This window comes from Cynocephalus volans, chromosome 9 (genome assembly GCF_027409185.1).
Source record: "Cynocephalus volans isolate mCynVol1 chromosome 9, mCynVol1.pri, whole genome shotgun sequence".
Lineage (NCBI taxonomy): Eukaryota > Metazoa > Chordata > Mammalia > Dermoptera > Cynocephalidae > Cynocephalus > Cynocephalus volans.
The window spans coordinates 135,464,082-135,566,863 of NC_084468.1; the positions used below are offsets into that span (position 1 = coordinate 135,464,082).

Genomic DNA, 102,782 nt, shown 5'->3' on the forward strand with positions numbered 1-102,782 from the left:
GAAAGCTTTACCTCTTCTACTTCATGAAAACGAAAGCAAAATATCAGCACATGTAGTAGTACACCAGTATCCTAGGACAGAGAGCCATGAGTAGCCCTTTGGAGGACTGATGGTGTCAACCAAAGGCATGTGATTGATTAATGATTTCCCTTTAGAAAGCAAGTGTTACCAAAGTTGTGTTATCTCGAAAGCATTACAGGTAAGGGCATGTTATGGTTATTTATCATTGTTTAATGAATAGTAGAGATATTAAGGGACTATGTATACATGATTAGGGTAAGATAGAATATATATATATATATATATATATATATATATATATATATATATATAGCTAAATCTTTGGTGTATTGAAATAGGCAGCACTCTGAAAGACAGAAGCATCGCCCAGCCATTCTTCAGCACATTCCTTTACTACACGATTTAAAGCCGTCCTAGTGGAGCAAGCCCTAAAGCAGATTTAATTTCTGCCATTTTCCAGGAACGATGGTTGTGGCTGACTTTTAGTCAGAAAATGTCCTCCTCCTGTGCTTTCAAAAAAAAAAAGAAAAGAAAAGTTGAACTTGAGTTGAGTTACATTTCATCTAACCTAAGTATAAATGCATTCTGAGAAATGTTGAGAACAATTTAGTCAATTGTTAATCTGTCAGGGGTACTGTAAAATGCAGTCTATTTCTACTGTTTGATTTTCTACTCTTCTACCAAATAGGATGTCATATTTGGCATTTTCAATAATGACTCAGATCTTTTTCACTGAAAGCACCTTAGAACTGGACTATAAGAAAACATTTCCCAGATGTATAATTATATGAATGTGATGTTATTGTTTCTTAATTTGTAATTCAGTCATTCTCTACATAGGACTTTTTGAAACTTAGAAGGGAAATCTAGCTATTTCCAGTTGTCTGTTAAATTTGTTATGCCCAAATCAACCTCTGAAAAAAAGGTTTTTCAGGAACATTTACATTTAAGTTTAGTATTTTTTTAGTTAGGTAGAGTTTTAAAAATATTTGAGCCTGTCTGTGATGAAGTTATAAAATTCAATAACATTTTTAGAATGTTAAACTAAGACACTATTTTTTAATGTCAATGAAATAAGTCTTTGAATTTAAACATTCATATTTACTGAGTGCCTGCTAGGTACCAGGCACTCTTCTAGGCACTGGGAATATAGTGATGGATAAAACAAACAAAAATCTCTGCCCCCTTGGAGCTCACATTCCAGGGAGGGAATTTCATCTTGCCGGTTACTAACATTCTGTGTAAAAGATAGGCTACCCTCTTGATAGTTCCTAGGCTATTTTTAAAAATTTGTTAAATTAATTTTAGTTTATTTTCACAAGTAAACATGACTTCCTATTTAGATTCTGTCACAGACTATTGATCTTAAAACTAGTTTACTTGAAGAGGTTTTTTGGTACAACATTTAATTTTACTTGTGAACATAGAAATTAACTTATAAATTAACCAATCACCATATCATATCGTATCATATCAGGCTAGATAGCTCAATAGTAGACTGAATTCTAACGTAATTTCTTTACATGCCAATATTGTCACAAACTGGAATGGAAGATTAGACAGCTTGATTCAGACTTGTTCCACTATCTGTCACCAAAACATATGCTATGGACACTCCAGGAAACACTATATTTTCCCCCTAAAATATGTAATCATATATGTTAAAGTATAGATAACATTTTACACTTGGAAACATGTGCATTTACTGTATTTCTTGATAAGCATGTTTTGGGGGAAAAGTGCTGCTGACTTAAGATACAAATAGACAAGATTTAAATGAAATTTTGTCACATTCTATGGAAAATGGTTTCTGGAAAACTGAGAAAGATATTAAAGTAAGTGGCTTTTTTTCTGGGCTACCATTATTGTTTGATTTCTCTTTGTTAAGTATATAGAGCCTGTCATACATTCATGATAAGTAGCACTGAAAAGTTAGTCATTCAAATTTCCCTTGGGCACTCATGGCAAAATATTGCCAGTTGGGATTTCAAGGTCAGTGATGGTGCATTCCCTCCCAATACAGACCCCTCTGCTGGACATGGGAGGCGGAGAGAGTCACTTGACCATCCAGAACACATGAATTTAAAGCCTGTATGACTATTTGCCATTTTTTTAAAAATGGTACTTAGTATTTAGATAAAACTTTAGTCTCCAGATCAAGTCCCCAAGTTTCCTTATTTTAATTTAGTCTTTGACTAGATTGAACTAATTAAATACTCTAGATCCATGCAACTAGAACACATTTGCTTCCACTACTAAATATACAGGGTATATTCTAAAATGGAGTTAACTGGAATAGCAGTACACTAGCAAGTATCTATGGATCCTTAACACTGAAGGGTTAGCATAAATGCTTTGGTAATACCTACAGAATTAATTGGAAAAAATAGCAAATAAACATTAAGTAATCTGCAGATTACTTCAAATGGGAAAAATCTTTTGTATATTTGGACTCTATAGTATCCTCTGCATTCACAAGCTTCTGAAAAGAGAGGACTATTTTTAGTTAATAACTGAAAAACAAGACATTTCCAGAAGCTATTTGATGCAAGCATTATCTAATTTTGCTTCAAACCGAAAGTCGTAATTGTTGCTTTCTGAAATGTTACAGGGTTTTAAACTTTATGATTATTTTAATATTTTTGATAACTAGGAATCTAGTATTGCCATAAAGGAAACTAAGTGCCCATTAAAGATTTGTTTAGTATAAATAAATTTTTTTGTTTGTTTTAAATGACAGTAAGCTACAAATCATGATGCTAATCTTAAAAACTTTCTAAAGAGGAATTGTGTGGCAGTGATTGTGTGGTCTGTTTGTGGAGAATGTATGAAAGCTATTAATTTTCTAGAATAGGTTAATAAATTGGCTATGTTGTTCCAAATGAATGTACGGCACTTCCATTAACTTTTGAAAGCAACACAGCCTTAAACTCAACACTTTTGCTTTATGACATGGGAATGTTCTGTCATCAACAGAGTGTATTCTCGTAATAGAGTTCCTTTATGTCATTCGCAATTCTATAGCCTTTCAGTCCTATGTATGAGTATGAAGGTTTTTTGCTTCCTTTTTTTCTTTTTAAATTTTGTACATTCCATCTTTATAGGTCTGTTTCATATGTTTTGTGTATAGAACACTAAGTCTTTGCACTCTCTGACATGGATACTGATGTGTTATTTGTTCTTTTACGAATCAAAATGCTGACTGCCTATTTAAAGAAAAGAATGAATGCTGTGCATCGAAGTGTTTGTATGTTCATAGCTAAATATGTACCACAGTATTTTGGATGCTTTAGTCTACAATAAAACTTTAAATTAATACTGTCTTGAAACATAGGAGAAACAAGATTCGTGTGTATATCTTTATCATGCACAAAATCTCAAATCATTATAATAAAGCTTGTTTTCTCCATTTCCAGGGTGAATGTTTATTTAACACGTTGTTCTTTAAGTAAAGGGAAATGGAGGAATGTTCTAGAATATGTGGAAGATAGCAGTACCCCAACTAAACCATTTATACTAGTGAGAAAAAGCTTAGTAAGATTTTTGTTGGTTATGATGCTAGTAATCTGTTAGCATTTAGGATGTATCTTAAACAGGAATTAGGAAAATACTGACATATGTCTAGCATGTACATTTAGAAAGCTATAAAAATATATCAAAATCACTGTCTTTATAATACTTGAAGAATCACAAGTTAAAGAGACCTTCTGGCAGTCATGGCAGATACATTTCTAGGGGTTGAGGACTAAGAGGGACCTCACTACAAACATTACATTTAGGGCCAAGAATGTAATGACATGAAGTTCATTACAATAACAATTTCTGTATGATATCAAGCTAAAGGCCACATGAAAGGGATGGCCCAGAGTCGCAAAGAATTACACCGAGAGACAGATACTCAGCCAGAATGCATATTGGAGGGCTTCAGGGGCGAGCGGGTGGGCTGCCCTCTCAAAGCAGGAGCAGCCACATGCAGAACTAGGGAACACCTTATATATCCTAATAGGTTGATCTGTCTCATTGTCATTGGACGAGAGGACCAAGCGAGAGTTTAAGCTGGGCTGGGGCTTTCCTACAGGTGGGGAAAATCACGCGCATGGGAAGGCGATGTGGCAGTGAGGGAGAAGGGGGTGGGGGGTCTTTTGTGGTTCTCGGAAAATGTGAAACTTTCCGCAGCCATTTTGGGTGTTCTTCCTGTCCACCTGCCGCCATTTTAGACTGACATTGGTCATAACATAATTGGCTGACACCACACATTTCAAGTAGTACTCATATCATCTAGAGAACACATCTGGACAGTCCTCCAGGAGGTTCAGTCTCTGGAGGGGGGCCTGATGGTAAATGTACATATGTCATATCTTCTCAAAGAAGTTAGTTTCCATGGTCTTTCTCAAATGGAAAGAAAATATTTCTTAAACATAATCTCTATTTATAATATCAAAATTGTCATTTTTAAAACCCTTTATCTACAGGTAAGTGTCTTCCCCAACATCATGAGTGGTGTCAGGACTTGGTGCTTGTTCTTATGTTCTCCTATGAAGGAATCTTGTCTCTCTGTTGATTGTAAAAAAGTCATTGGCTTGTTTTGCATGTTTACATGTTTGCATACAACTTTTTTTTCTGATATATTTATAGGATTTTAAATTATTCATTAAGTGTCTGGTTTGTATTTTGCTGTGGTGAACATGAAAATTTATCTTAATTCAAGATTGAGCTTTAAGTATACTTTGTATACAATGAAGGAACACAATAAAAATTGCTTCATTTTCTTGAGGGTTAAAAAAAGTCCAGAAGAGATTGGAACTCTGAAAGAGGTGGCCTAAGTTTGTCTTGGAAGAAGAGATGAAACAATAGAAATGACAAAAAGACCAAACATAACACTGCTGACTATCGACTGTGAATATTAATATTATTGTATCCCACTTCCTTTCTTCACTTATTTTTTTCTCTTTCCCAAGTGGTTACCATTGCCATTGTGGGCTCTTTGGAGGTTTCCAGAATCAGAAAATGGGTACTCAGTAAGCCACTTGCCTCTTGTTTTAGCTCAGCATATCTCAAATTGCCCTTCACGAACTTGTTTCACATAAAGCCAGATGTGTTTCTTTCCAGAGCAGAGAAAGGAGTTCAGTTGAAGCTGCAACTTGTTATTGCCTAAGTTAGGAGACAGGAAGGGCAAGTGGACATTCAGTCCCCCACCCACCCTACTGTCTCTTTTTCGCTGCTGTAGTCACTGAACAAATGTCTAAGCTCCTGTGAAACACCAGCCTTTTGGCCAGGTGGAAGGGATACAAGGATGGATAATGAAGCCGATACCCTCAGAGAGCTTACATTCTGGTTGGTGAAACAGACAAGAAACTCACAATACCATGAGCTGCTTTTGTATTCATTTATTAGCAAATACTTATTGAGTCTGGTATGTTCAGGTCTGTTCTAGCCACTAGGAAATAGCAGTAAACAAAAATGTCTCTTTTCTCATGGAGCCTTATTCTACTGGGGTAGGGCAAATAAATAAATATACAAGGGTACTTCAGAAAGTTTGGGGAAAAACAGAATTAAAACAATGTGAATTTTTCCATGAATTTTTTGAAGTACTGTCACATGTAGAGCTGGCTACATAATATATGAGGCCTGGTGCAAAATGAAAATTTAGGGCCCCTGTTCCAGAAGCACAAAAAAAGCTTTTTTCCTCCTCGGTGGTCTCTCTCCCCACAGGTCATGGTGTTTGTTATCTGCTATTTAATGTCACCCTCCCTTGGCCATGGGGATACTTGTTGGGTGAATGTAGATCCTCAGAGGCACCCATGACTGCACCCTGCAACTCAGACTAACTTGTGCTAAAAGAAGGTTGTCCAGGGAAGAATAAATAGTTCAATATGGGAAGACCATAGAATGCTCAAGAAGAAATGACGAGAGATGAGACAGAGTTACAGAGTGTGAGTTACTGTGCCTGCTCTCAAGGGGTTTACATTCCAGATGAAAAGATTAAAAGAGCTACAATACAGAGCAAATTAAGAAATGAGCCATAGAAAAGTGGGGATAAAGTTCCAAGGTGTCACATAATTGATGGGACAATCCTGCTTTATGCCTGTTGTCCGAGCATAGTTATGAACAGCAGTCCTTTTCATTCTCTCAGAAGTGTCCTGGTGTGGATGATAAATTATATACTCACCATACACTCGTGTTTCTCAACATTTTTCCCCCATTGTCCCCTTAAGGAATCTGTTAGACCATTCTTTTTCCTAATTGCACCCCCATCACCATCCCATGAGATTTTAATACTAGAGATATACTGTATATCTGTTCGTGTGCTGAGGGCCACAAACCTTTGAACCACAAACCATCTAAGATCTTTTCATCTCCCAGGAACCAATTCTGATATCACCCATTGAGAGCGATGCTCTACACAAGTGACATAATAGCATTATCATCACTAACTCAGGAGCTGTGGTATGACGGAGAGGTTGGTAATGTTGACCATTTCTTCTTTGAAATTGTTAAATAAGTAGGAGGCCATTGGCCCCAGGCTGCCTCCATACTTTGGGTTCTTAGAAAGGAACTGTGAAGAATTGCAACCTAACTTAGTCCATGAACAAACTGAAAACCTAACCAGGAGTACAGAAATATAATAAACAGCTGAGTCTCAATCAATCACAAGCGGCTGAGCTTCAGCCAATCTCAGGCTGCCAACTAATCAGACCAAGTCCAAATAAGGCAGGAGCTGTAATCCATCAAGATGGTTTCGTACCTCACTTCCCTTCTCTGTTTATGAATACTCCCTGCCCCAGTTGCAGAACTGCAGAACGGAGGAATCTAAATCGCTTTTGGTTCAGAGGATTGCCCAATCATTCTTTGTTCGATTAGACTCTGTTGATTTTAATTCCTCTAAAGTTTTTCTTTTAACAAAATTTTCTCCTCTCATGGTTTTACATTCTCCTACTTCTTTTCCTACCTTGTAGATTTTCCCCTCCGTCTCTTTCAAATGACTTTACTTTCTTTTCCTACTTCCTTAATAAGCTTCTTTTATAGGTCATGCTTTTTGGGAGCTCATGGAAAGGCCATGAGAAGTTAATCTGCAGTTTGGAAGTGTCTATATTGAAAATGCAAAAGAACCAGATGTAGTAGAATGTTTCCTTTCCTTGGTGGTGGTCTTTCTGAGGTCTGGTATTCCAAGACAGGAATGCACACCAGGCATCTCAGAGAACTGTAACAACAGCTCAGTGACATTTAGGATACAGACACAGTTCAAATGACCAACCCTCTCTATGTGCATTTAGCACTCATTCTTCCCAAGAGAAGACCTGATTGGGTCTATCTGTCACTGCCCCAGAGCATGGTTTTGTATCGTGTCACCTCAGGCAAGGGCCTTCCTCATGTTCATCCTATACATATTGTCTTTCGCTTGAGCACCTACCCCTGGTCCAGTCAGGCATGGCCCAACTGGCAGAGAATTCATTTGGTGGTGATGGCAAGCGCCACAACTCTAGGCGGAAGGAACGTTGAGGGCTTAGAGACACAGAAAGGGACCGAGGGTCTGAAAGTCACCTAAAGCTTCACAGCATCCTCTTCGGGGAAGTTCTGTCCTCAAGGTCTCATCTCTCCCCATGTTTTCTCCTTCCATAAACTCTTCCATTCTCTTGGGCAAAGAAAGATAGGTTTGTGAAGATTTCGAAATCCCCAAACTGACAAGTGCATTTTCTGCTTCAAGGCGTTCTCTGAATTGCAGAAGCCCAAGAGCAGATGCAGCCCAGAAACGCAGGGAAGTTGGTATCTCCAGGGTCAACACTCAACCAATGGGGTTTGAGAGAGGAGGATAAATGTCTTCAGCCTCCTGTTCAGACACAGTTCTGGAAAGTGTTCTGGAAGTTTCTTTGAGGTCCTGTTAGAGCTGAGCTCCCCTTACTCAACAATGACCTCAATTACACACCTTTAGTGGCTTTTCAGTCCTTTCTGTCTCTCTCTCACTGCTTCCTCACTCTTACTTCCTGATACTGCTTCTCAAATAAATTACCAGCACATCTTTGTCTCGGGCTCTGTTTTTCTGGGAACTGTAAGTCATGCATGGGATTCTGGGTTCCCAGGTCTCTGGTCTAGAAGGTAGGTGGCAGGTAAAAGGTGGGTATGTCCCCTTGGCTGTGCAGACTTCTTGCCTATAGGGTAGGGTATCACTAGAATAAGGCTAAAGTGGCCCTCTACAGAGCGGGGTCTAGGGCAACCCCAGTTGCCCAGATTGAAGCGCAGCAATAAACTCATTAAGGGTGTGTCCTGGCTGGTTCAACTTCACAAACTCGACAGGCAGTCAATACTCATAGCAAAAAGAATGAAAGTAATGTATGTTAAAGGATTTTTGTAAAACACTTTTGTCCAATAAAGAAATGACATTTGGTTACTCTAAAGACAATTTTTTTTTTTTTGCAGCTGGCCATTAAGGGGATCAGAAACCTTGACCTTGGTGTTATAATACCATGCTCTAACCAACTGACCTAACCAGCCAGCCCTTGGTTAGTCTAAAATGTTAGATGGTTACAAGATCCAAATTCAGGAGTACTTCTCAGAAACTGCAAATATTTATTTGATTTCATACTTAATAACTTATATACCATATCTAGCTGCTACCATAAAATTGCAGAACTTGCAGGGTCTCAAGACATCTGAATGATATATAAGATAATTAAAGAATTTTATTGGTGAGAATATTGGCAGGAAAGCATTACACGCAAATAATATTTTTTTTTAAATTTTATTTTGTCGATATACATTGTGGCTGATTAATGCTCCCCATCACCAAAACCTCCCTCCCTTCTCCCTCCCCCCCTCCCCCCAACAATGTCCTTTCTGTTTGCTTGTCGTATCAACTTCAACGCAAATAATATTTTAATAAAGTAAAATATCCTTCAGTTTTTCAACCAAGAACTATATCTAGTTATCCTTAAGTCAATAATGACAGTGTTCTTTAATACCTGGTATATTCATTTAATACAGTTATTGAGCATTTGTCATGTGTCAGGCACTGGGCTAGGCCTTGGTTATACCAAACTGTTTGGTTTAGTCCCTGCCATAGAAACAGGTTTGATATTGTAGGGATTAGGTCCAAGTAGACAACTATAAAAGGAAGCAAGGTGCTATGATAAAACTGTACAGAGAATGTTGTAGAACCACAGAAGTGACCTGATCTGCTTACAGAGTGGGAGTGGGGAGGTGGAGAGGAAACGATTCCTGGAGAAAACATCTGAGCTGTCCAAAGGACGGGTAAGAGTTAGTCAGGGGAAGAAGAGCTGATCCTGATGGAGCAGAAGACAATCTGGCAGTCGATTAATGCAAGGCTTCCCACGAATGTCACCGTCATGATTTCTGTCAAATCTATACGTATATCACCAGTGCCGTTACTTAGTGTTTTTCTTAAATTTCGTGTATTTTGTTTTGTTTTTTAACTAACATACCTTCTTTAGCAGTATCTTGACCAATGCATGAGAAATCCAAGACATAATGTTCTAATTATATTTTTTCTAGTACATAGGAAAACATTTATTAAATAGCTATCCATTTACCTTTTAAAATGACCTCATGTACCATCAGTTGTATTGTATAACACCTCTAGGAAAAACTGAATTAATGGAACTCCATTCAATTCAATATATCCCTTCCCCTGCGTCCATAAGAAGAAACAGGTGCTATAAATTCCTATTTTAGATGTTACTTTTTGTCTTTAGTAAAGTTATTATACTTTAAAATAGTTCAAAATACCTGATAATGATTTCCAAAATAATTGAAATCTCTGTGAATTATTTTAGCACTTTCAGGGGATGGACCCAGAGATTTTCCTCTGGTCATGAGCTAACATATTTTCCATCGTTTTGATTCAAAATTCATTCTGTTCTTTATCTTTGAAAAACCCTAAGGAAAAAACAGATGAATTTTTAAAAGCTGGAAAACTAGGCGATAGTGGACGGAGAGAAGAAAGGAACCGAGTCCGCCCCGGAGTGGACAACGCCGGATGGATGCAGGCAGCATTCCCTTCCCCAGCAGCCAAATTGCCTCTATTTTTTAAGACAAACTTAGGCCAGATTTCCGCGGCGCCTAGAAAACGCATATCAAAGTGAGGGCTCAAGACTTTCTAGGAAGTACTTTCAAAAAGTCACGTTCAATATAGGACAGAAGAGGAAACAGCTCGGCCACCCGACGCGTGTGACGGAGCGTCGACCAGGGCCCCGCCCCGGTCCCCGCCCCGGCTCGCTGCTCGGCGGAGCCGCCAGGGGTCGCTGCGCGCCGTGCAGACGAGGTCGGCCTCTCCTATATCCTCCCCTTCACTGCTCCGGCCCTCAGAACGGCGTTGGCGCCAAAATCAAACCCGCCCTAGGCCGCCCCGCTCCTCGCCTCAGGCGCCGGCAGCGCCATCGCCACCGGGAAGCCCGCCGCCCGCGCCATGGTAAGAACTGAGGGCACAATCCCGGGTTCGTTTCTCTCTAGTCCCCCCGGCGGCCTGAAGCCCCGGCCTGGCGTTGGCCGCCCAGCCGGGCTGCAGGGGCGGGCTCCCGGTCCTCGGGCTCCCAGCCTGTGCAGGTCGGGTCGGCGCCGCGGCCAAGCCGCCCTTCCCCGCCGCACGCCCGGAGCGGGGAGCTGGGAGCCGGGAGGCGCGGGGGCCTACGCGGCCTCCCTGCCCGTCTGCACCCGCCTCTGTCCCCGGGGCCCGGCCGGAGGGTTCTGTTAGAGCGCGGGGAGCGTTCGCGAGCGTGACCCGAGAATCCCACAACTCCGTTGTTTGTTAAAATGGCCACTGCCCCGACGCCTCCGGCTTCGGTCACGCGAGGGCCAGCCCCCTGTAGGTTTTGGTACGATTCCAGATTGTCTCTTTGTGAGCTCCAGTCCCTTCCATAAACCGTCCAAGTTTCATGCCACTTATTTTCTGCTTCTCTTGGCAGAGAATTCGCATCTCATTAAATGGACTAAGGCTTTGATATCTTAATTTAGTTACGTGGCCGTTATTCTGCCGAGCTCCTGGTGAACAAGGATGTAGTTGTACCGTGTTTATTTGACTATACCTTGTCCAGATGTGATTATAACTGATAACGGCCTCTTTGTGGTTAAACTAACACCCCAGCCACCTGGGCGTAAAATGGTCTAAGGATCCAAACAGGACCACAGTTAAAAAATGTGTTATCATATTTCTCTTTATAGAATTGCTGGCCTAATATAACTGACTACTGAGAACTACGTAGCACAAGTGCATTACCTTTGTGCTCTTATCTAATGTCTCTTTACACGTGAATCAACTTTTTTTTTTTTTTTTTTGTCTTTTTTTTTTTTTTCTGACCGTGCGCCGGCCAGTCCTATATAGGATTCGAACCCGCGGCAGGAGCGTCGCCGCGCTCCCAGCGCCGCACTCTCCCGAGGGCGCCACGGGCTCGGCCCTCAACTTTTTTAAAAAATGAAATATCAGTGTTTGTTATAGCAATATGCACATTGTCCCCCCAAAAGGAAACAAATGTTCAGAAATGGGAGATTCCAACGAACAGATAAACCCTTCACCTGACATTCACATCTGATATTAGTTTAATTTACTTTATTTATTTATTTATACATACATACATACATACATACATACATACATACATACATACATACATACAATCCCAAAATTCTTTTATCCAAAAATAGTTTGGGGCATATTATTAAAAATCGGTTTAAGTGTTTAGTTGATTTGTGAGAGTCTTATACAAGCACAACTTGAACACACTTGAGAAAAGAAAACCAAAGACAAAAACAAACATCTCTATAACCCTTTCAAAGAGTTTCATTCAAATACAAGTTTAGATAATATGCTAGTAAAGAAAAAAAAAGATTTAGATGAAAAAGTTTATGGAAGAGACACTAATCAATCATCAAATGTAATTTTTCCCCCTGAAATAGCAATTTTAGACTGCTGTTCTATTCTCCTCCTGCTCGCTTCCCACGAAGGATGAAGCAGCAGCTGCGATTGCTGTTTTGTATTTTCGAGTCCTCTTGTGCACTCTTATTAAACCAGTTCTTCATCTGACAGGTTCATTTTGTTGAAAACCTGAAGTTTTGTTTTTAAGAACCTGTTTACAGTAATTTCTTCTAGAGCTTTTACATCTAGATAAAGAATGGAAAATCACTTATTTAAATTTCCTGGCTTGTGTTTAATTTACTTTAAATAAATTAGGTCTAATTTCTCTTTTGCCAATAATTCCTTACCCATATCAAACACTGACACAGTCAACCTATTATGTGTAATGACAAAGGCAATTTTTACTAACGAAATTTAAATGTAAAACGAAACGTAACATAATTCAGAGCTTGGTGAATAAACACCCATTTTATTTCGCTTAAATACCATCTAATACTAAATGGTTTGATGTGCTGTTAACAGTTTTCAGATGCGTACTTCTGATAATGAGAAACCTAAAACAAATTGGAATAAAACTTTTTGTAAGATGTGTACTTTCTATTTTTTATAGTGTTATGTTGGTCAAATCTTTCCTGATTGTGAATTAATAGAAATTTGTTTTGATTTGGTTGGATATATTGGGTAAACAGTTATAAGTCCGGGTGTATTCTTGAAATATGGAGAAGTGCAGTGCTCAACTCTGAAGGCCATAGATGGCATCTACTTTTTAATTTTCAAAATTTTATTGTAATTGATCAGGACTGATGAGGAATTCTGTAACTCCTAATTGGAGAAGGATCTTTAGATACATAATATTTTAAAGTGGTTTAAAATACTTTGGTCGACTAGGAAGCTTCATAATCCTCAGGTCAAGTTTTGAGTCACTTTACTTATAATTTGAATAATCTCTGTACTATCAAGAGGTTTTTTCTAGTCTTAAGTATTAAAGGAATCTTCGTTGATTTTTTTTTTTTTTTCGGAGAAATTTCCAAACATGGATATAAATATGGCTTCTCTTTCATTAGTTATTCTAATTCTGGCCATGATAGTCTCCTACTGTGGTTAATAATAAAAATTATTTTTAGTCATAAAAGAGTGGTGAATGAATCAGCCTGGAAACAACGTAAGTGAATGATACAGCTCATCCACATCTCTTGAGTAACTTTCGTAGCTACTTAACTATGTATTGAGAGATTTTCTAAAACTATGTGCCCCAGGACACTAGATTCTCTTCATTGACCTCCTCGGGGAAAGATTCTTTTGGAGGGCAACTGGCTTTCCAAGGGGCTGTTTATAATACCAAAATGTTAGGAGCCTTTTCTAAAACTTTGGGATTTGTTTTTTGCTGATGCAGCCACAAACTAAAGTCACAAAGGGATTCTCACTGTCCCACAGCACTCCTGACATGGCCTCCAGATTTTGGACTGAGAAAAGCAGGGTTTTTAACCATGGGGCACAATTAAAACACCTGGAGATTTTTAAAATATGCATGCCTAGGCCCCATCCTAGAGATTCTGGCTCAGTTAATATGAGATGTGCCTGGGCATCAGTATTTTTTAAAGCTCCTGAGATGATTCTAATATATGGCAGTTTGAGACCCATGCCCTGGAGAAATAAGCTGAAAGATCCTTCTAACTTCCTTTATTTATTCAGACATCTGCAGAGGTCAGAGGGAAGGGAGGCTAATAAAGCTGTACTGGACTGTAGCTCTTGGCCCTAGGTTTAGTGAACAGGTATTTACGGTTTCCTGGAACTTGCCTACCTGAGATTTCTCTGACTTATCTCGCCAAGCAAGGCAATACATGGGTATTACAGAATTCCCTATATTAATTCACCCTGTCTTGTATCCACGAGAGTGTGGAAGGTGTTGTGGGGCTTGGGAGCCTGAACAGCCTTAAACTTTAGAGTTGGGGGCTTTGATACATGGTCCTGAAGTTAAAGGCCACCCTTTATGTCTGTTCTGTCTAAGCTGGCACTAACCCCTGGGAAGGCAAAAGCAGTTCATGTTCTGAAGAAGTTTTTCAGTCTGCTGAGAAAGACAATAAACACATCTTTTAAGTGCATAAGTGGTTTGATGAAGGTGTGTCCTAGGAACACATGCTTAGCTTGGGAACTCAGGGAAGTTCTCCTGGAGAGAGAATGCCTAAACTAAGCCTTGGGACATGTTTTAGAGTTTTGAGAAACAAGAAGAGAAGGTGTTTTAGGTAGAGAAACAACATTTTGTAAAAGGCATAGAAATGAGACATACTACTTCAAGGAGAGAATTAGAAGTAGTTTTTGTATTACAGCTCAAGTTCCTTAACTTTCCATATTGTTATGATAAAATTTGAGGTGGGGAGTGGTAGAAGAGGCTATGAGAGGTAGGTTGGAGTCAGGAGATAGAGGGTCTTGTATATCATACTACTGGTGCTTGGATACTTATGGGTAGTTTGGAGCCACTGAAGGATTTTGAGCAAGGGAAAGGCCTGGTCAGATTTGCTTTTTCAAATGTGAACTTAGAGGGTGAGATAAGATGTAGTTGGGGGATCACAGGAGACAAATAATGAAGGCTTGAACTGAGGTAATGGTAGTAGAGATGGTTAAGCACTGAAATTGGCAGAACTTGGTGATTGGTTGTATGTGGGGGAGGAGAGAAGAAAGCCTGTAGGATGACTACCAGGCCTCTGGCTTGGGTAACAAGGTGGTATCTAACAGAGACTCGAGATCTAGAATAGCAGGTTAGGGGACTAGGTGTAAGTGAGGGAAGAGTTCAGTTTAGACCACCTGAGTTTAAAGTCTGTCCAGTAGACAGGTAGATACATGAGATTGAAACTAAGGAACACCCCCAGGGATGGATGTAAAGATTTGAGGTCTCAGCATAAGTGTTAATTAAAACCAAGAAAGCACATAAAATTAAAGAAAAGGGTGTTAGGCGATGGGGGGATTGATAACTGAACCCTAGGGAATAGTGTTTTAGAGTGGATAGAAGGAGAAAAGTAAATACAAACTTTGAGGCTACTTATTTACCCATGTGACTCATCAAGAAACACCTGGTAATTTTATTGCTGTAGAAATGAGTTAGGGGGTTTCTAGTTTTGTAAGAAGAATTAAGACTCGTGTATTCTGGTATGTAGTGAGAATGGCAATTCCAAATCCCTTGCCCCATCTATTATAAGTTCATATTTTGTGATGGAGTTTTGGTTGGATAAGGTCAGTCTTTAATTGTTTTATATCTGCTTTTTAAGTAAGCAGTTAATGTTCCCTATGATCACATGCAATTTTTGAGAAAGATGCAGATCACTTAAGAGATGTTAGTGTGGAATCCTACGTTAGAGACCTAGAGATGATGGTTCTCACTCTTTTCTGCAAATCTTTGGGTTGAAGAAATTTGGCTCTCTTTTTTTAAAAAAATTGAATTTTGGTTTTATGTATACTATATATAATATATAGTAAAATTTATTATAACTTATACATTTCAGTTACATATTAATTATCTTAATTTCAAATTGGCTAAACAGTATTCCAGAATAATAGTAACCTGAGTAGGTTTCTATTTTCTACCTGGGTAGATTTTTCTTGCTCTAGCCTACCTTCCACATTACTGTTATAATTAATTTACTAAAATGTAACTCTAATCTTGTCATTCCCCTGCTTTAGAAATTACTCAGTAGCTCTGTCTTGTCTGGAATAAAGTCCACTCTCCTGGGTTAGATAGTTAGCCTTCCACAATCTGGCCCCAGACAACCTTTCTCATCTCATCTGCTCTTCTCCCTGCACACTCCATAAAATAACCATCCCAGAGTGCTTGTCTTTCTGGAGCATTCCGTGTACTTCCATTATATTGTGCCTGTGTGTGGTCTGCCAAGGACACACTTCTCACCATTTCTCAACTTGCCAAAATCCTCTTCATCTCTAGCCTTCTAGATAACCTTTCTTTCTCCCCAGGGTGGAATTAGTTTATTCTATCCTGGGTATTTATGTAGCAATTTGAGCATGTAGCTGTTCATTAGTTATAAGTAATTGTGTCTATTTATTTTCTTTGAGGGATTGTAAACCTTTTGAGGGTAAATACAGTGGCTTATCATTAATTCGTTTTATAAATATTGAATTTCTACAAAATGCCAGTCTCTTTGTCAGTCACTATACTTATTATATTGGCAGCACCTACCACAAGGGTTTAGGCCTGGCTCTGAGATTATCAGACCTGGTGGTAACAGACAAGATTATGTATAAAATTTCAGATAATGTTTCAGACCAAGTTGTTTTAAAATGTGTTGTTTTAAAAAAGTACAGTGTTTACTTTTCTACTTTTGTGCTTTAGTCAAAGAAGAAAGGACTGAGTGCAGAAGAAAAGAGAGCTCGTATGATGGAAATATTTTTTGAAACAGTAAGTTGTTTTCCTTAAGATTTTCCTTAAGTATTTTGCGTAATTTTCATGTTAAGTATATGTCATTCGATGTTAACTGTCCCTTCTTCATTAGAGATTAATATTGACCAGTTTCTTAAAGAATGAATAAGATTCTACAAACGTTTGTGGTTCCTGTGAGCTATGGAGTATGAAAGAACCATATCCCATTGTTGGTAGTCTCTTTTTGGGGGGCGGGGCGGGGGGAAAGTTGGTCGGTTCCGGAATCCAAACCCTTGACTTTGGTGGTGTTATCAGTACCGTGCTCTAACCAAGTGAACGACTGGCCAGCCTGGTAGAGTCTCTTCTATCCAGACTGTTACATACTGGCACCAGATTATCTTTCTGAAGCACGTATTTGATTGTTTCTTCCCTTTTCTGCCTGAAAATAATAATGGATAATAGCTAACATCCACTGAGTGCTGCCTAGGTGACAATCACTGTTCCAACACTTGGTGAAGATTATGTTTTATCCATACATCAACTCTGTAAGGTAGGAACTATTGTTGTCATCCTCATTTTATAGATGAGAACACCTGAGACACAGAGTACCTAGGAAGCTGGTCCTGGGTCTCAAAAAATAGAAGTGATAGTACCAGGATTCAAACGAGGGAGGATCATCTGATTTTAGAGGGAGTAAAAAATACTGCCTCTTTGCATGTATAAATTTGTCTATAGTGTAACATACATATGATGCAGGCCTCCTTAATTTATTCCAGAAATTTGTGCCTGCCACTATAGGTTGAGCATCCCACATCTCAAAATCCAAGATCCGAATGCTCCAAAATCTGAAATTTGAGTGCCAACATGAGGCTCAAAGGAAATGCTTTCTGGAGTATTTTGGATTTTCAGATTTGGGACACTCAACTGGTATAATGCAAATATTCCAAAATCCAAAAAAATCTGAAATCCATCTGGTCCCAAGCTTTTTGGATAAGGGATGCTCAACCTGTAATGGAAAGTACGTTTAAGACTTCAACTCCTAAGTGGCAGAGCCAAGGTTCAAACCCAGGCACCTGGGTCTAGAGCCTACTCTCTTCACCGTGTTGCTTGCTATACAGTGGCTTTTCTTTGCTTCCATGTCAAATAGACCTTTGAGCTAAAAAATAAAAAAAAAGAGAGAGAAAAATTAAGTCCGTGTGGCTTGGCAGGACCTTCAAAGCCTAGTCAGCCCCACCCTACTGGCTATTTTTATCATATCCAAATGTGAATAAGATGGGGAAAATGGTAAAATAATATTAAATTAATAAGATCCCTTTTCATTTTGATAAGGCAGATACTTAGTAAAACAAGCAAAATAAACTGGGGATTTTTTTTTTAAAGTATTTGCCCTCTAAGTGTAATCTTACTGTTCCTAAAAGTCATTGGCAGTTCAGAACAGGGTATCATACTAATAATGATGATATGATTAGGAAGATAAATTGATGAAGTTTGTATGTGAAAATTCTGACAATTTATTCTTCTGCTGAGTAGAAATATTTTTCTTATGGATTCAGCGCAAGAAAAATAATTCCTGCTAGGCATAGAAAGCTGGGGAGAGGGGTTGGGGAAATTATTTTGTCCTTTACAATATTGCTAATTGTCTCAAGTATCAAAGTTGGCTGTTTCTGATTGAAAAATTTTCAATTCTGCCCTCATTGAATACCATTAAGACATTATAGACTAAGATACTAATGAGTATTAGCAACTTAAAGAAGTTCAGTAATCAGTGAGTTTTTCTGTAAAGCTAGGAATTAATTGTATTATTTATTGATTGATTTCAGTACATATATTCCTGTTTTTTCTACATTATAGTCTAATCAGTTGCTTCTCATTTATTTAATTAGTTCTTTGATGCAATTGAAGAATTTAACTGATTTGGGAAAAGTAACAGAGACCATTTCATTTATTCTGTCATGAATGGGATACGGTATATACAGGATCCAGACTTAAGACAAAAGTTGATAAATATTAGACATAAGCCCTTAAACAATTCAAAAATCAACACTATGGTGCAGAGTGAAAACCATTGATTCTGAAATTCAAGTTCTGGAATTTGGATTCTAATTCCATTGTTGCAATTGGGAAGTAAAAATTCCAACAAAATCAAATATGGTCACTCCAGGGTTTGTTATATAGTTTGACTTTATTTAGATGTGAATAGTAGCTCTTTTTTAAAACACTAATGTCATGGGAAAGTGCTCATAATATAATGTTAAGTAGAAAACACAATATAAAAAGTAATGCAGAATGATCACAAATATTAGCAGTAGTAAGTGGATTTTTATTTTATGCTCTATTTTCTCAGTTGCCTACACTGAACATACATTACCTTTTTAATCAAATGAGAAAACCAACTAACAGAGCACCACATACTGTGTTGCCTGTAATCATAAGCGGGCCATCCATGAAGTTTTGAAAAATTTTTTGAAACACAATCATTGGTAATGTTAACTTGTGAAGAGTAAGAACCTTCAGGCACAAAATAGTCCACCAATTAACATTTGTTGAGTTTTTCTAAAAATTACCTCAGCAAACACTTAAACGAGTAGCTCTTCATTGGCACACAAGTCTCTCTGGAATGACCATGCTTATACCCAGAGAATTTTATATAAATATATAAATGGAGAAAAAGAGACAGACATAATCATATATGTATTGATACATATGCATATAGATGTGCATGTGTGTTTGAAGAGCTAATGTAATAAAAAGATTTGTTTACCCATTGCACTCAGAAAGAACATGGGAACGGTACAGCTCAGTGATTGAGAACTTGCATCTGGAGCCTGTTTTTCCCGATAGCTTTGTAACCTTAAGCAAGTTACTTGGCCTTTCTACATCCCAGTTTCTTCATCTGTTAAAAAAGGATGATAATAATAGTAACCAGCTGAGTGTTGGTATGAGGATCAAATGTGATAATCTGTGTAAAGTATTAATGTAAAACATTACAATGCCTAGGTTTAAGTGCTTAATTAAATGTTAGCTAGTATTATAACTATGTGTTTTCCGTGGTATCTTACACATTTTTTTTTTAAGAGCTAGAACCATTGTGTTCATCTCTCCTTTAATATCTCTGTTTAATGCTGAGGAGCCTAAGAACAAAAATTTACTTGAGATCATTTGCTTTGTCCACTTAAATGACCACACGAGTTCTGAGGCTAGTTCTTTGCAAGCCCATTTATTTATAAAGCAACCAACCCCACTGGGGCGGCCAGTATGTGGAGGGCTCTTCCTTGGTAATCACATACAAGTATAGGCAGATACCTTAATGAGTTCATGTTCTTTTTGTAGGGAATCTAAAGCATTTGCAAAGAGGTTTGATTAATTCATTTTTCTAATGCATTAGGGGCCTAAAGTCAGTAATTTATTATATGTTCCCTAAGATCCTAAAGTATTAATCTTTAAGCAATTTATTCCCAGATGTGCAAAAATTGATCTCATACTCTCACTACATCCAATAACTTAGTATTTTCCTTATCTTACTAAATCTTAGGTGTAGTGAGATGAAATTTTTTCACCATTTTATTATGAAAAATTTCAAATATCAAATATACAGCACAGATGATGTAGCAGAGTTTTTCAGTGAATACCCATATGCCCACCACCGAGATTCTACCCTTAACATTTTACTCTACTTGCTTTATTATATATTCATCTATCCACTCCTTTATCCATCCATTGATTTTTGGGGAGGTGGGGGGACACTTCAAAGGAGTTCTTTACATATATCCTGGGTTCCAGGCTTTTGTTGGGTCCATATTTTGCAAATATTTTCTTTTAGTTAGTGTTTGTCTTTTCAATTTCTTAACAGTGTCCTTGGATGAGCAGAAGTTTTTAATTTTTATGAAGTTTAATTTTTATCCAATTGAAGTTGCCTTTTCAAGTTTATTTTGAAAGAAATGGACCCAAGATTTCCATAACAATAATCACAGTATTTCTGTTCTAATTACCGAATACTTTAGTCTTTTCAAATAATTTCATTTTTGTTATCCAAGTTTTTTTTTTTTTTTTTTTTACCACTTCAAGTAAGGCTTATTACCAGTAGAAAGGAGTATTCTATGTAGATTGTTTTTCTGACCGTAATATTAAATATTCTACATACATATCTTTCCATAATGTTTTGTTTTGCATATGGTGGACATTCAATATGTATAGGTGAATAATTGATAGGAGGCAATGAATTGTATAATTTTCCTATTTAGGTATAGCTCTTCCATGAAACCACAAATGTAAAAACAATCTGACAGTCTGTTTTGCTTTTAGTTAGAACTGCTAACTCTGTGAAGTGTGATAATATGCTAAGCAAAGCACTGTTTGTGTTTTCTAAAATTCAAAGTGTCAGAGAAGCTAATTATTTCATGGTTCCAAGTAATCTGCCATAATAGTTTTTATTCTTCAGTGAGAAGATGTTCTTTAGGTTCTGACCCCCAAATGCTTTTTTGCTCATGCAAAAGTCTGTGCATTTTGAGTTCTATTGAGGGTATTGAATGAGATAATTGCAAAGTTTCTCCTAACTCCAATATACTTGTTCTGTTGTACTGTTCATTTCCAGACATAGGTTTGTTTTTGTTTTTTAAAAAAATGATTGGTAAGGGGATCTTAACCCTTGACTTGGTGTTGTCAGCATCACGCTCTCCCAAGTGAGCTAACCAGCCATCGCAATATAGGGATCCGAACCCATGGCCTGGATGTTATCAGCACCACACTTTCCCAAGTGAGCCACAGGCTGGCCCTCAGACATAGTTTTTTAATACAATGTTTTATGAACATAATTCTGGTAAATATGGTATATAGTAGAAAACAATGCATGTTTTTCATCTTTTTTTTTTTTTAACCTTCTTAAACAGAAAGATGTATTTCAATTAAAAGACTTGGAGAAGATTGCTCCCAAAGAGAAAGGCATTAGTAAGTATCGATGATATGCTTGAATATTTTGGGAAATATCTGTCATCTTTTCTGCCAACAGTCTTTCACGCTATGGAAAACAAATTTCTGGAGATGTATGAATGTATGTAAAGAATGTATGTAAAAGTCCCTGTGTTTTGTGTATGGAGCATCTGCTCTAGAAAAATTTAAAATGGAATACACATGTACACATACCTATACATACACACACAATATATACATTAATTTGTGTGTGTAATTTACTTCAAAAGAAGTAAAAGCTATTCATGTATGTTCTAGTATTTATTAAATGCAACTTCATATCTTTACATGTTGTATTAATTTCCTAGGGCTGTTGTAAAAAATTATCACAAATGTGGTGGCTTAAAACAAGAGAAATTTATTTTCTGACAGTTCTGGAGGCCAGAAGTTTGAAATCAAGGTGTTGGCAGGTGTATTAGTCCTTTTTGTGTTGCTAAAACAACACCTGAGACTGGGTAATTTATAAAGAACAGTTTTATTTGGCTCGCAGTTCTGGGACAGCTGCATCTGGCACAGGCCTCAGGGTGCTTCTACTCATGGTGGAAAGCAACAGTCAGCTGGCAGGTACAAGCAAATCACATGGTGAGAGGAGCAAGAGAGAGAGAGAGGGGAGTGCCAGGGTCTTTTAAACAACCGTCCCTTGTGGGAACTAATAGTGTGAGCTCTCACTCAGGCTCCCCTCCCCCAGGGAGAGCAGTAATCCATTCATGAGAGATCCACCCCCATGACTCAAACAGTTCCCAGCACTGCCACAGTGGGGATCAGATTTCCACGTGAGTTTTGGCTAGGACAACACATGCAAACTCTATCAGCAGGATTGGTTCCTTATGGAGGTTCTGAAGGAGAATCCATTTCACGCTTCTCTTCTAACTTCTGGTGGCTGCCAGCAGTGCTTGGCTTATAGACAACAGCACTCTGATCTGTGTCTTCGTCTTTACATGGCCTTCCCTTCTGTGTCAGTGTGTTTTTTCCCCTTCTGTCTCTTAAAAGGACAAAAGTCATTGGATTTAGGACCCACCCTAAATTCAGGATGATCTCCTCTTGAGATCCTTAACTTAATTATTAATTACATTTGCAGAGACCCATTTCCCAAGTAAGGTTACAGTCAGGTTCCAGGGGGTTAGGACTTTGGATATATCTTTTGGGGGGGGGGTCATTATTAAATCCACTACACATGATATATACTTTAAAAAAAACCTTTCTGATTATATAAGTTATACATGTTTATTTTAACAAATTTGGAAACTGTAAAAAATATAATGAAGATAATAGTTATTCATAATCCCTCTATTCTCCGGTCACCACTGTTAACATCTTGGTGTATTTTGATGTTTTATTCCTAGGTTCTGTTTGTCTGTGTGTTTATGTATCTGGCTTTCTCTGTGAAAGGGAACCATGCTGCACATACAGTTTTGTGTTTTTGTCTTTTTTCACGTAACATATTATTTACATTTTCTCATATTTTCTTTAAAAAAAATGCGTTACATCTGAGTCTCCTAATATTTCTTTCTCTGACAGCCCATCATACTATAATTTGCCTAGCCTGTTACCTTTTGTTGAATATTTAGGTTGTTTCCAAATATTGCTGCTAAAAATAATGTGTATTTAACATGCTGTCTGTCCTGGACTGAATTGTGTCCCCCCAAAATTCATATGTTGAATCACTAACCCCTAATGTAATTGTATTTGGAGAAAGGACTTTTAGGAAGTAATTAGGGTTAAAAGATAGAGCCCTAATCCTGTAGGCTTGGTGGCCTTATAAGAAGAGGAAGATGGATCTCTCTTTGTATGCATTCACTGAGGAAAGCCCATATTGGGACACTGTGAGAAGATAGCCATCTGCAAGCCAGGAAGAGAGCCCTCATCAGGAACTGAATTGGCCACCGCCTAGCCTCCAGAATTGTGAGAAATAAATTTGTGGTATTTTGTTATGGCAGCTCAAGCAGACTAAGACACTATCCATAAATTTTTCTCCACATCTTGTCTTACTTCATTCGGAATTGTAACTAGAAATAGAGATATGGAGAATATAGAGATTTGTGTAGTTATTAAGCTTTTTAATATGTATTCTCAAATTTCCTTCAGGTAAGGCTATATACCAATTTATACTCACAAATTTCTTGAAACTGTTTTCATTTTTAGAACTCTGACATCTTATTTCAGTTTGTACTTCTTTACAAGTGGGGTTGAATGTTTTGCACATTTGATGTTGATTTTATTTAATAAATATTTAAATTTTTAAGTAATAATAATTTAATAATTAAATAAAATAAATTATAAATTTAATAATTTTTTAATAGTGTTAGTAATATATTTGGGGATCTGTTCTAGGAAAAATTAAAATGGACATTGAAATATGGATATATTTCTTAGTACAGAGAAAGTAAAAATTGTTAATGGATTTCAGACATTTATGAAATGTGACTGCATTTTTACATGGTATTTTTAAAAACCTTTTTCTGATTTTTAATCTTAACCCTAACTATAGCATCTAGCTTATTTCTTTATTGTTTAATTTTTCATAATTGTTTTGTTTTATTTTTCTTAGCAAAAGGTGATGTTCATTGTTGGGGGAGGGAAAAAGAAGCAAAAAGAAAGAAATAAAAATTGCTGGTTACTACCATCCAAAGATAACCACTGTCACATTAGTGTATCCTGTCCTTTAACTTTATTTTTCTATATAATACATTTTGAATATATGTTCATGTCATTGAATATTCTTTTATAACATAAATGATTGCATAGTATTTCACTGCAATAAAATACTTTTAAAAAACCAGTTACTGGACTGGTTTCCAGTTTTTGCTGTTGAAAACAATGCTTTGACAAGTATATGCATATTCATTATTTTCTTTGGCTGAATTTATAAAAGGGGAATTTTTCCATAAAAAAATGCATAAATCTAAAGTTTTAGATACATACTGCCACATTTCTCAGCCCATGTTGAGAGTGCCCATTTCCTTGAGTTCTTCCTTATGTGTTTTAGTGTTTTAAATTTGGTAATCAAGAAGTCATATCTCATTGCTTTATTTACATTTCCTTATTTATTAGTGGGATTGAACATTTTTCTTATATATTGGCCATGCATATTTTGTAGATGCTCATTAATGTACTTCTATTGTTTTTCTATGTCTTTTTTTGCCATTAAGAGCTCCTTATTTAGCTTATTAACTCTTGATCTGTAATATTTTTTGCAACTCTTTCCCCAGTTATTTGCCTTTTAATTTTATTTATAGTGTTTCTTAACATACAGTCTTAAAAATTATCTCTCCTAGCTGCTATGTCAGTGAAAGAAGTCCTTCAAAGTTTAGTTGATGATGGTATGGTTGACTGTGAGAGGATTGGAACTTCTAATTATTATTGGGCATTTCCAAGTAAAGCTCTTCATGCCAGGAAACGTAAGTTGGAGGCTCTGGAATTTCAGGTAAACTACCACAGTTAAAAATAAGTAGATTTGCTACACAACAAAAAGATTTTCATTTACTTAATCTCTTTTTGTTTAGTGGTTTCCCTTATGTTTTTAACATACATTATTTGACTCAAAGTCTAAAGGTACTCAACATCTTTCTTTCTCCTAAACTGTACAAGGACCTTAAAATGTTTTAACTTTCATGTTATCACATGTCATGATATTGTTTTCTAATATTTTAATTTCTTTTTCTAACCAATAGACTTTTTTTTTTTTTTTGAGCAGTTTTAGGTTTACAGACAACTTGATGGAAAAGTACAGAGAGTTCCCAAATACCTACTCCTTCACCCTCCTCACCATGTACACAATTTCCCCTATTATTTACATCCTGTGTTAGTGTGGTACATTTGTTACAGTTGATGAGCCAATATTGATAACTTATTAACTTACTAACTAAAATCCATAGTTAACATTGGGGTTCAGTTTTTGTGTTGTACATTGTTTGGATTTTTACAAATGCATGATGACATGTGTCCACAATTACATTATCATACCAGACTAGTTTCTCTGCCTAAAAATCCTTTAGGCTACACCTGGTCATCCCTCTTTGCCACTGGCAACCACGTGATCTTTTCACTGTCTCCACAGTTTTGCCCTTTCCAGAATGTCATATAGTTGGAATTATACAGTATGTAGGCTTTTTGGACTGTCCCCTTTTACTTAACAGTATGCGTTTAAGGTTCCTCCATGTTTTTTGGTGGCTTGATAGCTCATTTCTATTTATTGCTGAATAATATCATACAGATATACCACAGTTTGTTTATCCACTGAGCTATTGGAGAACATCTTGGTTGCTTCTTATGAATAAAGCTACTATAAACATTTGTCTGCAGGTTTTTGTGTGGACATAAGTTTTTAATTCATTTCGGTAAATACCAAAGGGCATGATTGCTGGATTGTATTGGTATGTGTATGTTTTGTTTATAAGAAACTGCCAAACTGTCTTTCAAAGTGGCTATACCATTTTGCATTCCCAATGTTCCATATCATTGCCAGCATTTGTCAGTTTTATATTTTAGCCATTCTAATATGTGTGTAGTGGTATCTCATTGTTTTAATTTACGATTCCCTTGTGACATATGATGTGCAGCATCTTTTCATATGCTTATTTGCCACCTGTTTGAGAGAAGCTATTTGCTTAGATCTTTTGCCCATTTTTCAGTTGGGTTTTTGTTGTCATATTGTTGAATTTTAGGAGTTCTTTGTATCTTTTGGACACCAGTCCTTTGTCAGACATGTGTTTTTCAAAGATTTTCTCCCACTCTGTGGCTTCTCTATTCATTCTTTTCACAGTGTCTTTCACAGAACAGAGGTTTTCAATTTTAGTGAAGTCCAACTGATCAATTCTTTTTTCACAGATTGTTCTTCTGGTGTAGTATCCAAAAAGTCATGGCCAAACCCAAGTTCATATAGATTTTCTCCTGTGTTATCTTCTAGGAGTTTTATAGTTTTGCATTTTACATTTAGGTTTATTATCCTATTATTATTTTGAGTTAATTTTTGTGAAAGGTGGGAAATCTGTGTCTAAATATTTATTTTTTGTACATGGATGTCCAGAGTAACTGTATTTTAACAGGACTTATTTCCTTTGTGATTCTTTACATCTTATGTTATGGATTTTTAAATATTTCAAGGAGGAATCCAAACTGAAGGACATTCTTTAGTAATTTATTCAGCCAGGGTTTAAGAGTGGTAAACTCTCTCAATCTTTGTTTGAAAATGCCTAATTTTCCATCACTTCTTGAATATAGAATTCTTAGTTGCTTTTTCTTAGCATTTAAAAAATATTATTTTATTGTATTGTGGTATCTATTGTTGCTAATGAGAGACGTTTGCCATCAATCTAGTTGTCTTTTTTGTTTTCCTTAGTAATCCCTTTTCTGTTTGCTTTTGTATTAGTCCATTTCTTATAATAGAATAGCTGAAATGGGTAATTTATAAAGAAAAGGGGTCTAATTATTAACAGTTTGGGAAGCTAGGAAGTCCAGGGTCCAAAGGGTACATTTGGTAAGGGCCTTCTTCTTGGTGAGAACTCTACAGAGTCCTGTGGTGACCAGGGTATCACATGGCAAGAATGGCAAGAGCGTTTTAATGTGCTCATTTGCTCTCCTTATTGTCACCTCTCCCCCAGGGTGACAGAGATGGAGACACAAAAGATTACTCAAAGCCCATTTTTTCAGAGCAGTGAGAGGCCCAGAAGGGGTTAATTCCAGGAGACAACTTCTTCAAGAGAGAAGCATTCCTTGGAAAATAACCCCGAAGTAGGTTTTCTCTCAGTTTTTATTATCCAGGCAAAAAGCTACAGAAAAGAACACAGGTGGTTAATCAGTCATAGTAAAAACATAAACAAACTGGCTACATAACAATTTTCATTAAAGCAGGTGCAAATTAAAAATATTTTAAGCAATTTACCATCAAGGGAGTCATAAAACTAAGCCATGTGACATACAAAAGAACCAACTGGTGTGGCAACACTTAGTTCCCTAGGAAACTTAGAGAAGCAGTTGAAGGTGAAATGTGGAACTAACCACTAATTGGCAGAGTAGCCTTGAAGATTTTAGCTCACATATTTTTTCATAATTAGGTTTAGCTGCACCAACAGCGTCTGCCCTTAGAGCAAGCTCTTTTACTGTGTTACAATTTTCATATCCACACCAGAGACTTTTTAGTCCTGTGAAAGTTTTCTGTTTTTTCCCAAGCTTAGCATTTCTATGTGCAATACTAAAAGGTTAGGCTGTTCCCAAGCTGCAAGGCTTTGGCCTTGCTAAAACTACAGGACTGTGGCCCTACTATGCTAAAGGTTAAGGCCCTATGAAATACATGTGCTTTATTAATGTTAGTATGCTCCACACCTTATAAAGCCCTCAGTCTACTCCGTGATAACTCCTTAAACCACTAACCCATAACACTGTGAATGGATTAATCCATTCATGAGATCATAGTCCTCATGATCCAATCACTTCTCAAAGGCCCCACCTTTCAGATACCATATTGGAAATTAAGCTCTAACATGTGTTTTAGAGGGAACAGTCATTCAACCCATAGTGGCTTTTAAATTTTCCTTTAGTGTTTGATGTTATGTTTTGATGATGTTTTACCATGATGAGTCAGAGTTTGCATTTGTTTTTATTTCTTTAAAGATTTAAGTCTATTCTAGAAAATTCTCAGGTAGTATTACTTAAATAATTTCCTCTTCCCTATTATCTCTGTTCTTTTTTTCTGGAATTCCTATTTGGCATTCATTGGACTTCCTCATTTTATCCTCCATGTTGTTTAATCACTCTTTATTTTCCTATATCTTTGCATCTCTGTAATTCATTACAGTTAATTTTCTCAGCTCTCTTTCACTTATGATTTTTTAATAGCTATTTCTAATCAGCTACTTATACTGTTCATTGTGGTTTTTATTTCAATGATTATATGTCATCTCTAGAAATTCTGTTTGGTTCGTTTTTGGTTCTGCCTATCCTGTTTTTCTTACACTACTCTATTCTCTCATTATTACTTCTATTATTTTTATCTTTTATAATTTTGAACACACTTATTTTATATTTTAAGATTACTTAAATACCTCAAAATTTGGGAGGGCTATTAATTTGATTTATGTATCTACCAGCTACCCTTTGTGGTGTTTTGTTTCTCTATAAGTTTTTCTAATTTTTTATTTATGAGCTCTTGTTCAGTTGGTGATGTTTATTCTGTGGGAGCCACAGGTGCTCTGGTTTGTGAAATAGTGGTTTCAGGCTTGTTTCTTTGAGAGACTCTAGGTACTTTAGTAGTTAATGGACAAATTTTATGGTTTGCAATTTCAGTACCACATGGGTACTGTATATAATCCATTGTGCATGTCTAAACATGGCATGGATCTAACGATTTGTTTTTCTATAGGCAACCTCCCCCTCACCCCCAAGCAAACTGCAAGATAAGCTCCTTGTTATTTTCCCTGGACTTTTCTGATACTTTGAGTCTCTAGCAGTTTGAGCTACATGTGGGAGCCCAGTTCTAACTCTTCTCCTCTCATGACCCTTCTCATTTCCTTTCCTCATGTGCATGTTAGAATCCCAGACCCTAGCCACCAATGCATGTATCAGATCTGAACTCACTGGGCCACAGAACATCAGTTTTCCCTTACTGCTTTGACTTTGTTTTCTCTCATTTCTGTCACCTGGGGATAGTTCTTTTCTTCTTTTCAGCTTGGCTATATATCTTAACATGTCATTGTTATGTTTGATGTGACATTTGTATGTGTCAGTTGTGATTAGGAAACCCTTCCCTGACAGGTTAGTCCATTATTCTCATTCATGTTCCAACAGCACACTATATACCAGTGAATTATGATCATTTAGCATATTGAAATCAGTTTTATTAAAACTGTGATTTTAGATGTTAATGTAATTAAACCTAGGTTTAAAGTCTTCTCATTCCTTGAGACAGCAAAAATTGGAAGCACTGATTTGTTACACTTCTTTTCCTTATGTAATAGAGACGAAAAAAAGAATTATGCGATTACTCAAGCACTATGTATGCATTGAGGCCTGGACGGATTGCACTTCAGTAATTTCCCCATTAGGAGGAGAAAAACTGAATGCGTCAGCCTGATTTAAACTTAGCCTTTCCCTTTTATTGTCAACACAAGGAAGTTTCACAAGAAAATTCAATTGATTTAATCATTACAAAGAACACAAGGACTGGTAGCACCAGTGAAATAACAAAGTGACATTCTATAATGCAATTTGCAAAAGGTTAAGTCGATCCTCCAACAAAAGCTTGTTCTTAGCAAATACTGTCTTTTCCTACAGCAATTTCCTCAGTATTTTTGCATAATAATAAAGCAACTTTCTTAACATATCAATCAGTAGGTTAACTTGCTCCAGTCTGTCCTTGAACCAGCAATTTTGCTGTATTACAATTCTTTATCTACATCAGAGACTTTAGCCTGGGGAAAGTTTCCTGTCTTTTGCAAGCTTAACATTTCTATATGTAATTTTAAAAAGTTACATTATACCTGAAACTACAGGGCTTTGGCAACTAGGCCCTGTGAAATACATTTGCTTTATAAATGTTAGTATACTCCACATCTCCCCCATTTTATTTATTTAATTAAAAGAAAAAGCAAAAGCTATAGATCAAGTTTTCTCAGTTAAGACAAAAGAATTTTGTTAAAGCAAAGTATCATTTAGCATGGCAAGTCCTTTTAATTTATTCCAGGTGGGGACTGATGATGTCATCATCTCTCAGAGCTGTTGCATCAGCATCATTTCAGGTGGTGTGAATTGGGGTGATATTGCCAGTTGTTGAAACTCTGGAATGGCGTTCTGTTCTGTATAATAGTTGATTTTGAGTCCAGAGAGTTTGTTGGTGTTCACCCATCCAGGACATTACTGCTTTCAAAGCATCTAATCTTTGTAAAATTTTTTGATCAATTATAAATCTTTTGTTTAGGAACAGGATGTCTCATCCAAGTCATAGGCACCCTCTTTAAGGCTGAGAAAATTTAGCGAACTGCTTTCGTAGACAAGATATTATTTCCCCCTTTACGATCAAAGCATTCCTCATAAAAGCATTGATGATAGAAAAGGTTTTACTTTTCTTTGCATAGATCCCTCAAGGCTGGGAAGGCTCATTCCCAGGTTGTCATGTCCCACATCAGGGGGAAAGATGAAGCAGCAAGATGAAACAGCAGTTAGGCCAAATTACGGCAACATGAAGAGGGGTCAGGAATTTAGAAGAGACATGCTGTCTTATAACCAAAGTTTTAAATTACATCCTGTTATAAAGAGAGAGTTAATTTTTATTGAAGTTATGAAAATAGCCACATTGTCATAATAATCATAAAGATACTTAAAGTTATTAAATTTGGGCGAAATCAAATAGAGAGAAAACAAATGCTTTTATTCCTGTTTTAAATGATATTTTACCAAGCTGTTGTCAGTTAGAGATAGCTTAAGAGACAGAGTCTTAAATTTGGGAAACAAAACATTAAGAGAACCAGCAGTGTCTTAAAATAAGGAAATTGTAAAAACCCATAATTCTTTTTAATCAGTTCATTAATTAACTTTTGTTTTGACTTTGGTGAGTAATTTCGTAGACCCATCAGTTTCTTCGTTAGAATTTTGGAAATTTAGTTTGAAGGTATGAACTCAAAGTTAGTCAGGAAAGGGCCGGCCCGTGGCTCACTCGGGAGAGTGTGGTGCTGATAACACCAAGGCCCCGGGTTCGGATCCCATATAGGGATGGCCGGTTCGCTCACTGGCTGAGCGTGGTGCTGACAAAGTTAGTCAGGAAAGTGTACCTATCAGAGTTTTTTGGGTTTTTTTATGAAATATTTGAAGACATAACATTTTAAAATTATAATTGAACCAAGATTATGACAAGTAGCATTTATATCTAGACACAGATTTCCAAGAACCTTACAAAATTTTGAAACACATATTAATAACATCTCAATACTGACAGTGCTTTCCCATGTAGTCTAATTTATCAAATAAGCCAATTAGTTTTGATACATCTCTTCTATATCCTTTGAGAAGCTCCAGGGCCCTTGGGACTCCTCAAAGTTAGTTTAAATCAAAAGGTTGAGCTTTCAGAATTTAGTTTTGGAAAGTTTGTCAAACAACAAAGGCTTAAAACACTTAGGTGAATATGATCACAAATTACTACAAAAACTAAAGCGACAACGGATTTCAAATGGAGAGAGCACAAGAAATTATCATGCACAACTTAAAAGACCTCTAGAAAAGACAAATGTAATCCTGTTTGATTAGTAAACCCAGGCAAAGATGTATGCTGACAGGAACATTTTTATACGTTCAGGTTAGTAAATGGGGGTCTATTTGTCAGACCAGATTACACAAAACCCAGTTTAAGCCTCAGCTATTTTTACCAAATAAATATTTATACCAAATAAATATTTATAGTTTCACAGCCAAAAAACTTGTTGTATAAAATCTATACCCTTATCAGTTAATATTAATTAGGGCCTATGAGATACTGAGCATAGGTCCCTTTCACTAGCCATCCTGGGTCTCAGGTTTCCATGTGGCATTTAGGGCCATATGGAATCCAGAGAGGCAGAGGGCAGCATTTACGAAGGTAATGTCTAAAAGATATTGTTTCTTCCAGCATGGCCAGAAGGCAGAGCTGAGGCATATTGACCTCAAGACAAATTTAGGCAAAAGGTTTAAATCAAATTTTGAAGATGTATTTATTTTAACAAAACTTTAGAAAATTAAAGTCACATGAACTTGAAAAGGATACTTATTTATTTAATGAACGTGCATTAATTCTAAGCCAATTTGGTACCATGCAGACAATACACACACACATACAGACATGAACATGTAGACATAACATACAGCTCACATATGTATATATACGGGCATAAACAACAAAAACAAATAAGGATCTTATAGCTTTTGTTTAAAATGTAATAAAAAAAACTCACTAGTATAAAAGGACAGTCAGGTTTAGATTCTAAAGAATGTTTAAGCTTATCTGTGGGGCTTCACCCGGAAAGCAAGGTAACAAATTTACATTGTAAAGCAAAGTATGCAAGCCTTTTCAAGGAGATGCAGAGAAGGTTTTCTTCTTTTTAGAAAATAGCGTAGAACTCTACCATAGGATTTTGTGAAGAAATACATAGATGAGCCTAGAAGAAAATTTAGAAGTCTGTTCAAGATAACCAGCTCAATGCCAGGAAATTTGAGACCATCTAGTTAAACAGGTAGATTTTAGTCTAGTTTTTGTTTCTCAGATGGGTTACTGAGCTTCAGGGCTGAGCCACCAATCAGAGATGAAGCCATTTAACTCTGGGGGCTTTTAGAGAAAAACAGCATACCCAAAAGGAGGTATGGTTGGCATGCCATGGCTGCATTTCTCATAAAGCCTCAGGGTCAAGAAAAGAACCATTGCTTTAAAGAGAGAAGAGAAGCATTGTGCAGATAGGAAAACATGCTCAAACAAAACCAACATTGCAAAGAAATATTAACTTCTTTTACTTTAGATTGTCCAATTTAAAAGTTTATTCAGTAACTAGCAAAGATTAAGTTTTATCCTTTTTCGGTGACATAAACATGTCTTAGTTTTTTGTTAAGGCCTTGATAGGTTTCAAAGCGACTTGACATAGATTCCAAGTTGTTAGGTGGGAAGCCTTAACGAGACCCATTGCATAATTAACCAGTGACCAAATGGTTCCCAAATTCTTATGTTAAGGCTCCCTTCCTTGAGGTACCAAGGACATGGTTGTTTAATATCCACTAACAACTTTACAAGCTGCCGTTCAGTTATTTTACAGCCTGCTGCTTTAAGGAGACATTGGAGTTGTATGTTCAGTCTCCCCTTTTGTTAAAGAATTATCCATATTTTAAAAGTAAAAAGAAGGGAAAAATACCTTTGGGGTTGAAAAGACCTAACTTGACCTGCTGCAGCCGTGGACCCCTAATCGAGAACTGCTTGTGACCCCCTTTACCGGGGTTAGTCTCCCTTACCAGGACTTCCCTTGATGGGATGAGTAGCGGATGTTCTTTTTCTTTCCAAGGCTTGGCAGGTTGGTCTCTGATCCGTGGAGCCAGAATGCCTCACATGGGGCACCATTTTGTTGCACTCTCTTTGTCACCTCTCTTCCCCTGGGTGACAGAGATGCAAAGGATTACTCAAAGCTCATTTCTTCTGAGCACTGAGACACCCGAAAGGGTTAATTTCCTGGAACCCTCAAGAAAGAGGCATTCCACATCAGGAAATTAACCCCTCTGGGGGGTTAAATCATCACTACAGATTCAGAATAAAAACAACAAATTTATTGAATACCTGTTATCCTCTGTGTGGCAGATACTGTTCTAGGCACTTGGGATCCATTAGTGAACAAAAGGATGGAAGCAAGGAGACTAGGTAGCTTAAGTTATTAGAATAATCCCGCTACAAGGGAATGGTAGTTTGTACCAAGGTGGTAGCAGTAGGTTGGTGAGAAATTATTTAATTTGGGATATAGTTTGAGGGTAGAGCCAACAGGATTTCCCTATGGAACGGATGTGAAATGCGAGGGAAAGAAAGGAGTTGTATTAACTTCCTATGGCTGCTACATCAAATTATCATAAGCTTAGTGGCTTCAAATGACAAAAAATATTCTCTGGTTCTGGTAGCCATAAGTTCAAAGTCAGTGTTACTAGGCCAAAATCAAAGTTTTGGCAGGACCACACTCCCTCTGGAGGCTCTAGGGGAGAATCTGTTCCTTGCCTCTTCCAATTTCTGGTGGCTGCCAGCATCCCTTGACTTGTGGTCACAAAATTCCAATCTCTGCCTTCATGGTCTCATTGCCTTTTACCTTTCAGTGTGTGTCAGATTTCCCTTTTATAAGGATACATGTGATTGTTTTTAGGACTAATTCAGGATAATCTCCCCATCTTAAGATCTTTTATCATAACTGTAATATCTTTGCCATGTAAAATAATATCCACCGATTCCAGGGATTAGGACCTAATATTTGGTGTATGATATTTAGCCTACCATAAGAGTCATAGATGAATTCAAGATTTTTTAGTTGAGTAGCTGGTAGAGCAGATTCTAGAAGGAAGATCACAAATTCAGTTTTGACTGTGTTAGTTTGAAGTAGCTTTTAGACAAAGAAGTAGAAATATCAAAAGGAGTTAAAAATATGAATCTGTAATTCAAAGAGAAGTCTTAATAATTTAACCAGTTGCTTTATTAATCTCACTGCATATGGGGGAATCTTCACTGTATCCCCACTCTCAACTTGCTCCACATTTTCTTTGAAGGTCTGTAATTAGAGTGTTATTGGTTGAGAGTACTAGAACATTACTAGTGGGCTCATTTTAATGAACTAGAAACAGGAATGGGAAAATGTACAAGAATAATATTAACAACTGATATTTATTGAGCACTAGTGTCTGGAAGTGAACTGTGGTTTTAAATGTATTATCTCATTTAATCCTCACAATATTTTGAGGTTAGTATTATGACTATATTTATTTTATAGGTGAAGAAACTGAGGCACAGAGAGATTAAGTAATTTGTTATCCAGGGTCACACAGTGTGTGCAATTGGTGTTTGATCTTGGGTATTTTGAGTCCAGGGTCCTCATTCTTAATCAGTGCTTCTAGAAACAGGCAGCCTGTCTTTCTACTCTCCCCTCCATAATGTCCTCCATTTTCCCCTTGGCTGCTAGGGTGGGATAGAATGGAACATAGATGTCTCAGAAAGGGCTGTGTCTGGGCAGACATACTAAGGATACTTACCTTATCCTCTTTTATTAATAGTCTTGCTGAGCTATAATTCATGTACTATACAATTCACCCATTTAAAGTATATGATGTAATGGTTTTTAATATGTTCATAGATAAATGTGAAATCATCACTACAGTCAATTTTTACAACATTTTCATCACCTCAAAAAGAAACTCTGTACCCTCCAGCTGTTATTTTCCAAGCTTCTCAGCCCAACTGCAATATTCAGCCTTAGACAACCACTGATCTCCTTTCTGTCTCTATAGATTTCTCTGTTCTGGACATTTTTATAACTCCTTTCATATAAAATGTAGTCTTTTGTGACAGACATTTTTCACTTAGCATGTTTTCAAGGTTCATTCACATTGTAGTATGTATCAATACATCATTCCTTTTTGTGGCCAAATATTTCATTATGTGGTATATCACATTTTGTTTATCTATTTATCTGTTGATGGACATTTGGGTTGTTTTAACTTTTTGCCTCTTCTGAATAATGCTGCTTTAAACTTTCTTGTACAAGTTTTTGTGTGGACATGTGTTTTCATTTCTCTTGGGTATATACCTAGAAGCATTGCTGGGTCATATGATAACTCTATGTTTAATTATTTCAAGAACTGCTAGATTGTTTTCTAAAGCAGCTATACCATTTTAAATTCCCACTAGTAGTGTATGAGGGTTCTAATTTCGCCACATCCTCTCAGAGCTTGTTATTATCTGACTTTTTGATAGTAGCCATCCTAGTGAATATAACGTGCTGGCTCGTTGTGGCTTGGTTTTCTATTTCCCTGATGACTAATGATGTTGAGCATCTTTTTGTGTGCTTCTTGGCTACTTAGTCTTCCTTGGAGAAATGTCTATTCAGATCCTGTGCCCATATTTTATGTCTTAAACATGATGCTGCCTTTTTCTTTCCTGCTAGTAAACAACATGTATATTCATCACACCACAATTTTTTAAAAACTTAGTTATGTAATTATAAATTTGTACAGTTTAATTTACTTTTAGGCCTTATTGCATTTTCCTGTCTTCATTGTTTTTTGTTGTTGCTTTTTTCCTTTTTGAGAATTTCTTTGTCCTTCCTCTCTACTTAGCCAAATTCTAAACATCTCTCCTTTCAGAAACCTTCTTAAGTTCCCATAGCTCATAGTGTTCTTGCCCTTCTCTAAACTCTGTAATATTTTTAGTTTTACCACAAATAAAATATGTTGCTTTGGCAAATACTGCTGGTTGCCTATCTAATAAACATCGTCTCCTTTTTTACTAACAAAACACTTACTTTGTTGAGGGAACAGTGTGTCTTACTGAAAAATGCTCATCTTCTCAGATTCCCTGGCAACTAAGGGTGATGAAGGAAAAACAGTCCTGATAAATGAGATGTAAGTGGAAGACTAGCCTCTAGTTTCCTAAGAAAGTTTTTGCTTTCCTGATAAAAACAAAGCTACTTTCCCTTCTTTGTTTCTATAATTTGGACAAGTCCCCTTTCTTTTATTCTTTTCTGTGACATGATCCTATTGCAACACTAGGGTGACAAGCATGAGGATGAAGACCTGTTCCCAAAGAATGGCAGATTTGGCTGAGAAGATCTTGGGTTTCTGGTGGCATTTTGAGATAGTGTACTAGCCTTGGACTTCTTTACCCCTGGACTTTATACTACTTGAGAGAATTAAGCCCTCACTTAATCCAGTTTTAAGTATCCTGTTATTTGTAGCTGAATGTATTCTAAATAGAGTCATTTGATTTGCAGACTTTTACATAAATGTGATTTAGATCTTAGTTATCTATTGCTGTGTAACAAAACTGCATACTCCAAAACAGTGTGACTTCAAGAAACAAACATGGATATCTCACAGTGTCTGTGGATAAAGAGCCCAGGTATGGCTTAGTTGGCACCTCTGATTCAAGGTCTTACGTAAGGCTGTGGTCAAACTGTTGGCCAGGGCTGCATTCTCATCGAAGATTCATCTGGAAAAGGATCTGCTTCTAAGCTCAATCATGGGTTTATATAAAACTCAGTCCTGGGCCAGAATTCCCACACAGCCCAGGTGTATCTGACCTCACAAGACCTGGAAATGATTAAAAGGCCAACAATTAGAATCCGGTGCATACAAAAAGGTTTTCCCAGAGAATCAATAGCAAAGTAGCAATTTAGCGCAACCACAGAGCTTAAGTGCTGGTCCCCACAGAAAGTTACCCCAATTTTGGAATCAACCAAAACCACATACCAGAGACAAAGCTCTGATATTAACCAGTAAAGGTCTAACACCACCAAAGACACCTATAAAGCCTAGAAGAGGTAGCAGTCTCCTCGTATGCTCAGATAGCAATATAAAGGCAGAAAGATAGAGAAAGAAGAGAGAAATATGACACCAACAAAGAAAACAAATGAAGGACCAGCAATGGACCCAGAGGAGCACTGGGTTTATGGAATGTCTGACAGATAATTCAAAATAACCCTCTTACTGATCTTCAGGGAGTCTCAAGAAAAAACAGATAGGAAATTAAATGATATCTAGAAAACAATCCAGGAGCAGAATGAGAAACTTTACAAAGGAACTGAATCAATTAAAAAAGAAAAAAAAGGAGAAATTCTAAAAATAAAGAATATATTATCTGAACTGAAAAACTTGATAGAAAGCTCCAACAACAGACTTAATCAAACAGAGGATTCAGTGAGCTTAAAGATAGAACATATGAAGTTATCAAATCAGAGGAGAAAAAAGAAAAAGAAAAAATGAAGCAGAAATACAGCCAATATGGGACTCCCTCAAGCAAAATAACCTCTGCGTAATTTGGCATACTGGAAGATACCAGAAGGAGATGAAAACGAGATGTAGAAAGCATATTCAAGAAAATAATTGCTGAAAATTTCCCAAGAATGGAGAAAAATGACAGCAACCAGGTGCAGGAAGCTTAGAGGTCACCAATCAACTTCAGTCCAAGGAAGAACACTCCAACACACGTCATAAACAAGTAATCAAAAACCAAAGACAAAGAATACCAAAAGCCACAAGAGAAAAAGAAACACATAATATTCAACAGAGCTCCAATATGTCTGTCAGTGGATTTCTCAGTATCTCAGTAGAAACCCTACCGTCTAGAAAAGAATGGGATGACATATTTAGAGTTCTGAAGGAAAAAAAGACTGTCAACCAAGAATTCTCTATTCATCAAGATTAACATTCAAATATGAAGGAGAAATAAAATCTTTCCCAGACGAACAAAAGCTAAGGGAATTCACCAACATTAGACATGCACGACAAGAAAAGCTAAAGGGACTATTTCAGTCTGAAAGATGACCACGCTGAGGAGCAGCAAGAAAGTATTTGAAGGTACATAATTCATTTGTGAAGTAAATTCACAATCTGAGAATACTTAAGTGTCATAAGGGTGGTGTATAAACCACTTGCATCCTTAGAATGAAGTCTAAAGGACAGACTTAACATGACACTAATACTACAACTATATAAGAGATAGGCAATATTAAAAGATGTAACTTGAACCAAATAAATTGTCAAAAAGTAGGGAGGTATGATGCCAAAGCATAGAGTTGGCTTTGTTTTTTTCTTTTCTCTTAGATATCAAAGTTAAGTTGTTATTAGTCTAAAACAATCTGTTATAACTATAACATGTTTTTTGTAAGCCTCATGTTTACCATAACACAAAAACGTGTAAGAGACATTCTAAAACTAAATAGCAAGAAAGCAAAATGTAAAGCTATAGAAAACCATTCAACCACAAAGGAAGGCAGTGAGACCAGAAAAAAGGACCAAAAAACAACCAGAAAAAAATGGACAAAATGATAGTAACAAGCCACTATATATCGATAATAACTCTAAATGTAAACAGAGTAAATGCCCCCAATTAAAAGAACAGCTTGGCTGAATGATTATAAACAAGAACCAAAAATATGCTGCCCACAAGAAACTTAACCCATAAAGACACACACCAGCTGAAAGTGAAGGGATGTGAAAAGATATTTCATCCAAATGGAAACCAAAAAAGAGCAGGAGTAGCTATACTTATATCAGATAAAATAGACTTCAAGCTGAAGAAAGTAAAAAAAAGAAAAAGACAAAGAAGGTCATTATATAATGATAAAGGGATCAATTCAACAAGAGGATATAACAATTCCAAATATGTATGTACCCAGCTTTGGAACACCCAGTTATATTAAGCAATTACTATTGGACCTAACAGGAGAGATTGACTCCAACACAATAATAGTTGGGGATTTTAATACCCCACTTTCAGCAAAGGACAGGTCATCCAGACAGAAGATTAACCAGGAAACAGAATTAGTCTCTGCTATAGTCCGACTTGACCTAATTGACATTTATAGAACATTTCATCCAACAGCTGCAGAATACACATTATTCTCAGCAACACATGGAACATTCTCTAGAATAAACCATATGTTAGGACATAAAACAAGGCTCAACATATTTTTAAAAATCAAAATCATATCAACTACCTTATCCAACCACAACAGAATAAAACTAGAAATCAGCAACAAAAGGGATACTAGAAACTGTACAAATACATGGAAATTAAACAGTATGCTCCTAAACAATGAATAGGTCAAAGAGGAAATTAAGAAGGAAATTTAAAAGTTCCTGGAGACAAATGAAAGTGAAAATACAACATACCAGAACCAATAGGATACAGTGAAAGCAGTTCTAAGAAGGAATTTTATAGCAATAAATGCCTACCTCAGAAAAGAAAGACTTCAAATAAACAACCTAACATTACACCTGAGCTTGGAAAAACAAGAACAAACCAAACCCCAGATCAGTAGAAGAGAAATAACAAAGGTCAGATCAGAAATAAATGAATAAGAAATTTTTTAAAAATACAAAAGATTGAAACAGTTTTTTGAAAAGATAAACAAAATCAATAAGTGTTTAGCTAAACAGGAAAAAAAAGAGAAGATTCAAATAAATAAAATCAGAAATGAAAAAGGAAACATTACAACTGAAAACACAGAAATACAAAGAATCATAAAAGACTACTATGAACAGCTATATGCGAACAAACTGGAAAACCTAGAAGAAATAGGTAAATTCCTGGACACATAAAACTTACCAAGGCTGAATCACGAAGAACTAGAAAACCCATACAGACCAATAACAAGTAATCAGATTGAAGCAGTAATAAAAAGTCTCCCAACAAAGAAAACCCCAGGACCAGATGGCTTCACTGGTGGATTCTACCAAACATTTAAAGAAGAAATAATACCAATTCTTCTCAGATTCTTCCAAAATGTTGAAGAGGGGGGAATACTTCCACACTCATTCTAGCAGGCCACCATTAACCACGGACCAAAAGTGGAAGAAGACACAACAAAAAAAGAAAACCACAGACCACTATCCCTAAAGAACACAGACATAACAGAATCCAGTAACACATTAAAAAGGTCATACATCATGATCAAGTGAGATTCATCCCAGGGATGCAAGGATGGTTCAACATATGCAAATCAATACACATGATACATCACATCACAGAATGAAGGGGAAAAAATATGATCGTTTCAAATTTGTTTATCTATCTATCTATCTATCTATCTATCTATCTATCTATCTATCTATCTATCTAATCTATGCAGCTGGCCATTGGATCTGAACTCTTGACCTTGGCGTTATGACACTGTACTCTGACTAACTGAGCTAACCAGCCAGCCCCATATGATCATTTCAATAAGTGCAGAAAAAGCATTTGATAATATCCAACACCCCTTCATTATAAAAACACTCAACAAATTAGGTATAGAAGGAATGTATCTCAACACAATAAAAGCCATATATGACAAACCCACAGCTAAAATCATACCAAATGGACAAAATGGGAGGCTTTTTCTCTATAATCTAGAGCAAGACAAGGATGCCCACTTTCCCCACTCTTATTCAACATAGTATTGGAAGTTCTAGCTAGTGCAGTAAGGCAAGAGAAAGCAGTAAATTTCCATCCAAATTAGAGAGGAGGAAGTCAAACGATCCCTATTTGCAGATGACATGATCCTATAGTTAGAAAACCCTAAAGACTCCTTCAAAAAATTAATAGAACTAATAAAGGCATTCAGTACAGTGCAGGATACAAAATCAACAGCCTTCCTATACACCAATAATGAAATAGCTGAAGAAGAAATCAGAAAACTAATTCATAGTAGCTACCAAAATAATGAAATACCTAGGAGTAAATTTAACCAGGGAGGTGAAAGACTTCTACAATGAAAACTGTAAAACATTGGTAAACAAAATTGAAGAGGACACAAATGAATTGAAACATATCCCATGTTCTTGGGTTAGATGAATTAACATCATCAAGATGTCCATATTGCCTGTAGCAATCTACACATTCAACACAATCCCAGTCAAAATACCAATGACATTCTTCACAGAAATAGGAAAAATGATCTTAAAATTTGTGTGGAACCACAGGAGACCCTGAATAGCTAAAACAATCTTGAACAAAAAGAACGAAGTTGGAGGCATCACACTTCCTGACTTCAAAATATGCTATAAAGATATAGTAACCAAAACACCATGGTACTGGCATAAAAATAGACAAATAGACCGATGGAACAGAATGGAGAGCCCAGAAATAAACCTGCACACTTACAGCCAACTGATTTTCAACAAAAGTGCCAAGGATATACAATGGGGAAATTACGGCCTCTTCAATAAGTTGTGCTGGAAAAATTGGAAATCCACATGCAGAAGATTAAAACTAGACTCCTGTCTCTCACTCTACACAAAAATGAACTCAAAATGGACTAAAGACCTAAAGTTAAGACCTGAAAATATGAAACTGCTAGAGGAGAACATGGGAAAACATTACATGAAATGGCAGTGGGCAGCACTTTTTTGAGCAAGACTACAAAGGCACAGGCAACTAAAGCAAAAATACACAAATGGGACTACGTCAAACTGGAAAACTTCTGTACAGCAAGGGACACTATCAACAAACTGAAGAAACAACCTACAGGGTGGGAGAAAGTGTTTGCAAACTACACGTCAGATGAGGAGCTAATATCTAGAATATAAGGAACTCAGTCAATTCAGCACAAAAACAAATAACCCAATTTAAAAATTGGCAAAGAACTTGAACAGACATTTTCAGAAGAGGACATAAGTATGTCCAACAAGCACATGAAAACATGTTCAAAATCACTAATCATCAGGGAAATGCAAATTAAAACCACAATGAGATAACATCTCACCCCAGTTAGAATGGCTGTTATCAACAAGACAGAAAATAACAAATGCTGGTGAGGATGTGTAGGAGAGGGACCCTTCCTACGTTGAATTTAAATTGGTACAGCCATTGTGGAAAACATATGGTGGTTTCTCAGAGAACTAAAAATAGGTCTACTTTATGATCCAGCTGTCCCACTACCAGGTATATACCCAAAGGAAATGAAGTCAGTATATCAAAAAGACACCTGCACTCCCATATTCATCGCAGCACTATTCACAATAGTAAAGAGATGGAATCAACCTAAATGCCCATCAACGGGTGAATGGATAAAAAAACCTGTGGTAAATATACACAATGGAATACTATTCAGCTGTAAAAAGAAATGATGGGCTGGCTGGTTAGCTCAGTTTGTTAGAGCACAGCCTTGTAACACCAAGTTCAAGGGTTCAGATCTCCCTACTGAGGTGCTGCCAAAAATAAAGAAATGATGTCCTATCATTTGCAGCAACATGGGTAGAACTCGAAACGGTCATGTTAAGTAAAGTAAATCAGGCACAGAAAAACAGTGCATGATTTCACTCATGTGGAATCTTAAGAAAAAAAAAAGGTGGTTCTCATAGAAGTAGAAAGTAGAATAATGGTTACCAGAGGCTGGGAGGGGAGGAGGGGTAATAGGAAGGAGAAGTGGTAGACGAACAGGTACAGAACTATGCTACCTACCCTAAGTGAATCATTGTGTAGCATATGCATGTATTGAAACAACACACCGTACACCCCACAAATATGTACAAGTAAATATTAAAATTAAAAAGTAAAAATAAAATAAGTTAGCAAGAGATTCTTGCTAGCACAGTGAATCTAACTTTTAAAATTGAACTTAATGTCCATATTTATTTATTCTGAATGATTGAGGAATAGGATGTTCTAATTTTCACTACTCTGGATTTCTAGGAACAAGATTATGTAAGTAAGGGGTTGACAACCTAGGCCAAATTTGCCAAAGATATCACGTGAATTACTTACTGTCAATATACTCCTCTCCCTACAGGTCTGAGAGTTGCCGTTTAGTGTGTTTTGTGACACACCCCACTCCCACTTAAAAGCTGGAGGTCAAAGCTTAATCTTACACTCATGCTAACTCAGAATTCAAGTCAAAAGCTAACACATAGGCAGTAGGCCGTATCCCTCCTGTTTTAAGCATTCCAGCAAATGAATTTATCAATGAAGAATGTGGGTTTGATACGTCATTTGCAGAAGGATGATAGCCATTGATATTTGCTACAAGTAACTATTTTCAAAAAATTCATATTTAAAAACAAAAACAAAAAGACCTTAGTCCCATTTTCACTGACATAAACCTACTATTCTTTCACTGAAAATTGGGAAGTCATGTCAGTATCATACTGTGCCTCTCAACCATGCTTCTAAATATCACTTATTTTAGACAAGCAATATGGCTTAATGGGAGGAGAAGTGGTTAGAAATCAGACATGGGTTGAAATCAGAGATTCACTTCTTAGCTAGCTGTACAGTCTTGTAAAAATGGGCTTTAAACGTTTTAAAACCTCAGTTTCTCAATTAGTAAAAGAGAGGTTATACCTACTTCCAAGGGTTGTGGTGAGGATTAAGTGATACATTTAAGATGCCTGGTAATTTAGGTACTCAGTATATGGTGGCCTCAGTATATGATTCAGCTAATCAGTACTCACCCAGGAGTATTTACTGTAAGCTTATTTGCTCAGTCAGAACAAATATTTGATGGTCTACCATGTGCAAAATGTTTTACGAGACACTGAAGGTAATTCAAAAAAGTAGAAGTCAACTTTATAAGAAAGAACTGGTAACCTGTGCTGAAGGTAAGATAACATGAAATAGTGAAAAGTAATACTGTACATGACTAAGTGCCTAAATGAGTGTTAGAGATGAAAAATGCTGCAAAAGATGGTGGCTTTATATAAGGATAGAAGGCACTCACTCAGTTAATGTTGAATTGAACTGGCTTCCAAATTCAAGGTTGTAGTGAAGGATCAGTTTATTTTACATATTGCCAAAGTATAATGTTAACTTCCTTTAAGTTTTTGTTAATTACTTCCAGATTGGGGTGGGGGATAGGGGGGCTCTTAATTTTCTTGTTTTTTTATCATTCCGTTCTGCTTTGGTTCTGCCAGTGATTTCAATTATGTCAGGAATGTATTTGTCTCTTGAGAATGGATATTCTTATAGTGGATCTGAAAATTAAATCAGGAAAGAACTATTTTTCTGCCTTGCCTTTAGGTTGTATGTGTTGGTCATTATTAAAGACAATTGAAAAACCTCATGATTATAATTTACGTTTCTCTTTAACATTTGCTAAGATAGCAAACAAACCATGAACTGTGTATGGGTTGCCTTAACTTCTGCAGATATTTACTGTGAACCTACTCTGTACATATACTGTGCTAAGTTCTTTGGGGTTCATGGCCAGAGAATTTATACTTAGTAAGGCAAGATAAATACCTTAATAGTTAATTAATTTCTTATGAAAAGTGAATTAACAATGTTATGTTAAATATATTGTCATTGCCAAATACTGTCTTTGCTATGGGTCCTAGTTGTTGTACAAGTTTAGAGGATTTTTATAAATTTATATAGCTAAGGGGTACTTCTTAGAAATGGTTATTTTGAGCTGAAAGTTGTGTAGGTTTAGATGGATGGAGTTTCCTGAGGGAGAGGGAACAGAGGAAATATTTATTGAGCACTTATGTACAGTTTTAAGAGCTTTTGCATGTTTTATAGTCTTTGATTCTTATACCTGCATGAAGTAGGTGTTGTTATCAGCTCCATTTTATATGTGAGAAAACTGAGACACCAAAACGTTGAATAACTTGCCCAAAATGACAATATTAGTAAATGGCAAGGCAAGATGCAAATCCAGACATTCTGACTCCATAGTCCATGCTCATACCCACAAATAAATAAAATTTAAAGAAATTTGCTTTCAGTGGATAGTTGGTGACCTGCTTGAGAAGAATATGCAATTTTTTGTTATATAGTAATGGAAAAATAAGGTTGGAAATTAGGTTGAGGTCATATTATGGAGTGTTTTAGTGGTTGGTTGAATTTTACCATGTACACCAAGCAGGGGAAGCTGAAAACTTTCCTGCCAGAATATTTTTATATTCTTTTGCTGACCTAATTGCTTAAAACAATTATAAGCTTAGAAAATAGTATTATTACATTCTGGTATTAAGTAAAAAGTTTTCTCCCCTGTATATGTGATTAAGATATTACCATTAATTTTGCTGAGAATATTTTGTTGTTGTTTTGTTTTTTTCATGTGTGTTTTGTTTTGTTTTTGTTTTGGCAGCTGGCCACTACAGGGATTGAACCCTGGACCTTGGTGTTATCAGCCTCTTGCTGTAACCACATTAGCTGACTGGTCAGCCCCTGAGAATAATTTGAAGTGTAGTAATTTATTTCTGCAAACCTGAAATAAATATTTGGATTATATTGAAGAAATAGTTGTTAAACTAGCCTCTCTAAGTAGGAGTGACACAGATGCATTTCTGAAGCCTTTTCACATAAATTAATAATTTTAATGAGTAAGAAAAGCCTTATGAGGAGATGATAAAAGTGTTAATGTATGTTTTAATTTGCTAGTTCTTCTGAAATATATGTAAATATGTTTTAGTATTTGGATGATAGTAGAAGCAGCTATTTCAGCTCAACAGAAGATATAAACAACCAGATCCTTTTCCCATAAGTCTTTGTTGTTATTTTATTGCAAGTATATATAGAGCTTAAAGATTACTTATATTGTGGAAACTCCCAAGTGAAATGGTATTTCTTTGTGTGCTGAAGGATATATAGAAATTATTAAAAGAGGTGACTTTTTCTTCTTGATAGCTATTTCAAGAATTTTAGCTGAAACTTGATGATTTTACCCAGTGTGATAATAGTCACTGTACATGTGTATGTGCAATAGCAGAGTAGATAGGTCAGGGCCCTTTGGAGAGGTCCAATCTGGGCTAATTCTGCTGGTGTTATATTGTTTTTGACTTAAACCTAGACTTTAGCTTCTGAAACAACAAAAAGAAAAGAAAACCTCATTGTTCATCTTCAGCGCTATTACTGAAGTTTGTTCATGCTCTGTTAGAGTGTTTATCACATTTACCACATTTACACATCTCTCTCTTTTATTAACAAACTAAGAACTATATCTTCTTCAGCTTTCTCCTCCCAAAATGTAACACTAAGGCTGTTATAGAGTAGGCATTTAACCATTTGAATACATCAGATAACTGACCATCTTCTAAACCGTGTTCTTGTCAGCTTTAAAATTTTATAATATATTTGATTCTTTCATCTGTAAGTAATGAAATTTTTTACTAACAGTGACTTAAATAAGTGGAAATTTATTTTTCTCACATAAACTATGGAGGTATGTATCTGTTGATGTTGATTAGTGACTCAGTGGTATCAGTCAGCATCTTCGTGGTTTTCTTGGCCTTTCCAGTATGGTCTAGAGATGGCTGTAACAGTTCCTCTTGTCATATCTGAGGCAGGAAGAGAAGGAAGGGAAGTCGCTGGAATGTCTGTCTGTCTCTCTTACCAGGAAAACAAAAGCTTTCCTGAAAGCTTTTCAACAGACTTTTGCTTAAATCTTATTGGCTGCAATGGTGTCATACTGCTACCTCTACCTGTAGGGAAAACTAGAGTGGAAATGGGTAATAGAAGAAGAGGATTGGAAGTGGGTTACATAAATCAGTCAATCAATAGGGTCCATCACAGGCTTAGTGATAAAAATAGGATGTTTTAGCTACAGACAGGGCTAGCTGGTTAGCTCAGTTGGTTAGAGCTCAGCCTTATAACACCAACTCTTTTTGGGTTTTACCAAAAAGAGTCTGCTTTATCTTTGATTTTTTATTTCCATTTTGTGGAGCCACGGCTAGGGCTAATGTCTGGAATCCTGTCGACATCACCAATTGTAGCACTCTTATCCTGTTCCTGACACCATTTGTAAAGCTACTTGACCACACCAGTTGTCGGGCTCTTTTACCGGCTGGTAATCCTGCTGACTGGGCCAATTGTTGAGCTAGGGCTGGGTCTGGAGTTCCCAGACCCCTCAAGCCCATTCACAGACTGGGTCACAAACCCTTCATATGCCAGCTGAGTCATCAGACCACACACACACCAGGCTGGGTCACCAGACCCCTTCACACAGGTCTATGAGCTAGGTAAACCGGCCAAAAGGTCCTTGGAACCATAGGTTGGAAAGCATGCCTGTGCTGGGTGGATGCCCAAGGCAGATGCCCGCCCACTTGCTTCACTAAAACTACTCTCTTCTCTCTCTCTCTCTCTCTCTCTCTCTCTCTCTCTCTCTCTCTCTCTCTCTCTCTAGGCTTGCTTCACTAAAACTTCTCTCTCTCTCTCTCTAGAACACAAGAATAGCAACAAAACTAAAAAGATACATTGGCGCACATGCACACAAACCACACACACACACACACACACACACACACACACACAATTTGCTTACAAAGGATGTGCTAAAACCACACCCAACTGGACTCAAGGCGAGGGTTCTGACCAAACTATTCTATTTTCTCAACACCTTTGGTTGCAGGAGTTATACAGGACTGTCATGTTATAAGTGTGAAATAATATTTGTGTTTTGATTTTTCCTTGAAATGTGTAAATATTTGACCAATTGTCTATTTTTTGTGTAGATAATTTTTTTTGCTGGTTTTGCTGTACAAATACATTTTCATCAATATGTTTATACTTCCATAAATATCTATCTCAGATGTTTCCACTTTTTAAAGTGTCAAATGTTCTTATTTATTTCAGGAATTTTCATGTCTGCATTGAGAGGTTCTTGATGAAAAATAACATTTTATTCTAATATGTCATGTCAAAGTAATAGTCTTAGCTAAGTGTATGCTATATTGCTTGAAATAGTTTTTTTTTTCTCAAAGATACTTGAAATTGTTCTGAATATGTATTAATTAGTATTCTAAATATTTACAAATTTAATACATTTGTGTGATGCTTAGGCAAGGTTCTCACAGGAAAACACAGGCTTTGGCATCCAGGTGACCTGGATTCAACTAGGAATATTGCCATTTACCAAATGGCCAAATTACTTAGTCCCTCTAGATCTTAAAATGGCAATAATAAAATCTTCAGTGACATCACGTATATACTACACCCTCTACAGTGGCTGGCTCGTTGGAGACACTCATTAGTGGTAGCCATAACATAACAGTTAAGTGACTATTTTGACAGTAGGGAGTACAGGGCACTGCATTTGTAGTTTGTTACTCTTGTCATTGTTTTTAAATACAGGATGGAAGAAAGATGAAATGTATAAAGAATGTGATGACAGAACTTTTTTGAAGTGACATTACTTGCTATTTTAGTTAGTATTGTCAAGTTATGTTCAGTTTGTTAAAATGTTAGTTTTGTAAAAGGTATTTTTACCTCTCCCTTATTAATGAGTGAAAAACCTCCCATCCTTTTGTTAATGAGGAAAGAAGAATAATTTCATTGTTTTTCTATAGTAAGCCAGAGGATCATTATCTAGTGGCATAATTATCTTATTATAGACTTTAATAATTATGCCTAACTAATGTTCCAAAACGGACTTTTCTTAGGAGATAAAACCATGAGAAGTGATATATGAAAATCAAGCCAGATTTTCTCAATGGAAGTTCTTTCCATCTTTATTAGGCATAATTTCTTCAGATAATTTTTAGTAAGAAATAAAAATTGCTACTAGAAATTTTAATAATTCTGTTCCTGATTTATAATTTTTAGTATCTCTTCCACACAAGAAAGGACATTTCTTTTTGTGTTTTTTTCTTTTTTTTTTTTTAATTTATTTGTAAGAAAATGAAATTTATTGCTTACAGTTTCAGAGGCTGGAAGTCCAAAATCTAAGGAACACACCTGAAGCCTTTCTTTGGTGGTAACTTCAGTGATGGCAGGATACCACATTACAAAATGGTGGAGCAGAGAGAGGCTCTCATGGGCTCTCCTTTTAAAACCCTCAGAACCACGCCCCTGACCACCATTATTAATCCAGTCATTAGGGCATGGTCTTACTATCTAATCACGTCTTCAAGGCCCCACCTTGCAATTACCATAATAGGATTCCCCACCCTCTTCAGAGTCACGGTGTGGATCAAGCTACAGTACATAAAATTTGGGGGGCACAATCCATATCATTCTGCCTGTGGCCCCCAAAGTTTATATCTTTCTCACATGTAAATACATTCATTCCATCCCAAAGTGTTATGTCAATTCAAAAGTCCAGAGTCCCATTTATGAAATCAAAACAAGTTATCTACTGCCAAGATACAATGGTGGGTCAACTATAGGGTACATACTCCCATTCAAAAAGGGAGAAATAGGCCAAAAGAAAGGGGTAACAGGTCCTAAGCAAGTCTGAAACCCAGGAGGGCAGGCATTCAATCTCAAAGCTGACGAATCGTGTGCCCTGACACCATGTTAAACGTCGTCTGCATGCTGGTGCAGGGATTGGGTCCCTAAGTCCTTGGGCAGTTCTCCTTCTATGGCTTTTCTGGCCTCAGATGATGCTTTAGCTCTCACAGGCTGGTACTGCACGCTGGTAACTCCACAATTCTGGGGTTTCCATGGTGGTCCTGCTCTCATGGTTCCATTAGGCATGGCACTGATGGGGTTTCTCTGCCGCAACTCTGACCCCACATTTCTGCTTGGCATTGTTCTAGCAAAGGCTCTATGTGGTGACTCTGCCACTGTGTCAGATCTCTTCCTAAGTCCCCAGGCTTTTCCAAACATCCTTTGAAATTGGGATGGAGGCTCCCAAGCCTCCACAGCTCTGGCATTCTGTGACCCTGCAGACCTAACACCATGTGGATGCCACTAAGGCTTCCAGCTTGTATTTTCCAAAGCTGCTGGTCCAGCCATACCTGGGGCCAGTTTAGCCACAGCTGGAGCAGCCAAAGCAGCCAGGATGCTGGTAATGGAAGGAGCTTCCTGAGGTGTCCCTGAGCAGCGGGCCCATGGAGGGTGCTTCAGGGTTGTTCCCTAAGACCATTCTGTCTCCCTGGGCTTCTGGGCCTCTATGGAAGACTCACCCTTCAAGATCTCTGAAATGCCATTAGGGCCTTTCTCCCATTGTCTTTCTTGGCTATTAGCACCTGGCTGCCTCATAGCCATGCTTACCAGTCCCTCTGCTGCACCATTGGATTTTCCTCCTGAAAATGCTCTCAAATTTTCCAAATCTTCATGCTCCACTTCCTGTTTAATTATACATTGTAGCTTTATGTCATGCTTTTTCTGCCATAACTCAGTATAGGCTGTTGCAAGTAGCCATGCAGCTTCCTGAATGCTTTGCTGCTTAGAAATTTCTTCCACCAAATACTCTAGGTCAGCACCTTTAAGTTTCATTCCATAAAATTTTGGAGCATGAACAGAATGCAGCCAAGTTCCTTGCCAGTCCATACGAAGGGTGATCTTTGCCCTAGTTTCCAATAAGTCCCTTCCCATTTACATCTGAGATCTCAGAATGGCCTTTACTGTCTGTATTTCTGTCAGCATTCTGCTCACCACCATTTAACCAATGTCTAAAAAGTTCCAAACTTTCCCTAGTTTTCTTGTCTTCTAAATTCCCACCAGCAGTTAGGCTTTTTCTAGCCCACTCCTTCAGATTCTTCAAGCCTTTACCCATTACCCAGTTCCAAAACCACTTCCACATTTTTCAAGTATCTGTTATAAGCAACACCCCACTCCTTGGTACCAGTTTTCTGTATTAGTCCGTTTCTGTTGCTTATAGCACAATACCTGGAATGGGGTGATTTATAAGAAAATGAAACTTATTGCTTACAGTTTCAGGAGTTGGCAGTCCAAAGTCCAGGGAACACATCTGTTGAAGGCTTTCTTTGGTGGTGACTTCAGTGATGTCAGGGTATCACATTGCAAAATAGCAGATGGAACAGAGAGAGCTATTTTTTGTGGAATTTGGTATCTTTAAGCTCATGTCAAATAGGTAGAGTTGACAACTTTTTATTTCTTTAATAAGCTAAATTACAAAGCTACTTCAGATATGTAGTTCTTAATTAAAATTCCCAGGTCTTTTAGGAGTTTTGATATTGTGGTCTACTTAAGAGAAAAGATTGAGAGCATCAGGTCTTAGTTTTCCAACTTTCCCACATGGAGATGTCCATTTATTCTTCCCCTGCCCATCTCCCTTTCTTCACAGAGACAACATGTTTTTGAGAGTGTTCAGTCATACCTATGGCAAGTCTGTGTGCTTTCTATTGGCTCCCTCCAGATCATCTTTCTCTTCCTCTTCTGGATTTTCCAGTGTCTGAATTTGAAATATCCTGAGATACTCAGTGCTGAAAAAGTATCACCAGTCCTTCTGGCAGACTCTTATTTTCTGTCTGTACTGTGATCAGCTCATTTATCATTATATATTAAGCTTCTTATCTGGGCAGGGCACTCTTCTGGGTACTTGGGACATGCATCAGTGAGTAAAACAGTCAAAGATCCCTGCCTTTATGGAACTTATATTTTTTTGGAGAGAGACAGACAGCAAACAGTAAACATAATCACTAAACAAACTATATGTTGTAGAAAAAGGTGGAGGGTATATAGAAAAAAAATAAAAAGTAGTACTAGAGTTGGAGGCTGAGGTGCATATTAAAAATAGGATAGTCAGAACAGACTTTATTGAGAAAGTGAGATTTGAAGGAGGCAAGGGAGTTTGTGAATGTCTTGAAGAGGAAGATCCAGAGATAGACAACATCTGGACAGAGAAAATAGCCACTGCAAAGCCCTGAGTACAATGGGGAGCTATTCAGTTCTTCAGCAAATACTTAGGCTCCTGCTATGTATTGTGTGGTGCCTTGCTAGGTGCTGGAAATAAAAAGATAAAGACATAGGCTGGCTGGTTAGCTCAGTTGGTTGGAACACAGCCTTATAGCACCAAGATCACAGGTTCGGATCCCAGTACCAGCCAGCCTCTAAAACAAACAAAAAAAAACATAGACATGTCCTCTGTAAATTCACATCTAGTTCAGAGACTAGACTATGAATGAACTGTATTACAGTTAGTTAAGATATGTACAGCAAAAGAAATGAACAGGCACTATTAGAGAGTGGAAGGAGTAGCAAACTCTCAATTTGTTTATTATGCCTGCTGCCTCTGCTTTTTCCTCCTTGAGTCTCACTGCTTCTCATGCGATACTCAGTGCTTTCAGTGCCTTTCTTCTGTCTTGCTCTCTTCATCACTTTTCTTTCTGTCAGTGTTGACACAGTTGACTGCCTCCTGAAGCACTTTATTCTTGATAATTAATTCTTCTATGACCATTCAACTTTCATTTACTACTGTTTTCTTCTCTCCATCTTCATGTCCTTCAAGAGTCATTCTAAATATTTTCTTCTCCATACTTAACTCCCTTGGAGAGTAATTTTATATATCTCCACTATTCCAATATCTGAGTAAGATCTGTAGTTATAAAAGAAACTGCATTCTTTCCAGATCTTTATCTTTAACTGAATGAGTATGTAGAAGGTGGAGGGCTGTTACTTGTACAACTTTATCATCTTCATACTGGGCGATTAAGTTTAGTTCTTTCTACCTTATATGTAATCCATCACAAATTATCATCAGTTATCCTTAGTTATAGTTCTTATACTTGCCCCATTTTCATTCCTGTAATAACCCTCGTCTGCTGTTTTGTAAACTATTATCAAGGCCCCATTTTAAGATTCATGGCTCCCTAACTTTATTCCTATTGCATTTTAAATGGCTTTTTAAACAGAGACATATATGACACCATTAAGAGCTTTTCAAAATTAGCATCAACATACTGAATTGGTATAAATCTAGGCTTTAAAATAATACTCTGGTCTCCCTAATTGTATGGAAATGTTAGTTTTTCTTTTTTCCAGTGGAGTCTCATTTTTCTTCTTCCATTCATGAGATTTTAGCTATAAGGCTGTGTAGTTCTATCTTAAGTAAATGTATTTTTTCTGTTAAGCTTTTTGAAATCAGGAAAAATAACTCAGATTCAGGCAACCACCCTTCACATACTGGGGATCCATAGGCTGATCCCTTTTTGCTCTGTACATTCTTCTTGGTTGGTTTCATCTCCTCTTATGGCTTCCATTGCCACCTACATACTTATGATTCCTCAGTTTTTTTCTCCTGCCTATACCTCTGGACTGAGCTCCACCTCCTGTATTCAGCTACCTACTAGACATCTCTACCTAAATGGCTGACAGGCAACTCACACTCAATATGTTCAAAACTCAGTTCATTACCCAAATCTGTTCTCTGTGTCTTCTAGATTCTTAAACCACTGTCCATTTAGTCACCCAAACCTGAAACCTGATAGTTACTTTGAATCTTCCTTTTCTCTGCATCCATTTGGTTCCAAATGTTTGTCGAGTCTACACTCTGATAGCTCTCAAGTCTCTCCCTTCCTCTCCATCTCCACTGCCATTGTCTTGGCTTAGACTCTCATTATCTTTGGCCCAGAATTTTGATTTAGTGTTTTCACTGATCTCGCTGTCTGCAGCCTTTACTTTCTCTCATCTGCTACAATAGTTATCTTTAAACCTTGGATGGTTTCCCAATCCTAAATAATAAAGCCCATATTCCTAAAACTGGCTTTAAGCCTGTCTCTAATCTAGCTCCCGCCAGTGGCCAGCCTAATAACCTACTGTTGCCCTTTCTCTAACCTTACACACCAGTCATACCAAATTGTTACAGCTTCCTGAATGCTGTTCATTTTATATCTTTGTATCTTTACATCCTGTATCTAGCTTGTCTTTTTATTTGTCTAACCAGCAAACTCCAACCTTTCCATTAGCCAGAGACGTATATCCATTAAGACTAGCTTCAAAAATCCCTTCTGGGAAGTTTTTTTGTCCCTACTCCTCAGCAGAGTTTAGTACTTCTTTGTTCTCTGAGTATCTTATACATATTTCTTTTGTGGAGTGAAGTCTTTATGTGCCTTATTTCCCTGGCAGACATTACTTGAGGGCAGGGGCTATATCTTAATCATCTTTTATCACCAGCATGGAAGGCAGTTACTGTGATACATTGAGACACATAAAGGCATGATAAATGTTGAGTGAATACACCATAGCCTATATATCAGCCTAGTTACTGTCCCAACTATTGTGTGCTTGGTTCACAAGCTTTACTCCCTGGCTCTTAGCTTTTTTTTCCTCCCAGTCCACAATATACAGCAGTAAAGATGATTTCCATTAAGTAATCATGATTATAATAATCTTGATTTTTTTTTTTCTTAGAACTCAGCCTGAGAAATACATATTGGGTAGGAATAATTAAGTATGTATTTTAGACTCCATTATTTCTTTTTTTCAACCATTTTGCCTGAATTATATTTTGCTGGATCCTAGCTCAGCATTACGTAAAGTAATTCTGTGGAATTGATATATAACGGGTGATACTTAAAAGGGGTTCTGTAATCAAAGGAATTTGTGGACTCCTGGGTTAATAAAGGTAAACTAGTTTGAGTTCTCCAAGCTTTTAAAATGGTAGTATGCATTGTGAATCTTATTTGACCTTTCTTTTTTTTTTTAATCTCTTTTCAATTTATTTTTAATTGACGCAGGATAATTGCATATTATTTGACCCATTTTCATGATGAATTAATGTTCTGTGGAACACATTTTGGGAAATTCTGGCCAGGTTTATGGGTTCATTTCAGCAAATAAGATTATTCACTGTCTTAGACTACCCTCTTCTACGAGCTGGTGTGTATTCTATGTGTAACTGAAATAGTCTTGCCAATTGGCAGATCACATCACAATGTGTGTAAAGCCCTATTGATGTCAATTGTTCTCTGACTTCTTTCCTGATTAAATATACCTGTGTGGAGTCTCTCAAAGAGAGACTCCACACAGGTATATAATTCCTTATCCTTAACAACTCCCTCCTTACAAGGCACTTAAGTGTAGTAGTCAACTTTTTATTAGTGTATGTATAGTGTCTACTTGATAGATTATACATCTGTTCTCTCCACCCATCTAGCATACTTTAGATTTGTATATCATGGCATTAGCAAGTGAGAACTTTTCAAACCACAAAAATTACATATTGTTCAAATATTGACATTGGCATTTTTCTGTAATAAATTTAAAAGTTATTCACTGTAGATCAAAAAATAAAGAAGAAAATTAAATCACCTGTAAACCTAGCATTCAAAACTAATTGCTCTTGACATTTTGGTATATGTTCTTTCTTTGTTATATGCATGAATCAGGATATTTTTAGCCACAAATAACAGAAAAGTACATCCAAATTGGCTTAAATAATAGGGGTTCATTATCTTACATAATAAGTCTGGATGTAGCTCTTTCGGGATTGGTTAATCCCATTACACATTGATATCAGAGGTCTGGAATGGCTTCTCTGACATTTTTTGGCTTTCTCTTTTTGGATGCAAATAGCTACTACAGCTACAATATCCTTCAATGACAATGTTCAAAGCAGGAAGAAAGATGGACTTTCTTCTTATACATCTCTCTTTTCATCCAGGAGGAAAATCCCAGAATGTCCCCTTCCCCAAATAGGCTTCCCTTTAAGTTTTATTGGGCAGGTCTGAGTTACATGTTCACATGAGAAAGATCTGAGCCAACATGGTTTGTGCTCAGAAAAGGGACCCATTTTCTCTGAGCACGTTGCCACCCTAATCAGAGCAAAACTTGGAGTCTGTTAACAAAGAAAGGCTTTGGAGAGATAACGAACAGGGTCTGCCGAATTATATCTATATGTACTTAAAAGTCATGTCTTTTAAATTGAATATTCTTATTACTTCTCTCCATTGGCCCAGATAATAAAGAATTAAATATGTATTTGTTGAAATTGAGTGACTCAAAGACTGGAAGTGAGGGAGGGGAGTACATAAACTAAGTATTTTTATTGGCAAGTAATTTAAAATCGTTAATATGACAACTGTGAAATTGCATGAATTTTTATGATAGAACTTAAGACATCAGACTTTTTTGTATGCTTGTTTGTCTGCTCTGCTTTTGTGGTAGATAGCCTCAGGCTGGGCTTTAAAAAACATTCCCACAGGAATTACTCTCCTTTGCTATCTGAGCTACTTGGATGAGTTTGGGAAGTCTAACCCCAAAGTTGTAGAATTCCCTATCCCTTCCCCAGAATACTCTTCATATGAGATATAGGTTTGTGACAGTCGTTCTTCAACCCCATCCCCCACCCCACCCCCCACGCATGTATGCGCACACAAATACATACACACACGCAAATAACCTACCTGGAAAAGATTTACTCCGCAAAAAACTGGACCTAAAATTTTGATGCCATGCCACCAGGTGGTGGCAGAGTGTCAAAGTTATATATATCCTTAATTTCCTGGGATAATCTTAAATTCAATTTGGTTAGCCTATTTTGCCCCATAAAGCATATCAATATTTTATAAGTTTTAATATTCCAATATTCATAATGTCTCTGGCTACTTTATATATTTGGAAGTTTCACAAAAGTAACCCTGTTACTTGGGTGCTTGTTTTGCTTAAAATATAGCTCTTACTTGACCCAAGGGCATGGTTCAGATTTCAGGCCTGCGTTTTATCAGATTCAGATATGGAGCTTTGTTCAGGTTCCCCAGTATTTACATTTATTTATAATCATAACTTTACTACACTATAACTCTTTTTGAAAAATAGTTTAAACTTTAGATTAGATGCAAAACAACCTCAATTTTAAATTTTGTTAATTATTAAAATTTTTAAAGTTATGTGCATTTACCTTTTGAATAATCTCTAACACTTCAGTTTACCACAGATCTTAGTTTGTTCGGCTGCTCTCAACTCAAGTTAATTTACCATCAGAATGTGTTAGTTTGCTTTCTTCATTCTGCTTAGGCTATTTAGGCCATGGAAAGGAAGGCTTTAGTTTGCCTGTTTAATCCTTTGATATTCAAGTCTTCTTGAGCCTTTCTATTATAAGAGGCAGAAGTCGAAAAAGAAGGAAGAATATTATTCTCTTAAAAAGATAAAAGCCTTTTTGTGCAGGTATTCTAATTAGTGAATATTTCTCAGCACTGTTTGTCTTTGACTTTATAAATTCAGTGTGGAGTTTATTATAACCTAGCCTAAATGAAAAATTTAAGCTTTAAATTTAAATTAACTGTATTTAAGTTAAATAGAAATGTGAGCTTAAACTCTTTAACTGATCCTTCTTAGCAAATAATTTGTTTTATTTTAGATTGATGGCTTCTAATGAAACTAAATTACGTAAAAGAAATGAATAATTCATTAGATCAAAATATTTTAAATAGTATTGAAGCAACATTTTGATTAGAAATTTCAATATTGGACAATCTTAATTCTCATAAGAACTATTCAGAAATGCCAAAGGTAAAATCTAAGCATTTATGAGATACTTTAAGTCTAGAGAACCAAGCTTAGTGGCATGATGGAGGAACATCTGTTAGGCCTATTATTTCCCAATGCTCTTGAAAGACAATAGGAAAATAAGCAAGTCCTTATGTAAAAATAATTTTGCTGATTTTATCATCCATGTAGATCTATTGGTAGGTCCTGTCAGTTATTGTAATATATAAAAGCAAGGTCATGACTAGCAATCCTGGAGATTGTTGGGTTTATGAGTGTTTGTGGACTACCTGTGAGCCACACTCAGAAGTAAGAGAACAAGAGCCCAGCTGGAGCTTTGTTAAATTCTGTTCCAAAGGAGGGCAATGAAACCTAACAGAGAGTCTGTGTGGAATCAGCCTCTGAAAAACCAGGCTGGAAGTGGGTGGGGAACAAGCTAAGAAAGGGTGATGGTGAGAGGCAGAATTCTGTATGTTAGCCTCAGGAATAGAATGTATCTTCTGCATCATGGGGTTTGCATTTTGGGGTACCCAACACATAAGTCTACAAAGAACCCAGATGTGTAGCCATGAAAGGATTCAGCTTAAACATCTGTCAGGCCTCCAAAGCACTGAAGCATCTCAACAACAATACCTGTTAATTATATGTGATTCCAAACCCCTTTACCTCCTCTCTCTCCCCTTCTCCAGGTCTTGGTAGGGGTGAGGGACAGGAAGCAGAAACTGCAGTTAGTAGACTGGAAGAATAGAAATGCTAGGCCAGAAAAGAGACAAGGACCATACGCCCTCTCCAGCAGAAAACCCACCTGCAGTCAGCTGCTGCTGAAAGGGAGAGAAGTCTTACCTTTAAATCAAGATTTGAAGTGTTGATTATTATGTTAGACATTCTAATTTGTGAATCAAGGCTGTACTTGACAACTTATAGTAATTGTTTATCTTAATCAACAAAGACTAATCAAAGAAGTCATAGGACTCCTAACTCTTCATCCAGTGGCAGGGGAAGTACTTCTCTCACTGAGGTCTTTTTAAAATGGCAGTTGGGGAGAAAAATTAAGTTTTTTTATGGTTTTACCTTATGAATACAGTACAAAATATGTAGAAGTTATTTTTAACACAAAAACAATAATACTAGTCTGCTCATCCTTACATTTAATTTTAAATTTCCCCTTGCCTAAAAGAAAATGTACTTATTAAACAAAGAATTATGTTATTCCAAGTAATTTTAGGATTGCCCTTCCAAGTAGATTTTGGCTTTTCCTCCTCAGATGGATGGGTTTATTAACAGAGATTCTGTCTAGGATGTATTCTTGCCCATCACACTGACAGACACACCGATTTTTATTTATTTTCACTATCACAGGGACTTCATAAATCAGAGAGGTTAGTCACTGTGTCAGTTAGAATTGGGTTTGTCTATACATAATACAAAATCCAAAACAATAGTGGCTTAATTACCTAAGAATTTATCTCCCTGTCTTATAAAAGAAGTCTGGAGGTACATTGTCTGAATGAGGCTAATCAGGAACTCAGGCTCCTATTATTGTCTCGTTTGCTGTGACTCCTGAAGCTCTAGCCAGCATGTCTATATTATAAGTAGCAGGAAGGAGAAAGGGAAGGGCAAAGAGCACATCCATTTCCAACAACATCTGAGTCCATTTCACTGGACAAAACTTAGTCATATGTCTATATCTGACTTGAAGTAGGCAGGGAAATATAGTTGGTTTTTTGTTTGTTTTTTTTACTAGGCCTGTTGTTGGGGATCCTCTTACTAAGAAAGAATGAGTATTTTTAGACAGTTGGTATCTGCTACTTAGCCCTCATCTCTGGATTTGTCCTATTAGAACCCAGTTTTCACGTATGAGAAGTGTGTGATCCTTCTTAATTTATATCTTACTCTCTTCACTGCATCAATTGGATTTTACATGTCTTTGGCACCCAAAATATCTGAATGATTTCTAACTGGATTCTGCGGAAGGCTTTGACTAACTGTGATCACTTCTATGTTCATTTTCATGACACTGTTAGATTTCTGTTGGAAGTTAAAGTTTTTTTTAAAAAACTGCCTGCTTTTTCTTTATCATATATTTTTACTTTTCTATTTCTATTCTTAGTTTAATCTTATTACACATATTCCTAATATTTGTAGTTGAGGGACTACTAATCTCTTGTTTGTTGTTAACTGCTGAGACTCTGCCTGGTGGTTCATTTCTTTACGTTGTAATTCTTGATTTTGATCTTCAGCAGGTGTGTCTTGAGCATGCACTTATTGAGTGACTTCACTTTCTCTTTATCTTGCTTTCTTGAGGGAATTCTTACACTTTCCTATGTCCATTATTTAGGATTCCTGGAGTACTTTTCTCATTTCCAGGCTTTTAATATGTTCACAGGATTGGATTACTAGAAATTTGATCTTGGTTAAGTGGAATGTTAATATACTGTATCTTTACTAGCTTCACAGTGTTTTCTTTTAATGAATACTGTCTTATACTTATTAGAAAAAATACTTCAAAAATATTTAATAAACATCCAGTGCTCACTACATGCAAAACACTACCTTGAATTATCTATTACTCAACTAAATTAATTTAGTGAAAAGATTTGAGCAAATAATACTGTAACTATATATGTACTGGACACTTCATAAATATTTATTGAGTGAAGAGTGTATTACTTTATCCCACCCACTCCTATTCTTGGAGACTTAGTTCTATAACCCAAAATAGAGGAATAAGAATGTTTTATATTCTGTGTCTCCCCAAATTTTTTGCAGCTCTTGTAGTTTGCCAGCACTATATGAAAGAGATTATTGTTAAAGCTTTATCCACTGTAACAGTTAAAATGTTTACTGTGGTACTGGTATAAAACCCAAGTTTACTTAGCTTAAATGATAAAGGGGAGATTTATTTAATGGCTCATTTAAATTAAAATTTTTAAAAGTAGAGCATACTTTGGGTGTCATTTAATCAAGACTCAAACTCCATTTCTTTCTATTTATCCTGGTTTTGGCTTTTGCTTGATGCCCATATCATCACGTTGGCTTTATTCAAGGTTATAAGATGATTGCCATCAGTAATTTGGGCTATTTGCCTCCTTGTAGCTATATTTTAGAATACAGAGGGCAAGAGAGAGTTGTTTTCTACAACCACTGAACAAAAGACTTTAACTTTACTCTGATTCAGCAATACTTTACACCAGCCACTGTGGCCAAGAACATTTCATAAGGTGATAGACTTAGCCTAGGGTCATTGCCTATCCCTCAGTAGCACCAAAAACAACATTAAACCCTAACAGGAAATAGGAGAGACATACATGAAAAAAACTATAAAACTCTGTCAAAGGAAATGAAAGAACTCCTAAGCTAATGAAACAAAAGACTCATGAATGAGAAAACTCAATTTTAAAAATGTCAATTAATGTCTCTATAGCTAATGTAATGGTACCTAAAATCCCACTAGATTCTTACAGATGATTTCTTAAGTTCATGTGGTAGAGAAACTGCAATAAAGGACTAAGAGAGTATAAAGAGAAGAACAATGAGGTGGGATTTTCGCCTATCAAATATCAGAACAAATATGCTACAGTAATTAAAACTTGCTATTGGTATAGGAATAGACAGACATAAGTGGAGCAGTATAGAGAAGCCACAAGCAGCCCCATATATGTTTATTTATTTTATGATAAAGATGCCATACATCGTTGTTAATTCAGTTGAGAAAGGACAGACTATTCAATGAATTGTAGGGATATCACTGAAATATATTGAAGTTAGAGCCCTGCCTCACACTATCTCCAAGATAAACAGGTCTTTTAAAGAGCAAAACATGAAAGAATACTCTACAAGCAAGGGAAGGAATCTGTACAATATTAGGATGAGAGGCTTTTCTAAGCAAGATACAGAACCTAGAAGCCATAAAGGAAAAGACTGATGCGTTTGTATAAGAAATTAAAACTTGTACTTTGAAAGATAACATTAAAAGTTAGCATTTATAAAAAATTATTAATATCTACTACCTATAAACAGTTCCTAAAATATACAAGAAAAGGGTAAACAGTTCTATAAAATAATGTTCAAAGAATATTATTAAACAAGTCATTGAAATACACATGATTAGTAGATACAGGAAAAGATGTTAAATTCAATATCAAATTGAAATGTCATTTTCAGCCATTAGGATATCAGTCTTTAAAATTATTGCTAATATCCACTTTTGTGAAACCTGCAGGGAGTAAGCCTATTACATACTATTGGGGAAAGGCAAAATGATGAAATTAAAAGTTAAACATTCACTTCACACCCATTGGGATAGCCATTATAACAACAACAAAAAAAAGGATAAAAGAAGAAAATAAGTGTTGGCAAGGGTGTGGAGAAATCTGAATCCTTAAGTAGAATTTGCTGGTAGGAATGTAAAATGGTGAAGCCTCTGTGGAAAACAGTATAGTGGTTCTTCAAAAAGTTAAATGTGGAATTACCATGTGATCCAGCAATTTCACTTTAACGTATATACCCCAAAGAATTGAAAGCAAGGACTCAAACAGGTTCTTGTACACCAGTGTTTATAGCAGCATTATTCACAATAGCTAAAAGGGGAGAAAGAATCCAAATATCCATCAGTGGATGAACAGATTAACAAAGTGTGATGTGTACATGTAATGGAATATTACTCAGCCTTAAAAAGAAAGGAAATTCTGATAGATGCTACAACATTAATAACCTTGAAAATATGCCAAGTGAGATAAGCCAGACAAGAAAGGAAAAATATTGTGTGGTTCCACATATAAGTGGAATGAGGTACTTAGAAAAAGCAAAGTCATAGAAACAGAAAGTAGAATAATGGTTGCCAGGAGCTGCAGGGAAGGGAAAGGGGGAGCTGTTGTTTAACGGGTACAGAGTTTCTGTTTGGAGTGATGTAAAAGTTCTAGAAATGGAGAGTGGTTACGGTGGCATTCACAACAGTGTGAATGTACTCAATGCCACTGAATTATATATGTTAAAATGATAAATTTCATTATGTATATTTTCCACAATTTAAAAAAAACCTAAAAATTTTAAATGTCCATATCCTTTGAACCAGCAATCCTACTTCTAAACGCCTTACAAAAATATTTCTGCATGTGTACAGAGATATATGTCAAAAGACAGGGGTGTTGGAGCATTGTAGTAGTGAAAAACAGAATATAAATAAAATAGCTGTTAATGGAGCAGTGGAACATATAGTAATAGTATGTAGACATTAAAGAAAGAATGAACACTAATGACACCAAATTCTGGCAAGGTTGTGGAGCAAAGAAGGTCTCTGTTCATTGCTGTTGGAAATGCAAAATGGTACAGCCACTTTGGAAGACAGGTTAGCAGTTTCTTACAAAACTATATATACTCTTACCATATGCTGTGAATTGATTGAATTGTGTCCCTTAAAGTCCATATATTTCAAGCTTAATTCTCACTATATAACTGTTGAGGGTGGTAAATCCTATTAGGGTAATTGAAAGATGGGGCCTCGAAGAGGTGATTAAGTTGATGATTTAATGGTGGTCGGGAGTGTGGTTCTGAGGGCTCTAAAAGGAGAACACGTGAGTCTCTCTCTCTCTGCTCCTCAATTTTCTGCCATGTGAGACCCCTGCATTGCTGTAAAGCTGCCACCAAATAAGACCTTCACCACATGTATTCCCTGGACTTTGGACTTCTCAGCCTCTGAAACTGTAAGGAATAAATTCTATTTTCTTACAGATTACCCAGTTCTAGATATTTTAATATAGCAACAAAAACAGGCTAATACACCATATGATTCAGCAGTGTGTTCCTTGGCACTTGCTCAAATGAACTGAAAACTTATGTCTACACAAAACCTACACACAAATGTTTACAGCAGCTTTATTCATAATTGCCAAAACTTGGAAGCAACCAAGATGGATAAACAAACCGTGGTATATCCATATGATGGAATATTATTCAGTGACAAAAGAAAAAAATGAGCTATCCAGATATGAAAATACATGGGGGAACCTTAAATGCATATTGTTAAGTGAAAGAAGCCAATCTGAAAGGATAGTGTACTGTACAAGTATGATTCCAACGACATAAGTGTACTTAAAACAGTTCACTGAAAAATAGAATTGAAAATAATTCTAGAAAAGGCAAAACAGTAATGGAGACAATAAGAATCAGTGGTAGCCAGGGATTAGCAAGGAGGAAGGGGTGAATAGCTGGAGTACAGAGTATTTTTAGGGCAGCAAAACTACTTTGTATGATACTATAATGGAGGGTATATTTGTCAAAACCCAGAGAATGCACAACACCAGGAGTGAATCCTAATGTAAACCGTGGACGTTGGATGATAATGATGTCAATGTAGGTTCATCAATTGTAACAAATGTACCTTCTGGTGAGGGATTTTGATAGTGGGAGAGGCTGTGCCTATGTCGGGCCAGGGAATATATATGAAATATATATATCTTCTCAATTTTTCTGTGAACCTATAACTGATATAAAAAATAAAGATTTTTGTTGTTGTTTTTTAAAGAATGAAGTAGACCTATCTATATATGCTAATGTGGGAGTTTCTCTGAAAATAGCAAGTTGTAAGACATTACATAAAGGATAGTCCCATAAATGTTTTGAAATGTTATCTATATTGATCTATATCTGAATGTAAAGCAAAGGAATAGGACAAGAAGGATGCACACTGAGCTTTACAGGTGTCACTTCTGGGGAGAGCGTTGTGGAGAATGGTGTAGAGGTGGAGAGGCAAAAGGGGATTTTGCTTAAATACTCCTGTATTATTTGGCTCTTTTAAAACAAGAATGTGCTCATGTTTTAATCTTTTGAGAATCTTTCGTATAATTATAACATTAGTTTTATTATTAATTATTAATATATTAATTATAACAGGAAAATAATTTTTAAAATAAGTTAAATATGCTTATTATATAGAAAACTTAAAAGTATGTTTCGCAATAGAGATAACCATTGTCTGCAATTTTGCATTTTCTTGAAGTGTTTTTTTGTTTTCTGTTTTTTGGTAATAGTCTCTCAGTGTATTACAGTTTTGTTTCTAGTTGTTTTAAAATGCAGCTTTATTCTGTGAGCATTTTTCAGTGTTGTTAAAAATTCTTTGTAAACCTTTTCTTTGGCCGCATAATTGTGTTGCATCCATATCATGAAATATTGATTTAACATGCCTCTGTTGTTGAGACAACTACATTACTCCTATATTTATATATAAATATTTCTTTAGAATGCTCTTTGTTTCCTTATGTTCGGTTTCTAAATGGAATGTCACCTTTATTTAAAGATATAAATTTTAAAGTTAGATTCTCCAACAAGACTTTAAATATATAAAAATTTAAAGTAAATGATGGCTCTTTTTTTCTTTTTAAAGCATAAACAAAAGACATAAAACCTGTTTTTCCACAACATAGTACATGAATTTTGATAAAGCAGTAGGCTGCTTGCTCTTGTTCTTTTCCTCATTTCTCTGTTCCTTAACATTCTTTCCCACCCATGAAAACCTCTGTATTTCTCCCTTAGTGCTTTGTAATTTATTTCTAAAAAAGGAAAAATCAGAATTCTAATGCAGCCAGCTTGAATCAATCTTTCTGTTTCTCTTATGAATAGGCAGTTCCTCCAGGCAGTGAATTAGCCCTTTAGAAAACAGGCATTATGTTTTTCAACCCTGAGTATATAGGTGGCCTGGAATGCATTTAAACAGAAGCATTGTGTCAGATCCTCCCATCTAAAGATGAAACCTGTTTTTACTAATTATAAGTAGTTTTTATTGTTGCAGCTGTTTTGTTGTTGAGTTACTGGGTTTTTAAAAATTATTTGCTTTAGTGAAATTTGGAAATGGATTTGTTACAGTATATAGTTAGTTCTAATTTTACATTATAGAAATGTGCTGGAAGAGTTTGTTCTTTAAAGGAATCTTACTGTGAATACCTTTTTAAAACATAAGGTATCACCCCTTTTTCTATTTTTGTAAATGTGGACTTCTGTATTTCTTTTAAGGACAGAAATATTAAGACATTTTGTTTCTAGTTCATGCTACAATATTTAGCAGTAATTTATTTTTGCTGATGAACTAGATAATATTTTTTCATATATTAATATCGTGCGTATTGTAATTAGGTTTGTTACTCCAAGAAAACAGGTTTTTGTTTAGATCAGTAGTTCTCAGAAGTGTGATGCTCCCAATCAGTAGCATCAGCAGCACCTGGGAATGTGTTAGAAATGCAAATCCTTGGGCACCATTCTGGACCTGCTGTTCAGAAACGGAAGGTGGGACCCAGCAACCTGTGTTTTAACAGGTCCTTTGGGTTAGTTAGTCAGATAAATACTAAAGTTTGAGAACTGGTTCAGGTAATATGTATACAGTAGCTAAAAATCTCAGTTGTTATCATCTGAGACCTGGTTCTGGTTTACTTACTGGTGCGCTTTAGGAACTATAGTAATAGTGCTGCTAATAGTTGTGTAGATGGAAAACTGTACTAGGGGCAGTCCCACAAGAGTTGCTTTCATTGTTTCCAGTGGTTAAGATTTTAAGAACTAAGCAGTGAGCCAAGAACCCTTCACAATTGAGTTAGACTAATTGTCTCCGTACTTAGGATAATTAGCAGAAGCTTCTCCTTTAATATCATTTAGATTGTGCCTCCCTGTATTACCAAGATACTTAAAATGACAAATCATGGATTTAGTCCTTCACATTTAAAACACGTAAGATTATAGGGCCGGCCCGTGGCTGGCTCGGGAGAGTGCAGTGCTGATAAAACACGTAAGATTATTATTGGAATTAAGGAATTCATGAATGAGCTCTTTTAAATGCTTTGAAGTTGCAAATAATTACAAACAGACATACAGTACCAGAGAGATGTTTTGCTAATATAACTAAGAGAGATATTCTTTAATTATTGGCTTCTTCAATATAGTTATTGACTTTCAGATAATATCTACCTGTCTGGTTATTATTAAAACAGTTTTTAATGGGAAAATGTTATGCTAATATATGTGTGTATTTTTTAATTGGAAAAATCCTCTACTCCTGAATTTAAATGTTATATACATTTTAAAATTATTTCTTCTGGGTCCTTCAGGGGTGGAATATTAACTTTTTTAACATGGCTTTATTTTATAAATGGGAACCCTTGTTATAAAGAACTAGATCTCCTTGTTAAATTAGGGCCTTAAAACATTTTGGCTCTTAAAGCTGCAGCGGACCTTTTTTTTTAAGGAAGATAATTACTCTCAAGTATAACTGGTTTGATCACGCTGTCTGCTTGGCCTTATCAATAGATCTTGTCTGCTATAGGTTAGAATCAGTGACTAGAGCACTATTAGAGGAAAGCTTACAATGTTCCCTTTACACATTCTGAGAAGTAAAAGATTCCCCAAAGCCAGGGTAAAGCTACCAACTTTTTGGAGATAATAGTATTTATGAATTTTAAGCAAAAAAGGGTATATAAATATTATTCACCTTCTACGTGTAACTAAGTCATATCGAGAAAGGCCAGTTTCTTATAGTTAGCCAACAGAAATTAAATTAATCTGATCATTAATTATTTTCTAAATTTTTATAACTCCGGAGTGAGGGAGGCGAAGAATATAGTTTAGGGAAGGCCTTTGCCCAATCATATGAGTCTGAAATTTCTAACTAGTTTATAGCAAAAGATGTCGTGGAGAATTTAATACTAGGAATTTTGTGTGATTAAGGACCCAGATGAGATTAGAAAATTAAGGAGCAGAACCAACATTCTGAAGTTAACCAATCCTTTTTGGTGTAGGATTAGCCACATGCTAATAAATACTCCATATTTACAGTCTCCTTATGTTGGTATTATTTAATTTATTTCCATATATAACTTACTACTTTCTAAGCTAAGAAAAATGCTAATCACTTTTAAGATAAGTAAAACAAACCTAAAATTGGCAACAGGCTAACAGAATCTTAGTATATAAAGTATGCAATTCAACTTCCGGTCAAGATGGCAGAATAGACGGTCTGCACCGTCACTCTCTCCCACAAATCAACAAATTTACAACTATAAAAATGTAACATCAGCCAAGCTGGGGCCGCTGGGACTCAGGAAGAGGAGGAGAGACCTACGGAGTTCATTAAGACAGGAGAAACCACGATGAGAGAAAGAAAAAACTGCTCTGAGTGTTTCGGGCTGTGGCTGCTTTAAAGCTCAAGCTGCTGAGCGCATGGAGCAAGAGCTGGCAGAGGGCCGCAGCTGTGCCCTTCGGATGGAGTTGCTTGGAAGCGGCAGGGGAGAAGAGGGCCTTGGTGGCCCCCAGGACAGCAAGACCACTAATAGGGTTCCTGTTGACCTACACAGGAGTGAAGAGCCAGAACAGCTGAAAAAGGAGAGCCATTCAGAGGCCTGTGAGTCATCACAAGGGACCAGCGCAGGGCCAACCAACCCCATGGGAAGTGTTTGGAGCATGGGTGGTGGGGGAGACGAGCCCAGTGGGAAAACACTGGGGCACAGCAAGGACAGCCAATCCATCCCCAAATCAGCACAGGACCATGCAGAGGAGACTGGTCGGGAATGCAGAATTGCATGGGGTGCAGTTTGATGATAAAACTCAGACCCAGGGCCGAGCCTGTGGCGCACTCGGTAGAGTGCGGCGCTGGGAGCGCCGCGACGCTCCCGCCGCGGGTTCGGATCCTATATAGGAATGACCGGTGCACTCACTGGCTGAGTGCCTGTCACGAAAAACCAACAACAACAACAACAACAAAAAAAAAAAAAACTCAGACCCAGATCAGAGTTTCTACACAACCCAGGTGCACTGGGTCCCTGGAGAGCCGGAAGTGTCTATAAGGTCAACCATTAAACCCTGAGCTTCACAAAAAGCCTTCCCTAGGGAAACAGCAGCAAAGCAGCAATTTAGCTCAACCACACAGCTCAAGTACTGGTTCCCCCAAGAAATTCCCCCGTTTTAGAAGTAAGCAAAGAACAAAAAATTAGTTCCAGCCCAGGCACACAACCAGCGCATTGGGGCCCACCAGGAGACATGAGGCTGGAGCTGGGGACCAGACCACTGCCCACAACCACTCATACCACCAGTGCCTCGGGCCGGCCCAGGAACCTGAGGCATGGAGAAGGGGACCAGACCCCCTCCCCAACAACCAGGTATACCCCCAGCACAGAGGAGCATGCCAAAAACATCATCTCCATGTGGGTGGCCCACCACAGCCACCACAGTAACCATGGCTGCCACGAAAGCAGCTTGACGCTATAACCACCACACAGATGGTCTGCCAGCCACTGGAGTGCATTGACACAAGGAGAGTCACCAGCAGAGATAAAGAAAAGAAGAGGACATTTCTCTCCACAAATCCCATTTCAGAGTGACAGAAGAAGCATCTGCTCTATGATAATATTGGGGGACCGGATCACACCTCTCAGCATCAGACAGAACATCTAGGCAACAAATCAACAGAGTAACCATTATTCTTTCAGAAGAAGAGAAGAAATGTAGGGTAATGGGGGGGAGAGAGTGGGGCGAGATTGGACAAGGAGCATAAAGAATAATTATGATTTGTAACAATATATATGCTAGTAATATTGATTTGTTCAACATATCTCAATATTGAACCCTAAAAATATGTATAATCAATTTTGATTCAATAAAAATATAAATATAAATAAATTAATAAAGTATGCAATTCTTCATAAAGTAATTTATTTAAGAATAATAGGTGATACGTTCATTATTGACTATTAGCCAAACAGGTCACAATACTGCAAGTTTACAAAACACAGTCTAGGGTATTTTAAAAAGACTTTAGTCAGAAGCGAAATGACATTTAAAGAGAGAATTTGTATTTTAAAAAACAGATTTTGCCAACTGGTTAGCTCCGTTGGTTAGAGCATGGTGCTGATAATACCAAGGTCCAGGGTTCGATCTCAGTACTGGCCAGCTGCCCCCCAAGAAGATTTTTTTGAATTTTCAAATTAAATTTCTAACTAAATAATAGGCCTCAAGCTATTGGGGGTAGAGGTAGGTGGAGAACCTGATAATGAAGACTGTAGAAAAGTTTAAAGGCATATTATTCATTTTTCTGCACAGAATAAGAAAAATTTTTTAAATTTTTTTTTTTTTTCAGCCTACCCTAATGATTCATGGTCCTTGGTTTTCTTCAAATTAGAAAAGTTAGTTCTCAGTGTAGTCTGACTTTTTTGTGACATTAACCTGGGCTGAAGAAAAATTTCATTTTGTCTTCATAAACTACATGTCAAGGAAATTTTATCTAAGCAAGCCATTTCATTTGTTTTTGATTCCCTAGTTGTCTGAGGGAAGCCGGAAGTACGTAAACCTACAGAAAAGCATTGAGAAAGCTAAAATTGGCCGACATGAGACGGTAAGTTTGTGTCTGTAGATTCTTTAATAGTGGTAATTCTAAATAGAACAGTAAAGACACGGAGCTTCCTGTGAGGATAATGCCATTCCTACCAGAAAAGCAGTGAATCACAGCAAAGGACATGAATGTTTATTTAACCTGGTAGGATTTACTAATTGTGGATCTAGACATTATTATTATTATTGTTATTATGTTATTATTATTATTGTTATATGGCAGCATAACATAGAAGCATAAAACCTAAAGCAAGACTGCCTGGTTTGAAAGTCTTCTAAATTCTGTGTTCTCAGTTTTCTCAGTTGTAAAATGGAAAATAATAAAATCTACTTCACTGGGATATTACTGTGTGGATTAAACTAGTTAGTATTTACAAAGTGCTTAGAAGAGAACCTGGTACATGGTAAGCCCTAAATAAATGTTTATGTAAGTTTTTTGTGTCTTTTTTTTTTTTTTTTTTCTTTTTTAATTTTGGTGCAGAACATACTGATAACTATCAACATAATATCCTTCTGGCCTTGTGACATTTTTTAATTAATTAAATGAAATATTGATCTACTTTCATTTTGAAAAGTAAATGTTCTCCAAAGTATTATGATGGAGATTTTTAAAAATCACTTCATTTTCTAGTTTCATCATTATGTCAAGTATGGGTTTATAACTTTAAAAAAAATATTGAAGATCAGCATGAACCACTAAGCATTCCATCTAGGCTTCTATTTGTATTACATGATTGTAAAAGAAAGTGACTCAAAAACTCATCACATTGTAGAAGGGAATACATACCAGGTTTACAGCAGCTTTATGCTTCCGAAGTTATTTCACATATATTCTTTCATGTGAATAGTCAGCACAGTCACAGATAGGAATTGGAGAATGGTGATTTCTGAGGACTATTCAAGGAAAGGTAAGTTCTGGGCATAACCTGAAGCTGTTATATGTCTTCTTAAGTTGATAGCAGCAATTACCACCTCTCTATTTGGTCTCTTTTTTTCTTTAACACTGGCAATAACTTGTAAAAGCACCTTCAGCTAATAGTGACATACACTATTATGTTAGCCATAAGAGTGTTACTCAGTTCATTGAGGTTGTCAGGCAGTCTACTGAGTGTTACTCAGTTCATTGGAACCAGCACAACTAGGAGGAAAAAAACCCACCAGCGAACCTAGCTGGTGCCTGCAGCTATCAGAAGAGTATAGTAGTTCAGAAAGGCTCCTGAGAAAGTTGAGCTTACCAGACAGGATTTTTCAGAAATACCTGGCTCCTATCTACTTGATGTTATTCGTGGTGATGATGGTGGTGCTATTGCTGATGATGATAAAGAAGAAGAAATAGCTAACATGTATATTCTGCTTACTATGAGGCAAGTACTGTTCTAAATGTATTTTATATATTCATTGAATCTTACCAACAATCAGAGGACGTAGCTACTACTCTCTCCATTTTACATTTGAGAAACTGGAGGCACAAAGAGGTTAACTAATTTGGCAAAGATCTCAGTGCTGGTAACTGTCTAAGATGGTTTCAGTTCAGCGTGTCTAGAGAGCTATCATTATATACACAAGGATGTTCACCACTCTGCTTCTCCTGTCTTCATTAGCTTTTTCTCCCCTCATTCTTCCTTTCGAAACATGTATAATTTGAGTGTAGATGGCAAATAATGACTATCTTCCTATATTCTAGTTATTTTTAAATCTTTCCTGAGCTGTGCTAGTAATATACAGGTAACCATATGTGGCTCTTTACATTTAAATTAAAATTAAATACAGTTAAATTCAGTTTCTCAATCATAATAGCCACATTTCATGTAGGCAATAGCAACATGGGTGCTTCTGCATAGTGGATAGTGGCTTCTGCAGTGGATAGTGCAGATCTAGAACATTTCTGCCATTACAGAGAGTTCTGTTGCACTGTGCTGCTTCAGAGCATGCTGCTGTGTGTATGCATTCTCTTATACAAATTCTAGCAAAGGAACTTTCTTCACTTTGGAACTAAAGGCAACAGCTAAAGGCAAAAGAAAAAAAAATACATAAGTAAAAATATAAGGTAGCAAGAAACCGTAGACAAGTCCCATTTAGGCAGCTTGAACTTTGTTTTACCTCAGATTTATTCTATAATTCTACACTATAATCTTTACCAGCGTTTGATTTTTGTTTGGACTTATTTTTCAGGTTACACAAATATGAATTGAATATCCATACATAGCACTATGACTTCTACCTGTTAGTGAGAACTATGGCTAAAAAATTTCAAATAGTGTTTATTGGCTCATATTGTATTTAAAAGCTTTGCTCTGGTTTACCTTTAAAGGAAAGTGGTGCGAGGCCTTAACCTACAATTCTGTTATTTCTGATATAGGTTGGGCATCCCTAATCTGAAAAATTTGAAATCCAAAATGCTCCAAAATTAAATACTTTTGAGCACTGACATGATGCTCATAGGAAATACTCATTGGAGCATTTAGAATTTCAGATTTTTGGATTAGGGACAATCAACTGTTATATACAAGTATTTCTGCAAATACTTCAAAATCTGAAAAAGAACAAAATCCAAAACACTTCTAGTCCCAAGCATTTTGGATAAGGGATACTCAGAGTGTATCTTTAAGTATTTATAAAGGTTAATCATCCTTACAGGTTGAAAACTTGTCTAGAATACTTTTAAGGATAATTGTATAATGATTGATACTGCCATAAAATATTACTTACATACATAGACACAATCTTGTGAAACTACCTAAAAAGGAGTATAATTTTTTTCCCTAACACATGATGACATCTTTGACTTCATCCCAGGATAATTGGTAACCTCTCATCTATATATGAGCATTCCATTCTACATATTAATTTACATTTAATTATTCAATATATATAAAAGATGCTTGAGATTTCAGAGAAAGATGAGAATTAAGCTTGTATACTATGAATGTATGTATGTGTATATATAATATTAATATCAAAAGCCTAGTGCACACCATGTATTACCTTATAACATATGGATTTTGTTTGTCTTAACTGTATATAAAACTACTTTGAATACAGGAAGAGCGAATCATGCTAACAAAAGAGCTTTCTTCACTTCGGGAGCAAAGGGAGCAACTAAAGGCAGAAGTAGAAAAATACGAAGAATGCGACCCAAAAGTTGTAGAAAAAATACGTAAGTTTGTACCACAACTTGAGGGTCTTTAACTTTGGTAATGAAAGAGACATTTTACTTCCAGTTGCCTGGTAACCATTCTTCAAGAATTGAACAGTGACAACTTTGAAATTATAAGTATTGCAAAAGTAAGGAAGGTGGGTGGGGTAGAAGGATAAAGACATAAATTAAAAGCTTATGAGGGGCTGGCCTGTTAGCTCAGTTGATTCAAGCGTGGTCCTGTTAACACCAAAGTCCAGGGTTTGATCCCTGAACCAACCTGCTGCCAAAAAAAAAAAAAAGTCTTAGGAGACTGAAGAGTCATGGAAGAGAGACTGATTTGGCCCTAGAAAGAAATTCACCAGTATCTTCTAGGAAAAAATGATGCCATAAATAAAAGAGTTTGCAAGTTGCAGAAAATCAGTCTGTGCATTGAATTGCCTTTTGAATATACCAATGATTTTTTTGCCCTACTTTTTTTTTTATTGAAACATAATTGATTGTACATATCTGTGGGGTACAGTGTTGAATATCAGTACCTATGCACAATATGTGATGCTCAAATCAGGATAATTAGTATATTCAACATTACACAATTTAATCATTTTTTGTGGCCTTTGCCAATTTCTTGCTAACCTTCCTCCCTCTCCCCCTTTCCCACCTCTTATGGCCTCAATTCTGGTTTGTTGTTGTTGTTGTTTGTTATGGGTTTTTTTGCCCTGCTCTTAAACCAGAGTTTCCAAAGCTTTATTTTGAATAATTTTTATATATTTATGTAAAGATAGAAATTTGAATATTTGAGGAGATGAAAGAGTGTATTATAAAGACAGCATTTAGTTGCTTAGGAAAATATGTATAACTTACTTCGTATTTTTCTGTCTTAGTCTGTCTTTTATTTGGGAACTTTACCAACTGAAGCTTTTGGAAAAACTGATATGAAAAATATCTGAAAAAAATAAAAGCTAATTTTTTTCTAATTTGATGAAAACTATAAACCCACAGACCACTGAATTTAGAGATTTTTTTTTTTTAGACTTTAAGTTCTACTCACACCAAATCCCCTTTTCCCAATTAAATTATTGTTTTTAAAATGTGCTTTTTAATAATCAGAGGTTTCATAGGATTTCAGCTCTCATGTTAGTGCAGAACAGATTATACTGGATTAAAGGATTATGAGTTTCCCAAATTGATTTTAATAGGATTTGGTTCTTAATAGCATGGCTATAGTACCCATATTACTACACTCAGGCTTATCTCTAAGTCTGTCATGGTTTATTTTGGAATACAATTTGCTGATAATAGCCATAACCCTTTGTTCATATAAGCATGGCTGTATATTCTCTATTAATTTCTCAGTAATGCCTGCAAGAAATATTTCTATTTCATCGTGACAGTTGAATTATTGTTATCATTAAACAAGTATTAGCAAGCTTAATTGCAAATATCCAAAAAGTGAGAAGTAAAAGCAATAATTTATTTTTAAAACTAAATTTTAATTTTGTCTACTCTGATCATTATCTGAGACCAGATAAAACAAGCAGTAGAAATTAAATTCCCACAAAAATACTTGAAAGTAAGTAATCTTAGAAGTATTTAAGGAATTTTCTTAGAAATAAATGCTAGGGTGACAGTGAAAATCGTGAAGTAAGGACCTCTAACAATTTGTCCTTTTACAAAAGCTAACAAAAATTGTTACAATCAACTTTTTCGGAACTCAGAAATTGACCAAAGGCTTTCAGGAGCCTATTCAAGAAAAATGGCTGAATCTCAGTAAGAATAGTGAGCTTTGTGAAGTTTTAACTTGCCTTATTCTCATTCCCACTCTCTCAGCAGTAATCTTGAAAGGTAACACCTCCACCTTCCCATTGTGAAATGGAGCAAAATGCAACTGGAGCTCATTAAGGGCCTCAATTCTAAAGAATTGTCATTATATACATATCTGATTGTTCCCTGAAAGACACCGGTAGAAAGGATTGTCTTTATTTGACCTGGCTAGGAGTATGCCCAGTGCTAAAATCCTCTCCCTAGGGAATGTTTGTCTAGACAATTATAGGCAAGAGTTTTTAACTTCACAGCTGTCTTAGGTGATGAATGACAATTGAGGCAAACAGCAGACTAATGAAAAATCTTAAAAGGAGAAACTGAAGGGGATGTCCATGGGTGCCTTGAAAAGCCACATATTCCTGGAAATTTGGAAGTCTACATGCATGCATAGGGCTGTTCACATTCTCAGTTAAGACCTGAGAAAGTACTAAGCATTTATCTCTTGCTGACTTTGATGTTCTGTGCAAGCAGGACATGAAGACAGAGGCAGAGTTGTAAATTGCCCAGCTGAGTGTTGAAGGCATGTCCCAATGCACACACAAAGCTCTTAGGCAAGCACTTGGCAGAGTCCTTTGGCAAGACAGCCTCTTCATAAAGAGATTTAGTCCAGGTGTTTAAGGAAATTTCTGTTCAATCAGTAGCTGATCACTGTTCTAGCCAAGTAGACTTCGGTGGCCACACACAACAGAGAACACAAACTTTACAGTATTAGTTCAGAAAAATCACTAAACAAACAAATGGTAGTGACTACAACAAGTAACAAGCCTGGGGAGGGGGAAGAATCAGATTTCCACAGTTGCCACATTATATTATTTTAAATGCCCATTTTTGCAACAAAAAATTTTAAGACCTGCAAAGAAACAGGAAAGTATGGTTCACACACTGGAATAAAACCAATGAATAGAAACTGTTCCTGAGAAAGCCCAAATGTTGGACATACTAGACAAAGACTTTAAGTCAGCTATTTTAAATATGTTCAATTAGCTAAAGGAAACCATGTCTAAAGAACTAAAGAAAAGTCTAAAAATGATCATTCACCAAATAGAGAATATCAGTAGAGAGAAGGTTTTAAAAAGGAATCAAATAGATATTTTAGAGTTGAAAACTACAGTAACTGAAATGGAAAATCACTAGAGGGGTCAACAGCAGATTTGAGCAGGCAGAAAAAAGAATCAATAAACTTGAAGATAGTTCAATTGAAATTTTCTATTCTGAGGAACAAAAAGAAAAAAGAATGAAGAAATGTGGTGCCACCATACACATAATGGAAGCTCCAGAAGGAAAAGAGAGAGAAAGGAGGCAGAAAGAATATCTGAAGAATTAATAGCTGAAATTTTCCCAAATTTGAAGAAAAACATTACACATCCAGAAATTCCCATGAACTCCAGGTAGGACACACCCAAAGAGATCCACACAAAGAAACATCATAATCAAATTGTCTAAAGCTAAAGACAAAGAGAACCTTAAAAGCAACAAGAAGCAACTCATCACATACAAGGGGTCCTCAATAAGATTAACAGCTTTTTTCCCATTAGAAGCCACAGAGGCCAAAGGCATTGGGATGACTTATTCAAAGTGCTTTAAGAAAAAACCTGTCAACCAAGACTTCTAGATCCAGAAACATTTTCCTTCAAAAATGAAGGCCAAAGTAAGATATTCTCAGCTAAACAACAACTAAGAGCTTGTCACTAGCAGACCTGTCTACAAAAAGTACTTAAGGGAGTCCTTCAGGTTGAAGTGAAAGGACACCCGATCATAACTCAGTTGGCATGAAGAAATAAATCACACTGGTAAAGATTACTACATAAGTAAATATAAAGGACAGTATACCTGTATTTTTGTTTGTATCTCCTTTTGTTCTGTCTAATTTAAAAGACAGTGGCAGAAAGCAATAATAATAAATCTATGTTGATGATCAGATAATGTGTCAAATGTAATTTGTGACAATGACAGTGTGAAATGGGAGATGTGGGAATGGAACTATCTATACATGAGCTCAGTTTTTGTATACCACTGAAATTAAGTTGGTATTAATATGAACTACATTGTTATAAGTTCAGGCGTTAATGGTAATCCCCAGGGCAGTCAGTAAAAAAATAACCCAAAAATGTTAGTAAAAGAAACAGGAGGGGAGTTGATGGTATGCATACTAAAAAAAAAAAAAAAAAAAAAAAAAAATCCATTTAAAACAAAAGAAGGTAGTTGTGGAGTAACTGAGGGACAAAAATAGCATAAGACATATAGAAAACAAATAGTGAAATAGCAGCTGTAAATCCTACCTTTTTGGTAATTACACTAAATGAAAATGGATTAAGCTCTTTGACTCTGATGAAAGGGCAGAGATTGGCAGAATAGAATAAAATACATAAGCCAACTCTATTCTGCCTAGAAGAGACTCACATTAGATCCTAAGACAATATGTTCAAAGTCAAAAGGCTAGAAAAAGATATGCCATGCAAATGGTAACCAAAAAGGAGCTGGAGCAGCTATACTAATTTAAATAGACTTTAAATAGACCAGACAAAATAGACTTTAAGACAAAAATTGTTATTAGAGAAAAAGAATCGTTTAAAATTATAACGATAAAAGGGTCAACCTTTAAGAAAATTTAACAATTGTATTCATATATTCACCTAAAAATAGAGCACCAAAATACACGAAGCAAAAATTGAAAGAATTGAAAGGATAAATCAATAATTCAGCAATAATAGTTGAAAACTCTAGTACTTCACTTTGAATAAAAAGTCAAGCAACAAGACAGAACATAAACAAGGAAATAGAAGACTTAATACTATAAAACAACTACACCTAACAGACATCTATAGAACACTACACCCAACAACAGCAGAAAATGCATTCTACAAATTTAAAGGGATTAAAATAATACAAAGTATATCTTCTGATGACAATGAAGTCATATTACGGGCAGATGATAGAAGGAAATTTGGGAAATTAACAAATATGTGGAAATTAATCAACACATTCTTAGATAAGGATTGGCCAAAGAAAATCACAAGGGAAATTAATAAATACTATGAGATGAATTAAATGAAAACACACAAAAACTTAGGGGATATAATAAAAACTGTGCTTAGTGGGAAATTTTAATGCCTGTGTTTTAAAAAAAGAGAAATGTCTCAAATCAATATCCCAGTCTTCCATCTTAAGAAACTAGAAAAAGAAGAGCAAACTAAACCCAAAGCAACAGAAGGAAATAATACAAATTAGAGCGGAAATACATGAAATAGAAAATTGAAAAATGAGAAAATCAAATAAAACCAAAGTTGGTTCTTTAAGCAAATCACAAAATTGGTAAAACTTTAGCTAGACTGACCAGGAATAAAAGAAGACTCAAATTACTAAAATCAGGAGTGAAAGAGGGAACATTACTACCAACCTTAAATAAAATGGACAATTAAGGAATGCTATGAACAGTGGTATATCAATAAATTTGATAACCTAGATGAATAAATTTTAGAAAATACAAATACCAGTACTACTGGTACAAGCAGAAATAGACAATCAGACTAGACTTATAAAATGCAAATAATTGAACTGGTAATCATAACATTTCTCACAATGAGAAAAAGCCCAGACTTTACTGGTGCAATTCTACCAAACATTTAAAGAATTAACTTGGGAGCCTGGGATGCTTCTGGTGGTGGGTCAGTGGTCATTGCTGGGCTGGATGCAGACATGGCGGGGGTGAGCGTGGCTGAGGGCCTTGGCCCTCCCCACAACCCAGCTTGGGAGCCCAGGGAACTTCCAGTACTTCTAGATTGTATAGGTGTTCTTTGGTGGTGTTAGACCTTTACTGGTTAATATCAGAACTTTGTTTCTAATCTGTGGGTTTTTTGTTTTGTCTTTCAGTTGTGTGTTGGATTATTCACTATTCCTACCACTTAAACTCTGCACTGGAACTAATTTGAAGTCCTTCGATTACTTCTAAAATGGGGGAACTTCCTATGGGAACCAGCACTTGAACCCTGTGGTTGAGCTAAATTTCTGCTTTGCTGCTGATTCTCAGGGGAAGCCTTTTTGCGCAGCTCAGGTTTTAATTGTTGACTTTGTAACCACTTCTAAGTCTTGTGAGGTCTGGTACACCTGGATTGTGTGGAAACTCTGATCTGAGCCTGAGACTATTCAGCAAAATAAACTCCCTGCAGTCCTGTATTCCTGACCAGTCTCCATTAAGTGGTCCTGTGCTGATTCGTGTGCAGATCAGTTGGCCATGCTGTGCCCCAATATTCTCCCAGTGGGCCCATCTCCCCCACCACCTGCACTCCAAACACTTCTCATGGGACGGGCCATGCACCAGTCCCTTGCAGTTACTTACTGGCCTCTTCATGGCTCCTGTTTTCAGTTGTTTGTGGCCCCTTGCTCTTATATGGATGGGTCCACGGTAATCCTGTTAGTGGTCTTGCTGGCTTGGGGGCCTCCAAAGCCCTCTTCTCCCCTGCTGCCTCCAAGCAACTTCATACGAAGAGCACAGCTGTGGCTTTTGCCAGCTCTTGCTCTGTGTGCTCATCAGTGTGAGCCTTGAAGTGGCTAGGACTTGAAACGGACGGTCAGAATGATCCTTTTTTTAATCTCATTGTAGCTTCTTCTGCTTTCATGACCTCCATAGGTCTCTCCTCCTCTTCCCTTGAGCTCTAGAGGCCCCAGCTTGGTAGTCATTGCTTTTTAATAGCTATAAATTGATCGATTGTGGGAGAGGGTACACTGGGTACCATCTATTCCACCATCTTGATCAGAAGTCCGAAAAACTTATTAAGATGGAAATATTCCCCAAATTGATTTACAGATTCAATACAAAACCTACCAAAGTTCCAACTGCTTTTTTGCAGAAATCAAAAGCTGATTCTAAAATTCATATAGAAATGTAGGAGACCCAAAAGAGCCAAGAATTTTGAAAAAGAACAACAAAGTTGGAAAACTTAAACTTTTCTTTTTTTTTTTTTCTGACCGGTAAAGGGATCTCAACCCTTGGCATGGTGTTGTCCACACCACACTCAGCCAGTGAGCACACCAGCCATCCCTATATAGGATCCGAATCAGCAGCCTCGGCGCTACCAGTGCCACACTCTCCCAAGTGAACCACGGGGCCGGCCCAAAACTTTTCAATTTCAAAATTTACTACAAAGCTGCAGTGGTCAAGACAGTGTAGTACTGGTATAAGGATAGACATATAGATTAATAAAGTGGAATAGAGAGTCTAGCAATAAACTCAATTGATTTTCAACAAGGTTACCAAGATAATTGATCAGGAAAGATATCATGTTTTCAACTGATAGTGTTGGGCACAATTGGATATGCAAATGAATTAATCTGGATTCCCACCCACCTCACACTGTAAACAAAAAGGAACTCAAATGGATCAAAGACCTAAATGTAAGAGATAAAACTATAAAATTTTTAGGAGAAAACATAGTTGTATATTTTTTTGGATATAGGCATCGGTTTCTTGGGTATGACACCAAAAGTATAAGCAACCAAAGAAAAAGTACATAAATTGGACCTCATCAAACTTAAAGACTTTTGTACAATTAGTTCTGTCCATGTTCTGTTGCTTTAAAAGAATACCATAGACTGGGTAATTTACAAAGAAAAGTTTATTTGGCTCAAAGTTCTGGAGTCTGGGAAGTCTAAGAGCATAGTGCTGGCATCTGGTGAGGGTCATCCTATGGACGAAGGGCAGAAGGCAAAAGCAAGACTCGAGACAGGGAAGTGAGCTGAACTCATCCTTTCTGTCAGGAATCCACTCCCATGATAACTAATCCAGTCCCACAAAAATGGCATTAATCCATTCATGCAGGGTTTGTCCTTGAGACCTAATCACTTCTTAAAGGCTGCACCTTCCAATACCGTCACAATGGCAATTAAATTTTAGTATGAGTTTTGGTGTGGACATTCATATTACATATATACTATCAAGAAATTGAAAAGAAAATTCACATAATGGAAGAAAAGATTTGCAAATCCTATATCTGAGAAGTGTCTAATATCCAAAATATATAAAGAACTCTTGTGATTCAACAATAAAAAGACAACCCAATTTAAAAATGGGCAAAGGATTTGAATAAGCAGTTTTCCAAGGAAAATATACAAATGGCCAATAAGCACATGGAAAGATGCTCAACAACATCATTAGTCATTAGAGAAATGCAAGTCAAAACCACAGTGATGAGCACTTCACATCCATTAGGATGGCTATAATTTAAAAAATAGAAAACATCATTTGTTTGCCAGGATGTGGAGAAATTAGAACTCTTAGATGACTGGTGCAGCCACTTTGGAAAACAATTTATTTGTTCCCCAAAATATTATACTTAAGAGTTATCATCTGAGCCAGCAGTTTCACTCCTAGATATGTACTCAAGAGAAGTGAAAACATGTTCACACAAAAATTATTAAATTATTCATGTTAGTGGAAACAACACAAAATGTCCATCAATTGGTGAATGGATAAGCAAACTGTGGCATATAATTTAGCACAAAAAAAGAATGAGGTATTGATACATGCTACAATATGGATGAACCTGGAAAAGGTGCTAAGTGGAAGAAGCCAGACACAAAAGACCATATTGTATGTTTCATTCATATGAAATGTTCACAAAACAGAAATTCATAGAGACGGGACATATACTAGTGGTTGTCAGGGGCTGGAGAGAGAGGGAATATGGAGTGATTGCTAATAGTTACAAGGTTTCCTTTTGGGTAATGAAAATGTTCTGGAATTAGGTAATGGTGATGGTTGTATAATTTTGTGAATATATTTTTTAAAACCACTGAATTACATACTTTAATATGGTGAATTCTGTGGTATGTAAATGAATTTCCAATTTTAAAAAATGTCATCATTGTAAGTAATATTTATGCTCAGGTGATCATGGCATTATTATGTGTTGTATAGATTAATTTGAAAAACATACATACAGATACAATTACTACCAAGATGTGTATTTAAATATAAGGTAAAAGTAAATATTCCCTCCTACAGGGCTACTTTCTTACTACTAAAATTTTTTAAAATCAGATTTATTGTGGCCCAATAATGTACATACAGAAAAATTCTTATTAAATTTAAATTATTTTGTCATATTTTGATTTGGTTTGAGAAACACATCTCATTTAAACTTATATGTTGTCTTTAAAGGAGCAAGTACAATGATGGATTTTAGGAAAGGGAAATTGTTCATATCGACTTTCTGTTCACGACTAATGTAATTGCAGTTATCTAAAATTTTCTTGGTAATTTGAGCATATTTGTAAGATCCAATGTTATACACTATTTGAGCTTTTTTTAAATAGCCCTTTTATATATGTATTTTATAAAATTTTTGCTCATATGAAAACACAGAAATCTATTGATAGCTAAAGATAATTTTGTATATGCAAATATATATATATAAGTTTTATATACGTAAATATATATAGTTTTATACATATATATATATATATATATAACTTTTTTTCAGGTCAAGAAAATAAAATAGCCAAAGACGCTGCTAACAGATGGACTGGTATGTATTATAAGACTATGGTAAACTATAGCTAAACTTTTCCTCACTTACTATGATGTGAAATTCAGATGCCTTTGTGTTAGCTTTGTTCAAGAAAGGGCATTTCTGAAAATGCATGCATGACTCAAGTTTTTATATATTAAATCATTTCAGTTATGTAAGGTTATTTTTAAAAATCTTATTGAGTTGTTTTGTAAAGTATAAGATATTTTTGTAAAACCAAAGATTGCTTTCAGTTTAACTTTCGTGTAATTTTTCCCAAGAGAAGTCCCTTGGGCTAATCAATTAACTTTTGTATATACTAATGTGATACACCTTTACAAGTTTCATGGGATCCTAATGATTTGTCTCCTTGCTGATAACAATAATAATAATAATAGCTAGATTTTTTAATGGCTGGCTATGTGCCAGTTATTGTAATGAGTGTCTATGGTGCATTTTCATTTTATCATCACAATAATCTCGTAAGGTACATATGATTATTATCACTAATTTTGAAGATGAAACTAAGGCCTTCAGGAGCCTGAGGCCATACATGTGCTAGGCAGTGGGACAGGAATTAGAATCCAGCTTCTCTGATTCCAGAGTCCAGGCTCTTACTCACTACATGATACCTACTGTCTTCTCTCTAAGACTGCTTACATCTAAATGCCTTGTTAATCTGTTTGCCAGTGGATACACCCTCTGGTCTGCACTGGAGATATTCTAAGAAATGGGAATAAATAAGGCATTATCAATGTGTCTTAAGGTTCAGGAGAAAGTTAATAAATAGTAATTGCTGTGAATTATATACAAGTATGATTAATATTGTTATAACCTGTCAGAAAATTACACTGATGTTTTTCCAATATTTAATTATAAATAATGGTTATTGAATTTTTCCATCCTGGTGAGCATCTGTAATGCCTTCACATGTATTACTCATCCTTATTATGTTTATGTAGGAGAATATGGATAAGATTAAATTGATGCAGAGATGTAAAAGCTTAAAGGGCATTTAGTCAAAGACGATTAGTCACTGGAAGAACAGATTTGAGCCAGGTTTCCTTGACTCCCTGTCCAGGTCTCTGTGTTTCACAAAACATTTAAGAATCATTTTTTCCGAGTCCATTTTAGAATTAAGTAGATTGGTAAAAATATAATTGGCATTTGGTTCCTATAAAATTGCAATCTTATTTATTACAAAGTTATTTCCTAAATAATATATTGCTTTAGTCATAAGAACAGAGGAGGGTAAAAACAGCAAGCTAACATTAAAAAAAAGAATAATGAAATGTGGGTCCCATAAAGTATAAATAAATAATAAATACAGTGATATTGTATGCGCTTTGGAAATATAAAATTTTGAGTGTGACAAAAGAAGTGCATTCTCAGGTGAAAAATAAGGTGAGTCACAAGGTGGTTTCCCTCAATAGTTCTCAACAAAGCAGCTCAGCACACGGTAGAACAGGCAGCTTGTGTGTGTGGTGGAAGGAACTTGATTTTGAAAGGAATCCAAGCCATGCTCCTTATTTGCTGTATGACCTCTTAAAATTCTCTGAACCTGCTTTCTCATCTGTTCAATGTGGATAACAGATAACCTACGTTTCAGGAGAATTAAATAAGAAAGTTTGCAAGCCCGTCAGCACAATGTTAGACACATAGATAAATACTCCCCTTTTCCGTTTCTCCGTTTAAAAAATCCTTTCATGTTTTCCAATTGATTATTAACTTCCAAAATTATAAGTAGTAATCAACAGTTGGAACAGCTCCTCCCCACTCTCCCCCTATGTTATTAGCAGTGAAAGAACCTGGAACCTTTAAAATCATGTGGAAGGAAGTTTTTTTAGAACAGCTGTTAAGAACCACATTTTCATTTGAGGTTACAACTTGCTCCTTTCAACGTTATGAAGATAAGAGATAAAGCAAATTACATCTCAGAAAACCTCCATCTCCAAACAAGCAGAAAGAAAACATCAGTAATATTTATAACTAAAAATTATCATATAGCTATTATTTAAGGTTTGGTTTCTTTTTACTTAAAGAAAAAAAAGACCTTAAAAACGTATCTAGGGGCCAGCCCCGTGGCTCACTCGGGAGAGTACGGCGCTTGGGTGCGCAGCGGCGCTGCCACCGCGGTTCGGATCCTATATAGGGATGGCGGGTGCGCTCACTGGCTGAGCGCGGTGCGGGAGACACCAAGCCAAGGGTTGCGATCACCTTACCGGTCACAAAAGAGACCAAAAAAAAAAAAAAATGTATCTAGAATTGAGAATATTTACTGTTTAATAATTTATGTCAGTTTTATAAAATGATAAATTATGTCAGGGTATAAATAAAATGGGAAATTACATCAGGGTATAAATATAGAATTATCACATCTAAATGTTTTATAACATTAAGTATACTTTAAATGTGATTTAATAAATTATATCATATGAAACCTTGCTAAATAATTAAGATAGTGGAATTTTCATAAATATATATGAGGCATCTTATTGAGTGAGGGGGGATAGACATTGTGAGGTCCTGACACAGATTCATTGCAAATGATACTGCCCATCCTATTCCTATGTGTATCTTGGGTATGCCACCATATAAATTAGCAAGAATTCTATCAGTCTGAAGATTGTTTCTTTAAAAACAAAATAACATTCTTTATTCATTTATAAAAATAGCTACATATAGGAAAATTATTTGACAGGGAATGAACTATCAAGATTGTGTGTAACATTGTCTTGAAGGGAGACATCCAGTGGCCCAAGAAAATGTTTAAAGAGTCTGCTTTGAATTTGTTCACTTGGCCTTGTTGTGGAGAGGCTTTTGTTTGTTTCTTTTGTTTTTCTTCTTTTCTAATCCAGGTTGGAAGCTTGTTCCCTGCAAGCTTCCTACAGTGTTATATCTGATCTCTCATTTCCTGGAAATTTTTCAGTATTTGTGGTGCCTGTCCTGGAAGCTCTGCACATAAACTTGGTCTTTTCTCTCTAACACACATATCACTTTGGAATTGTTCAGTAATAAATTAATGATTTTTTTCCTCTTTTCTTGTGTCGACTTGAAGGCATAGGCTGTTTACATTCTGTAATACCTGTAATACACTTAAGACCTATCTTATGTAGCAGTGGACCTTCTATAAATATTTGGTTGTGATTGGCAAAAATGTACTTGTGCAGACACTGGTAAAACTAAACAGGTTATTCTGGAATACCTCATGCTATTTTTTTAGTGTTCTCTCCTAGGTTGTTATGAAAAGTAAAGATTCATTTTTATTTGTTACAGGGAATAAAGATTCATTTTATCTGTTTCAAAGATTCATTTATCTGTTTGCATTTCATAACATTTTAATTGAAAGAAATGAGAACATTTTGTTAACACTATTCTATACACAGTAGTATTCATCTTAGAAATAAACTTTATTCCAGAAATGTATTTATCATTATTTGGTACTTGTACTTAAACTTCTACAGAAACAATACTTTTAGAAGTAATCAAATTCCATGTATTAATTTGCTAGGGATGCCAGAACAAAATATCACACATGGGTTGGCTTAAACAACAGAAGTTTATTTTCTCATCATTTTGGAGGCTCTGAGTCCAAGATCAAGGTGTTGGCAGCTTTGGTTTCTTCTGAGGCCTTGGTTTGCAGATATCTGCCCTCTCCCTGTATCTTCTCATGGTCTTTCCTCTATGCACACCCCTGGTGTCTCAGTGTGTCCAAATTTCCTTTTCTTATAAAGACACCAGTCAGATTGGATTAGGGCCTACCCTAACAGCCTCATTTTAACTTAATCACCTCTTTAAAGATCTTTTCTCTGATATAGTCACATTCTGAGGCAGTGGGGGTTAGGACTTTCAACATATGAATTGGGGCGGAGAGGGGAGGAGACATGATTCGGCCTATAACACTTCAGAAGAACATATTTTAATCCTTTGTTTCATTATCACAGTGCTTAACATTTTACAGAATACTCTGACAAACCAGAAAACCTTGTACTATTATTTTTCTGTGTTTACAGTTTCATTATAAAGATTGTATATGTACTTTAAAGAAATGTGTGAAATTAAGGGAAAAAACCCACCATCATTCCCACTTTGCAGGTGCGGCTACTGTTAGCACTTCCTGTACACAGGTACCCTTCCCAATAAGTAGACATTTAGATTGCTTTTATTTTTTTCTATTATTGCACTGAGAAGAAGTTCTTTGACCCAAATTTTTGTACACAATTTGTCTTATTTCCTTGGGATAAATTCCTTTAAGTAGATATAGTACTTTTTCAGTGGTAAGATGCATTTTAAATTTCCATTAGGATTTGCTGAGGATACATCTTACGTTAGTCTCAAGAGAGGAGCACCCCTGTCCCTCTTCCTCACCGCCTCGCCCTCACACTGGCCTAATTGTCTGGAAACTGTTATTCTGTCGGGGAGGAAGAAGAGTCTGGATAGAATGTGATCCCTTTAGGAGCAGGAGTACCTCTAATTCCTGAGGCAGCAGAATCCTGGCTTTTGCTGTGGAATGCTGAAAGGACGCCATTAACCTTTATATTATTTGTTGTATTATTCTTTGTATCTTTGTATCATTCTTAAGTCAGGTATTCGTTAGCAGCAAATAACTTACTGAGTTTTTTAATATGAGATCTGTTAACTTGTTCAAAATAGTTTTTAAATATCTTCTTTTTTCTATAATTGACATGACTCTAGAAAATACAAAAAGCTTATTTTGATACGTCTGAAAGTAGAAGGAAGTAAAAGAACAATGAAGATAATTGTATTTGAAATGCTTTATGATTGTGTTTTTAATTCTCAAAAATATTTCTCAATTTTCTTTATAGATAACATCTTTGCTATAAAATCTTGGGCCAAAAGAAAATTTGGGTTTGAAGAAAATAAAATTGATAAAAGTTTTGGAATTCCAGAAGACTTTGACTACATAGACTAAAATTTTCAATGGTGTGAAGGATCTATGAGCTTATGAATATGTAAATTTTTAAATATTATTCAGCTAAATGTACTGAACTGTCATTTACATGTAACTTTGTTCATTATTTTATTAATTTTAAATAAAGTATAACATGCATTTGTTCTTCACCCTTTTTAGTAGATCAAGCAGGATGGTAACCAAATCCCACAGTGCTCATCAGAGTAGAACAATGCAAGTAAAGCCAACCTCAGTCAAGTCAGGTTTACAGATGACTTTTTAAAGGCCAAAGCCATGACATCATAACATTTTTAATTTCATTCAAATATTAAATACTAAGGGCGCATTTGAAGGCTCTATCATACATATACATACACATAAATGCTAAGACATAACTTTTAAAACCCTAGTATCTGCTTTACTATTTCCCAATATTTGGTGGAAAATATATGTGACTGGTACTCAGTATACTGCATCATCTTTGCAGATTTCTCACACAAGAAAATACAGAAAGTTGGTGTTTCTCAAATTTAGAGTTAGTAATAATTCCTCAGACATGAAGACAACTACTTTCTTTTGAGTTTTTGATGCCTTTCTATTGGAAAGAACAAGCATGTGGTCCTTTGTCCAGCTTTTTGCACTTTTTATAAGATGATATAATTGTGTTTATATAGCACACATCACCAACTCTATAAAATTCTGAAACTTTTCCTTAACTAAAAGAATAGGTTAAAAATAACATATATCCCATGTATATATCTCTTTGCAGTTCGGCTTAGCCATTTAGAGTATTTGCAGGCACTCCAAAACAAATTTAAAGAAAAAAAAATCAAAACTAATGTGTGTAGTGCTCTTTACACATGCCTTAATTTTTTTTTTTTACACTGACCAATTTTGATATTCTTTTAAGTAACTTGAGTGAAATGTTCCATGTATCTGAAATGACCCATATGGCATCCAAACCATTTGTTAGTGAATCTGGCCTTTGTATTGCATGGAGTTCCTCCAGGCCTACTTAAATCACTTCCTGGAGGTGGCCAGAACAAATTGGTCCATCTTTGTTCTTGAGACCAGTTTATGTTGCTTTTGGTATTTAGTATCTCTTTCTAATATAATATATTTCACCGTAGGTTATATAATTTAATCTTTAAAGATGGCCACATTTAACAGCTGGCTCACTCTTAAAAGTTGACTTGCCTGCTCCAGCACATCACTGTTGTTAATCTTTAAGAGCAGCTTTTGAGTTTGCTTTTGCCTGAAATTAAGCATACTAAGAAGCCCAAGGGCATTGGTCCTGCCAAGCTTTAGGTAATTCTTAGTCTTGGGTTGGTTTTGTTCTTGATCTGAAGATTAGTCCAACTTGGGTAGACTTAGAATCATATTACAAGTTTTGCAGGACCAAATTTGATTCAGTGGGTCATGCTATAATTAATAATAAATTATGAAGTTTAAAAGCTATTTGAGAGCTGATATTAATCTTATCAATGTCCTTCAAATGTAGTTGTTTTTGAAATCTCACAAATATCTATCCTATTTTCAAGAAGTTCTAAAAATATTTTATAATCTCTTAGAAAGATCCATAGTTGTCCACAGCCAGGTCAAATCACTGAAATGCCCCTTCTGTGGTTGGGCTAGGACCAAAGTATTCCATAAGGATGAATTGGGTATGACTTTTCCCCTGATGTTTGCCACATCATTAGTCTAATGGGATTACAAAGTTCTTGGCCAGTCTCAGAAATAGATGCTGTTATCCTTAACTTTATCAAATATGATTCTCTTTAAGGGATTAGAAAAGGAAATGAGTATAGCTGGCAGCCAAGAAACAAGAACCACCTTAATATTTATTGAGTAGAAAAGTCTAAATTGTAAATCTGATGGTACTGTTTTTTGAGAACGTGTTTGGATAAAATATCTAGAAAACATTTTTCAGCTAATATGGTATAATGGGTATGTGATGGAGGTGGGATGGTGTCTCAAAAGTATGCATAAACTCCCTTTCAGGATAAGCTTCCTGGATATTGTTTATATGTCAGGAAGAAAAAGTATTGCATTATGAAATGCCCCAATGCAGTGAATTTATATATATTATACTTATCTCAGCCTTTTTTAAAAAAAATTTTTGTGAGATAGAGATGTCAGCTAGTGTGGCTGTTTTGTAACAAAGTGCTCATTGTTGAATCTCAAGGTTAATGGTTTCTGTTAACCAAAATTGGTAAACTACTACCCTGAGGGTCAAATCCAAAGCCTGTTTTTAATTGTCTTTTTTACCTTTTTTTAATGTTGTAAAAACAAATAAACGAACAAACAGGAATATGCAACAGACTGAATGTGGCCTACAAAGCCTAAAATATTTACTGCCTGACCCTTTACGGAAAAAGTTTGCCAACCCCTGAAAGGTCAAAAACTGACAGTGTGTAGGCGAGATATGACCTACAAGATGTATTTATTTTTTATTTAAATTAGTTACCAGCATATTCAAACTGTAAAATGTTACATGCAAATTGAGATTTTCAGCTTCTTTTGGAAACTGGATGATTTAGCAACCATAAGTCTCAATCCACGTGGCCGCACATCAGCTAGAGGTGAGTGGGGTTGGCTCAGTAGGATTACTAGTGAGTTCATTTATTAGAGAACACCAGCATATAGCTTTCTGTAAGTCACGGTTTTGTGTCAAATTGGCAAACTGACTTGAGATTGAAATTTAGTTTCAACTTTTCTAATTCTAGAAAAAAAATCCTGGTGCTATATTTTATTGAGTTTTTATTAAATTTATAAATTAACTTAGAACTGATGATATCTTCATGATGATGGAATCCTATTCAAGAACAAAGGATTACTTTCTATTTGTTTAAGTATACTTTTGTGTTTTTTCAGTAGTTTTGTCATTTTCTTCATAGATTTTTTTTATATTAAGTATTTTTCTAAGTATTTTATCTTTTTTTGTTGCCATTCTAAATGAGGTTTTTTCCTTCCATTTTGTCTTCTAGCTGGCATTATTTATATATCTGAGGGCTTTTGACTTGGCATATTTTATATCCTACTGTCTTGCTATTTTGGTTTTTGTTTCAGTTTACTTTATATTTCTCTGAAGTTTTCCAGATATGCTATATATCATCTTCAAATAGACATAGTTTTAATTCTTTTCAAAATCTTATCCTCTAATTATCTTATCTAATTTCATTGGCTAATACCACTCATAAAACTAGTGGGCATCTGTAGAGGACGTCCTTACCTTGTTTCCAGCCTTAGTAGGAATGCTTATAGTATTTCTACATTAAGTAAAACACTAGCTTTTATAATATATAATTTAAAATGTTAAGAAAGTTTTCATCTAATCTTATTTTCCCAACCATTCTTATAAGGAATGGTTGATGAATTTGCTTTTTCTGCATCTATGGAAATAATCATACAATCTTTCTCCTTAAATCTATTAATAAGGTAAATGATATTAATATATTTCTTAATGCTGAAGTGTTCATATATTCCTGGCATAAAACTCACTTGGTCAGAGTGAACTGTTTTCTTAGGGTGGTGTTGGAGGCTAAAAATATTTGCTAATATTTTTAGAATTTTTGTAACAATATTTATAAGTGGTAATAGTTTATATTTTATTACTTATGTGCTGTCTTTGGGTATCAATGTTATATTTGCTTTATAAAAAAATATTTGGAAGTCTTCATTTCATATGCTCTGAAACAATTTATATAACATTGGAACTATTTGGTCTCGAAAGATACTCAACTATAATTTAAAAATAAGAGCAAAAATAAAAATTAGACCATTCTGTACATTTTGGTTAACACTGTTTTGTCTTTCATTTAAAACTATTACTGGACATCTTTATAGATCAGTCCATAGATTTGCCTCATTTGTTTTACTTGCTACAAGTATACAGTATTCCTAAAGCTATACCGTAGTTTTTATAACCAAGATTTATGGACATTTGGTTTGTTTTCAGTTTATGTTACTTCAGACAATATTTTCAAAGAACATTTCTCTTTTTGGGGGGGCGGTGTGGAAATATTTTCTTGGTGATTTTCTTTTTTTTAATTGAAGCATAATTGATTATACGTATTTCGGGGGTACAGCATTGGCTATCACCTGTGTACAACATGTTTTGATCAATATTAGCATATTCATTATTACAAATCGTATTATTCTTTATGACCCTTACCCAATCTCTCCCCAATACCCCACCACCCCCAGTAACCACAGATTTGTTCTCTCCTTCTGAAAGATCAATGTATGATTGTAGGTCTTTCTTTTTCTTTCTTTCTTTCTTTCTTTCTTTCTTTCTTTCTTTCTTTCTTTCTTTCTTTCTTTCTTTCTTTCTTTTTCTTTCTTTCTTTCTTTCTTTCTTTCTTTCTTTCTTTCTTTCTTTCTTTCTTTCTTCTTTCTTTCTTTCTTCCTTTCTTCTTTCTTTCTTTCTTCCTTTCTTCCTTTCTAAGAACATTTCTAAACATATTTGTTTACACATTTGTGGGAGTTCAGAGGTTGAATTCCTTGACAGAAAAAGAAAAAAGAGTCCCTATTCATGAAGAATTGTTCTTTTAAATGGGATGTGAGAAATATAAGGCAGAGCTGAATTTTATAGAAGAGGAAGAGTAATGGCTTTGAGGACTTTTAAAATTGCTTTTTCCTTGGGATTTCAGAAATGAATTCAAGTAATTTTCTGTTAAAAAGATTTGTATAAAATAAGCTGGGAATCTATTATCAAAAACAGATTTATAAAAAATACTGCCTTTTAGCTGGAATTCATTAATGAAAAAGAATATTTGTAATTAATGTTCATGTGTCTTCAGTTTAAGGATTGGCTTTCAAAAGTTAAAGCCAAATGCTTTCTGAAAAACCTCTCTAAGATATACATTACCAATTTGGAGACTGGATTTGATACTAAAGAGTGAGTTATTTTGCGAGCCCGAACTTGGAAGGCATCATGTTTCCATAACATTTTGAGAAGTAACTATGGGAACTTTTAACTCATTTAAATTGAACAGATGTGTAATTTTTTTCTGTCCGGTTGTGGTTGTTACCATGTTTAAGTAAATGTACTTCTTGCTTGCATGTGTTTCCTGTGTTATGTGAACTCTGGATACCCACACCTGAAATTTAACTTGCTTTAGTAAGTTTCTATCAGAACAGATTTGGTTTGATTCTTAGATCAACTAGAACAAATATTTTGCCTTTAAGTACCCTGATAAAATCAGTTTGTGTCTATAGGGACTGAAATGTCCTGTTTGTTTCTAACATAAAAATATATTTTTATAAAACACTTCCCTTAATGGATCCAAAAAATAAGTTCTTTTTTGGAACAGTGTCAACATTTGATAAAGCACAATTTTAGGGAATAAAGTGCCTAGATATCAAAATTATTTTGCATAACTGTAACTGAAAGTGTCTAAGAGGTTAACTTTTCTCATGTTATGGACATAATATTTAGAAGCAGCGACAGCCATATTATATTGCAATGTTACCTATGTATATAATAAGATCATTTTAAGAGTAAGATGGTAGTGTTGGAACTAAATATATTTTGAAGGGTCAGATGGCCTTCTGCCTATTAAACAAAAGCTACTTGAGGGCATGTTGATTTTTCATCTCTGTAGGCCCAAGCACCTCTCAGTATTTGACACAGAAGAATTACAACTTCATAATTTCCAGCCTCAAATAGGCTCTGAGCATTGCTTATCAAAGCTTTTACTTTAAGTTATAATTGGCCTTTTTCCAGAAGGGCTATGAGACAGCTGTTACTTTTCAGTCGGCTTTCCTCTCAGTCCCTGCAACTATTTCAAACATTCGCCACTGAGGCCTCTTCACTCAACCATACTTTTCTTGATTTTCTCTTTAAAAAAGAATTTTTTTTAAAAAAATTTGAGCCCTTCAGGCATAATTTCAACATCCTAATCTTCCTGCCTACAATTATTTTCACAGCCATACTTCCTGTTCCAGCCAACCTCTCCGCTATGGCCCATGACCCAGTTCCCTCCTGGGCACACCAAGACCTTGCTTTGCTTTTCTCCTCTTTCCCAATATCTCACTCTCTCCTTCTCTACTACCTGATCTTTCTTGACACATCTCCACAGTGTTTCATCAAACTGTATTACCAGATAGAAAAAAATGCCATACTTTCCCCTTACATTCTGATACCCTGCGGATCAGCTAAGTTGTTCAAGTCATTCCTTATAAATGTTATTCACATTCATTCAACAGCCCTTTTTCTCTATTCGTAAAATCATTTGAACATTTATTTAATATCTTGTATTTGCCAGACATTATATTAGATATTGATACAAAGATAAATGAGCTGTATAGTTCTTGAATCAAAGAATTCACAAATCAAGTGGATGAAGCAGACACAAACAGGTAATTATAAAACTATGAGGAGCCAGGAAAAGGTGCGTATAAGGTAGCACTGAAGAGGAGCACTCACCAACCTGAACTCACCAACTTAAACCCGTACTTTTTAGGGTTTAGGTCCACAGATATACAATTAACTCTGGACTAGGGATTCTGGACCCCAATGCTTTATATTTGTTTAGTAAAACTATACTGGGAAACACCATTATTTGTTAATAAGTAAATGTAATCATTTTAAATAGTAAAATATGTATATAAAGTAAATTATTACTGTTCGAAATTTCTAGAGGCCATATTCTACTTTTAATAAATAAAGGGGAAAATAATATACTTGTGTATACCTATAACTGCTTGTTTATTCACAAGAGAAAACTAAAAGGATGCACAGGAGTGTTACTCAAACTGGTTATTTATGTGAGGGAGAGGTATTCTTCATTTCCTCTTATAAATTTATCTTTTAGCTATATTATTACTGCAAGTATTATTTGTTCAAAAAACTAAATTATAAGGAAGAAATCCTAGAGTCCTCTGCACCTTCTGGCCCCAACTTTTCCAACTTCCACTTCTCTGCAACTTCAAGCAGCTCTAGCTAGTCTTGTCTCTTAATTAAGGAATCATTAGCATGCAAGTGTTGCTCATCTAAGCTCTTCATCAGGCATTCCCCTATCTAAGCCCCATGTCTTCAAGATCCAACTGAAGTCCAGCATCCTTTATGAGACCTCTGTGACAATGCCAGCTCACAGTGACCACCTTTAGGCATTTGCTCTGAACTATTAACAATTTAAGGTATGTCAGTTCATCTAGCACTGGTCATCTGCTTTGTAAAGTTACCTAAATGGTCATGTTTGGATATCTTGTATCCACTAGATTTCTAGCACCTTCCTCCTTGCATAGTCCATTTGCTGAGGGGGATAATTACTGCCTTAATTAAAGCTAATAAATGGGAAATTAAACAATAAGCTGTTGGAAATGTTCCCTGAGTCCGTGGAAGAGTATGGAATCAGTAGATTTGGAGTAAAGCAGACTTGGAGTCAAGTCCCTCTAACTATGACTTTAGGCAAGTTACTTAACATCCAGGGCAAGGGAAGGGGAGTTACAGAAATCCCAACTTAGGGGTGGCAGGTTAGCTCAGCTAGTTAAGGTGTGGTACTGATAACACCGAGGTCCAGTGTTTAATCCCTGTTCTGGCTAGCTGCCAAAAAAAAATAAAAGAAATCTCAACTTAGAAGTTCGGAAATATTTTCTTACAGAAAAGCATTGTTATACATGGTGGTTATCTTTACTAAAATTACTTATGGGTAATTGGACTGCTTTGACCATATCTGGAAATCTAAACTACCACATCTAAAATTGTTTCTATGGGAAACTATGTTCTGAGTTCCTAATAACTGACTTAGAAATTAACTATTGGAATGCATCTTGTTTGGGGATAGTCTGTAGGTCAGCATTCATAACTCATTGTCAATGAAAAAGGAGATGACATTTATTCTGCCATTACTGAAACATACTGTACATATATTTTTGTAAATGTTCGTTGAGGATACCAAGTATCTAAAGTTATTTAAAATAGCCACATAAAGCCATCAGATCGAATTGATATTCTGTATGTAATTGTATTTCAGCTGCTAACTCCAGCAACTCGGATTTTTAGAATTTAGTATTTTTAAGGAAGGCAGAAAGCACCTTTTGCTCTTGCAGCACTCCCCATGTGGTTATATAACTGCTGTGCTGAGGCATTGTCCTCCCTCCCCTTTCCCTCCTTGGTGGCTTATCTGCCCAAGTATGGTAACTGTTCCACAACAATTCTTGGTACTGAAGTGAGCAAGTAGAACCCTTATTAGGATCCAAGCTTAAAAGTTAAACAGCTCATCAGCTAAGATTAAGAATTTTCTGCGTGTAGAATGCTGTAGATACTATATGGACCAACAAAATTGGGTTTGGGATGGAGTTATCTGAAGAGAGAAAAATGTTTTACTATAAATTATATATATGAGGTTGATATCCTAACAAAAACCTATTGGTTGCCCTGTTTGAAATTCCTCCTGTCATAAGTCCCAAGAAAGCATTTTTCTAACTCTCTCATTTCCATTTTGTGTGATTACCACAAAGAGCATCAGGAATGTCTTGTCTTTCCTTTCTCTTATGTCCGTGTGCATGTGGACAAACGCAACTTCCATGTACTAATACTATTTGCTTTTTATTCCAGGCTTACTCAGTCCCTGAGTTACTCAGCCTTTCTTTTTAGTTTCTCTAAGAGGGAGAAGATAACAAGCAGAGATAGGCAGAGCATACATTCTTTTTCCAGCCCTTGTTAAAGCCAGACCTCAAGAAGGGTTGGATGTAAGCATTATTTAATATATCACAATAAAGCTTAAGAAGAAACCTCACCCACAGTGTTTGCCTTGTTCTAAGTGATAATCATAACTTTTTGAAAGCTATGGAAATTAAGCAAGCTGAAACTTGTTTTTTTTAATTGAATCAATTTATTATATATATTTTGGGGGTTCAAAGTTGATGTATGTTGATCAAATCAATACTATTAGCATATATCTTATAAATCATACTTATTCTTTATGCCCCTTATCCAATCTCTCCCCACCTCCTTCTCCCTCCCCCCTCCCACCTCTGATAACCCTGGATTTCTTCTCTCCTTCTGAAAGAGTAACAGTTACTCTGTTGATTTGTTGCCTAGATGATCTGTCCAATGCTGAGAGAGGTGTGTTCAGGTCCCTCACTATTGTCATAGAGTAGATGCTTCTATCATTCTGGAATGGGCTTTGTGGAGAGAGACATCCTCTTCTTTGGTTTCTGCTGGTGACTCTCCTTGTGTCAATGCACTTGAGTGGCTGGAGAACCATCTGCACAGTGGTTGTGGTGTCTAGCCACTTTGCGGCAGCCATGGCTGTTGTAGCACCTACAGTGGGCTACCCACGTGGAAGTGGTGTTTTTGGTGTGCTCCTTGCCTGGTTGTTGGAGGAGGGGTCAGTCCCTGGTTCCATGCCTCAGGACCCTGGCCAGGCCCTGTGGCAGTGGTGGCATGCCTGGTTGCATTAAATTAAGCAAGCTGAAACTTGTTTTTCTACAAAAATTCTTGGAACACCAGACATCTCCAGTCACTTGTGAAATGCCTACTTTACACCATTCACAAGGATGAATGACAAGGTCTGAGTCCTAAGGATAATCCATCAGTCTTGGTGCAGGAACAGAAATGGAAATGGTAGTTACTATGATAAAGATTTTTAGAGGATGCTGGGGAGTCCAGGAGACAATAACTGTCCAGGGGCATCTCAAATGACCTCATAGAAAAACATATTAGTAATTGGGGCTAGGACTTCCAGTCAAGATGGTGGAATAGATAGTCCCCAGCATCACTCTCTCCCACAATCAACCAATTTACAACTATTAAAAAGCAACAACTGCCCAGCTGGGGCCGCTAGAGCTCAAGGGAAGAGGAGGAGAGAACAGAGTTCATGAAGGCAAGAGAAACCATTATGAGAAAAAGAAAGAACTGCTCCAACTGTTTCAAGCCCCAGCCAATTCAAGGCTGGCCCGGGTGAGTGCATGGAGCAAAGGCTGGGAAAAGCCACAGCTGTACCCTTCCTATGAAGTTGCTTGAAGGCTACAAGGGAGAAGAGGGCCTTGATGGCCCACACGCCAGAAAGACCACTAACAGGGTTCCTGTGGACCCACATAGGAGTGAGGGGCCACAGACAAGTGAAAAAAGGAGCCACTCAGTGGCCAGTGACAACAGTGAGTCATCACAAGGGACTGGTGCATGGCCCGTCCCATGGGAAGTGTTTGGAGTGTGGGTGGTATGGGAGATGGGCCCACCAGGGGAACACTGGGGCACACCATGGACAGCTGATCTGCCCCTTAATCAGCACAGGATCACTCAGTGGAGACTGGTCAGGAATACAGATCTGCAGGGGATGCAGTTTGCTGAATAGTCTCAGGCCCAGACCAGAGTTTCCAAACAACCCAGGTGTACTGGACCTCGCACGACCCAGAAATACATACACGATCAACAATTAAAACCTGAGCTGCACAAAAAGCCTTCCCCAGAGAATCAGCAGCAAAGAAGCAATTTAGCTCAACCACAGGACTCAAGTGTTGGTCCCCACAGGAAATTCCCCCATTTTAGAAGTAGCCAAAGGACAACAAATTAGTTCGAGTGCAGTTTAAATGGTGGGAATAGCAAATAATCCAACAGAGAACTGAAAGAAAAAAAACACATAGATCAAAGTTCTGATATTAACCAGTAAAGGTCTAACACCACCAAAGAACACCTATAAAACCTAGAAGGACCAAAAGCCCACCAGTCTCCCTAGCTGGAGAGAGGGGAGGGCTGAGGGATTCAGCCACATCCCCCTGACGTCCGCATCTAGCCCAGCAACAACTACCAGGCTGCCATGGGAAGCACCCTGGGCTCCTGAGCCAGGGCGGTGGGGATCCAAGGGCCTCAGCCACACCCCTGATGTCTCCATCCAGTCTGGTGATGACCACCAGGCTGCTGCCAGATGAACCCCAGGCTCCCAAGCCAGGGCAGGGGTACCACAGGCCTCAGCCATGCCTCCCTGACACCCACATCCAGCCCAGTGACAACCACTGAGCTGCCACCAGAAGTACCTAAGGCTCCCAAGCCAAGGCAGTGGGGGGCCAAGGGCCTCAGCCACCCCCTGCCCAATGTCTACATTCAGCCCAGCTATGACCACCAGATTGCTGCCGGAAGTGCCCTGAGCTCCCAAGCCGGGGTAGTGGGGGGCCAAGGGCCTCAGCAACATCACCGTGATGCCCACGTTCAGCCCAGCAATGACCATCAGATCACCACTGGAAGCATCCTGGGCTCTCAAACCGGGGTGGGGGGGAGCTGAGGTCCTCAGCCATGTCCCTTGATGTCCACACCTAGCCCAGTGACGACCACCAAGCTGCCCCCGGAAGTACCCCAGGATCCTGGGGTTGGGGGTGGCCGAGGGCCTCAGACATTCCCTGCTGAAGTCCACATCCAACCCAGTCACGATCAAGTGACTGCCAGAAGCCCCCTGGGCTCCCCTGACAGAATGAGAGGGGTGCCATGGGTCTTGACCATGCCGCCCCTTCCTCCTCCTCCCACCCTAACACCGTCCTTTTTCCTCTCCCCTCCCCCCAACTGCTCCACAACATCTTAGAATGTAAAAAACAAAAATAGCAATAATAAATAAATTAAAAAATAATTGGGACTGAAACTTAAAGGTAAGATGTTCACAAAACATCACATTGTACCCCATAAGTATATACAATCATTATTTGTCAATTAAAAATAAAATTTTTAAAAGGTAAGGTGTTCTCCTGGAGCAGAGCAGATGAAGACAAGTCCAGAGGTTCCATGAGGTGATGATCTGAAGACCCTCTGAGGTTCCCTGAGTAAGCGAAATATTCATTCTTTCATTTAGTGAATATTTATTGGGCACTTATTAGATGCTGTGTGTTATAGTGGTGATCAAGTTCTCAGGAAGATTATGGCCTTGGAAGACATTACACAAAAAACTTTAAACAGCAATTGTAGTAAGTACCGTTATGGGAAATGAAGGGTGCTAGAAAAGAGTTTAACTGAGGGCATTTTGGATTGGAATGGGATGGTATTTGGTGGAGGGGGAACAGAGGGTGATGAAGGGGTGTTCAGGAAAGAAATAACATTTAGGCCGAGACCTAAAGCATCACGGAGGCAGAGGGAAAAGTATATGTGAAAATTTCCCATGGGGAAAAAATCTGGAAGGATAGGAAAGTCAGATCCCCACACCCAGGGAAGAGAGTAGGTTGTTGGAGGGACCAAGAGAGAAGTAGACAGATCCTTCAGGGCTTGTAGGAACTGTCACAGATTAGGGACTTTGTAGACAATGGGAAGCCACTGAGTGGTTTAAACAAAAGAATTAACATGAGATCTGTATTAAAAAATCATGCTGCCTGTTGTATAGAGTAATGGCCACCAAACTTTTAAAATCATGTACCTTTATCAAGAAAATATTTTAAACCTGTAAGCCAATATAGTTATGTAATTACTGTTACATAATATTTATATATATATATATATTATAAAATACAGAAAAATAGGCATTTTAAAGGATGAGATAAATAGAAGTCCTAAGATTTTCTGCCACATTCCATCAGCTCATCTTGTAAACTCTGTAGGTGCGGGTCACACTTGGGATGCTACTGGTGAGGAGTGTGGAGGGAGAGCAACACTGGAAGTGGGGAGACTGGTTACGTGTATTGTAATAATCCAGGTAATAAGTGGTAGGGAGCTTGGATTAGAGCAAGGAAGGAGAGAAGTAGACAGATTTTAAATGAATTTTACAAGTTGAATGGCAAAGACTTGATTGGTTGGATGGCATGGGGGTGAGGCTGGGGGTGAGTCAGAATGCAGTGTTTAAGGTGACTCCGTTTCTGGCTTGAGTAACTTCTAAGCTGATGGTGTCAACTTACTGTTTTAATGCAGTTGAAAAAAAAAAGATAATGAATATAAAGCATTCTTTGAACTGTAAACTTATATATGAATGTACATTAATATCTTTAAAACAAATTTATTTTTAAGTGCTCCTGGGGTAGCAACTTACATAGGGACTGAATAAGCTGGTAAATGACATGCAAGAAGCTGTCACAACCACAGTCCTGTGCCATAATTAATAGTCTGCTAGAATGATTTTGAGTTTGGAATAATTTTCTGGATGGAAGCAGGATGATTCTCCTAGACACATACTGAGTAAAAGTAAGTTTTCTATACTCTGATGTCCATAATTACTTTTGCTTCACTTTCTTGATTTTAAAAATAAGTCAGCAAGCCCCAGATTTGGGCCTGTTCAGTGGTCCTAAAATATAGGGGGAATAATATCTACAAACTTAGGAATGCCTTGCCAATTTTCTCCAGAAAAGAAAGTCTGAATAAACTGAACTAATTTAGAGAAATGCAACTTGTTTACACATACAGGTTAATACAGAGACTTGACAATTACTTTGGTCAGAGAAGGGTTATCTTTAATCAATTCAATATCTAAAAATCATTTGTAGCTATCAAATTCATTGTTTGTGTTCAAAAACTTCTGAAAATGTGACCTAAAGTTATAGTTGAGGTCCCTTTATCTTTTCAGATGTGGCCTTGTGCTTGTCGTTTTAGTGGTGTCCCTGGAAAGCAGAAATCTCAGCTTTTGTTTTTAAAGGCCTGAGTTCTAGACAGGGTAGTGAATTCTTAGTTGTAGGTAAACTGTTGGTTTAAAGACAAGGGGAAGAGGATTAACTGGCATAGTCAAAATATCTTGTCCAGAAACATGAAGGGAAGATTTCCCTGCTATTAGAAAGAAATTCCTCCAGGCTGGAAGAGAAAAGAAAGTGACATGGGGGGTGGAGGACGGAGAGGAGGAAGGAGGGAATGAATCCTAAGAGTTGAGTGGACCTGTGCACTGCCTCTTAACCACACTGCTAAGGAAAAGGCAAGACCCCAGAGAGAAATGGCTATGAGGTGTGTAGATGGGCAAGGATTCCCAGGTCCCAAACATGGCACTGAAGCAGCCAAGAGCTGCTGGACCTGAGTGGACATCTTTACAGCAGGTGACTTCCATGAACAGAGGACCAGATACACCCATCCTTGAAACTATGTTAAGACCCCAGAGCTGTCGCACAATCTTGGGAAATGGGGAGGGAAGACCCTCAAAAAGGGCTGAGGTTGTCTCCCATCCTGTTGGATGGAGGCTTGAAAATAAAGTTGTATTTCTTGCAAAAATGAGTTTGTGGACAGATTTATAACCACTACATAGGACAAATTCTTTTTTTTTTTTTTTCATATAAAGTGCAAAAATAAACTTCAGTTTAGCATGTCCAGGCAATTCTACACATTTTGGAATAGTGGGGTATGAATGAATGAGGGTTAAACATGCCAGCACTGTAAAAGATGCAGAAAGGGTTCTCAGTGCCAAGTCAGAGTCATTTAAACAGAGTCAACTGAGATGGGATTTAGAAGCTTGTACAGGATTGGAGTTTTTAACAGTGGTGAAGTGGGGACTGTAGCTCCAGAGAAACAGTGGGAGATAAAGCCTTTCCTATGAAATCCCTCTTTGACAAGCCAGCGAGTGCCTGATAGTTCTGTGGTAGTGAGCAAACAAAAGCAGCCCGAAGGCAGACCTGACTCCCTTGCCCAAGGTCTGTGGTGTGAAAAAGTGCCAGGAATAGACAATTGTGACTGCAAATATGAAGGGTAACATTGAAAGAGAGCTGTGTTTGTATAGAAACAGCCTGCCAAAACTTCTGGGGAAACAGAACTCAAGATGTGAAGACAGAGAAAGTAGCAGTAGTAGGGAGATAGAGACAAGCCCAGGAGAGGTGTCAGAGGAATGACAGGGAAGGAAGGGGAGAAAGCATTACCACCACGTGGGGATTTCTGATGGGGGCGGAAGTGAAAACCCCAGAAATAGAAAGAGGAACTTGAGGTCTTGAGAACTTGAGAAGGCTTTATGTCCAGTGCTTCTCCAACTCCCCGCCCCCAAGAGAAGCAACCATATTAGGGGAAAGATACAAAGGGAACGTCCTATTTGTGCGCCTTGGACCCAGATTTTGTGACTGGATAAAATACCATTTTTTAAACAGGATATTGCCTAGTCTATTAGTCCGTTCCTGTTGCTCATAACAAAATACTTGAAACTGGGTGATATATAAAGAAAATAAAATTTATTGCTTACAGTTTCTGAGGCTGGGAAGTCCAAAGTCCATCTGGTGGTGGTGGCAGTGACCCCGCGGTCTCACATTGCAAGACAGTAGAAGCAGAGAGCTGGGAGACTCTCCTCTTCTGTTAAAGCCCCCAGAACCACGCCCCTGACCACCATTTTTAATCCATTCACTACTGTATGGTGGTATAATCCAATCACCTCTTTAAGGCTCCACCTTTCAATTACTATAATAGGATTTCCCACCCTCTTAACAGTCACAGTTGGGGCTAAGTTTCTCATATGTAAAACGTGGGAACACAATTCAAGCTCCAGGGAGTTTGGGGGAACATAACAGATTGGAATGATATGAGGGATGTTGCCAGAGTGGAAAGTGACCCCTTTTCATTCATAAGAGCCATGAAGTTCCTATCCGACTTTGATGCTAATACTTGAAAAAGGAAAAAAATTACGAACTGTCACCTTTCGTGTGGTGTTCATGAGGGAGGGAAAGAGGATGGGAAAGTAGGACG

The 102,782-nt window shown here is 36.6% G+C and overlaps 1 protein-coding gene across 1 annotated transcript; it reads left to right on the forward strand.

The window, feature by feature from the left end:
- The first annotated feature begins 10,343 nt into the window (after positions 1–10,343).
- On the forward strand, positions 10,344–87,247 carry MND1 (meiotic nuclear divisions 1). The gene is made up of 8 exons (XM_063108731.1): positions 10,344–10,444; positions 16,224–16,289; positions 21,137–21,194; positions 24,491–24,639; positions 69,779–69,853; positions 72,892–73,006; positions 82,288–82,332; positions 87,141–87,247. The coding sequence occupies exons 1-8, from the start codon at positions 10,442–10,444 to the stop codon at positions 87,245–87,247; spliced, it is 618 nt and encodes a 205-aa protein (XP_062964801.1). The 5' UTR covers positions 10,344–10,441.
- The last annotated feature ends 15,535 nt before the right edge of the window (positions 87,248–102,782 follow it).

Coding starts and splice junctions, on each gene's coding strand:
- MND1 (XM_063108731.1), top strand. Junction 21,195..24,490: donor TCCCAAAGAGAAAGGCATTA/GTAAGTATCGAT, acceptor TATCTCTCCTAG/CTGCTATGTCAGTGAAAGAA. Junction 73,007..82,287: donor AAAAGTTGTAGAAAAAATAC/GTAAGTTTGTAC, acceptor ACTTTTTTTCAG/GTCAAGAAAATAAAATAGCC.